The 129,186-nt window shown below is 35.9% G+C and overlaps 3 protein-coding genes across 6 annotated transcripts; 2 read left to right on the forward strand and 1 right to left on the reverse strand.

Moving 5' to 3' along the window:
• Nucleotides 1-15,709: 15,709 nt before the first annotated feature.
• Nucleotides 15,710-40,878, reverse strand: LOC138698070 (succinate dehydrogenase assembly factor 4, mitochondrial-like). 2 transcript variants are annotated; one of them, XM_069823770.1, is made up of 4 exons: nucleotides 40,700-40,878; nucleotides 39,509-39,613; nucleotides 30,848-31,045; nucleotides 15,710-16,440 (listed from the first exon to the last, which is right to left on the reverse strand). In XM_069823770.1, exons 1-3 carry the CDS (start codon nucleotides 40,734-40,736, stop codon nucleotides 30,876-30,878), a joined length of 312 nt encoding a protein of 103 aa, XP_069679871.1. In that variant the 5' UTR covers nucleotides 40,737-40,878; the 3' UTR covers nucleotides 15,710-16,440; nucleotides 30,848-30,875. The 2 variants fall into 2 exon arrangements, with proteins under 2 accessions (XP_069679871.1, XP_069679870.1); XM_069823769.1 differs by lacking the exon at nucleotides 15,710-16,440 and adding an exon at nucleotides 20,866-25,319 and having other exon boundaries at nucleotides 40,700-40,875.
• A 5,192-nt stretch (nucleotides 40,879-46,070) lies between these two features.
• Nucleotides 46,071-72,318, forward strand: LOC138698071 (cobalamin trafficking protein CblD-like). Of its 3 annotated transcripts, XR_011331682.1 has the most exons (8): nucleotides 46,071-46,211; nucleotides 46,416-46,554; nucleotides 53,040-53,206; nucleotides 56,308-56,365; nucleotides 62,295-62,431; nucleotides 67,823-68,042; nucleotides 71,810-71,928; nucleotides 72,090-72,318. XR_011331682.1 is itself a non-coding variant. In XM_069823772.1 (7 exons), the coding sequence occupies exons 1-7, from the start codon at nucleotides 46,197-46,199 to the stop codon at nucleotides 72,149-72,151; spliced, it is 798 nt and encodes a 265-aa protein (XP_069679873.1). In that variant the 5' UTR covers nucleotides 46,071-46,196; the 3' UTR covers nucleotides 72,152-72,318. The 3 variants fall into 3 exon arrangements, 2 of the variants coding, with proteins under 2 accessions (XP_069679873.1, XP_069679874.1); XM_069823772.1 differs by lacking the exon at nucleotides 71,810-71,928; XM_069823773.1 differs by lacking the exon at nucleotides 71,810-71,928 and having other exon boundaries at nucleotides 46,153-46,288.
• Nucleotides 72,319-94,262: 21,944 nt separating this feature from the next.
• Nucleotides 94,263-100,219, forward strand: LOC138698072 (V-type proton ATPase 16 kDa proteolipid subunit c-like). The gene is made up of 2 exons (XM_069823774.1): nucleotides 94,263-94,439; nucleotides 99,944-100,219. Exons 1-2 carry the CDS (start codon nucleotides 94,306-94,308, stop codon nucleotides 100,146-100,148), a joined length of 339 nt encoding a protein of 112 aa, XP_069679875.1. The 5' UTR covers nucleotides 94,263-94,305; the 3' UTR covers nucleotides 100,149-100,219.
• Nucleotides 100,220-129,186: the final 28,967 nt, after the last annotated feature.

The following is a 129,186-nucleotide window of genomic DNA, read 5'->3' on the forward strand; positions in this document are numbered from 1 at the left end:
TCTATTGAATCATTCTATAAACACGGAAGCAAAACTGGCAACACTCGAGGGAAAGGAATCACGTCAATTGCAAAATAAATAGTAGGCCTACTGTCAATAGCGCTGAAATGCATTTTAAATTGCATATAGCATTTATGTAACTTTCAATTAAACCCATTTATGCCCATTGGGTCATTTTCGACCCACCCACAAATTTTAGTTTCATTTCCATTATTAAAGATCTTTTTTTTCTTTTATTGTTGATGAGATTGTTATTTACACTACTGCGGATAATTTCTTTCTTTCTTTCTACGCAATGCTCTTCTTAGATGAGCATTGTTATGGCTGACATAATTACACGTTGTATTTAGCGCTACAGATGAACCCAAATAATCCAAGTTTGGCAACAAACCATTACACATTTTGTTCAGATTTGTATACACATTTTGAGCTAAGGCATGTAAGACTATATGTCCCTGGGTTAGAAATAATTACACGGTGTTTTCTGCAATGCAGGGAGACTGATAACAGAACTGGGTCGTTTCTGACCCAGTGGGCACATTCATTGCCGTGTTTCACCCTCTTCACTTATATGGGTATCTAAAATCTTATTTATTGTCTTTACTGTTTGACCTGCCAGTGTAAATACGCACTAAATTTTTAATAGTCTTGAAGAGAAGGGGGTTACAGCAGCTCGAAAAAATATTTTCATTATATCTACTTCCTCCAGCTGATAATGCTAAGGATACTGGCCTTGACTCAGTTGAAAACGGTAGTAACAACTCTGATCATTTATGCCGTAACCAACTAAATGCCAGTGCTGAGCTTGACATCCAGGGTAACGAAGATGGGTTTGGCTATAAAACTTTGGTTATAGCTCAGCAGTTAGGGTAGCGTACGTCTTTTAACATTCATCGAGGCCATACTGAAAATACTAATAAGCTTGGGCTCGGAGAATCTATCATTTATTACTCTGTGAGCCAACAAACAGAAATTCCCCAAATCAACTCTTCTCTTTGTATCGGTACTTCGACAACTTTTTACGTCTGCTAAATTCGTCTATGCCCTGGGGAATGACAACTTCAGTGATATCGGTACTATAGCGGAAAATAAGACTGATAATTTCTAATCGGCGATGTATGCAATGAAGGAGGAAAGGAACTGGCCACCCTACCCCATTATCTCCCCTAGTTGCCTCATAAGTGGTGCCTTGTTGATATCACTTGTGAAGTTCTGACCTGTCTTCGGACAGTTGGCTAAACAACAACAATTTCCCATTGACGGCATCCAACAGATGAAGAAGAATATGGTTCGCAGAGTTTATGAATGTCTCGTATGCAAAGAGAATAACATTTCTGCGGTAAAATGAAAGACAATGCTATGGTCACAATGTTATCCAATCAAAGTGCAGTTTTACCTATTCGGAAGGCAAATATTTCTTTCAAAGAAAAAAAAAAAAAGGATAAAAATACCGCAGCCTAATATTATTTGCAACTACAACCGAAATAGGGGAACAGACATAATGGACAACATTTCAAATGTATTATAGAATTGGAATCTAGGGCAACAAATGGTACTTTACATGCTGTGGAGAAGCGGTGCTCCAGCACAACAGAAGTACGGCACACTCCCCTTCAAGTAGGACCAAAATGTCGGTTTTGACACTTGTATCGTAAGTAACTATTAATCACAGTAAAAAATAAAGATGTTTTAAATGCGAAATAACTGTGATTTAGCGCCACACTTTAGTTTACTTCTTTTATAGACCCAACAGACCGCTGTGGAATAACGGTTAGTACGTCTGACCGTAAAACTAGCGGGCCCGGGTTCAAATCCTGGTTGGAGTTTTTTTCCGGGGTTTTGCCATTAATAGCAAATGCTGGGTAACTTCAGGCATTGACTCATCTCGCTAGCATCATCACCATCTCATTCAGACGCTATATAACCATAGCAGTTGATAAAGCGTCATAAAATAACCAATTAAAATAGAAGCCAACAAACCACGCTAGGATAATGAGAGGGACTAGTTTTACTAAAGCTGCGCTTGGGCGTGGGTTCGAATCCCGCTTGAACTGATTACCTGGTTGAGTTTTATTTTAGGTTCTCCTCAACTTTAAGATGAATATTTGGTAATCTCACATCGAATTCTCAAACTTATCTCGCTATCACCAATTCCACATATGTAAGTTAATTGCGTAGTTGATACAGTGTCGTTTAATAACTTTTTTATGAATCAGTATATTTACATATTTGATAATTTAGTAATGAAGCCTTAAACTGCTATTTCTCGAATGAATGAATGAGCCAGCTGTGTTGCATAAAGGGTTATGACCTCCTAAGAAATGGCAGGCTTCGAGACTTTGGACCCCATACAATAAGTTTACTGTGCATGTACTATAGGTTGTTAACTTGCTGCAGATAGTGAAAGGTGTGTTGAGGTTACAACGTTGCTATTTAGAGTAGAGTACGGTAGTATGGGGAAAGACACATAGCCTATGTACATTCTGAAAGTAAATATACATTACACAGATACAATGTCAAAAGAATGTGAAAAGCATTTATTCTCCTGTCTTTTACAAGCATTTGTGTTTAATTATAGACAGTGTTAATGGTGGAAATAAACATGTAGCAGTTTTAATTTCTTCATTTATCCTATTGGTCGTCTTTAGGAAGTGCAGTTACAGTACCGAATTGCAATGTACCTACTACAAGATACATTCTCAGTGTCTCAAACATAAATCTTTTTCGGTTATCTGCCAAACACATTTTGTACTGTGAAAAGCTGCGCTCTACATCGCATGACGTGATAGGAGCAAAACGAAGAAACCTAACATCATTACAGTCTCTAAAAGACAGTCCTTTATTCTCGGGTACTCTATGTCCACTAATTTGCTGTTTATATTACACAATATTCCATATCCGTTATTTTTACATAAAATTGATTTCTACTTCTGTTTTACACGTTCAGTAACCGGTGTACTTGGTGTCTCATTAATTCTCTGTGTCATTTCCTCAACTAATTTGAGAGCTTCCGGCATCTCTTGCTATGACTTTTCTAACCGTGTAATAGTTTCTAACACAGTTTGAAAATAGGTTTGTATGAAAACCAAATAATTATTCGTCAGAACCTTCAAATCCAGAGCGTTTTCCTTTGCGTATTTGTTGACATTCATTCTGCAGTACCCCCACCCACTGTACGCTTTACCACTATACTCAGTACGCCGTTATGCGGATTTGCCACTGAACTACTCTATCGGGTCCGAAGTCTCGAAGCCTGCTCATGTGGTGAGTAAGCTACTCGACATAAGTGGGGTAATTATAAATTCTATTTGAATGTAACTACTGGTTCACATAGCACATTTCACAGTTTTTTAATTTTTTTTTATTTTTGATATTGTGTTCTACTTCCAAATATTTCTGCAAATAAATCACCAAGGCCAATCGAAGCAGATGGAACAGAACTGCAGTATGTGGATGATGTGTATCTGTCTGGGTCAGCTTGTATCATTCAACTACAAAATGGACAAAGAAGTAAAAAGGAGATCAACTCAAGCTTGGAAGACTTTGTAGTCACTGAAATCAATACTCCTAAACAAAGATCTAAACCGGAAACTCACCTCTCATGTCCTACTTGTGCTGCTACACGGTTGCCAAATTTGGTCCCTTAGGCTTACAGAAAGACAGCGGAAATACTTGGAAGCATGAAAAGAAGAATGGAAAGTAAGGATGATGATGATAATGATGATGATGATGATGATGATGATGATAATAATAATAATAATAATAATAATAATAATAATAATAATAATAATAATATATGGCCGCGGGAAATTAGTTTGTCACAGCATTTCTTAAGTATTAGATTTTTAGTAGCAAGGTAAAATGTATGATATTCATGTACATGACATGTTTTGTTTATTACCGACTTTTTGGACAGATTACCTGATTGGGTTTTTACCGAGGTTTTCCTAACCTGTAAGATAAATGTCAGATAATTCCATGGTGAACTATCGGATTCGCTATTACGAATTCCATTGACGCTAGCTAAACTCGCAGTTGATACAGCGTCGTTGAATGATCTATTAAAAACATGAAGATGGGAGCTTGACCTCCCTGACTTCTATGCACCAGTGTAGGCCAGACAGATGTCTTTGAAATACGGAGGTTTTCATTGCCAGTGAGTTGATAATATGACGATAATCCAACATCGTTTGAATGAGGATAGAAACGTGATTGTTGTTATTTAGTCAACTGTCCGAAGACAGATCTGAACTTCACATGTGATACCAACAAGATACCACTTATGAGATAACTAGGCCAGAAGATAATAGGGTAGGGTGCCCAGTTCCTTTCCCCCTCCATTGCATACATCGCCGATTAGCTATATATTACACTAATCAGATCTCAGATGCATACAAACAATTGTTCTTCCTCTGACACTTATTGCAGTGGCGTATACTGGTTTAAGGGTCTGGGCTACCACTGACCCTATTATTACACAAAATATATTTTTAAAACCCCATAATAAAATTCCTTACCTATTTATATGTGAATTCCAGACGTCTTGATTGGGACGAAAATACTTTGATGACTTCGTCATTGAAATTACAGTTGGGCCGCTTGCGAAGTTTCTGTAGAAATGACTTTTCAATTGACATCAATGCCAAGCCGGATAAACGTTCTTGTGTATGAGTTGATCTACAGTAGGATTTTATTCTCTTCAACGCAGAAAATGTTCTTTCTACCGATGCTGACGTAGCTGGTATTGTCACAATTAATGTTGCCAATTTAAGGACTTCAGGAATAACTTGGTTCAGCTGGTTTTCATATATGGCAGATAATATTTCATGGATAGGTTTGTTCGAAAAATCAAAGACTTCTGCTGAATATATTACACTTAATTCATTTTTCAAACGTACTTGATCAAAGTGACTGTTATAGGACTGAAATAATTTGTTTAGTGCCTCATTCGGAAAGTTTTCTCTATAAGCAGAAAATTTTTGAGAATCTAGAAGATGTGTGAACTGAAGCTTTCCATAATCAGAAAATCTGTCAGTAATTTCCATGTGCATACGATCTAGTATGCTGTAGTACAGCTTTCATCATCTCCTTTTCTTCGCTTTAATGGTGGTTCCATTGTATTGTCTGAAGAATTTTCATTTTCCATATTACTCCATATGGACGGAAACCCACTACGTCTGAACTCGGATATAGTATGTTTTAACTTTGATACTGTACCTCTTGCAAGCAGTATGCTATGTCTAGACTTTTTGTCTGAAGAATATTGTAGAGCACATCTGTATGTGCGAACACTCTAGCATAGACTTCAAGAAGAAATATATTCTGAAACTGTGTGAAAAAATACAAATATCCTTGAGCCTGCACAATTACATCATCATCCCAGTTTTCTTCAGAGTCATTACAAATGATATTTTCAAAGAAAGCAGTCAGTTGTTCTCTGTATTCCTTTACTGTATTTACAAGCCGAGATGTAAAATTCCATCCAGTTGGTGCTACTTTTGGGAGTTTCTTTTTCATAAATTCCTTGAGTTTTTCTGATCTTTTAGGAGATGATGAGAAAAATGCAGCTAAACCCGACAGTGTTTTGAAAAAAATGCGGCATTCTGGAAAGGATGAAGTAGTTTGTTGCAAAACTAAATTGAGAACATGGCTGTAACAATGGACAAATAGTGCTTGAGGATACTTTTCTTGAACTTTTGTTTTTAAGTCATTAATATTTCCCGCCATAACTGAAGCACCATCGTATGTCTGTGCAATTAACTTATTGCCGACATTGTATTCTGCTATAACACCTTCCACATGCTGAAACAAAGCAGCAGCAGTTTTGCCCGAACTGACATTTGTGAATCCTATAAACCGTTCTTGAACATTGGCAGTACTGTCGACGTATCTTAAAACAGTGGACAATTGACTCTGATTAGAGCAGTCACTTGTTTCATCAAAACAATGGCCACAAAAGGTGCTTCTTCTATTTCAGATTTTATGTTCTTTATCATAACCCCACTTATATCAAATATTAAGTCATTCTCAATTGCGGGAAAAGTACCACGGAATACTGTTGAACTCTCAAGATGATTGGCCAGTAAATGGTCAAATTCACTTAAGGAACTTAAATATTCAATATAATTTCCTCTATTGTCTGATTCCACACTCTCATTATGACCCCGAAAAGCCAATTCTTGTTTTCCTAGAAAGCAGACTGCGTTAATAAGACGCAGTAAAATCTCCCGATTTTTTTTTCACAAGAGCATTGTGTTGGTTGATGTGTAGAACTTTTTGCTTATCTAGCTGTAAATCAATTCTTGTCTTCCCAAAGTTTGCAACGTTCATGCTACTATAAATATGAGCTTTTGATTTGTCGTGTTTTAGGACTGCCGTTCGAAGGGAGTTCATATTAGAAAACCCCTCTTTTGACCACACATTAGTTTCGCGGCTAAATAACAAACATGGCCAGCAAAATAGTTTAGACAGTTTAGAACTACCACACAACCAATTCCACTTACCATATGATGTTGAAGTGAAATGGCGTGTGTACTCACGCTGTTTTTCTTTTACGTCCATAGCAAATTTAACTCAGGAGTTAGTCTTTCCATTTTCACAATTTCAACTTTCTCGTTGTATGTACGACGGTTAAAAGGCACTTTTAATAAACCTTCTATTACACAGTCAATTTCAACACAAACCTCTCCAGAAACTTGTTCTGCCATATTTTTCACAATATCACTTAATTGGGAAATTAAAAACTTAATAATTCACAATTAATATAACTCTTAGACACTCGAACAAATCACAAATTTAAAATACTGCACTGCAAGACACAATCACATTAATGAGCTAGCGTACTAAGCATATTGTTGCTTCGCGCCTTCCAAGAAACCGATCACGAGAGCGGCAACTCATCCACTTACACTACACGATAGAAACTGAAGGGAGCGGGGGGACAGGGAGTTGTGCGACATGAGCGGACCGGTCACAGGCTACCCTTCGCGGCAGCGGTTTCTCCAGTGATGCCGCCTTGACAACTTGTTTCTTTTCGAGAGCAGAGAGCGCATATAAATCTAACAATTACTTTAATTTTAATTACTGTGGTAAAACTAATACGGTAATACAAAATTATTACATTATGTTATATTATAAACTTTTTCTTTTGTAATTTCCTTGGGCTACCGCCGGTAGCCCCGGTAGTCCGCAAAATACGCCCCTGACTATTTGTCAAGTGAGATGTACTGCCTGAGGCAGAAACGTGATTAGTAGCCACAAATTACAAAGGATTTACCAGAAATAAATTCTCTGTCCCTTTGATGAGAAAATGTTAGCTGACTGAGCTACCGCTGAGGCAGAATCACGACGATGGACCCCTTATAAATTAATGAATACTTTGTCACACAACAAAACCTACTTCTTTCTTCAGAATCGAGCAGATAAAAAAAATGTTGTTGTCAATTCATCAAAAATCAGCATTGTTTACGTCCTTCATAGTTTATGTAATGAAAATGTAAAAAGTGTATAAACTCAAACACATTATCTATTCATACAACAGGAGACAATAAATATGCTGATCACTTGCACCCGGGATGTTACCCCATTTACTCCATTATTTATAGTGAAAATTATAATTTTGTATAATGCAGTCAGCACAGGTGACCTTTCGGAAACACGATTCAGTATTAGTGAGGAACTGCTCGATTTTAATTAACCTTTAGGAGCCGTGCGTCCGTTACAGTGGCCAGCTAATATTATGGTCATGATGTGATATAATGTTATAAATTATATGTTATATATACAATACGCGATAACCTAAGCTGTTGATAAAGCGTCGTAAAATAACCTACTTAAAAAAAATTAAAAAAAATTATATATATATGACAGTGAGGAACTGCTCGTTTTCAATTAACCTTCTCGATGAATATATCATTTTGATGCCCTCATGAGTTTCGTTGTTTTCTTTCCATTACTTCATAGGAATAGCTTTACTTAATAACCTTAATGAAATTACAATTAACTGTATTTAGAAGTAGCTATAAATATTTCATGTAGTAACATCATTTTCTAGTGAAGCGAGCCATATGAATTACTTCATTGGAATAGCTTTATTTAATAACCTTAATGAAATTACAATTAACTGTGTTTAGAAGTAGCTATAAATATTTCGTGTAGTAGTGTCATTTTATAATGAAGCGAGCGATATGAATTACTTCATTGGCATAGCTTTACTTAATAACCTTAATGAATTACAATTAACTGTTTAGAAGTAGCTATAAATATTTCGTGTAGTAATGTCATTTTCTAATGAACCGAGCCATATGAATTATTTCATTCGAATAGCTTTACTTAATAACCTTAATGAAATTTCAATTAACTGTGTTTAGAAGTAGCTATAATATTTCGTCTGGTAATGTCATTTTCTAATGAAGTGAGCGATATGAATTTACTTCATTGGAATAGTTTTACTTAATAATCTTAATGAAATTACAATTAGCTTTACTTAATAACCTTAATGAAATTGCAATTAACTGTGTTTAGAAGTAGCTATAAATATTTCGTGTAGTAATGTCATTTTCTAATGAAGCAAGCGATATGAATTACATACTTCATTGGAATAGCTTTACTTAATAATCTTAATGAAATTACAATTAACTGTGTTTAGAATTAGCTAGAAATATTTCGTTTAGTCTTGTTATTTGGGAAAAGGAAATTGTACCGGAACAATGGAAGGAGTCCATAATCGTACCTATCTTTAAGAAGGGGAACAAGACTAACTGTAGTAACTTTCGAGGAATATCACTTTTGTTGACGTCATACAAAATGTTGTCCAATATTCTTTTGAGAAGATTAACTCCATATGTAGATTAAATTATTGGAGATCATCAGTGTGGTTTTAGGCGTAATAGATCAACTATTGATCAGATATTTTGTATTCGACAGATAATGGAGAAAAAATGGGAGTATAAGGGTACAGTGCATCAGTTATTCATAGATTTCAAAAAGGCATATGACTCGGTTAAGAGAGAAGTTTTATATGGTATTCTTATTGAATTTCGTATTCCCAAGAAACTAGTTCAATTAATTAAAATGTGTCTCAGTGAAACATCAGGAGAGTCCGTATAGGCCAGTTTCTGTCAAATGCGTTTCCAATTCACGTGGGCTAAAGCAAGGAGATGCACTATCACCTTTACTTTTTCACTTTGCTCTAGAGTATGCCATTAGGAAAGTCCAGGATAACAGAGAGGGTTTGGAACTGAACGGGTTACATCAGCTGCTTATCTATGTGGATGACGTGAATATGTTAGGAGATAATCCACAAACTATTATGGAAAATATGGGAATTTTACTTGAAGCAAGTAAAGAAATAGGTTTGGAAGTAAATCCCGAAAAACAAAGTATATGATTATGTCTCGTGTCGAGAATATTGTACGAAATGCAAATATAAAAATTGGAAATTTATCCTTTGAAGAGGTGGAAAAATTCAAATACTTTGGAGCAGCAGTAACAAATATAAATGATATTCGGGAGGAAATTAAACACAGAATAAATATGGGAACTGCCTGTTATTATTCGGTTTAAAAGCTTTTATCATCCAGTCTGCTGTTGAAAAATTTGAAAGTTAAAATTTATAAAACAGTTATATTACCGGTTGTTCTTTATAGTTGTGAAACTTGGACTCCCACTTTGAGAGAGGCACATAGGTTAAGGGTGTCTGAGAATAAGGTGCTTAGGAAAATACTTGGGGCTAAGAGGGGTGAAGTTACAGGTGAATGGAGAAAGTTACACGACACAGAACTGCACGCATTGTATTCTTCACCTGACATAATTAGGAACATTAAATCCAAATGTTTGAGATGGGCAGGGCATATAGCACGTATGGGCGAATCCAGAAATGCATAGAGAGTGTTAGTTGGGAGGCTGGAGGGAAAAGACCTTTGGGGAGGCCGAGACGTAGATGTTATGTTTTATTTAACGACGCTCGCAACTGCAGAGGTTATATCAGCGTCGCCGGATGTGCCGGAATTTTGTCCCGTGGGAGTTCTTTTACATGCCAGTAAATCTACTGACATGAGCCTGTCGCATTTAAGCACACTTAAATGCCATCGACCTGGCCCAGGATCGAACCCGCAACCTTAGGCATAGAAGGCCAGCGCTATACCAACTCGCCAACCAGGTCGACCCGAGACGTAGATGGGAAGATAATATTAAAATGGATTTGAGGGAGGTGGGATGTGGTGATAGAGACTGGATTAATCTTGCTCAGGATAGGGACCAATGGCGGGCTTATGTGTGGGCAGCAATGAACCTCCGGATTCCTTAAAAGCCAGTAAGTAAATAACATTTTGTAATGAAGCGAGCCATATGAATTACTTCATTGGCATAGCTTTACTTAATAATCTTAATGAAATTACAATTAACTGTGTTTAGAAATAGCTGTAAATAGTTCGTAATGTCATTTTCTAATGAAGGGAGCCATATGAATTACTTCATTGGAATAGCTATACTTAATAACCTTAATGAAATTACAATTAACTGTGTTTAAAAGTAGCTATAAATATTTCGTGTAGTAAAGTCATTTTCTAATGAAGCGAACCATATGAATTACTTCATTGGAGTAGCTTTACTTAATAATCTTAATGAAATTACAATTAACTGTGTTTAGAAGTAGCTATAAATATTTTGTGTAGTAATGTCATTTTCTAATGATACAGTACGAAAAATTTATATTAATATTTTTATCTTTATGTAAGCGATGACTATAACCAAAGGGTTGATAGCAAAAACCGGACAAGTTAAAAAAATTCCAATTTTGAGCATAGTAGTCCACTTCACTTTATTTCAAGCGGCATCTATTGACATAACAAATTTCTACAAAAACAAGATTTGTGACATTGAAATAAGTGTTTGAAAATGTGGCGTTTCTCCAGAAAGCAGATTAGTCCAACGTCTTTGCAAAAGACGGACAAGTCACAAACCTATTCGGTTCTTGTTAGAAAATATGATGGCATTAGTGGTGTCTTCTTTTGTTTCATCACCATATTAGCTGTTATTGTCGGTCTTACTGGTTAAATATTTCGTCTTACAAAGGAATGACCATCAAAATGGACCAAATGCAAAAAAAGCAAGTCATCAGAATGAGGAGAATATTGAGGTGGCAGAAAATGACAATAGCAGTGGGTGTGATGACTGAAAACAGTCATAATAATAATAATAATAATAATAATAATAATAATAATAATAATAATAATAATAATTTTTTATTGAGCATAGTTTGTGTTGTTATTGGAATATTTTTCTTTCGATACTTGATATAGCCTACCTGACGTGCCAAGAATTCAAGAACTGAAGGACACAAATTAGAAAGATAAAAATATAACCACAATATTTTTCTTGTTCAGGAAATCATTCCAACAATAAGTTTTTAATTTAATAAAACAATTAGGCTTATGAAGTTTTATTTGTATATTGATACAGTTGACAATATGAATAAAACATGATTTGATGTACTTTTTGTCAGGTACTGTGTCTAGATATAAAATTTTCTGTAAAAAATGGATATGTTCAAATGTTTTTTTTTTTTTTTCGAGAAAGCATATAAAAGAGAACAGTGAAAATTTTTACCAAAGTTAGTAGATATATGAGATATCTTATATAAAATATGTCAGATTACTTTATTTAGGAGAAACGTGAGGGACAGTTTTCTTCGTTTTCTGAAAAATTAATATTTTGGATTTGTCTGGTTTTTGCTATCAACCCTTTAATTGAATAGTAAAATATGTTTCGATTCAAATCAATGAAGTACATTTTATCACGGCATAGACCAGAAGCGACTTGTAATTATTGCGTTTTGAAGGCTTTAACCCTTTTCTGCCAAAACTTTGACGAAAACGAATATTTATAAGCTCTTATATCAAAATTAATGCCATATGTTGTTTTAGACTTTTTCAATGCATGGACACTTAGATATAGGTTGGATCGAAAACGACACAGTGGGAAATCAGGTACAGTAATGTCATATAATACTCAATCTATTTATTTATTTTCAGAACCTCATAGCGTGCAATATAATGAGTAATGCAATATTTAATGTATGTTATAAAAAGAAAAAGCGCGTGTAATTTATTTCGTAACATGTGGAGTTCAGAAAAACACTTTCATGTAGGTGTATTTCGCATCAAGTGCATGCCTTGGATGTTTTATTGCGACATCCTGCTTTTCAGTGACGAAGCTGCCATGCCATTAGCATATCCTCTACGATCATATCTCACAAATGGAAAAACATGTTACTTCATTTGGTCAAATGAAATGCAGTTATTCTAATGTTTTGCAAGATAGATTTCATGTAGTATGCCACTAAAAACTCTGTTGGGTCATATTGACCAGAACAGTACCCATGTAACAATTAAAGATTGAGACAAAAGTATTAAAAAAAATGAACTAAATATTTTAAGAGTATACATTTAGTATACAAGGAAATAAAGTTACAAGATCTCATAACAATACCTAAAATAATTTTCGTGACACCAATTCAAATTTTCATTCGAGTCATATAGACCCAAATACTGTATACAACAGGGTTAAAAATTCATTTCTCCCTTTCTTTTGCAGCACAATGAGTGAGCCAAGTTCCGAAAGCGCTGTCCACGCAAGCTATATTGCTGCCCTAAATATCACCAAAAAGTAGCTGGTCTTTTATGGATGGAATGTTTGTTAAGGAGTGCATGATTTCAACTTCAGAGAAATTGTGTCCTTCTCTGATGACGGTAATTGAGTCAATCTCGCTCCACAAACAATCTCTCGCCGTGTGCAGGAACTTAAACATTTTTATGATGTTCTTTTCTGTAAATGTAAAGCAGGCTCCAGTCAAATTCCGAAGAAAACTGATAAGGCTTCAATGTCACACAATTTTGAAAGATTTGATATTACAATATTCCAGGTGGCCTCGATGCGTTTTATAAGAACTTGGGACAAAAAGAGTTCCCACGTATCCACGCTTTGACATGCAAGTTAATTGCTGTGTTTGGCTCTACATACCTGTGCGAACACATATTCTCAATCATGAATCTGAATAAGAGTCAAACTAGGTCATGTTCGTCCGATGTTGCGTTGGAAGCAGTGTTATGTATTCATTCTGCTCAAACAATTTTCCTTCATATAGCTAAGTTGGTGAAATCAAAGAAATGTCATTTGTCTTCCTAACTACAGAAAAAAAGGGAACAATTTTGTTTTGTTGTATTATTTTATAAAGGCCAATTGTTGTAATTCTTGAATTCTGTGTCATAAAATGTGCCATCCATACACCTCATTGGCTCACTCCATCCCATGTACGCATGCCTCCCTCTCAGCGATTGGTATTCCATCTTTTTCCCACTCACTCGCTGTCTCTCTCCGGGGCTACGAATCCAGGGCTGCCACGCAGCATCCCAGTGGCTGCCCACTTGGAATGGTCTGATATAATGAACATCTCATCACTCTTAAATTGAAATCAAGAAGGTTCCATTATTATATAATAAGTGCATATGTACCAAACTCAAGAAACAGACACATTCTATTTGAATCTCCAGGAGTGTGTGTGAAGAAATCAGAAAAAAGTGATTATATAATTATCACTGGAGATTTAAATGCAAGGATAAGTAACAAGACTATCACAAAGTTAGAGAGACCTTATGGAGAAAACACCTTGAATGCTAATGGAAAATGCTTCAGGGATTTTTGCTCATTTGGCAACCTAAGTATCACAAATAGTTTTACAGACACAAAGAAATACATAAATAAACATAAACAAAGAGGGGAAGGAAGTCTATAATACCTTATTTCATAGCAAATGACATAATATGGCCCAACATACCAGATACCAGAGTACGTAAAGAAGCATAAGCAGAAACGGACCATATATCTTCATCAGGGAGCGAAACTTGTTGCCCAATGAAAGAGTTTACTGTTACTTTACTATAGGTACAGGTTTGTTTATTTGCATGTGAGAAAAATCATGGTCAGTGGTGGAGAGTGATAGGTAGAGATCACAGATTTTCGTATAATGGCATGAAGCGTAGAATGAATATAGTAATTTCTGGTAATATAGGGGAGTCAGTAGGCAAATTAATTAACCATTTCAGTTTGAACTTAAAGACTGAAAATATAAGAATTTAAGCATGTCAGTAAACTAGTGATTAAAAAAATTGAAAAAATACGAGTTACACGATTCATATCCATTGTTTGTAAATTTAAATGAATTATTCAACTCAGCAAATATTGTACAGATAAATGTTGATAATGCACTTGCAGAAAGGGTCAAAACAATGAGTTACTTCAAGGATATAAAAAGTACTGATTGCAATGTAGCATTTGTTAATTTGAAAGAACTAGTTTTGAAACAATCATCCAACACTGCCAATGTCAAAGCTGACGTGATTGAGGCATTACGAGTTCTCACGTCGAATTACCCTGGATTTACACCTGCTGTGTTGAAATGCGTCAAGGTTCCTTACGCATCTGTCGACGCAGAAAGGTTTTTCTCCATTTATAATTTAAATGTTAGTAACCGTAGGCACAGAATAAAATAAAATAATATTGTCACTTCTGCTATGCTTTCATTCTATAAATAAAAACAGATGTTATATAATACAAGTAATGTTTCTTTTTTTCTCTCAGTGTTATAATGTTGTGTTTAATTTTAATATGTAGAGTAAATTGTTGTACGAAACTTTTTTTATCGTTATTTTGACGCCTAAATACATAATATAGGATTATTTTTCAAGTAAAAAATCGCTTTACACGAAATTATTGCGATTATCTTACAATTAATTAGCGATAAAACGTGAAATATATTTTTATAACGATTTTTTTTCGAAATTAATACGAAATTCTGTGATCTCTAGCCCATGATGTAAGTTAGTCGTCGCAGTTGATATAGCAACATAAAATAACCAATTAATAAAAAAGCTTACTTGTCGACTGCAACACAAAGCAAATAAACAGCAAACAACTAAGGCAAAGTAGTTCAACGAGGCATGACCCAGGCCGCCTTCTACAATACACAGTAAAGGGACTCTAGAACACAAGTAACCTGAAACCATTTGCTTCTCTACCATCGGGTAACAAGTTTCGCTCCCTGCTTATCATTCATCATTCCTAGCTCTACAGCCCAATGTGGACCCTGGTCTTCCTCAGGAGCACTTTCCATTCATCTCTATTTACTGCCAGTATTTTCTAATTCTTTATCCCCAGGGTTCTACAATCACTTTCAATTCCTTCCTCCCATCTTAGCTTTGACATTCCTCTTCTTCTCGTTTCATTTGGCTTTACCATTAACAGCCTTCTTGTTAGATGATCTCCCTCCATTCTCACGAGATGACCGGCTCATCTTAATATTCTGTTGATTTTAATGCATGTTACTATGTCTGGTTAATTATAAAGACTGTAGATTTCATGATTGTATCTTCGTCTCCACAGTCCTTTATCATGTACCGCTCCGAAGATGTACCTGAGAATTCTTCTTTATAACAATCATAGTGAGTCTGTATCTGCTTTGCTCAGTGTCTAGGTCTCTGAGGCAGATATGTGATAAGGTTTAATAATCGACCTCCTAATCAATTCTAAAAGAATATTTACATTTAATTCAATTTGTTCTTTAATAGAAACCCTAGTTAGATAGGTTATCATTGAAACATTTATTGGAAATGCAACAAACAATAATTTAGGCTACAACACAAATTACATTTTATAAAGAATATAAATGATGATTAATTATGAAAATCGATGACTTCAGTGCAGTTGAGGATATCATCTCCAGGGTGCTGTCAGGAACTTCTCATTTTCAGAAGGCTTCTAAGGACTCCTGTGGGATTATGCCTCTAGCTCTAATCATAATTCTTATAACGTCTCATGTCTTGATGTTATATTTGGTCCCCAAATCACTGCAGCATGGCAGATAAATTGCACGTTTTTCTTTGCAGACTTCTCTAAGTTGTTCCTCACTGTTCTCAAAACGGACTGTCTTATGAGAACTTTATATAACAGTAACTTCGATTTCCTTGATATAAGGTTTGATTTCATATGCTTTTTTAAGCCATGATAGCATTTGTTCACAGAGACAATTCTTTTATAGGCCTCATTGCTGATGTTATTCTGGCAGTTGATTTCGGATTCTAAATATGTAAAGCTACAGACTCTTCAAAAGTGCAACCACTTATCTGAATCTTGATAGGGTTGTTCCTGCAGCCATTCTTTAGCACAGGCATGTATTTTGTTTCATTTTTATTAATTATTATCAGCTGCATCTTCCTTGCTGTGTTCTCTATTTTTATGTAAGCTTCTTTCATCGCTACTTGCGTCCATCCCACTATACAGATGTCATCATCATATGTCAGTATTTCAACTGATTTATAAAATATGTGGCCTCTTATATTAATGTTTGCATTTGTGTAACTTTTTCTCGGACCTTTATCTACTGTGCTGTAAAATAAGAGCAATACAACATTCATGAAACAAAATATAGTACTGGTATAGACCTCCTGGAAGACACACGTATAAAAGACCTATACCAAAGAAATAAGATAAGCATTTAAAGGACGGAGTATTAATACTTTTAATATAAACTGGCAATACTTTAAAACACCAATCATCAAAACCGCAGACGAAGTTCTAGGATTCCAAAGAAAAAAAAACAACAGAAAATGAAATTCTGATTTGAAAGAAGCTATTGAAGAAAAGAGATGTACATAGCGATTACTTAAAGTGACTAAATAGTAAAATAAAAAAAAATAAAGAAAAAGAAGATTATGTTGAATACAAGAAAAAGTGGACAGTAATTTGTTCGTAAACTGTCCAGAGAATCCAACAAGAAAAGCTAGAAGGAATTTATATAAAGTCTGAAACACAATATAACAGGAGCCCAAAGATTTGGTTTTAAGTATTCAGAAACCTTAAATCGGAAAAGAGAGCTAAAGCAAGGATAGAAATAATTAAAATTGAAGAAAGGGAAAGCCACTACAAAGATACAGTATAATTATAAAAAGTATAATGTGGTTGTTATAAGTAACTTAATTGCAAATTGCTTGTACACTAAATATAAACTTTCCATGTAAAAATTATTATTCTCTTAATGTATTTATAATTTGATCTTAAATGGAAGTTCAAAACACAACCATATTCTTCCACATCCTTTTTTGTCCCGAAAGTTCACAATATTCTTACTGCAGCTCAGAGACTGTGTGGTACCACAAATGAATTAACACTTTTCACTGAAAGAGCATTCCCAACAATCAATATTTGTATTTTACACAGACATTATTACGATGTTCCATTCAGGCTAATACAACAGCCATAAAAAAACGCATTTAGTCATAAATGCAGTTAGAAATTTTCTAATGAAAAACTGCAATACCTTAGAACGTTCCAAAGGCGGCCTGTCCTTATGTGCTACAGTGCTACAGCACAATGATAATTTTTGCTCAAATAATGTATTTGCCATACCACCATAGTATCTGATCTGCCATTTGATAATTTCCCGTGGTTATGTTCATGACACGTTATAGAGTATTTAGTCTTCGCTCTTAGCTCTTTGGTGCCTCAGGGGGTACAATGTGCTACTCAAAACTCTACATGAGAATGTAGACAATTAATGCGCATGTGCGAAGCTGAAATCATTGCCCTGATTGGCTATTTTTACGCGGGGAAGTGCTGTAGTCAGCTTCAGCACAATACAGCTTGGAGATTGCAAAAGTAAAGCGTAACGAAAGAATGCTTGTTTGTGGAAGAACTCGGAACTATTTACAATGTATTTGGTAATTCAAGTGTCCGACTGCTGCTGCCATCTACCTGCTTTTTGAGGTCCTGAATCAGTCAGCAGGAGACAGAAAATGGAATCCCAGGAAATTGATGCCAAGGAAGTATGTGACCATATAATTCAGGAAACTACTCATCATTTCCAGTCTTTAAGCTACCTAGACGCAACAAAATTATTAAACAGCAAATTTTCTGGCAATTTTTCGCATAGCCTAATTTTCCTGAATGCGAAGTTCCTGTCAACAGCTATACTGTACTGAACAAAAGAGAGTTAAAGACACAACTTTGAGTTCTATATGGAAGACCAGACTTCCGAAATATAGATGGAGCTGTTCAATTGTTACGATACATAGTCTCCAACAATTCACAGGATCCATTCTATGAAATAACGAAGTTATTAAATATTTCGTTTACAACACTACTGCTGAGCCAGAAAGATGTTTTTCTTGCTTAAAACGCATAAAAAGGTTTTTAAGGAACACTATGTCCCAGGATCGCCTCACTGCTCTTGCAACACTGTCAATAGAAAAGAGTATGATGTCCAAGATGAAGGGTTTAACACCAGGGTACTTGACAGGTTCTGCAGTAGGAAGGAACGTGGTATGGATTTCATATTTCGTCACTAGGCGAGTCTCAAATTAAGATAAATACATATAAGTGCATACAGTAGGCCAATATAGAAATTGTAGCACACTCATTATTTTGACCACCAGCCGCTGCTGGAATGTTCTTCTTGTTTTGAACATTCTTCTTGTTTATAAAGTCATAATGAAACCAATCTGGACATATGACTTCCAACCGAGGGGAACTGCTAGCAACTCAAACATTTAAATACTGAAGACGTATCAGTCAAACTTTACGTTCCATTGTCACTGTCCCATGGTATGTCATTCATCATGACCTAAACATTTCAACCGTGTAAGAAGAAATCTCTAAGTTCAGTCAAAAATACCTGCACTGATTAAATCAACATCCTAATCATTATGCATTGAATTTGCTGAATAATAGTAAAAAAATAAGAATACTTAAAAGAACCAATGCTCTTGACCTTCAATTCATTTTTACTACATCTATTTGAAATATTATTTTTCTTGTGGAGAGTTGTCATGGGATACCGTAACATCTCAACTCCTGTCATATTGTTTTATAATATTTGCTTATTGTCTATTCTAGACAGATTGTAAGTGTGGCGTAAGTGTTACATAAAATAATAAAAAACCTTTAAAATATTTCAGTTTCCACTGAATATGTGACAATAACAAATCAGAACTCAAAATGGCCACCTCTGTCTTTCCCACAAACTAGAAGCCAATCCAGCAACTAAATTAAGGTAGATTCCAGGGTGTTTACCTGAGAATCTACTGCTACCTGCAAAGATCACTTCAAGCTGTTAATACTGGAGAGATAGAAGAAAAGACCAAAACTTTCAGAGGTTTGGGTCATTATTACCAGAGTTCCAATCAGCTGGAGAAACTGATTCTGGCACATTTCTCTCGTCACCCTTGCCTTAACTTTGCCTTAGAGGCTAATGCTGAATCTCGCTAGAAGCCCGTAACAGTTTTAAAAAAATGTGTTGCTCAAATTATTCACCACCATTTGCACCACTTCTTAGTACAGGTTCACTATTTTTTTTCAATTCTTCACGCAAGAATGGTACCTGCTTCCACCATCATAACTCATGCTCCACCACAGTGTGATGGTCAGTATGAGTCACTCTCATAACCCGTCCAGTAATCAAACATTAATCTTCACACTTTGCTGTTAAAATTCTCTTTGAATCATGCAAATCTTCTCATCGGCAAAAGGGATTTCTCTGTGATCATTTTCCGCTCTCTGCTCTGAAGACAGTTCAATCTGATTTACAGCTTTTTTATCAGTTTCACTGATATTTTTACCCTCTTCTTTCACATCAATATTACTTCTGACACCACCATAACTCATGACGAGGCAGGATGACTGCCACTTCGGATTTTTGGAACTCTCTCACAATCCTCGAATAAGTATTAAGTATTAGCTATTGATATTTTGGAGATGTTCTGCTCACGAATATAATCAATGATCATTCTACACAAAATTTCAATGAACAATGCTGCTACAACTGCTTTCACAATCAGACTTTTCTCTCACTGAGGTGACATCACCAGTCTCAATGAAGACTAGACTGTGTAGTAAAGACATACAGTACTCTAATGACATTAAGATTTTCAAGGATTCGAAAAACCTCAAAAATTGATTTTTCTGTCTTATTTATAACACAAGCATTGTAACATGATTTTCACATTCTTTTCTTTGATTATTTTACAAGACATGTCTCCAAATGATAGCTACAGTCTTGCTTATCTGTCCTTCTGTGTTGTTAGAAATAACTTTAAAATCTGTGACAAAATACATAACAGTATATATGGCGAAACTAAACTTATCATAATTATTCTCACAAACTAAACATTATACAGTATAAAATTCAAAATTTGAAGTCTTCTCATCCGAACTATGTTTGTCAAGCTCCATAACGCTTAAAATTATACAATGCTACATGTTTAACATCTAACTTCAAGGAACTGATATATAATCCAAAATGATTTCCATACAGTATAATATACAACCATGATAATTATCATGTTTACCATTAGATCTGAGGTTCTGGAGGTTAAAATTATAAGCCAAGCGAAGTTAATTATATGTGCTATAAAAATTATTTCGAAAACTTTTTTCGGAAGGAAAGAAGGAACAAACCTCTTTGTCACAGATTTTAGAATACATTTCTCCGAGCAAAGAAGACAAATAGCATTTACCAGTTATTTTCATCTCTTCGAATTATTACTGTCGCTGTTAACCTAACATTTATGATATAGATTTTGCACTAGAAATCCACCACTTCCAAAACTGTATTCTTTATACCACCTAAAGAGAAGACGCCATAGCCAATGAAAGAATCCCATTTAGCCACATATCAGGATATCAGTAGCAATCTAATCAAAATAAACATCGAAAAAACTAATCATACCAAATTAATCAAAATAAACATCGAAGAAACTAATCAGTTTGAATTTTCATTGTTCAGAAACCATCTACAGACTTAAGAAAATACATGTATTTCAAATTCCACGTTTAATTTATGACCAACTTGCACATGTAACAATACACAAAACCATGCATTACATATATACAAAATATATCATGCCCTCCTGTACATGAATAATATGGTAATACAAATTTATATTATCACTTAGCACATTTGATCACAATCCTACTCCTTTCAAGTAGCACTCTTTATAGTCTCACATAAATATTTACAGATATTAAGCAGTGACATCGTTTGAGACAGAATATTACAGTCATTTGACATTATACGTGAAACTAGAAAAAAAGTGGAGTAAGTGTATGACAAGTTACTATATCTACTCTAATATACAAGAGTGAGCCAATGAAATGGGCGATTTTAAAACTTTAATAATTATTGCACTGATTACTTTGAAACAAAACTTTCACTTTACATTTAAAGTATATACAATAGCATTTACCTGTACCTCATGAAATTCTTATTTTCTGAACACTACATCCCACAGGTGGGACCCATTTCGTTGCACACATTCTTCAAGTCTAACTCTAGCCATGTGACTGGTTGCACCATCCTGTTGAAACCACGTATCTCTATTGATGAGAGGATTATTGGCAATTTGTGGAAACAAATTATTGAATAATTCGCACATATCGCTGTGATGTTACAGTAACAGATGTCCCATTATCATTCTCACAGAAATAAGGACTGTGATTCCAAATGACGCTATTACAAACCAAACTGTGACTTCGACACTGTGTAATGGTTCCTCATGCATTTCATAACAGTTAGTTGGTGATCAGTATCAAAAGTTTTGTTTATTGACTAATCCAGAGAGATGAAAATGAGCTTCATCACCAGGGAAAGGATTTATATGTAAATACATATTTACTTATAAAGCTAATATAATTTATATTTTGCATTATCTTTATGTTTCACAATGTGTAGGGTTGAAAAATCCTACTTTTATTTTCCATATTTTTCCATATTTTAGAGTTTAGTACATATTTTCGTTAATTTCCATATATTTTCCATATTTCATATAAAACAGTCCATATTATATTAGGTTTAACAATAAAACAAAACAAAATTCCATTAACTTTTAAAAATACATTTCAACAATAGAGATTTAAACACATGTTCAGTAATCCCTTTAACATCAGAGTTATTTGAAAATTAGCAGTCCTATCAACAATGGGAAAGTAAGTTACAAAACTGTATTAATTTAATTTAAAATTTTTAACAGACTTCAGTTGTGCAGCTCAACAGTTAAATGCCAGTCAGAGTACACATAGGTTCAGTTTTGTAAATCATACTATAAAGACGGTAAATATGCCAAAAGTACGTCATTCAGTCAATTTAAAATCAAAACTAACAAGTTACATTTCAGAATTTAAAGAAGATGGTTTATCAACTGACAATAAAATATTATTTTGTAATTTGTGTCAGTGTGCAGTATCATCTACACAAAAGTTCCTGGTGCAACAACACATTACAACTAGTAAACATCAGGCCAACAAACAACTAAATTCCAAGCAGAGACAATTGTTTTTAACACAACCAACAACATCGAATGTAAGATCTGAGTTTAACATCGACCTGTGCCGTTCTCTCATCTCTGCTGATATTCCTCTCTACAAACTAAAGAATAAGGTCTTCAGGGAATTCCTTGAAAAATATACTCAACATACAATCCCGGATGAGTCAACACTTAGGAAGACGTATGCTCCATCCATCTACGATGAGACAATACAGAAGATAAGAGATGAAATTAAAGATAGTTCAATTTGGGTTTCCATTGATGAGACTCCCGACAAAGAAGGTAGACTTGTTGGTAATGTAGTTATCGGTTTGTTAAGTGAACAATATTCTGAACGAATTCTTTTACATTGTGATGTTCTAGAAAAGTGCAATAACAAAACTATAGTTAAACTGTTCAACGAAGCTATGGGTATCCTGTGGCCAAAGGGTATTATGTACGATAATGTGTTATTCTTTATTAGCGATGCTGCCCCTTATATGGTCAAAGCTGGACAAGCATTATCTGTTGTATATCCTAAATTGACTCATTTTACTTGTGTGGCGCATGCATTTCATCGTGTGGCAGAAGTGGTCAGAGACAATTTCCCTAAAGTAGATTTGTTGATTTCATCAGTGAAAAAAGTATTTCTCAAAGCTCCCAGTAGAGTTAACGTGTTGAAAGAAATGTACCCTGAAATTCCATTGCCACCAAAGCCAATTTTAACTAGATGGGGTACATGGCTAGAAGCAGTTGAATATTATGCCGAACATATAGACTCTATTAACAATGTTCTCCTTGCATTGGACTCTGAAGATGCAGTCTCAATTGATACTGCGAAAACAGTTACCTGTGACATAAGTGTGAAGAATGACTTAGCTCACATTCAGCATACATTTTCATGCATCATAAAAACGCTCAAAAGTCTCCAAAATAGGCACCTTTCACTATCTGAAAGTTTTGAAATTATAAATAGTACTGTGGAACAACTGAATCGTGGTAGAGGTAAAGTTGCAGATGCAGTAAGAGCTAAGGTGGACACTGTACTTTCAAAAAACCCTGGATATGAAGAACTACAAAAGGTTGTTGCTGTGATGAGTGGTGAATCAACAGTGAAGATTAACTTGGACTTATCCCCAGCAGACATTGTGAAATTGAATTATGTACCAGTTACTTCTTGTGACGTCGAACGCTCTTTTAGTCAGTATAAATCTATCCTCAGAGACAATAGAAGAAGATTCACTTTTCAGCACTTGAAAGAAATGTTTGTAACCTATTGTTATGGTAACAGACAATAAAAATTGTGTTTTGTTGAAACTACATTGGAAGATAAGGTACGTCCATTATATTTTTTGTTTAGTTTGATTAAAATGTACCAATATTTAACGTACATAGTCATTTTTTTATAATTTTAAGTCCATATTTAATTCCATATTTTGGTAAAAATCCATATTTAATTCCATATTTTGGTAAAAATAACTACATATATATTTACATATTTCATATATTTTTAGTCCATATAAATCCGTTCCCTGTTCATCACTTATCAGCATATTGTGGACAATGTCTTCGTTAACATTTAAATCAAATAATTGTTGGCAAAAAGTAATGCGATTTACTTTATCAGCATCTTTTAATGTGAGCACTACTTGAATTTTGTATGGATGCATGTGTAAGTCCTTATGAAGAATTCTTCGTATACTGATGTTTGACAAGCCAAGTGAAATTGCATGACGATGGGCAGAACGTTTAGGACTACGGATCATAGCAACTCTTATGGCGTTGATGTTTTCTGGAGTATGTACAGATCTCTACTTACCTGAAGACTTCTTCTTTAACGCAGAATCAGCTACTTCAAAGTTCTGAATCCAGATTTTTATTGCATGGGCTGATGGAATTGGATCATTGCAATGGATATTGTAACGAAGTCGAAATAGCTGTTGTGCAGCAATGAAACTATCATTATTTTTGTAATATGATATGATATTTATTTGTCAGCCAACTTTACAATTCATAATTATGGTGGACCATCACATTTCTGCTTTTGGATCCACCATCCCATTAATATATACTGTACCACTCTTTTCTATTAATATATTCATTTGCCAAGTATTTCCTGATTACTTCCTATTCTTCTGTTTTAAATGAATTGCTATCTATTCCTTACCTCTCCTATTCCATCCTCTCTCTCATATCTAGACTGTTTCCCTTCCATTTCTCGCTTTCCTATTAAATATTAATATGCCTTAATAGTAAAAGCATGTTCACCCATCCAACGATCCATTATAAACAAATGCTATCGAATGAAGAATATATTGTTGCATGTAACAATTAAAATACCCGACAACAGCCGAAGACACAAATCTGAAAATCACCCGTTTCATTGGCTCACACTGTACTAATATAAAAAGCAAGACTACTATTTGTGTAGTATAATCACATTTTCATGAAACAGAAGAGTAAACAACAATGAATAACAGCAGAGGCAATATAAATCTCATGAAATAATGATGAGATTTTAATAATGTGTATTCAAGACTAAGTCTTAAAAATTCAGAGTTCAATGGCAGAGGACATTACAATTTCTTTCCAATTGAATTGCAAAGAATGAACAACAAAGCAGGAAATGAAAACTGGATGACGTAACATCAGTAAACTTCATCTGGTATTACTGAGGACTAATGTCAAGGGTATTAACCTTTTAAAAGATTGAGATATTGACCTTTGAAGGGCAACATCAATAATGAAGGAAAGAAATTTTAAAATAGAATTATCCCTTGCATTACAAAGAGTCATGAAAACCTCGAAGAAACACTTCAATAGGAAGCAATGAAAAAAGTCACAAGGATTTTATGTAACAGCCATTAAACTGCAACTGCTGCCATCATCGACACCACTTTCACTAATGCCACTACTGCCACTGGCTTCACCACCATCACCTTCAAAGGCCATGTTCCATACTACCTGTAACTGCAATTACAAACCCATAATACATATCTGTATGTGCGTGCGTGTATGTGTGTACAGGGAGAGGGAGAGGGAGAGGGAGAGGGAGAGGGAGAGGGAGGGGGAGAGAGAGAGAGAGAGAGAGAGAGAGAGAGAAAGGGAAGAGAAGCGAGAAATGAAGAGAGAGGAGTACTGATAATTTCGTCGAACAGTACAATATCTGACAATACATTTATATGTATTAAGACAGTGAAAAATTAGAGAAGTCAAAACGATTATGGTTAAAAAAACTCAAATTTAAATACGTATTTTTTTTTTAATTCAAGGGGTGGGTCAAATCCGTTAACCCTCCTTGCGTATGCCCCTGCATTCAGAAAGAGCAAACACTTAAAAACTGCTTTAACTTTCCCAATATTGAAAAACTTCAAATAAAAAGGAATCCATTAGAATTTGTTAATATTAACTCTGAAATCAGCCTTATGGAAGAATTTAAGAAAGCAGACATTAATTCATTTGAACCAAAACAACCAGCACTAGAGGTTTTTTTATTAGTAGATTATTTTACGACACTTTATCAACATCTTAGGTTATTTAGCGTCTGAATGAGATGAAGGTGATAATGCTGGTGAAATGAGTCCAGGGTCCAGCACCGAAAGTTACCCAGCATTTGCTCATATTGGGTTGAGGGAAAACCCCAGAAAAAACCTCAACCAGGTAACTTGCCCCGACCGACCAGCACTAGAAATAACAAATAGTAAATATCCTCCTGAAACAGTGGGATTTAACAGGGGGGAGGGCCCTGACTTGTAAAATTGTTTCCCTGAATGATGAAAGCAATAATTTTTCCTTGTCAAGTAAGTGATTTCCCGCCTCTCATGTCCTAACTTACAGATTATATTTAATATTGGTTTTGGAGAAAGCTGGGTTTGCAGTGAAAGACCTGACCTTGGGCAGAACACTGAATGAATGAATGAATGAATGAATGAATGAATGAATGAATGAATGAATGAATGAATGAATGAATGAATGGAATGGAATGGAATTGCCTGGGTCTGTGAAATGTTTGAAACTAATAGTTTATAGACTCTTTATATGGAATTTTTTCAGTCAATCCAAAAAATCAAAAGGACTGCTGCTACTTTGCGATGTGAATTTAGAAAAATAGGGAAAATGTTCGACATTTGATGGGTAGCATCATCTTGCAGTACTGTAAAGGCTGTAATGAGAAGTTACTCATCTGTCCAGACCGCGGATTTTTAGATCCTAAAAGTATAGGATAATAAAACACTACAGATATTACAAAAATTAGTAAAATGTCAACAAATTAGCAAATTTATTTACGAAGGCAAAGAAAACAACATTAGATCTAGCTATACATAGAGCTGTAAACTCTAGGACAGGAAATAGTACTTGAGTGTCCAAACTGTCTTTATATAAAAGGTTAAACTCTGTCAAAGGTACAAGTACTGTCACTTAAAATGATATGTACCGGTACAATATTTACTCGAAAATAAGACCCCCCTCCTCTTTACCAGATTTTTGTATTTTAATTTGGGAGGGTCTTATATTGACATCGGGTCTTAAAATCGAGTATACAGAAACATGAAAATGCAATTTGAGGACTTAGATTGTAACTAAGTACTGATTATTGTATTGTACTAACATAAACTAAACCTAAAGATATTTAGATATTTAAACTTACATAACTAGGTATATAACGCACAAGGCACTTGAAATCACTATGCGCAAACTACCAGTAGTTACTGATTTTATGAGCTGTTAGAACATGGGAGGAGTGATAGCAGGAGGAAGAAGAATAAAGTGTGTAAGATTTACTGATGATATGGTGTTGTTAGCAGAAGAGGAGATGATACTTCCTCGTATGAAATCGTGAAAACTTTGTAACTCATTCAACAGTTCATAACATAAATACACGTCAAAAAAATGACTTTCATACTCCATCGGCAAGTCTATCGTGCTATCAAAAAGGAGTGAGTTATATGGCAGTAAAAATTTTTAATAGCCTCCCTATCGATATAAAAAATGAAACTCAAAACATAAAATTATTTAGGGCCAAATTAAAGAAGTACCTAATTTCTCACGCCTTCTATTCTGTAGGTGAATTCATGACATTCAATAACACTTCATGAAATTGATACTAAAACTTTGTGTTGTACTAGTAGACTATATTGTAAATCTCGTCTACATATTACATCTAGACTGTGACTATAAATTAAGATTTTATAATAGTATTAAGTTTTTTGACTTGTTCCGTATTCTAGCTGTAAGCATGTATGAATGCATATAGTGTGTTAGTTGGGAGGCCGGAGGGAAAAAGACCTTTGGGGAGGCCGAGACATAGGTGGGAAGATAATATTAAAATGGATTTTAGGGAGGTGGGATATGATGGTAGAGACTGGATTAATCTTGCTCAGGATAGGGACCAATGGCGGGCTTATGTGAGGGCGGCAATGAACCTCCGGATTCCTTAAAAGCCGTAAGTAAGTAAGTAAGCATGTATGAATACCATGGAATGTTAATAAATACAATACAATACAATACAATACTAAAGGATATGCTACTGGAGCTAATGACAGCTGTGAGCTGTATGGAATGAAGATAAATACCAACAAGACGAAGAGCATGATCATAGGAAGAAAAGTAAAGAAGGTAAACTTGCGAATTCTAAATGAGGCAGTAGAGCAAGTGGACAGCTTCAAATACTTGGGTTGTACCATAACCAGTAATATGGGCTGCAGCCAAGAGGTCAAAAGGAAGATACCAATGGCAATGGAAGCTTTTAATAGAAAAAGGAGCATCTTCTGCGGACCTCCGGAAAAAGAACTCAGGAAGAGACTAGTCAAGTGCTTTGTATGGAGTGTGGAATTGTATGGAGCAGAAACATGGACATTACGACGAAATAAAGAGAAACGAATAGAGGCATTTGAAATGTGAATATGGAAAAGAATGGAGTGTGTGAAGTGAACAGACAAAATAAGAAATGAAGTTGTGTTGGAAAGAGTGAGCGAAGAAAGAATGATGCTGAAACTGATCAGAAAGAGCAAAAAGAATTGGTTGGGTCACTGGCTGAGAAGAAACTGCCTACCGAAGGATGCACTGGAAGGAATGATGAATAGGAAAAGAGTTCGAGACAGATCTTTGTTGTAGAGTTGGCATTGGTTCAGAGACACTTTAGAAGTTATAAAAGAATTTTCACTATATTTTTAATCACAGAATTCAGACGCAACCTCTTTCATTTGAAATACTGTAAGTGTATGTATTAACTCCATAAATGCAATTAAGATAGCTGAAGGGATTTATTTCAAATCAGCAAATGCTGAATATTCAACAACAGGAAGTATCAAGGTCAAAATATAAAAAAACCATGCAATAAAAGCAAAGAAACTTTCAACAGCTTTAGATGACAATTCTCACAAGGCCTAATTAATAAATCTGAGTGCAAGATTCTCACACTCTAGTCACTTTAAAAAGACTGTGAAGTGTTAAACTAAAGACTGCGGTCTACAAACTGCAGTGAACTTGTCCTGTTTGGTTATGTTAGAAATTAATCTATAGTAATCTCAGACCGCGAGTGACATTTATTAGGACTATTTCGTGAATAGAATGAAAATGAAAATAATATATCCCTAAAATTAGCTCACAAAAAGTTAATAATTGTATACTTACCAATACTTAACCTATTCAGACATTGTGAAGTTGAAAGAGACGAATATCAATTACTTCAATAAAGAAATTGGATGTTATTCAGCAATGCCAATTGCAAATCCCATAGAATTTTTCTAATTTCTTTTAAAAATGTTAAATTCGAGTGTATGCACCAATTTCTATCAAAAGATTCATGGTCGCATGCCGAAAAATATGGGTTTGTTAGTGTAAATCTTCCAAGTGGGAAAATCATCATTCAACTCCATCGTATTTTATATAATCAGATGTTCTACGAGGGCCATCCAGAAAGTAAGTTTCCCTCGGGCCATTTATAGAAAGGAAACACAATTTCATGGAAATATTTATTGTAACAGATACAGCAATTCTTGAACTATTTTTCAACATATTCCCCACAAGAATTAAGACATTGAAGAGGTTTTTTATGTGGTTAAGATGAGATTTGTTAGGATGCCACAGGGAACTAGAGAAAGTCCCTGTGTTACCTGGACCATGGGCTTGTCCTACAGAAGTTATAGATTGGTGTTACTTCAGGGACCAAACCTGGGTCCACGTGATAAGTCCAGCACTGTTGCCGTTTCTTTCTAAGACAGATTGAATCGTGTATTTCTGTTATTCTCTACAACTTCCATAATATTTACAAATTATTTTATGGGTTTTGTAATTTTTATTCATGTTTATAAAGCTTAAAATCTTGTTTTAAATAAAAATGTTTATTTTTCTAGCTTAAAGGAACTGTGCGGATTAATGGCCACGTTGTTCCGCAGCCTGAGAGGAGCAGGACGCCATCTTAATATTCGTATACGAGTATAATTTTTCAAATTTGAAAGTCTACAATATTACAGAACACATAGGTTTAATATTGGGTTCTTACAATACCAATAAGAATAAACTTAATCATAACCTGTCAAAATCCACAAAACATTAACTTCAGTAGGCCTATTTTAATGGTTACTGCCCAAACTCCTCTCCCGTTCACCATTCCTTCCAGTATATCCTTCACTAGGCAGTTTCTTCTCAGCCAATGATTCAACCAATTCCCTTTTCTCTTTCTGATCACATTCAGCATCAGTATTTCTTCACACATAGTTTCTAGTAGGTTTTGATTGGAAACGAGAACGGAAAGGTTAAAACTTGGCCAACTCTCATGCTCCCGCAAGCTTCTCGTTAATTGTGAATCTTCACATTTAAATACATTTATTTTAACTATTTTCCCGTGCTCGTTGTCGTTTGCATTAACTATAATAATATTTCATTTTTAATGGTAATAATGTCATCAAACATTCTTAAGTTTTGTAGTTCTTAATATCCAATACACAGCTGTACTCAGAAAACTACAGACCAGAGAAGCAGACCTGTAAATCTTGAAGTTTTTATATGTTATCGAAAAATTACACAAATGAAGATTGACATATTGGCATTATGATGTCAGAGAATCTCAGCCATCTGAACTCTAAGGACCAATTACATAAACCATTTAATCTTAGATCAGAGGTTAAATTGATCCTCGTTCTAGCTGAACTTGGAATTTTGTGTTGTATAAAGTCTAATCTGAGATTAATTTGTCTTAAACTAAAGTCAACTTTGACTAAAGAAATTCCTCCGATTTCTCGTAAAAAACCTACTAAAAAAATATCCTATCATGTTATAAAATGACTAGAGGTATTATACAAAATGGCTGAATTTTATAATATATATGCAACCTATATAACAACAAATAAGAACTCAATAACTAAAAAGTTCTTACAGATGACAGTTTACAACACCAAGTGTTGAACACATAAATAAAATAAGAATATTTAAATATCAAAGTAGAAAGACAAAAAATAAAAAAAGAACAGAAAGAAAGGAAAATTAAGAGAACTTACAACTCATTCAGCTCTAAAATACAGTCTTCTAAAAATCAGTCACTCTGCCCTTTCGCTCCCAGTCACCATAGCGAGTTGGTTCAGGGCCTCGAGGGCCACCAACCTCTCCAGTTTTGGGGTTTGTATTATCAGGCCAGGGAGGTAAAGGTTCCTTTTCCTGATAAGGATGTTTCCCCTCGCTTAATTCATCCAGTTTTCCTGCAACAAACAAGAAACCAAGATTCATTGCTATAGGTTTATTTTTCTTTAATCCATAAGGAAACAACTATAAAGTTACTGGCAAGATTTTTATCACCAAACAAAGTTAATAAAAAATCGGCGATTTACAGGTTTTCACTGTTACATACAATTACTGTTCCTCAGATTTGATTCTATATAGAGTATCCCTTAAAGGTGAGCTTAGTTCACTGAAGTTAAATAAGTATGCATGTATCACCAAATAACAGAATTTCAGGTAGTCTACATGTTATACCATTGTCTGAACAGCTGAGAATCTGCTTTAGACTCCCAAGACCTGAATCAAAATCCCAGTAAGACAAAGGACTTCCAGTAAACAGAGACGATGTTTTGACAGATATAATAAAAGTGCGTACATCAATTTCTTCTGACACTACTCCATTTCTTCACAATTCGTAATCATTCTTGACATCAGTGCAGCAGTAACAGAAAAGAACTGCATCATTCCACCATATCAACTCTATGTGCATCATTCAGCAACCATCTATAATGTAACCAAAGAAATCCTGCATTGTCGCACAAACTTATGTGCATTTAATATGGTACCAAACAAGCAAGTAGTGTGTCACAAATGACCGAAATCATTAAGATCACAAAGTAAAGCAACCCTGCGAAAAAAACTACATTTACTCAATTTCGAGCTCGTATATTATATATTTATAACAGTGTTTCCTGTTACAAATGAATTTGAAGAATTTTGATGCACTTACTTACTTACAAATGGCTTTTAAGAAACCCGCAGGTTCATTGCCGCACTCACATAAGCCCGCCATCAGTCCCTATCTTGTGCAAGATTAATCCAGTCTCTATCATCATATCCTACCTCCCTCAAATCCATTTTAATATTATCCTCCCATCTACGTCTCGGCCTCCCCAAAGGTCTTTTTCCCTCCAGTCTCCCAACTAACACTCTATATGCATTTCTGGATTCGTCCATACGTACTACATGCCCTGCCCATCTCAAACGTCTGGATTTAATGTTCCTAATTATGTCAGGTGAAGAAAACAATGTGTGCAGTTCTGTGTTGTGTAACTTTCTTCATTCTTCTGTAACTTCATTCCTCTTAGCCACAAATATTTTCCTAAGAACCTTATTCTCAAACACCCTTAATCTCTGTTCCTCTCTCAAAATGAGAGTCCAAGTTTCACAACAATACAGAACAATTGGTAATATAACTGTTTTATAAATTATAACTTTCAGATTTTTTTGACAGCAAACTAGATGACAAAAGCTTCTCAACCGAATAATAACAGGCATTTCCCATATTTATTCTGTGTTTAATTTCCTCCTGAGTGCTATTTATATTTGTTACTGTTGCTTCAAGATATTTGAATTTTTCAACCTTTTCGAAAGATAAATCTCCAATTTTTATGTTTCCATTTCGTACAATATTCTGGTCATGAAACATAATCATATACTTTGTCTTTTCGGGATTTACTTCCAAATCTATCACTTTACTTGCTTCAAGTAAAATTTCCGTGTTTTCCCTAATCGTTTGTGAATTTTCTCCTAACATATTCACGTAATACGCATAAACAAGAAGCTGATGTAACCCGTTCGTCTGTTATCCTGAACTTTCCTAATGGCATATTCTAGAACGAAATTAAAAGGTAAAGGTGATAGTGCATCTCCTTGCATTAGTCCACAGTGAATTGAAAAAGCATAAGATTGGCCTATACGGACTCTGCTGTAAGTTTCACTAAGACACATTTTTTTAATTAATCGAATTAGTTTCTTGGAAATACCAAATTCAATAATAATATTATATAAAACTTCTCTCTTAACCGAGTCATATGCCTTTTTGAAATCTATGAATAACTGATTTACTGTACCCTTATACTCCTATTTTTTCTCCAATATCTGTCAAATATAAAACATCTGACCAATAGTCGATCTATTACGCCTAAAACTGCACTGATGATCCCCAATAATTTCATCTATGTGTGGAGTTAATCTTCTCAAAAGAATATTGGACAAAATTTTGTATGATGTCAACAAAAGTGATATTCCTCGGAATAGGTACAATTATGGACTCCTTCCATTGTTCTGGTACAATTTCCTTATCCCAAATAACAAGTACAAGTTTTAAAATGTTGCTAGATAATGCACTTCTACCCTTTTGTATTAATTCTGCTGGAATTTGATCAATACCTGGAGACTTGTACTTTTCCAGATTTTCTATTACAATTTCGACTTCTGAAAGTGAAGGTTCGGGTATAAATGGCTCAGCACTAGTACTGAAATATTCATAGATAGCCTATTCAATAAACTGAGATACAGTAAAATCTCTCGTATCCAGCACCCAAATAACCAGCAATACCAAAACAACTGCACTTTTGGCTAGGCCAAAAAAAAAAGTCATTCATGTGAAAAAGAGGAGTCTGACGAAGATGTGAGTGGTTTTCGTAGATCGCACATGCCGCATATTGTTTACTCTTTACGCTGTTCATAGACAAAAAAAAAGTCATGTCCCTAGAGTACAGGGTAGCATCGGTAATGTCACTTGGACCTTGCAAACAATACCCAGAGACGATATCTATCACTCACCCGTTTCTAAAGGGTGTTGGATGAGTCTAAATACGAAAGTGTGAAATTCTCTGTTCCTACAGCACGTAAAAATTTCATTCGAGTAATGGATAGTATCCTAGATAATATACAGTAATATACCCAGATTTCTCGGCCTTATAGGCTTTGACGATAACAACTTTGTCAAGTTTACTATGCTGCCATCTAGTTGTTACATAAGGAGTCACGTCATAACTCCCATTTGAACTGCATTAGCGACTATACTGCCATCTTGTGTTCGTTTATGGCAGACGAATGGCGATCCTGATGGTTGTTTTTTTTATTTTATTGGGTTATTTTACGACGCTGTATCAACATCTAGGTTATTTAGCATCTGAATGAAATGAAGATGATAATGCCAGTGAAATGAGTCCGGGATCCAGCATCAAACGTTACCCAGCATTCCCTGGCGGTTGTTCGCTTCAAAGTGCTACCAATCTTAACATAGGGATAAGCAATGTTTTTTTGTATTAGCATAACATTTATTTTAAGTACCAGGTCACAAGGACTCTTACCTTTTTACAATGAGAATAACAGAAAAAGAAAACAAATGGTACAAATATATAACAAAAGTGAGAAATTAAGACAAAATCTCAATCAGAGACAGAGATTAGCAACTTGAACAAAATAAAATGAGCATTAGACAAAATAAATAAAATAAAAATCAAGTATTAGAAAAGATTTCTCTTATCACTGGAGCGATATGAGATCTTGAGGAGTGGAAAAAGACTGCTCTCTTTAACTTTATGAGGTCACTAAATAAGCTGATGTTCAAATCTTCATAAAGTTGTGTGTTTCTAATAAGGTAGTCCACTCCTGTGATGGTTCAACGAACTGATTGTTGAATGCCATCTAGTTTCTTCAGATAATGTGTGTGACTTTGTACCCAAATTTCACAGGCATAAAGCTTATAGGGCCGTATTCATAGACATTTTTAGAGCGGGCTTCTGGTGGATGACCAGCGTTTTTCGTATTCATAAACCAGTGTTAGCGATAGGATATGATTTGAATTCTGTACTAGTAACCAGTGGATAGCTTAGTACGCTTGTAGCGCGTACTGCGAAATGTCTATGAATAGCACCCTTAGGAACGAATCAGAGACCTGTACAACAGTAATTTTGTGTTCATTGGCAAACTGCTTTTGAATAATGGATATAGTGCCATTAACCGTTGAAAAGACTTATCCTTCACAGCTTGAACATGATGTCTGAAGGTGAGATGATTGTCCAATATGACCCCAAGATATTTAGTTGATGTATTGAATGGAATAGTCTGATTCTGAATACTGAGGTTTGTTAAAACATGGGGGAAGCATTTAGTGAAGACAATAAAATGTGATTTTTCACAGTTTGTTTTTATTTTCCACTTAGTGGACCAATGAGTGAGATCATGTAAACTTCTCTGGATTCGTTGACAGGCGGTATTAATATCTTTATGTCTTGTATAAATGACAGTGTCATCAGCATATAATCCAGTTGACGTTCTTAAGGTCTTTAGATTATCTTGAATGTATAACGAATATATAATCGGAGCTATGATGGAACCTTGAGGCACTCCTCTTTCTATGGGATGACAAAATGAAGTTGTGTTGTTGTTTTTAACATAAAAAGTACGATCTTGTAGATAACTACGAATGAGGTATAGAAACTGTAGAGGGATCTTGAAAGTGTAGAGTTTCAAAATTAGACCTTCATGCCAAATGGCTTGTTTAATGTCCAAAAAAGAAGCAACAGTGTGCTTTTTATGAATGAAGCCGGATCGGATAAAGGAAGTGAGCCAAAAAAGGGCTTCCTTGGTACTGTGATGAGATATGAACCTGAATTGTTCATGATGGATCCAATCAGGTGAATTTATTATTGGTTGAAGTTGAGTGAGAAAGAGCCTTTCTAAGATTTTTCACAAGAAGTTCAATAAGCTTATTGGCTGATAACTATTTGCAAAAATTGGATTCTTTAGTGGTTTTGGGATTAAGACTATATTTGCAACTTTCCAAGCAGTGAGGAAGTAGGAGTGTGCAAGATATGCATTATAAATTTTTGTTAGGTGTGTGACGGCTCTTCTAAGCAACTTTTTCAGTGCTAATGGAGTAATTTTATCAGGTCCTGGTACTTTGTTGGCTGAAAGATTCTTAATTGTATGAAGTACCTCTTTCGGGGTGACAAAGATTATTGATTCAAAAGGAGGCAATGCAAGAATGTTATTAACTTTTAAGATGGTTTCTCTTGTAAAAACTGAATCCGATGGTTCAAGATGTGGCTGGCATGTTGCCTGTAAAGATTCACCTAAAATTTCAACTTTCTTCTGTGAATCATATACTACCTCTTCATTGTAGTCTTGGATAGGAGTGTTTTTGTTGGTGGAATTTTTGTGTAATAAACGTTTTGTAAAAGACCAGAAATCTTTACTATTTGAACTCGCATCATGAATTTTATCTTCAAATGATTTTGTAATATATGCTTGACGTCTTCTTTGAATAGCTCTTTGATACCATAAAAGGCCCTTTTTGCTTGAGTGTCTCCAAAGTACTGCCACCTCTTCCGTGCTCTAGATTTAGCAAGTAAAAGGAATTTCAAATGAGTATCATCTTCTTAGTCGAGTGACTTTGAAATAGAATGTGTGGTATCGTCAATGATAGTATCAGTGAATAACTACACTGCCATATTGATATTGTTTATATTAGAAATGATAGGATTACCTGGAATGCAATTATGTATAGTCTTTGTAAATTCATTCCAGTTACAGTGCTTTTAACGAATGGAAAAGACTTAGAGAAAATTGTAACAGTGGTCTTGAATGTAATCAATACCAGAATATGGTCGGAATCAAGAACTGTCAAACGTTTCTGACATTTTGGAGTAATTCTAGCCTTGAACATGCAGATGTTGAGAACATCAAGATGATGTGCTGCATTCCAAGGGAAATGAGTTGGTTCATTAGGGTCAATTATAGCATATCCATGAGCTATAGAGTGATTTAACAGTAATATGCATTACAAGAGCGGTATGTTGAAGTTTTCATGTTTGAGGAAAAGTTTGAAAAAGCGAAACGTAGTTGAGCTTCTTTAATTTCCGAGAATTTAAAGAAAACATACCGCTCGTGTATCGTACTTTATTTTGTGCGAAGATCGTTTATTACATACCTGAAAGAGGAATTTCTAATTAGTTGCAATGAAATCTCCATCTTGGTTTCTGTTCAATGACGGCAAATTTGCAAAACAAAAATATCTATCTTCAACATTGTTGCTTTAAAAATGTTTTCTGTGTTTACTATACTCCAGCAGGCCGTGATATACGTCTGTCTTTTTTTTTCCCCAGTCTATAAATGCGAACTTAAAACAAACGGCTTCCTTAATGTTACATGCATCACGAATGTGCAGTAACTTTAGTGGAGTTGTAGAGTTTACTTAATTTTTGCAAATATTTAAAAACAATAATTAACAGTGTGTTAGGCTGTGAATACTGAATGTGGAATTTTAGACTTACCGCGGATTGGTTTTGTGCGGAAACCAAGCAAATACACACGATCTCGCACAAAAGAAATTTTCCTCTTGGGGAATTTATGTGAGAATTCCAAGAATGATGTTTCGCATTCATACCGCTGCAAATAATGAAGTCTTTATGAAAAGTGACAAGGAGATTTGAATCATGTTCTGATTTGAGCACTGGGTGGACAATAAACTGAAACTATAAGAACTTCAGAATTTCCAGTGTGGATGAAAATACCTGAAGCTTCAAGTGTATGAAACTTTGGTAGTGTGGCTACATGATGTGGTAATTTAGACTTAACAAGTAAGGCTGTACCACCTCCAAATCTTGAATCTCTGTCATTACGATAAATGTCGTAATTACGAAGTTTGAATTTTACTTCTGCTTTTAAGTGGGTTTCAGTAATACAAGCCACATTGATATCACAGTATAAGATCTTTGATCAAACTGCCTTCTATGTGGCATAATAAAATTCGCGTTTTAATAAAATTATCTATACAGAGAAGATTCCACTGAGTAGCAACATATTTCTCGCTGTAGTGTAAAGATATAAGCATTGTTAGCTGTCTCCACACATATTACATAGTTCATATTTCTCACTGCAGTGTGTTATGAACCTTTGTCCTAAATATTTTTCTAAGCACCTTATTCTCGAACACCCTTAGCCTCTTGAGAAAGAAACCTGCTGAAAATAATTAATACACAACAAATACGGCACATCGATTGGTAGGCCTAAATGCAACATACAGTCAACTCTGATATGGTGAACTCGGTTATAGTGAACATTCGGCTATAGTGAACCTAAATCGTTGGTCCCGACCCACATACATTAAAAAGTACATTAATATTTCCGTTTATAGCAAACTTTGTATCCTGACAAATTCTTATTTGAAGTCAGACCTTCTTATATAAAATTGAAAGAATATGTTGAGAACAACATTCTAAGTTTCTTACTCCTTTAGTCAAAGGACAAAGGCAAGATTAGTGATTCCTAGACAATGAGCTGTACTGTAAATTCAGGCAACGAGTGACGACCTTGCGTTACTCCACCATCGAAGGGTTGACATTCTGTTCTCAGGCACTCTACTCTACTGTTATTTATAATCCTCCACCGTCAAAGGGTTGCCTTTTGTTCTCAGAAACATTGACAGATAGCATCGAAACAACGGAAAATGGAATTGCCTTCTTTTATTAAAAGGGGACGAACATTATGTCCAGAGCATAAATGAAGGTAAGATTTTGATGGCTTTCAAACTCTATCAACCCCCTCCCAGTTTCCATTAAGTGACCTGGGAAATTCCAAGGCTGAATATACAGCCCAACCATAACAGCCTTTGTCATTTCTTCCTTATCTAGTGTTCCAACGGTGAATGTACTGTATAAAAATGTCGAAGCATAAAGTGGTTTCTTTGAAAGATGAGACTAATATAATAAGTGACATTGAATGTGGTCTTTCGCAAGCAGACATGGGTCGATAGCATAGTGTAAATAAATCAACTGTGAATAACAGTATAAACAAATATGAAATATTTTAGTTTCTTGTTCACAATTCCATTCATTTCTGTCATTTAAGGTTAGGGGAGAGACACTTCAGATATAGTGAACGAAATATGAAAGTCTGCAGAGGTTCACTATATCCGGAGTTGACTGTACATCATGATAAAATTAAGTTGGTGAGTGTAAACATAAGCTACATCATTCCTTCATTTTTAATTGATTATTTAACGATGCTGAATGAACTATGAGATTAACTAGCATCGATTGGTGATAGCAATATTTGGCGAGATGAGTCCACTATTTCATTGAAGGAATATTGGAGAATTCTGAAGAGAAAAGCCGAAAATGGAAGTACCTAATAGCTATTACATGGGGGAAGGGGAAGAAGGAAGACAGAACAGCAGCAGGTCAGGATCACTAAGATTTAAAGCCTGCACATCGAGCACGAGCATGGGCACTGCAGGCCTCATGAGAGAAAGATTCTGAGCCCTTGCACTGTATGAATGATGCTCAACTAAATTTGCTGCAGAATACTGAAGACAATATTATTCGAAAATCAAAGCTCAGATTTAAAAAGGCTTTAATTTGGAAAAATACCGAAATTTGTGTGGGGAAGGAGATGTAGGTCCACGCCCATAGAAAGTGTAAATTAAATATAAAACAGGGCAAGACGTGCTGCGTGAAAACCACGTACACTTCTGTTTCCACGGTACCACGAATGACATCATATTATTACAAGAAATTGGGACAATTTTAACTGTATAAGACCCACTGCCCATGCCAGGAATCGAACCACGGATTGCTGGGTTGTGAAGCACACATGCTACCCACATAGCCACAAAGCAGACATTACAGATGTAAAGAAGTTAAACAAACCTATTGGAGTTTTTTCTCGGAGTTTCTTCTGCAACTGCTCTGTCTTTGAGCATGCCCCTCCACTTTCACTTGATTGCGATGACGAGAGGCGCATTAGTAACAATCCTAAAAGGAAAAAGTTTAATACACTCTACTGTATAAACAATGAGATACTAACACTATGATTGGCATTCCTTTGTTATTTTTTTAATATTTAGTAAACAATGGGTTTATATGAGACGTCTTAAAGCTCATGACTAGAACTGAATGTTGTGAACGTAAACTTTACATTGTTACAATCATGAGACTTCATTTATTACATAGTACTTCTTTACAACTGCATTACCCAAGGAAGGCGGACATCTATCCATATCCATCTACCATCCAAAATGCGTATAATATGCAAGACATATCAAAAGCCTGGATTAACCAAACCTAACCTGTCACTGATACTCAACCTTACGAAAACTCGCTATATATGTAGGCCTACGTACCCAAAAGCTTAGGCCTACATGCAAGCATGCGATCCCACCTATCCTTCACCGCCCACCACCTTTATAGCAAATTTCCACAATTATTCCGGTGTGAAATTGGCATAGACACTCAATTTTTTTTTATTTACGGTACGCATGACTCGACTAGAAGCCAACTATGTAAATACAACTTACCTTTCTTTGGTAACGTAACTGTAAAGAAATATAATTATATTTCAAATGGACACATTATTTTTCTTATTAATTAAAAATAAATAATACAATAATTGTCTCTCATCTCCCATTATGTTGTATACAAGATACAATGTATCATTATGACGTAGAAATGTCCCTTAACATTTGATGTAATGTACCTGCCCAGGTAAAAGTGATAAGACTACACAGCTAATATATTGCTCATAGGTTTAGTTAACTGTACCTTACTCAACTATATTTTTAACCGTCAAAATTATTCATAATGAATGACAGGGAGGCAAATATGAAAATATTAGGAACTGAAAACTGAGAAAACCAACATAGAAATAATCAATATAATTAATTTTAAAAATCCCTAACCCTCTTTATGATTTAATTCGAAAAGTGAAGAGACACTTCATACTTTTCTGATATAAAGCATAAATTCCTTCACCGGTATTGAAAATAATGCTATGGAAAATTATGACAGTTTAGGTTATGTTAACTCTTGTTTACACAACACCTTATTCGTTAATGTTATTACCTCTTCGCACAGCAATTTGTCTATGGTACGGCAACATAGTTTCTCGTTAAATTTTACTTGAAGACAATTTGTTCTTTCAGTATCTATACCAAAATGATTATACTTCCCACTACCTCAACCAACATCTTAGTTTTAGTTCCTCATTAAAAATATTCCGGTCAGAGTTGCCAACTCGTCAAATAGAATGTCACCAAACAGTACAAATCGGCTAAACTGCAGTATTTGTTCCGCTATGCTCTAACATCTGAAGGATCCAGTTTCTCCAAATTGCTTAACAATGGATGTATTACGTACAGTTTACCTTGCCTTATTTCAGTCTATAACCCAGTAAGGAATATTAGAATGGGGTAGTACTTATGAAACTAATATTAATCCACTAGATTTATTACAGAGAAGAATAACACTGGTCAACAAAATCTAACCTTTTGTCTGTTAAATGGGAAACAATGGGTGATTCTAAGCGACTTTTTTGTGCTGATTTCAAATCTTTTTACAGAACTTTTCCATCACCCAGGGTTTTAGAATAATCACATGAAAAACATTTTTCGTATCTATACATTATAGTATTACGATATCTGAGCTGAAATTACATTTATTGACCTAAAATGTATGTGAAACATATTTTCGGCTGCACTTTGCTTGAGGAACATCTCTTTTCAGTATCCAACAATAGTCTGCCAACATTTTTGGACATCATTTACACTGGTAGCGCCTTTCCGTTTCCACGATGTCCTGGTGGAAACGCTCCCCGTGTTCGTCGCTCACAGCCCTAGGTTTTCAGGAAAGAAATCGAGATGGGATGCACAAAGTGTATTTTTTAAGACATATTACAGCCCATGATCGTGTAGTTCTCAATCATCGCACTGACAAGTTCTCTATAGTTCTCAGACCTGAAGTTTCCTAAAAAGTTCGTGACAACATTTTTGAAATCCACCCATGGAGCTGTTTCTTGCATATTTAACTGGTTTTCAAATTGCGGATCTTTAATCAGTTCCCTTATTTGAAATCAACAAATATTCCTTCTTTTAGTTTAGTTTCAGTGATTCTTGGGAACTTATTTTTCAGGAAGAGAAATGCACTGCCATCACGATTCATTGCTTTCACAAAATTCTTAATCAAGCTTAATTTGATATGCAGTGAAGGCAATAAGATTTTTTCAGAACTTACAAGTGGTTGGTGAAGAACATTATCTTGTCCTGGATTAAAGTGATTCTCTCTTTGGCCAGTTCTTTTTATATAATGATTACTTTTATCTCTGCTATCCAATTTGCACAAGTAGCAGCAAAATTTAGTATAGCCAAGCTGTAACCCAAGTGAGATAGCTATTACTTTCAAATCGCCACATATCTGCCAAAGAAAAATTGTTACATTTGATAGTGGTTAGTAAGAGCTTCATATTCTCATAATTTTCCTTCATACCAACTGCAAGGCCTAAAGGAATTGATGGATATTTGTTTCCATTATGTAGTAACGCTCCTTTCAAACTTGTTTTCGAGGAGTCTATGAACAAATGCCAATTCTCAGGTTTATGCTCAATACCCATTGACTCGAACAAATTCTCAACATCATTGCAGAAAACTAGGTCCTCCTCTTTAGAAAACAAATGCTCAAATTCCTTTTGGCGTTGGCGAAAGAAACTTATTTTGGTGTTACCTGCAGCAGCTTCCAGCCTTTCAATCTTGAGGCGAGTAATTCTGCCTTGCTTTTACTTAAACCAAGATCCCGAACCAAATCATTTAAATTCTCCTGTGTTAGGTTCATTTATAGTATCATATTCCACAAAATCTGGATCATTTTGTAATTCAGTCTGAACATCAGGAACACTTTGAATTACTTCAGTCAATGTTATGTCATCTGGTGGAGTTGGTATGGGAAGTCCTGGCCTATGAAGCACCGGCCGAATTGCAGAAACTAAATATTGATATTTAACAGTGTCTGGACTTCGAACTTATTCCAGATATATTTGTCAAGCAGAAGTAGCAGTCTGTCAAATGATCCTTAGGTTCGCGCCATATCATAGGGAGTGCAAAAGGCATATGACGGGATCCTTTTAACCAGTCAGTTAAAAGTGTTACACATTTAGCACAACAGATTTCCGGGGCCCATGTCTCGTTCTGGTCTACAGTACCTGGCCACATTATTATAATCACTCACATTTTTACTATATTTTACATATTATTTTCTCATTTTAACTCTGGTTTCCTTTCTTAAGCAGAATTCACATTAGGCCTACATATTTAATTTTTAAACAATATTAAGTAAAATTACAATTATAACAATGTTAATTCAAGAAATATTGATAAATAACCCACCACACCTCTTTTTTACAGAAATTTCAGTATTTCGTACGACCTCCTTTGGCTTTAATTACAGCTTCAATTCTCTTTGGCATGCTTACAACACACTTCTGTATTATTTTCTGGATCCTCTCATTGTGATTCCAAACATGTATCAGCCTTTCAATAAGTCTAACTCTGGTAGTAATCAATTCTTTTGCCATCTCTCTTTTTACGAGAACCCGGACGTTCTCAATGGGATTCAAGTCCGGCGAGTTTCCTGGCCATGGCAAAAGTGGAATGTTTTTGGAAGCCAGAAACGTTTTGACTCTCCTAGCAGTGTGGCAAGGTGCACCATCTTGCATAAAAATATATTTCTCCCCATTTGGGAACCATTCGTTCAGCTGAGGGTTAAGCATGTTTTCCAATACCTGGATATATTGATTTTGTTTAATTGTTCCCTGAACAATGTAGAGTCGTCCTGAAACTTTGCCTGATATCACAGACCATATCATGACTGATATTGGGTGTTTAACTGTGTTAACCAGGCATCCAGGAGCAAAATATTCTCCCTTTCGTCGACGAACAAACATTGCTTTGTCCATCAAACACTGAAAGGTTGATTCATCGGAGAAGCAAACCTGAATGCAATTTCTTAATATTAACCAGTAATGAACTATTTAATACTTAAAGACAAAATTTAGAGTTTTTATCAGTTTCTTTGTCAAATTTCAGGTTTGCTTCTCCGATGAATCAACCTTTCAGTGTTTGATGGACAAAGCAATGTTTGTTCGTCGACGAAAGGGAGAAAATTTTGTTCCTGGATCCCCAGTTAACACAGTTAAACACCCAATATCAGTCATGATATGGTCTGTGATATCGGGCAAAGGTGCAGGACGACTCTACATTGTTCAGGGAACAATGAAACAAGATCAATATATCCAGGTATTGGAAAACATGCTTATCCCTCAGCTGAACCAATGGTTCCCAAATGGGGAGAAATATATTTTTATGCAAGATGGTGCACCTTGCCACACTGCTAGGAGAGTCAAAACGTTTCTGGCTTCCAAAAACATTCCACTTTTGCCATGGCCAGGAAACTCGCCGGACTTGAATCCCATTGAGAACGTCCAGGTTCTCGTAAAAAGAGAGATGGCAAAAGAATTGATTACTACCAGAGTTAGACTTATTGAAAGGCTGATACATGTTTGGAATCACAATGAGAGGATCCAGAAAATAATACAGAAGTGTGTTGTAAGCATGCCAAAGAGAATTGAAGCTGTAATTAAAGCCAAAGGAGGTCGTACGAAATACTGAAATTTCTGTAAAAATGAGGTGTGGTGGGTTATTTATCAATATTTCTTGAATTAACATTGTTATAATTGTAATTTTACTTAATACTGTTTAAAAATTAAATATGTAATGTGAATTCTGCTTAAGAAAGGAAACCAGAGTTCAAATGAGGAAGTAATATATAAAGTATAGTAAAAATGTGAGTGATTATAATAATGTGGCCAGGTACTGTATTTTGTTGTTAAAATAACAGTCATAAGCTCTTCTAACTAGAGGAGTAAAATTTGGCCTCTTCCATTTTAAAGTGAGCTCACCACACACTTAACAGAAGTTGTTTCTATCTATAAGACTCTTTCAAGACATGTTTCTTATACATTATACACTTATACACTACTCCTTACAATGCACTATTAGGTACGATATTGTAAACTTCTATCACAATTCAATTGACAACGAAAGAGAGCACAGGATTAGCTTCTTTCTTTGAAGAAAGCTTATATTCATCTGGGAAATTTACCTTAAAATCACAGTTTTGTGAGAGAAATGTCATTGTTGTTATTCGTGAATTCACAGGCAACAATACCAAACGTTACAAGTCAATTGTTGACACGATATAATGAAATATAAATGTAAAATACGCCTTCTAATCAGCATGTTATACACCACAAATACTAATAAACTGGAACAAATTTATTTTCAAAATTAAAAAAAAATGGTGGGTGATGGAAAATTTCTGACTTCATTTTTGGAATCAGCAAATGGCAATACATAAGAAACACCCGAAATTATTTATTTAACAAAATCATTGTTGACCAGTGTAATTAAAATATGTCGGAAAAACCATTGATTATCCTACCGAAAAATTTTTAGAATTTAAATTCTTGAAAATACATCAAATTTATATCAATGCATTATTAAATTCTATAGGCCTACATAAAAATCACACTTATTTCCGATCATATACGCACAAACACAAACCCAAAGGCAGGGGTACATTACGTTTGTTTGAACCCATATGTGTTTAACGAGCACTGTTTTTAATCATAGTATTAATATCAACCCTAGAATTTAAAACAAATTAATCCACATCTATTCACCGCCAATAATTTCAAATTTAAGAATGTATGTATTTAAGAATGAGTAATTATTAATTTTTAGATGTTATCTTATTGTAATTTATTCATCTAAATTTATTATGTATCGAATCCTCCCCTAAGCACGAGAACACACTCTTTGAGGGGACTGCTAGAATTTGGTTAATTTACAATTTCTTTGCATTCTATTTTTCTGGCAATAAACAATAAAAAAAGGATATTATGTTCAATATCAGTGTGTGAAAAGTTAATTATAATTCTGTAACTAAACATATGGAGAAAATTATTACAGTGATTAACTTTACTTTCTATTTTATAAGAATGAAATTTATTTATATTTCATTATAGATATTAAATTTATAGTTATTTTTGCTCCTTTGTATATTCATATGTTTATTTCAAATATTCTGTATAAAGATAAATGTACACGCTTTACAACTCTGCCTCTTGTACAGATTGTTTAACTTTAAAGAAAATGTGCGAGAGCCAAGAGGGCGAGAGGTCAACGTTTGTGGTAGCCGATCAGCAGCAAGGATCAACAACACCTGCTCGCAGCTGATTGTAATCAGTGTTGCCAATTCAGCGGTTTTCCCGCTAGATCTAGCGTTTTTCGGCGTTAGTTTAGCGGGTAAAAATTTATAAAATTTGTATTCCTGATATAGGGATTTAGCGGGTATTTTTGGCATTAACAGCGGCAAAATAATATAATTTTACATTGACAATATAGCAATTTAGCGGTTTCTGCACGGCTTCACAGCGGATTTTTAAGAATCGCGTTGGCAACACTGATTGTAGTATGACGTATGACCCTAATGGCGATTCTGTGATGGGCTGATGGCGCTACATGTGGTAATTGGTTGTTTAGACTTCTGAGTTGGCTATGTTTTTCAGAAAATTTGTAGTGTATAATATTGAACGTATTTAACGTAAGTTGTCAAGTATACAAACCACAACTTGTGCTGTGTTTGTTGTTGATTTTATCAACAATAAAATATTATTGTAGCCTTCCCGAAATTACAGTTCTCTCTCATTTTCTATTGAATTTTCTTTCAGATGTGGAGGCCTCGGAAACTGATTTCTGTATCTAGATTGACGGAAATCAACAAAACTGTGTCTGCGTATTACTCTAGACGAAGTGATTCCAGAAATGCAGACTCATACAAAGCAGTAAAAGCTAGGAAATCTGTTGATGGTAATGTTGTTACATGTTTGAGGAATGGGATTTCAGTTGACAGAATCTTGCGTTATCTCAACGTGATCAATTGATTATGCACTAATGTACGAACATTGCATAACACCTAGCAATTGTATTAATTTATAGTGACGTTCACTGAATCGTCTGAACATTGTGACTATCAAATTTCCATAAAAAAAAAAGAAGAGTGGAACCATACAGATATTAATGCCTAAAAGTGTTGAGAAAATATCGGTGTACCTAAATATCTAATTTTAGTCTTTATGTAGGCTTTGTTACAATCACAACGACAGAAGAAAATTGAGTTATCTGGCAGAATTTTTGTGGGCAATTTGTGTAAAACTAAGGTCACATAAGCACAGTTATTGTTAAAATTATATCACTAATATGCACTCTATCTGTATAATTATTATGATGGTGTTCATATGTATAAATTTAAAAAGTATGGATATTAATGTCCTATTTCCTGTTGTCAAAGCAATTTCCTCTCAGAATTTCTATAGGCCTATTTTATGTTTGCAGGATTTTTTTTCGCTTTACATAATTAAATTGTCCTGTTAAAAGCATTATAGGCTAAAATATTGGCAATGATAGTAGCACTACAGTGTACGTATTTATGAATGAATATTAAGCTTCACAGTATACATATTGATATAGTACTGTATTGTATTTATTTACATTTTATGGTATTTATACATCGCTTCACAGCTAGAATATGGAACACGACAAAAATCTTACTAATACCGGTACTGCAAAGTCTTAATTTTATTATATGTATAGTCACAGTCTAGTTGAAATATATACAGAAGAGTTTTACAATATACTAGTATAACACAATACTTAATATAAAACAGAATATTCATGCAGTGTTGTTGAATGTCATAAATATAAGACAGAAATATTCATGCAGCGTTGTTGAATGTCATAAATTGACATACAGAATAGAAGTCGTGAGAAATTAGGTAGTACTTATTTCATTTGGCCCTAAATAATCTTGTTCTGAGTTTGATTTTTTATATCTATGGGGATTATGTTGTCAGCAAACAGCGGGATACATGAAGAAGATGGATTGATTGATATAGGGAGGCTATTAAAAATTTTTACTGTCATATAAAGCACACCTTTTTGATAGCACGATTTTGGTAGCACACTCAACATATCTACCTACAAACTTGAGCTTTATGTTATATTCTCTTTTTTTAAGACATTCCTAATCTTCCCCCTACTTAATGTATAGTCAGCATATTAGACAATTATTTCTCTACTGATTTATAAATTATATCCGGTTTCCTGAACATTACTGAAATCTAAGAGAGTATTGTACAAATCAATTCTGAAGGCACTTACGATGGGTCTACAGATCATTATCTCCCAACTAACTTCTACTTATTAATTTTCTTGGTGTATTTATAACATCTACGTAGCATTATATAACTAATATATTAATATCTTTATTCTAGGCCTATATTTATTTCTGTTTTGATATTTAAAGTGATTGATAGGTACTGAAATTGAAAGTCATGAAATATCTTTCGATAATTATTGCACTTCAAGCTATTATTATTATTATTATTATTATTATTATTATTATTATTATTATTATTATTATTATTGCGATCATCATCAATGCTGTAATAGTAAATTTGCAGAAGGTGTATATAGGCCTACTTCATCAGTCCTAGTTGTATTCTTATGTACAATTTCTAGATGTCATGCTGCATAAGCTCCGTTATATGGCTTGTACTTAATATATGGAGCGTTTCATGATACTACATAAAAAGCCATAACAGTATCACCAGCATTGGATATAGGGGTAGAATCCAAGATGGAGTCGCTGTTTTCCCGATCGATAAGTGGGATGACTTAAGAAGCTTATATGACATCACATATATCTACACACAATATTACAAGTACGAATAATTGTTTTCATAAAATTTTGACAATTTAACTTACCTCAGTGTTATTCTGTGTTGGTGTAAGTTCTGGGTGTTAATGGTGTTTGTCCGTATGTATGCTTTTTTAATGTTTATGAAGTCGAGAAACATTTGATCAGTTTGTTTTGTACACCCATTAACCAAAAGTAAACTAATGCTAAACTTTTTGGAAGATGCTGATTTTACAGTTTTCAAACTACGTGTTTGTTGTTATTGTACACTCTGTTTTACACTGCTTACATTTAAGGTAGTACGGAAAACTTTCAGCCTATATTTCGATCCTACTTGCCATACTACTTTTACTATTTGTTATATTTTAATGTGAAAAAGTTAGTAGCAAACTAATGAATTCAGTTTCATTATACTGTATAATAATGGAGTTGTATAATTAATGCATTTGGAAGTATTTTATGTTAATTGTGTGTAAGTACCATTTTTAAGGGTTTATTCATCACCTAGCATAATGGCTATTATGGTAGTTTACTACACGAAAGGTTCTGGGATCGAATCCCGACTTATTCGAAGGTAAAATGTGTATTTCAATTTAATATGAAGTAGTTTGTAGAATAAAGTAGGAAAAGGGTGAAAGATAGACATAGAAGAAAATATGTGTGAAAGAGAGTGTAGTGAAGTGGTGTACGGTGGGAGAATGAAAAGTGGGAGTAGTGAGGGTGTCGGTGGCATGAGGCTCCGATTTAATTCATATTATTAAGTATTAGCATTGTGCATGACATCATATATTGTGTAATCGTTCTCCAATTGGTCCAGAAAAAAGCGACTAGATCTTAGATTTTACCGATATAGGTTACTATTTATCTTAACATAATCTCTTCCTGGGGGGGACAAAGGCTAATTGGGATTTCCCAGTCTCTGATTAGGTCAAAAACTCTAATATTTAACCCTTGCGGTAAATTTCGGTGTGAAGTTTCGAGAGCTTAATTAGTCAAATCCACTATTCTCACCTCCATGCTGGGGCCCCCTTGGGATCTTTTAAGATGCGAAGGAAAGAGTGATATTCAGAAAGCTATGGGAAGCTACCTATTTACCTTTTCCAAGCAAAACTGCAAACATGACATGAATAAGGATCGTATGTAGAGACTAAGAGAAAGGCAGAAAGTAGGGAAGATTGGAGAATGCTGGATTTGCAGTGAAAGACCTGCCCTTGGGTAAAAAACTATAAATGAATTAATCTCTTCACCCCCTCTCTACTTTCAAATTTTATAGTCTCATATCAAATATAGAAGTTTTGAGAGGAAATTGTTTCGACAACAGGAAATATGCTGACATGAATGTCCATCATTTTTAAATTTATGCATATTGACACCATCAGATATAGAGTGAGTGCATAGTGATCTAATTTTAACAAGAACTGTGAGTAAATTTCACACAAATTGCTCACAAAAATATACCAGGAGACTGAATTTTCTTCTGTCATTGTGATTGTGACACAGCCTACACAAAGATTGAAATATTTATTGTTATCAGACAGCTACATATCTCTGTGAAACTAGTTTAATGGCGATCTGTTACATTCCTGTTTCTCAGATACTTGCCCTGATTCTTGCAATTAAATTCAATTGAAAAATTACCAATACATAAGACTACTCTTCATACTAGTAGACATTTGCAATCATTATTAAATCTAAAACATTTTTAGTTACTCTAACTAGTTGTCATTATAACACAAGACGACAAAACTTCTGAACTTTTTATTTATAACCTCCAGCAATCCAAAGTAGCTTTGTGATAGTAATAATAATAATAATAACTACCATTATTATTATTATTATTATTATTATTATTATTATTATTATTATTGTTAATTACGGAAGCAAGTCGTACACTTAGGAATAAAAAGAGAGATTACTTGAAGGGAAAACTGAATGAGGTAGAAACAAATACTAGGAATAAAAATATTAGAGATTATATTTATATAAGGGCATAAAGGAATTTAAGAATGGATTCCAGGCAAGGATAAACGTGATCAAGGATGAGAATGGTGACTTTGCTTGCAGACTCTCACTCAGTCCTGGCAAGATGGAAAACTATTTTGAACAACTACTAAATGTACATAGGCTAAATAGAAATGATCAGACGAAATTCAAATACAAACTGCTGAGCTGTTTACACCTGAACCCACACTCTCTGAAGTCGAAATTGCGATAGAAAATCTGAAAAAGTACAAGTCTCCAGATATCGATCAAATTTCAGCAGAATTAATACAGAGGGTGGTAGGCTGGAAGCACATTATTTAGCGAAATTTATAAGCTTTCACTTGCTATTTGGGAAAAGGAAATTGTACCAGAACAATGGAAGGAATCCATAATTGTACCAGTTTTTAAGAAGGAAGACAAGACTAACTGTAGTAACTTTTGAGAAATATCACTTTTGTTGATGTCATACAAAATTTTGTCCAATATTCTTTTGAGAAGATTAACTCCATATGTGGATGAAATTATTGAGGATACTCAGTGTGGTTTTAGGTGTAATAGATCAACTATTGATCAGATTTTTTGTATTCGACAGATATTGGAGAAAAAATGAGAGTTTAAGGGTGCAATACATAAGTTATTCATAGATTTCAAAAACGCATCTGACTCTGTTAAGAGGGAAGTTTTATATATTATTCTTATAGAAGTTGGTATTCCGAAGAAACTAGTTCGATTAATTAAAATATCTCTCAGTGAAATGTACAGCAGAGTCTGTTTAGACCAGTTCCTGTTGGATACTTTTCCAATTCACTAAGAGCTAAAGCAAGGAGATGCACTATCACCTTTACTTTTTAACTTTGCTCTAGAATATGCCATTAGGAAAGTCCAGGATAACAGAGAGGGTTTGAAATTGAACAGGTTACATCAGCTTCTTGTTTATGCAGATAACATATGTTAGGAGAAAATCAACAAATGATCAGGGAAAACACGGAAATTTTACTTCAAGCAAGTAAAGAGATAATTTTGGAAGTAAATCCCGAAAAGACGAAGTATATGATTATGTCTCGTGACATGAAAATATAAAAATTGGAAATTTATCCTTTGAAAAGGTGGAAAAATTCAAATATCTTGGAGCAACAGTAACACATATAAATGATGTTCGGGAGGAAATTAAACACAGAATAAATATGGGAAATGCATGTTATTATTCGGTTGAGAAGCTTTTGTCATCTAGTCTGCTGTCAAAAAATATTAAAGTTAGAATTTATAAAACAGTTCTATTACTGGTTGTTCTGTATGGTTATGAAACTTAAGACTGTCACTTTGAGAGAGTAACAGAGATTAAGGGTGTTTGAGAATAAGGTTCTTAGGAAAATATTTGGGGCTAAGAGAGATGAAGTTAGAGGCAATGTTAGGAGAATGGAGAAAGTTACACAGTGCAGAACTGCAAGCATTTTATTCTTCACCTGACATAATTAGGAACATTAAATCCAGATGCTTGAGATGGGCAGGGCATATAGCACATATGGGCAAATCCAGAAATGCATATAGAGTGTTAGTTGGGAGACTGGAGGGAAAAAGACCTTTGGAGAGAGCAAGATGCAAATGGGAGGATAATATTAAAATGGATTTAATGGGATATGATGATAGAGACTGGATTAATCTTGCACAAGATAGAGACCAGTGGTGGACTTATATGAGGGCGACGGTGAACCTCCAGTTCCTTAAAAGTCATAAGTAAGTAAGTACATATTATTGTTAACTTGTTTATCCTCCTCCTCCTCCCTATACCTCACCCTTTAGAGACATGAAGGTGAAACATACACAGTTTTATTGCTCAGTGTATTAAATCTATATTTGTTGGTATTCATTCAAGCACTATCTATTCTATCTGCCTATAGTTTTCTGATATAGAACTATGTATGAGTAAATAATACACAAAAAAAATTATTTTAGTAAGTGATATTATAAAGAATGGTGTGTACAGTGTGTTGCTGTTAACAATGACTATACAGATATTACATAGACACATTGCCCCATAATGCAAACATGTATTATCGACGCGGTCTCATACTTAACATGCTTAACATGCTGGCATCACACAATAACGTGTGGTGTGCTTTTAAAACATAATTTTGCTGACTGATTGTTGCTCTGTAGGTTTCACTCTAAGCGTCACGTTGTCACGTCTACTTCCTCAATAAGAATAAGCACTAGTTTGTTATATTGTTAAATGGCTATTATTATTATTATTATTATTATTATTATTATTATTATTATTATTATTGTTTCATATATACGAGTACGTTGACATTCTTAGCTCTTAATAATAATTTTTAATCACATACCTTAATGTTCTTTCTCAGCACAAGACATTGCAACCTCGGTTTTAGTCCACGTGGATTAGACAAGTAGATGTCATTTTATAATGGAAGCAGCTTATTGGTTGCAACATTGAAATTGAGGCGAGTGATTGGAGCAGTGATACAAGCAATTGAAAACAGTAATACAATTAAATTTCAAAGACCTGCCGAATGTTAAGCATGAGACCGCGCCGATAATAACATAAATGATACTATTTTCTTATAATGTTAATATATGTTATTCCTATTTACAGATATTGCCAATACCTCTATAGGAACAAGTCCTAATTGGGAATTGCTAGCACCTAGGGGCTACCGATTCTACTTGCCAGGAAGTATTGGGCCAGCATGGCATGATGCTCACACCACAGCACATTTGGAAGAATTTCAATCTATCACTTCTCAACAGTATAGAGACAAGGTATCTGACCATTTCCTTAGTAAAAATATACACAGGAATAGCCCTGTTGCAATTTAAATTACTGAATATAAATTAATCTAGTTATTTGCGGATGGTCAGGTCCTATTAGCAGACTCAGAAGAAACATTGCAAGAGAATAATTGTAACAAAGTTGAATAATACAGTGACACTGTTTTGTTACGCCGCGGGGTTTTCATTTGCCATGTTGCCTGCACAGCTAATATGTTTCCCACCTGCTTCCACTAATGAATGTCCTGCCATACAGTGACAATGCTTCAGTGGCTGACCATGATAATATCTTCGAAAAATATTGAAGTGCAAGAGGTCAAATGACTTTATTGCCAAATGCCTGGCATTAGAAAACAACAACAACATTGGACAACTGGAAGTTCTTTTCAAACATGTTACAAGGAACATATCACAGCCATAACTAAACCACACACAAATCAACTTATGCAGAACACATGACAAACTTCAACCACAACTATAGTAGCATAGAAACTGACATGAAAATACTACACATTCAACCAAAAAACCAGAAATCCGATACTCTTCAACAATACGAAATTTACAGACACACAAAATCACATTCTCAACACTCAGTTGAATTTCAGAACACACCCTTTTCGATACAACACTACCAGTCATGAAGACATCCCATCCCAACATAACAGGAAGGCAGAAGATAGTGCAAGAACTCACCAGAATTCTGAAGATGATTATAATTACATTAAAACTAGTCAATCAGGAAAGTAACATCACAATTTAAATACTAACACAGTAAAGTTATTTCATTTAAATATCGGTAACTTAATAGTTAATCAGTTCTAATATTTCATCCCAGGCTGCTTAAAATAGGCCAATGGACCGCACATTGGAAATCCCTGCAATAAATGTTCAAAATTACAATCTTGATACAAAGACAAAAGTGTTACAAGAGACTTTGTCATGTGTACTCAAAGATGTCAGCAGTGCGCCTAATATCCACAGCTGTTGCAGTAATTCTGTTGATGAGAATCCTTTCAGTCTCAATAGGTGTTTCATAAACGAGGGTTTTCATGTAGCCCCATAAGAAGAATCCTACCAGTTTGATATCTGGTAATCTAGGTCGTCATGGTACAGATCCACCTTGTCCAATCCAACAGTAATCGAAGGTAATGTTCAGATGATTTAGTACCTGCTGAGCAAAATGAGGAACTCCATCATGAAGAAACCACTATCATTTCTGATTGCAAAGGGTACATCTTCCAGTAGTTCTGGTAACACATCCCTTAGAAATGGATAGTACTTTTGTGTTTGAGTTATGTTTTATGATTAGGACACTCACAGTCAGGATGAAGTTCACGATAAATCCTTCAAGCTCCCCTGCTGTTCCCCAAACAGTTCCATAGACAAAGTAAATACCAGTGTTTCAGCTGAGATGTACTGCTCCATTCTACCATATGATACAAACACAAATGACTCGCAATGCTTGGTGTGCTATGCCAAACACAATGACTTAGGAATTAGCAACAATTGTAACTGGTTTCCTAGTGCAATACAAAAACCACATAATAGTTGGGTGCAGTGCTTAATTTAGTTTGAACTTAATTCTGTAACTTCGTAAGAATGCACTTCCAACTGATACAGTATTTGCAAAACTACGAGGCGGGTTCTTAAAGTAAGTTCCAAAAGGGTGTAGTAAGTAAACGGGAAGATATTTACAAACCATTTTTGTTGCATTGTATTCCTCACACTTCAATTACTTCTCAACGTAATCTCCACCATTATTGAGGCATTTATCGTGTCGTGGCACAAGTCTTTCTATCCCCTTATTGTAGAATTTGCCCGCCTGCGATGCGAACCACTCCCGCACTGCTGTTTTCACTTCATCGTCGCCATCAAAACATTGACCACTGAGGAACTTATTGAGGTGCAGGAAGAGATGAAAGTCATTCGGAGCCAAATCCGGGCTGTAGGGGGGATGGTCAATTTGTTCCCAGCCAAATTTCGAGATGAGATTTTGGGTGTCACGAGCTGTGTGTGGCTGAGCGTTGTCATGAAGCAACACAACTCCGTCGGTCAGCATCCCACGTCTCTTGTTCTGAATTGCACGACGGAGCTTCTTCAAGGTCTGACAATAGGTTTCTCTATTAATGGTTTCACCCTGAGGCAAGAATTCGATGAGTAGGACTCCTTTTCTATCCCAAAAAACAGTGCACATGATCTTGCGTGTTGACATGGTTTGTTTGGATTTCTTTTTCCTTGGTGATGCAGTGTGCCTCCATTCCATGGACTGCTGCTTCGATTCAGGTATCATGTGAGACACCCAAGTCTCGTCACCTGTCACGATATGGTCAAGAAACTCATCACCTTGCTCACTGTAATGTGTGAGATAGCTCAATGCACTGGAAGCTCGTTTTGTTTTGTGTTCCTCGATGAGCATCTTGGGTACCCATCGTGAACACAATTTTCGATATCGTAATCGATCTGTCACAATTTTGTAGAGAATACTGCGCGACATTTGTGGAAAATTCAAGGAAAGGAAAGGAAAGAAATTGTGAACCTCCTGTCCTCATGAATTTTTTCGACAGCACGCACCAAATCGTCATTGATCAAAGATGGCCGACCGGTATGCTGCTCGTCATGCACAGAGACGCGGCCCTCGTTGAACTTCCTAACCCATCTCCATTCCATCACTAATGGCATCATCACCATACACCTCACAAAATTGATGATGAATGTCAGCTGGTTTGATGTTTCTTGCATTCAAGAAACGGATAACAGACCACATCTCACAGTCGGCGGGGTGCTCGATCATTTTAAACATTTCAACTGATCACAACTAACCACACACACGGACTGAAGCTCTGAAACTGCATGCACAGCTTGTCTGAGGACTGAAGAAGAAAACACGCATGCGCAAAATAAAGATTGCAGTGATGCGATGGATATAATTGAAAACGGAACTTACTTTAAGAACACGCGTCGTAGTTTAGTTCGAAGTCCTCTGCAACTGTATAAAGTTTGGGGAGGTAGTTCATACAGATAATTACATGTATCTGTATATTTTGAAATATGAAATGGTTTGATGTAATGCTTTTCAATATGTCTTGTTCCAGACAACAGAATATGCTGTAGAATGTGTGGCCCGAGAATGCCCAATGCTGTTGAGAAGAGGTAGGCCTATGTAAAACCATTACCATTGCTGTACATTCACATTCAATAGACTCCCATCTATCATAATTGAATAGGAAGATGTACATTCTAAAATTGGAATTGTAACTTGAATAGTTGTAAAAATGGACTTAAAATATACAGTGTTGTATGTTTAATAGCAGTTTATCTTCTCTTTGTGTTGAAGTATTTTAATCTCCAAAATAATTTAGTTTGCAAACCCTTAATATCTGGATCATTTTAAATGTTTTCAATGCTCTGTATATCACGGAAGACTTAGCTGACTTTTGCAAACACAGTGACGCTATGCTGTCTGAGATATTTAATTTCGTTCTGCTTTGAAAATTATCCATACTAGATTTCATAAACCTTGAATTTAAAATGATAATGAAGGTTTGTCTGAATTGAAAAATTGCAGTTGTGCATGCATGCTTGTGTATGTGTGCGGGTGATGTACTTTCTGCACAACATTTGCTTTTCTAATAAGCTTCAGTGCACACACAACCTATATCCCTCCCACTCTACCATTCTGTACCATATCTACAATGACATAGTTATCAAAGATTTGATATAACCAGTCAAGGAACAATTTTACACCAGGATCAGTGATTTTAAACAGTTTTTTTTTTAAATATAAAGACACTTTACATATTGCTACATATCAGTTACATGAAATAATATAAAATTACAATTTTAGTGAAGTAAATTGATAGTTTTTGAAGTAAAAAAAATCCAGAAAGATCCAAAAGAGAATAGTGAAGTAATGAAGCAAGTTTGTATCTTCAACGATTTAGGATGTCTGATTTCATTATGACTTCATTAAAGATATAGAATATCATTAACATTGTCCAAATATGTATTACATCAGCAGTTTCCAAACTTTTTCAGCCGCAGAGCCCTTTTTGAAGCAACTTTCTCGTGGAGCTCCAAGAAATGTTTAGTATTTAGTTCTGTCTATATTCTATGAAGCATACTACACATGAAACGTATATGGAAGTGTGAATAATAAGGTACATATATTAATAAAGGAAACAATAGTAAAAAAAGAACTAGAGACAATATTATTTAAATTTACAAAATGATATAACTAGTTAAGATATTCAAAAAAATTTTAGTCTTACATGTACACCCGAAGTTCCTGTTTCTTGTGGCAGAGTTTGTCAATGTTTGGTGTCACGGAAGTTAGTTGAAGATGCATATCGTCTTTTGCGTCCAATTGAGCTCGATATTTTGTTTTTATAGCTGTGTACCTCGAAAGGCTGTTTCACAGAGGTATGTAATACCAAAAGCAGTAAGAGCAATTTAGCTTTTGAACTTAATATTGAAAGATCCTCCTCTAACTAAGCCCAAAATTCGGGAAGTGGTTTGCTTTTAAATGATGCCTGACAGTGGCCATCAGAAACCATATCTATAAGGACCTCATATTCTGCCACAGTAAGAGCTGCTGGTTTTGACTTACTGAAAATGAAGCTACAATTCACTCATATTTCTTTCGAATCAATTACTCAATGTCCCTTGGAAAGTATGAATTCAATGTTATGTTATTTTCTTCTATAAAGTTTGAAATCAATGAGAAACATGTCAGATTCTTATTCTCGACGCTTTATATGTAGAACACTATCTTTTTTCTTGAGCGTGGCAATTATGTCATAGCAACGAATATAGTCTTCCATTTCCCTTGTATACATGTTGAATTCATTCATTTTTGAAAAAGTGTCTGCCATGTAACATAATTTGCATAACCATTCCTGATCATTAAAATAATCTGCTAGCAAACTGTTTTGGTCATTCAAAAGTGAAGAAACTTCTGTTCGAATTTCAAGAAAATGGGACAATGCTTTACCACGTGACAATGACTTGTGTATACTTGCCATATTTCACACAGGATTTTGAGTAGCCTACTGTGCTCCAACCACGAGAAAGTCTCTGCCGGATGAAACGGAGCGGGGTAATGCTGTGAATGAATGTTGATGTCATAAGGTCACACACGTGGGTACTCTTATCTCTATTGGCTAGCTCTCACAGCACAAACCATAACATTGATACAGACATATTGATACAACCCTAGTTACAAAATTAGATCACAGTTAATCTCCTGGTCTTTTAATCTCTTCATACAGGAAATAACATATGCAGGAGAGCGCATGGTTTTTAAACTGACGTTACAACGGTAATATTATTTATCTACTTCGTTCCAATAGATGACGCAATAGTAAGCACATTCCTTTCACGGTTGATCTCCTTTCATGGTTGATCTCCTGGTTGGAGAACAGTACACTGCAAGTGTCGTGCCTTAACAAAGTTTATGAATTTGACGATGTTGTCTAGTACCTGCTTTAATAACCCTGACATTTTTTTTCGTTGCGAGGATGTGTCGGTGTAGTACACAATGACTACTTGTGCAGTTTTTTTTAAGCTTTCTTGATCCTTGTAACAGCAACGGGACCTACCATGACTGTTGCGCCATCTGTGCAAACATCAATGAAATTATCCCACAGTATCGAGTTTTCAATGAAGAAGACATCTATCATGGAAAAAAAATCATTACTGCTTGTAGAAGGTGGCAGTGGCTTGCAAGACAAAATATTTTCATGAAAAGAACCTGAAAATTCGTACTGCATAAACATTATTAACACAGCTAATCCAGCAAAGTCCGTTGATTCGTCAAGTTATAGCAAAAATTTCCTTTGACTGATATGAGAAATTACGGTATTTTTAACATCGTTTGATAGATCCTAGATTCGATTATGCACAGTGTTATTTGATAAGGGCACACCAGAGATTAAGTTTGCAGTTTTTCCATCCACCATGCACTTCATTACCTCCACTAATAGTGGTTTTATTAGTTTCAGCAAGGATGTGAGGTTTACCAGCAAGAGCCAGATCATGAATAACCAAGTATGACACTTTCAGTGCTTTCTCGTTATTTGTCTTTACATGAAATAAAAATTTTGTCTGAACTGCAAGGAGTTCATTACTTTTTACATCTTCATAACTGACGGAGTCCCTGAGAATCACTCGCGGGCTCCAAGGGCTCCGCAGAGCACACTTTGGGAACTGCTGTATTAGATCAAGTGGTCTCACATCAGTCCGTCTATTTGCTGGGCGACCAATAGAATATAATTACGAAGTTTTACAAAGTAATTGCTGTACTTATCATCATGTATGGGAAGGGTTATTAGAATTCAACAAAACAGAATAAAAAAAAAATTGTGAGTGCATATGTGAAGGTGGGGTTAGGTCTACAAAATCTTGAGAGATTTACAACTTGCCCTCTAAGTGTTCCGTATCCATATCTTCTTTTTTTATGCATAACCAGAAATTTTTTAATAATAAGAATATTGTATTTATTCTGGTGGAGTTAAGGCCATTAGGCCTTCTCTTCCACACCACTAGAAATTGGAGAAATTAATAAACCAATTTTATGAAGATGCTACCTTAGGCAATCATGACCAGTAACCAATCTGAACATAGCAACAGACATTTTCTAGATTTATCAAATATTAATTTCAAAGCTTTCACCAAGCCTACCAGCTGACTACTGTCACATCCAAATAGTACTCTTGATCCACATGCCTCTGCAGAGATTATCATCCAATAATTATGGAGGTAATGTGTGATTAGCATAGTAGTTCTCCCAACCATAATAGCTGGCTTCCAGACCTAGATTTTGCTGCCTACTGTAGCTTCCCATATTCTTTATGATGCTGAGTGGACACTGGTCCCATATACTGAATGGCCGAAATTTCATGACAAAATTCGTCTCCCATGAAGACTCGAACCAGCACATATTCCATAACATTAATCCAAGGCATGACACCTTAGACCATGATGTAACAGCACAGGACTGATCTTATAGTATTTCACCAAAATATTTCAGGAAAAGCTTTACATAAGAATAATTAAAACAAATGCACCTTCGAAGGTGTTTTCTGGCCAGTCCCTGAGTGACTACTACACCCAGCCTAATATGTTGTTGTTTGTTGTTTTTTAATGCCAGGCATTTGACAATAAAGTCATTTGACCCCTTGCACTCCAATATTTTTCAAAGATATTATCACGACCAGCCAATGAAGCACAGATTTACCCAGCCTATTATTTAGATAGTGCTATACCCATGGGTCCGAAAATATTTTGCGCCCCCCACCCCCCATCAACAAACTTACGCAAATCTTAGATATTTAGAAGTCATGGTATAAAAAAGTGGCATATAACAACAAAACATACATGCTATCAAAAGCAGGCATCTGCAAAGTAGGAAAAATATCGAAAATTTATTTTCGGCTCCCCCCCCCCCCCCCCCAAATTTTGCTTCCTTGGGCCACACTATAGATACAGATCTCGTATTATATCTCTGGCTCTGTTCAACATCACAGTTTGCAGTGCTTGTGATGTTTTGACATTCACGACCAAGATAAGCCATTTCAAATTTACTATCACTTTATGTACAGTAAGTTATAAGAAAAATTCACGTTTACAAATTGTAATGTGCTGAATATATTAACACATGGATTCAACTGGATGACAAACAGAAAGCCAAACAACTAGGTGTGATCATAGGTCTAGTATATGAAAATGAAATACTTAGATTGTTGAAGAAAAAAATGAAAAAACACAAGACCAGCAGAAAGTGAAGATTGTTCCCTCCTTCTCAAGGATATTATTGTATGTCCTTTATGTATTTGTTTTATGTTGTGTCAAGGAATGACCTTGTGTATTGCTTACCACATGACCAAGGAATCACGCTTTTAAATGTGTACATTTATTATTGCATAATATTCAGTTACTAAGTTACTAGTTGGTGTAATTCACAAATGAAGAGATGTGGTGGTAACAGTTTCAGTTGGTTGGTAATGTACTTTTTAAGAGACCAAACTGAAATGACTCTTAACATTATACAGAGCGTTCATTTCAAAACTTCCCAGTCTAAATAACTATATAATTTAAATATGATTTAATTAAACATATACACTTCAACATTTAGATGTTGAGGGGGAAGTTTAAAACCAGTCTTAATTGCTTATTAGCTTTCACCCCCTTACCACTCCTGCTTTGACATTTCAAATGGCATTCCTATCTTATGATACTTAAATTTGAAAGCATATTTCAATTGTTTATACACATTCGTTTTCGCATCTTTTGTTTTATATTGTCGCCTGGCAACCTGGATTATTGTTATTGTTGATTAGAGCTGAAGAGAATAAAGCTACAAAGACTATTGAGCATTTCATGTAATAGTTGTGTTTGTGTATTAAATTATTTGAAAATGATGTATACCCTTCAAGAGAAAACAGAAATCATTCTTATTGATTAAAGTTAGGAAATTACACAAAATAAACTGTATTTTCATCCTACAATCAACTGACAATAACAACAATACAGGTTGTCAGGCGATGATAGAAAACAAAAGATGCGAAAACAAATTAATGACATGTATAAACAATTGAATTGTTGTTGTTGTCTAGTGCCTTGCATTTGGCAATGAAGCCATTAGCAGACAATTGAATTGTATACTTTCAAAATCAAGTATCACAAGATAGAGGTGCCATTTGAAATTTCAAAGTAGGAGTGGCTGAGGGTGAAGGGGTGAAACTTAATAATCAGTTAAGACTGGTTTTAAACTTCCCCCTCAATATCTAAATTGAGGTACTCTTTGTTTAATTAAATTCAATTTAAATTTTATAGTTATTTAGACTGGGAAGTTTTGAAATGAATGCTCTGTATGGTTGTGTCTACATAACGAAAAGGAAGGTGTGACATGACATAATGAGACTTGTTCACAAACAGTTACATGGAACCCCTGTATTTAGGCTAATCAATTTAATGAATAGAATACTGGAACATAAATATATAACTTAGGAAGAAACAAAAATGTTTTTGGATATTCTACAATAATATATGTTTACTTTATTGCATATTTGTTTATTTTCAGGTGTGATTGAACTTTTTCCAGGAACTGACTTAGGGGGATCGAATCTTACACTAGTTACTTTATCACAGAAAACCAAATCCGATCTATCCCATACAGGAAGAGAGGTGGAAAATGAAAGGGAGAAAGTTACAAAATTTGTAAGAATTTGTATTAACTATCTTCACTATTTTCCTTTATTATGCATGCAATATTCTTGGTGATAGCCATCATCATCATCATCATCATCATGTAGCTTTCCTAGACTTAAGCTACTTTTCTGGCCTTACTTTCCAAAAGTATCTTTTTAAGTCTTCCCTGTTGTCTTCACTCTTTTGGTACCATACATATTTTTTTTTATAATTGTGGATAGTCTGTTTTTCATCATTTTGTCTATATGTTTTACAATGCTCAATTTTTTCCAATTCGTTCACAATCTCTGTATTAGTTTTGTAATCTACGGAAGCATAAAGTGCAGTTCTTTCTTCATGTATTCTTTTCATTAGTGCAGACTATTATAATGGCTAATACACTATTCTTCCATCTGATGCAGCTATCACTACTTTTTGCATACCCTATTCTATATAATTATTATGTGCTGAATATTATTAAAAATATTAGGTATATATGAATACTCTTATGCTCTTTTTTGGAAACAGTCTTTTGAGGAAATCTCATTTAAAATATAAGATTTCCATGAACAGTTTTTCTTCAATACCAAAATGTGGTGCAAACATATCTAGTTTATAAGGTTATTAAATTGCACTACATGCATTATTGAAATTATTGGAACAAGACTATAAAATGTACATAATTAAACTTTTTACAGTAAGAAAGTATATGTAATGGAAACTTTAAGTGGTGGTTGGTTATGAATTTACAGTTAATTGGTCATGTATTTGGTGTCTATGTTAATTCTTTTCAAAGTTTTCATGTTCACATCAAGGATTGGTTGAAAATAAGAGGAATTCAGGGCAATTACAAATGATTCATCAGGTTTTAAGTAGCTGCATAAAAAAATATATAACACTTAGAATAATGTATGATACATCAAAATAAACAGAAAATGTCCAAGTTTCGGACACACCTTCACAAGTGTTCAATGTGGCTTCCTCTCATTACGTGACACACACTGATGCGATATTGAAGTTTGTCCCATATGCGCAGTAGTATATCCCTAGTAATGGTCATAAATGCATCTGTAATGCGATCTTTGAGTTCAATCAAAGTTGTTGGTAGTGGTGGTACGTACACTATGTCTTTTACACATCCCCAGAGAAAAAAAATCAGACTGTTAGGTCAGGGGATCTAGGAGGTCACTGTAACAATGCTAAGTCATCTTCAGCGCATCACCCAATCCAATGGCAAGGGAGTTCTGTGTACAGATAGCGACACACTTCAGTGTGCCAATGGAGTGGCACCCCATCAAGTTGGAATATGAAGTTATTGGAATCCTCAGTCACTTGAGGAAACAACCTTTGCTGCAGCATTTTTGAGGAATGACATACCAGTCACAGCTATCTCCATGAAAAAACAAAAAGGAGCCGTACACCTTTGATTTAGACATTGCAGCAAACACATTCACTTTTGGAGAATCTCGTTCATGTTGTACTGTCAAACGTGGTTTTCCAGTACCCCAGATGCATACATTATGGCGATTAACTTTGCCACTGAAGTGAAATGTTGTTGTTGTTTTCTAATGCCAGGCGTTTGACAATAAAGTCATTTGACCTTGTGCACTCCAATATTTTTCAAAGATATTATCATGGTCAGTCAATGAAGCACAGATTTTGAGGTGTTCCGAATCCATTGCTTGGTTTGAGTTGTACAATGGACAGTTAGGGGACTGATATATTCCAATTCTATGCAGGTGTTTGGCCAAACGTTATGGCCTGTTGCCAATCTAAATGCAGCTACAGACGATTTTCGTAGTAAATCGGGAATTAACTGTGGATTATGATGCAGAGAGTTCCATTCTTTCCCTTGAGATTGTGTTATAAAATTTTGTTTGTTGAAGTCTAAGTACATAGATTTAATAAATCTTTTCACAGAGTAATACGTAGATTTAGTAACAGGTCTGTAAGTAGCAGTGCTGCCCTTCTTTGCTAAAGCATCCGCATTCTCGTTTCCCAGGATTCCACAATGGGATGGTATCCATTGGAATACAATTCTTTTATTGAGTGATATTAATTGAGAGAGCATTTTAGTTATTTCTGCTGTTTGAGATGAAGATGTGTGTTTACAGACTATTGATAGAATAGCTGCTTTGGAGTCTGACAATATAACTGCATTCTTAAATTTATTGATGTTGCATAGAAGATTCCTGAGACTTTCACTTATTGCAATGATTTCTTCATATCCAAGAGATCTATAAAGTGAGAAGAAACAGCATGTAACACTCTGAAGTGAAATGTGACCTCGTCACTAAACACTAGAAGGTCTTCAAAATCGCCATTCTCTTCCATAGCAGACTGCATGGAATTACAAAATTCATATCGTTTGACAAGGTCTTCCGGTTTTAGCTTTTGCAGTAACTGTATGCAGTATGGTTTCATTCGCAACCGGGTTCGTAAAATTTTCCATACAGTCAGTTGCAGAATATCAAGTTCCCGACTGGCACGGTATGTTGATTTCTGAGGATTGTGAATGAAACTCACCCTCACTCGCCCCACAGTTTCATTAGAAATGCATGAGCATCCACTTCTTTTACCTTTATTCATGGTACTAGTTGCCTTAAATTGACGATGCCATCGCAGAATGCTTTGGTGACTTGATGAAGTTTCAGGGTATTCTTACTGGCTTTTAAGGAACCCGGAGGTTCATTGCCGTCCTCACATAAGCCCGCCATTGGTCCCTATCCTGAGCAATATTAATCCATTCTCTATCATCATATCCCACCTCCCTCAAATCCATTTTAATATTATCTTCCCATCTACGTCTCGGCCTCTCTAAAGGTCTTTTTCCCTCCGGCCTCCCAGTTAACACACTATATGCATTTCTGGATTCGCCCATAGGTGCTACATGCCCTGCCCATCTCCAAGTACCAAATCTCAAAACCTTATTCCTTTGCTGTGGTCGTGCCAGAGAATCAGTCCCATTCCGAGGCTTATTTGAAGGATTCGTAACAAGCTGTTTTTTTACGGTGAAGGGTTGTTAGCCCTTTGCCCAACCCCTAAGCTGGAGGACCACCCCTCATTGGCTGTCCGCAACTACTTATTCAATATATTCACAGCTACCCTCCATATCTGGAGGCCGTCTCCTCGATCCGCAACCTGAGGATGCGCCATGCCGTGGTGATAGGGACCCACAGTAACAAAGGAAAATGACTTATCATATTTCAAAACTGCGAACTTTCTGCTACATAGACAATAGAGACCATTTTGAAAACTGCTTGTACTGCCATCTGTCTGCATGCTTCAGAGTTACAACAATGGAAAAGTAAACTTTCATAGTTTTTCTTTCGATTCATGATTAGCACAAACATAATACTATTGCATATAGTTTTCGCAAATATTATACTTAAAACTTGATGAATCATTTGTAATTGCTCTGTATTAAATGAAAAATGATATTGTATTATTGGGACATAAATTATATACTGTACAGCAGGATTATTTAGTAACTTAAATGTTTTGTCCATCATGGTCAAATAACAATCAATATAAATTTCCAAATTGTTCTATTTCTTCAGCCCTGCAGTATATATTGACTAGGTATACACCCCAACTCTGACTACTAGCAACAGGCATCTATAATGAACCCCGATCAAAATACCCCTCATTTCTCATGAAAAACAAAAACTGAATAGACTACAGTGGACTTTATGTTGTCAGCAAACAGCTGGATACATTAAGAAGATTGATTGATTATTTCTTCACACATTTATTTCTTCAATATGTTACTAATTTTAGTTCAATAAAAAATATCACAACCAAGTTCATGTGTTATCTGTAGATGCAAATGTGAAAGCTCGATATGGAAAGAAATCTTGTTCATTCTGGTAGTCATTCTAGTACTGGACCAGTTTTCCGATACAGTGGACAAAGTGACTCTCTAGCTATTCACTGAAGTACTTGTGCGCAATTTTTATAAGCTCCTCGTAGCCTGTAGTGAATCTGCGTCCTTTTAAGAACTTCCTGAAATATTCAAAGACATGAAAGGTATTATGTTTTTAAAATGTATAACAGAAAATGTAAAACTTCCCATGCTTTTACTGCAGATCTGAACATTCCTCACAATATGTAACTCTAGCTATTATACAATAAGATAATGGTTTCTGCTATGAATTTGCTCAGGTTGTCTGTCTTCGACACTGGAAAACTGAATTACAATCCATTCATTGCTTGGGACGAACTTTTCACCATAAATACCATTTTGAATCCAGTTTCATAAGCAGTATTTCACAATGGGTACTTGGGTTTGTTACAAGAATGATTTTTAAAACAAATATACTTAAAATGATTATATATTTCTTATGTGGGCGGCCGGGTAGCTCAGTTGATAGAGCAGCTGGCTACGGCTGGAAGGTCCAGGGTTCGATCCCGGGTGGTGACAGGATTTTTTCTCATTGCCAAACTTTCAGAACGGCCCCGAGGTTCACTCAGCCTCCTATAAAATTGAGCACCGGGTATTTCCCGGGGATAAAAGGCAGTCAGAGTGTGGTGCCGAGGTCATGGAAAGCATGGGGCTCTACCTCCATGCCCCCCCAAATGCCTTCATGGCATGTTATGGGGATACCTTTTTTTTTTTTTTTTTTATGTACAGCATCAGAAAAAATAATGGGCCGAGTATTGATGGCAGTTCTCCTGTATGTAGGCAACAGACTTCGTAAGATAATCCGCAAGTAACATATACACAGGCACTCTTGTTTACAGCACATGCACAATGCGTTGTATCTGAAACTTAGTAAAAATTAGGCAGTCCATTTCTTTTTTCTGAAACTGTAAAACATTCCTGAATAAATTGATTCAGATATATTTGTTTACGAACAAAATCCATTAAATAGGAGAAATCATTATAGGCAGACGGCATGCTGAAGACTGCCAGTAATTTTTAGATACCAGGAATTTTAAAAAACGTGCATTTTCGAGAAAAAAACGAAATAGATTTTTTTTCTGTATTAGTATACTTTTCTTTGTACTTTTATAAATGAGTAAATTTTGTTGAAGTGTTATAAAAGACGTAAAGCCGGTCAAGACGCAACAGCTTACTTGACGTTTGCACATGCAAAACATTGCAAGTAAGAAGAAGCATGTGGACAGTAAAACTGAGCGATTTTTAGAACTAAACGAAGACTGAACACTGAGTTGGAGACATTCAGTTCTAAAAATCGCTCAGTTTTGTGGTCTACATGCTCCTTCTTGCTTGCAATTTTTTGCAGGTACAAGTGAAACTCAAGTAAGCTGTTGTGTCTGGACCAGGCTTAAAATCTGTGATTTCAGCAAAATAACATATTACCACTACTGGTAAAAATTATGTAATTCATTTAAATTTTGAATAAATAATGGGAGTTAAACTGAAACGTGCTATAATCAGAACTCTCTTTTCTCCAGTTTGTTATAGCAGCACAGGAAATATGTATGAAGTTAAGACTGGCAGGTTATTGGGCAGACTTCATCAATCCATTCTCTGGTCGTCCCTATCTCAGTCCGTATCATTCAGTAGCTTTGTGTGAATCAAATGATAAGCCACAGTATTTGGAGTTCCAAATAAAGGATCATGGTGACTGCAGAATTATAAGCAATGATCCTGGCAAATCTCGCAATTTTGTGGGTAAGTATGAAAAGAAATTGAAAATAGCTGTAATGTGTAGTTACTGAAGTTTTCATGCTGTGGTATTACTCTGTGGAAATACCGGAAGGGCTGTGGAATCTTTAAAGCTTAATGAAAAGAACATTAAAAGAAAACAAACAAACAAAAAATAAATCTCAGAGCCAATTTATGTTAACAATGTTGCGTTCTTCCTGTCTGACAGACTGTAATCTGATAGTAATGTGGCCATGTTTTTAGAGTACCAAGAACTAGGATCATAATGTAATGCTTGTTTTATTTATTTGTAACTTCTGAATGAATTGTCTTGATATCAGTTTTTCTGAAAGAGTGAAGATTTTTTTCCTTCTTCAGTAGTCTACATACTGCACATGTTCTAAACATGATTGTCTTTTCCTGTATCAAAGTTAACTTTGTTAGTCTCATTGTATACTGTAGGTATATGTTTTCTTTAATGATATGAAATTGTTAAGTCAAAATATGTTACATAAGTCTTATTAATTGTATTTTATGGTACCATATGTGAAATGTGTTTGCACTTTATATAAATTCAGATTTATCCATTAATGAAAGATAAACCACTTTTGTATGTTTGTTTAGAAGATCTTCCCAGGACTGAATTCTGTTAACAAGTGTGTTTATTTGAAAAATCAGTAATAAAATTTATAGTCTTTGAATAAGAAAGAAATGAAAGCAGTTCAAATAGATCCTCAAAACACCATCCATCCAACTTAGTAGTGAAACCTGATGTCAACAAATGCACATGTTGTGATGTCTCATGATTGGCTGTCTACCACAGGACAGGTCTTGGCACATAGCTTGTAGGACATATCTTGGTGTAAAGAACACAGTCTGTTATCATATTCCATATTTTACCGCTTACTTTTTGTTTTCAAATAATGTTACAATGTAGTAATATCTACTTTAAATAAACCATTATATTTTAATACAGAGTTTCCGAGAATGAATGGTGGGGTTTTACGAGTTCACTGTGAAGCATGTATTATGTGTAATGGATTGAAGGTGCTTGTAACTAGTTCAGTAACTCAGTTTCCAAATAATGTTAGTAAATTTCAATATGATTACTATTACCAGAATGACAGACATCTAAGCAAAATTCAATTTCAGCCCACACTCTGACAAGAACATCTGGCATAATGCTTGTGATTACTTGTCTGATTCTTCATTTTAGGTGATTAAGATTCTCAATTCTTTCACTGTAGACCTCATTCTTGACATAGCCCCAAAGGTAGAAGTCCAATGCAGTAAGATCCGGACATCTAGTAGGCCATAGCATGGGTCCATTTCTTCCAATCCATCAGTCTGAAAATCGATGATTTAACTCTTCTCGGACATGGTTTGCAAAATGGGACTGTGCTCCATCTTGTTGAAAGATGATTTTTAACTCCATTTCCATTTGCTCAATTTGAGGGGGGGGGGGGGAAACAAAACAAAAAAGAATAGACACAAATCTTGTTGTGCATTAAGCTGCACCAAGTGTTGACCTTAGGAAAATCTCGAGTGTGTTCATGTAACACTAGTGGATTTTCCAAGCTCCAAATTACACAACTGTGCCAATTAACACAACCATTTACATGGAACGTGGCCTCATCGGAGAAGAGGATATTCTCTAGAAATTCTGGTTCATCACCAATTCTTTGTAGCATGGTAGCAGCAAATTGAGTCCAAAGCAACTTCTCCTGTGGATTTATTGCATGCAAGAGTTGAATTTTATAGGGATGCAATTTCAATCTCTTCTGCGCATGACATCATACACTGTTGACTTAGAAATACCTAACTGTAGACTATGGTATGGAATGGACTTCTGAGGACTGAACACAAAACTGTCGGATTCTGTCGACATTTTCTTCTGATGTTTTGGATCTTCCTATTGCTTTTCATTTTTCACACTACCGGTCTCCTTAAACTGTTTGTGCCATCGCCTCATATTGTTCTCATGTGGAGGATCTTTGTCTGAATTGCCGTCTTACCACAATCACGGATTTGTGTTCCGCCAACCATAAGAAACATGCAGCTTTTTCTTGTACGGTAAACATTTCAAATAACACACAGAAACAGTTTGAAGAAAACCATGAGCACTTCTATACAGATTGTTTGTATGCAGACTGTGATTTCTGTAATAACACACAACGCAAATTTACCAATGTTAAATTACGCAACAATGACTTATTATGACCATTCTGGTAAGATACGCAACATGAAAGCAACGCAACATGAAAGCAAACTGTTTGAGTTAGCGAACTAATTACAAAACCTTCAATCCATTACACATAATAAATGCTTCACAGTGAACTCGTAAAACCTCACCATTCGTTCTCGGAAACCCTATATTTTTACCATAAGATTATAGCATTCATAAGCCATCACTAATTAACAGATACATTCAATGGCCATCTCTAGAGTGACGTCATTCAGAAGGAAAGGTATCACAGCCTGTCTCACAGTTGTACCATTATGGCAGAATGTGAAGCAGGTCGAAGTGTTGTTGTCAAACATAAAAGAGCTCTAAAGAGTGGAGAGAAAGCTATTGTTTTGAATTTTTTAAATAAGTTCCTTAAATATTAGTGAGACAGCTACTGTCTTGTTCTTACTCTACAGCAGGACTACAAATAACGGTGAATACTCTTTAAGGAATGCAATAGAGAAATCTGCTTTCCACACCATTAGTTCACTTGTTTTGTGTTCCTTGCAACCATCGGGCGTACATTGGTCCTGTCAAGTGAATGTTATTCTTTGTTTACGTATTATGTCTTACATACCTTTAACCATCTACCTCAAGATTTGTGGAACCATTATGGCTGAACTAGAGATAACTTATTCTGCGTGTATTCTCTTCTGTCATACTGTAGATGTTAAATAGTTGTTAGTGCACTACTAAAAATAATAAGGATGGGTTATCCGGAAAAAAAAAAATGTTATATGAAATAGCTCCATTGGTTCAGATAAATGGAGTTCTAATGTAATATATTTTAAATAAGAGGAGTATTTTTCTAACACTTTAAGATACCAAGAAAAAACATATGCTTAGGGAAGTGCTATGTAGATAGAGAGATGCTATGAACCAATCACGCTTCTTGAGCACAGAGTGATATAAACTGCATTGTTTACGTAAGGTTTCTTTCTTGAGTTGAATGGAATATAGACATGCATATAAATCACTGAAAGAAGCGAGGGAAGTGGGGAAAAAACCAGAGGCAATATGCTACCCAAGATTTTCCCTCGGCATACGATTTCCCTTACAATACACATACATGATGTAGGTGTACAATAAACTGTTTCGTGCAGCCAGTAACACGAATCGTTGACACTTGTGCAACACATTAAATTTCTTAATAACATAATTTCAAGTTATCTCAGTTATTTACTAGATTATTTTACAGTGTCCATTGAGACTTAACATTTAAAATAATGGTAAAGCTTCAAAGTGCCTACTTAATTATTAATAAAAAGTGCAACAACAACAAAAATGACAAGTCACTAAATTGGCAACATTGACCACCACAAGCTACAGACCGCAGTCTTTTATACTTGAAATACTATCTTTGTAAGCATTCCAGAGGTTGGCTTATGAAATAAACGTGTCTAAATACATGTTGAATACAGCTGTTTCAGAAGGCTGTAGTTTAGATTTACAAAGCAAACGGATAATACTCTTTGCTGTGAAGAAATGTATAAACAAATTTTTACGGATCATATTTTTTCAGTAATGTTATGTCATTTTTCACTAACGGTATGTTTTCTGGCCATAGAAACCAGTGGCGGTATTCCATACCGGTGCATACCATCTCACTTCCCTCACTGACTGAAAGTACTAGAAATGCTACTCATAAGATGCATAGTCTCTGTACATGTTTTGATCATAGTGCAAGTAAGCTTACTTCAGATGCCCCACATTTGTTTTGCTGTTTGAGTTATAATTGAGAAGTTGTAACGTAGTAATTTTGAAATATACGATTGTTGTCATTTCTATTGAGTTTCATAACAGTTATCTAGATGCACTTACTACAAGGCTATTGTTTTTGCTTACAGGAACTCTCTTTACCACTGCCCCAGCCAGTACAACTCTATTACGGGATATTTTAGATCAGTAAGACTAGATTTTTTGAAGTGAACTTTGACTGGAGAGCAATGTATTTAAGTTTGAGATTTATGTTGTAATATTGAGTACAGTTACGTTAAATATACTTTTATTTTGTGACGATTTTAATTGTATAGTCAGTGGAAATTATAATAAATAAAAAGTCTACAATCTTGTTTATTTAGCTAGTTATACTCTTCAATTGCATTTTCAATTGTCTTAAATTGAACCCAGTACTACAGCCAAATAGACTGTGCTAATAGTTTTTGGAACCAGTGTATGTGCAGAAACCTGAGAGAGAGAGATTTAAAGAAAAATAAATTGTCCCGTCTTAATTAAGGATGACCTTGAGGATCTAGAAATTAATAGCAAATATAATGAATTAGAGATGAATATTGTTATAAAAATAAATTGTAATAATTAAGCACCGCTGATATCAATTATAAAATAAAATCTTAAAAGATAACCTTAAAATTAAACTTATAAATAAAAGATTTTAGTTAAAATTAGCATATTGATGGCCTAGATCTAATACCACGTACAGGTATATGATTTTTCAAAATTTTCAGGGGAGAGACAAAACTATTTATTATCTATACATTCTGCTTATTTGAACCACTGAGACTCACAATAATCAATAATAAAACAGACGCTTATTCTTGACTCTACTATCCATTTTGAAAGCAACCTAAATCAGGGCACCAAGGATGAAACTGAGAAGAAGTCTATATATGAACCTTGTTTGCCTTATCTTTCTCAAAAGTAAAACATCCCTCTTAAACAATGGTTTGTTGTTTGGAAGTAGAGGTTCTATTACAAAATTCACATCGAATTACAAGGAACTTCACATTCCTTTTGATTATATGTCTATTCTTATAAATATTATCAAGGATTCTCTTCAAATATTACATCATCTCTATTTCAATTAGTTCACTTATATTTGCCTTCAACAATTAACTTTCTTTTTTTAATGTTTCAAATATCACATTCTACTCATATTGGACATGTTTATTGTACCCTTTTCAGGACCCTTATGGTCACTCAAATTCTTTGAGCTGATGTCTTTAATGAATAAATAAAATATTGATTATTGCGATTTTCAGTGGTTCAAATAGATTGTATAAATAATAAATAGTTTTATGTGTCTCCTGAAAATTTTGGAAAAATCACATACATGGTATGTATTAGATTAGGCCAGTGGTCGTCAGCACTCGCTGAAATGTGCAATGGGTATGCGGTGCCGTCCCGTGCGCACCGTCGTGCAACAGGGAGAGATAGAGAGCATACCTGCTAGCAGCTACAAGAGCACTATAGTGCACTGCGTTTTCCGCGGGTAAGAGAGGCTGCCCCAGCGTGCTCTGTGCTGACGACCCCTGATCTAGGCCATTGATATGGCATATCCATAATTAAGACCTTCTGAGTAGCCTATAATCTGCAGGAAATCTTTAAAAATTTGGGAGATGATTTTTTTGAGTTTCAAAAGATGGTATTGATAATTTTTTTAAAACTTATATGTAAATTTTGGTAAAGAACTCCAAGCATCAAAAAATAAACCTGTTGCTGACCAATTTAAGAGGAGGGCAAGTATAATATACCTGCATTTGTGCCCTAACTGTAACCTGCAGAAACTTTTCAGCATTTTTTCTTATGTCAGTGACTTTTTTTTTTTTTTTTTTTTTTTTTTTTGGAGTGTAGAATTATATTGAACTTTAAAGATAAAACAACAAATGTCTCAAGACTCAGGAGGTTATAATACATTTAAAAGACAATAATAATTGTTAATTGTTTAATACAATGAAATTTAAAATCAAGTTAGACTCTACAAAAGTTGTAAAATTGTTATAAACCAAAAACAATTTGTTGTAGAGTGTATCAAGAGACATCAATTTTAAATAAATGCATTCATTTATAGTGTTCTGCCCAAGGGCAGATCTTTCACTGCAAACCCAGCATTCTCCAGTCTTTCCTACTTTCTGCCTTCCTCTTTGTCTCCTCATATGATCCATGTATCTTAATGTTGTCTATCATCTGATATCTTCTGCCCTGAACTCTTCTCCCATACTACTTAATCTAGTTGTGTTGAGAATTGTCTTTGACAATCATCTGTCACTTTAAAACAATTTGTCAGCAGAAATATAAAGGATTTATTATTCTAAATATTGGTCATTGGCAGTAAAAACAGTAAAACAATATTTTTCCTTCAGTGTAGCACTCGCAACACCAATGGTGCATTGTTTCTCCATACTTTAAATCTAATATTATTTAAAAATATTTCTTGAAAATAAAGGGGGAGGGGTTCAGGCCAGTGAGCGCCCTCCCACCACTCCACTGTCGCTATAATGTTAACTTACAACTTAGGAAACTAATATACAATCTTCAGAATTATGCATTCCAGTATTATTATATAGATTTTATTAAACATACTGTGTACATAGTTTCAATAATACATCTTTCAAAGTTTTCATCATTCACATAGAACTTTAAGAGAGTTTGCTTTTGCTTGGCAGGTAAGTAACTATGTGGTACTGTCGGTAGTGCTGTCCACATAGAGTGCATGTACATTGCATTTAAGGCACTCCGGCACGCTCTATCTTACCAATGTTAAATTACTGATTTAAAGTGTACTTTTTCTCAGGATTTACTCGGAGTAGAACTATGAAATTTTGTGGACTTGTTCTTGGGGCGCTTGTGGGCAATTTAACATGATCTTTTCAATTTATGTCATATAGTATATTAATTATTTTCTCTCTTCAGTGTGCGTGTGAACAACATTTTTCATCATATTTTTAGCTATAAATCATAAAAATTTGAAAATCACAAAAAGCTCGTGTTAAATTACTGACATGTTCATGATTAATAATCCTTGAAAATTTGAACTCATTTTGACCAGTAGAATCTGAGTACAGTTTATAGAAAAAAATAAAACTTACGGGAAATGACCGCTGAAGTTTCTCAATACATTCCTGGTCCATAAGATGGGTTGTCAGCATCCTCTTCCAGATCCTCCACTAGTTTCCTTTTTGCAGATCTGTGTTGTCTAGCTTTCATTTCAATGTCCTTTGCATACTTATCAGCAGCTCTGAGTCTTTCTTTGTCCATCTTGTACATGGCTTTCACTGTATAAAGACCGACGGTTTTCAACAAGCGCTGTAATACTTTACACCTAGACATGTTGCCATCATTGAAAGTAATTACAGCATCATACACTCCAAAGTGAAGTGTACTGATTGAAACAAACACTGTCTTTGGTAGTCTTGCCCATATGATACTGTTAATGCACTCATTTGGATTCTGCGTCCGACCGTGGAGGCATTTTTTCAAAAGCTCAATATTTGTGAGATCTCTGAATATTGGTTTGATTTCTTCTACTATTGTATAAGGTAAACTGTTTTTGTGACTGAAAGGCTGTCCAGATTCCTTAGCTTTTTGGTACTTACACCAAGAGTCACCTCCTTTAGGGAATAGTCCATGATTTGGACTTTCGTCAATCGAAGACATGTGAAATAATATACACTACACTACAGTTTTCATTGCCTCAACACTATGGGTATTCTGCCTTATAGCTAAACCATAATAATTTTGTATTTTATCAATCACTGCTTCTGTCAGTCGATTTCTTCCATCCAAACCCTTTCCATCAGCTAATTTTTTCCCTTTACATGTCATTTTCAGTCTCCGAAGTCTGGTACCAATCCGCTTCTGCACATGTCCTATGCATTCTAGTTTTGTGACAGATACATTTTCACCATAAGGTTTCAAATTCATTTACAGTTTTGTATGCTTTTGAATCTCCATCACCCAAATAATGAACATACCTTACCGTACTACATGTTTCAGAACGGTGGAATAATTTTACAACTCCAGCCACTTCCATTTCTCCACTGCTTCCACTGTAATTGGCCTGGCAGTCTTGCAAGTGATCATTTTTAGTTTTATTAGGGCATCTGCAGTGTTTAGACATGATTGCAATATCTAATATTTTACCATTGTCTATACTGGTACAGCTAACTATCCCATTCAAGGAAGTGTGGCCTCTCTTTTGCCAGGTACCATCGAAAGCAACTGACAGGTCTCGAACATTGTTATTTTCTCCCACCACTTCTTGAGTTGCTTGCTTCATTGATTCCATAGCAACATCCTCAACTGTATCCCCAATTTCAACATTATATTTTGAAAATTTTGCTGGAGGAGGTAAATTCAATATCCCACAGAGGACATTACCTGCTACTGGTCCCTTACCAATTTTCCCTGATTTTCCACTAATCCGGGAAAATTTTAGAACACGGACTGCACCTACCAAATTATATCTTAAAATACTAAAATGAGCAGATTTGTCTGAGTTTATCGAATGTGCATCATTATATTTACGAAAAGGCACTTTTCAGTGCCAATAATTTATTTTATGTGCACAAGGTTCGAATTTTGAAGTAAGAGGGAAAGGGTGCAGTCCGTGTACTGGAGTTTATCCGTGCATCACCTTCCCTTTCAGACACAGGAGAACTACAAAAATAACTTATTGAATTCACACATTGTACACTTGAGTTCCATTTCAGCAGCTAGTCCAACGTGTTTTTTTGTTTTTAGTTCTAACCTTCCTTTACCACACTGATTACAACATGTATAGTTCAGAAAAATATGATGTAATATGTTCAAATTAAATATTATTTCATTTTCGGAACATTGAGCTAATAAATTATTATGATACTTTTCTGCATTTTTTTAATTTTTTGTGTGAACTGTTCACTTCACAATCTTCATTGTTTTTGTTTACACGTGAAGTTGTTTCACCTACTGGCACTACAACACTTCCACTTTTTGTTTCGCCCACATTTTTTTCTCTTTTTAAAAACTTTGTATTCGTTTCTTCCCATGTTTAATAAATTACTCCTAATAATATAAATACTAAACACACACAATATCCAGTAAAATTTCAGAGTTATCCCTACAAAACCTGCTTCAAATCATATGATCAAAATTCAAAACAAATAAAGAGGAACAGAAAATGAAGACAGCAGAGACATCTACAAGCAGACTGGCTACCAAGTTAGCCATAACACAAAATTTCTCAAAGAATCCCTGCATGAGCGGGCTATACAAATATGTCAGTTCAAATCCGTGAAATGTCAAAAATCAGACAGCCACGCCCACGTCATGTTTTGTTTAAACGATTATTAAAACTATTTGGAATAAGAAAACACACATGTATCATATATCATTCAAAAGAGGAGATTTCAAAGAACACGAATCTACGAAAAACAAAAAATTGACAAATTCAACATTTTCAGCTGTCCGGAGTGCCTTAAGACTGGTGAAACCCTCATTGCCCGCAGATCCTGTAGTGGAACCTGTGGGCTGCAGTCCTTGTGAATCTGTACCACGTTTTGAAATGTGGCTTCTTTCATTCGTAGTCAGCCTGGTTGGTATAGCACTGGCCTTCTATGCCCGAGGTTGCGGGTTCGATCCCGGGCCAGGGTGATGGAATTTAAATGTGATTAAATGCGACAGGCTCATGTCAATAGACTTACTGGCATGTAAAAGAACTCCTGTGGGACAAAATTCTGGCACACCGGCAATGCTGATATAACCTCGGCAGTTGTGAGCATAGTTAAATAAAACATAACATCCATTCGTCTGTTTCCATAGTGGGCATTATACTTTTTTTTTTTTTTTTTTTAAGATGGGACATGACAGGAGTGTTGCAGTCGGAAAAACAACTGAATGTCACATAGCGTGGTAGGCCTGTTGCTATGGTAACAACGGTTGAGTTGCCAAACTTATCGTTTCCATGTGACAAGTGATTAATAGTTCTCTTGGCGACATTCATTGTGCACACAATGTTAGCATTGGTACGTTTCGTCTATGATTCTCTGTCGATTTTCGTATTGTTTTCTTACCTTCACGTCATTTGTCAATGAATGTTTTAACGTCAGCCATCTTAACGTCAATACTAGCTTCCATCAGCTGGCAGCATGGTAGTCCATATTGGCAACATAGCACTGTAGTTCCAAGCTCCGCTGCTTAACTGTCATGTCCCATCTTTCAAAAAAATAAGTATAGGTAGAAATCTGGGTCTACGGCTGATTGGGCCTCATTGTGTTTGCTAGGTCGTTATTCAGCAATAGCTCCCTAACAAAGAAATCTGTGTCCACCAGTAGGTATGCTATCCTCGCTCGTGTTCTTTAAAGTCGGAGGGCTCTTCTTCTTTATTTTATTTTTTTATGTAAGTGCTGTCACCACTTCCGGTCTCCTGAAGTTTGCAGGGGATAGTAATTCCGTATCATGTTGATCTTGGAGCAAGCATGGTACGATCACAGTCTACACTTTATTATTATTATTTTTTTAAGATAGGACATGACAGGAGCGTTGCGATCGGAAAAACAACTGAATTTCACATAGCGTGGTAGGCCTGTTGCAAAGAGTTTGTAATATATAACTAGAGACACCAACGGCGCTAGTTTCGCGTACAAAATTGAACCGCTGTTCGGCCGCCATTAAAGGGAGTTGATGCTTTCGCCGGGAGTGCGAGCAGTTCATGCTTATTGAGGAGTACGAATAAATATAAGTACACTTGAAGGGAAATAATAAGAAAATGGTGAAATACTGCGCCGTAAATAATTGTTCGAACATAGCCACTATTGCAGGATGCTCAGGAAAGCATGCATATCTTAATATTTGAAAGAATGTTCCAAATGCAGTTCCTCTTTTGAATGTGTTTACAGAATGTCGGAATATTTCTTGGATAAAGTTTTTCCAGAAACACATTAATCAGGTTTATAAGGTTGGTTTCAATAATGTCTGTAAGGGTTAGGTGCCATCATATTACAGTGGATTGTAATAGCAGAGTGCATAAGAAAATCCTCGGACTATATCTGTCTAAAACTGTTTTGTTTCACAATAAATAAATTAATAATGTAATTTCCGTATTGTACAGTATGTACTTCTAGTTTTTGGTTGTATTAAATGCAAAGAAATTAGTGAAAATATAGCTGATGGCCTAGTTAGGCCTATTATTACCACTACTACTACGTCTACTATGACTACTACTACTAGGCCTACTATTACCACTACTATTAGGTCTATTATTACCACTACTACTAACTAGGTCTCACTACTACTAGGCCTACTAATACCACCAAAACTAGGCCTACCATTACCACAAAAACTAGGCCTACTATTACCACTAATACTAAGCCTACTAATACCACCAAAACTAGGCCTACTATTACCACTACTACTAGGCCTACCATTACCACAAAAACTAGGCCTACTATTACCATTACTACTAGGCCTATTGCCACAAAAACTAGACCTACTATTACCACAAAAACTAGACCTACTACTACCACTACTACTACACCTACTATTACCACTACAATTAGGCCTACTATTACCACTGCTACTAGGCCTACTATTAGCCCTGCTACTAGGCCTACTATTACCCATACTACTAGGTCTATTATTACCACTACTACTAGACCTACTATTACCACTACTACTAGGCCTACTATTGCCACAAAACTAGACCTACTATTACCACAAAAACTAGACCTACTACTACCAGTACTACTACACCTACTATTACCACTACTACTAGGCTTACTATTATCACTACTACTAGGCCTACTATTACCACTACTACTAGGCCTACTATTACCACTACTACTAGCCTACTATTACCACTACTACTAGATCTATTATTACCACTACTACTAGACCTAATATTACCACTACTACTAGGCCTACCATTACCACTACCACTAGTCCTACTATTACCACTACTACTAGGCCTACTAATAAGTTGCTACCGAAACTAGGCCTCCTATTACCATTACTACTAGGCCTATTACCACTACTACTAGGTCTATTATTACCACTACTCCTAGGCCTACTTTTACCACTACTCCTAGGCCTAATATTACCACTACTCCTAGGCCTACTTTTACCACTACTCCTAGGCCTACTATTACAGCTACTAATTGAATCGGTTATTGTTGAAAGGAACTAAGTCCACTTTTTTAAGTTTTGAGATACGGTAATCGAAAAAAACTGTTTTGTGGATAATCTTCGATAGATTATTCACAAATCAGTTTTTTTTCGATTATCTCAAGACTTAAAAAGTGGACTTAGTTCCTTTCAACAATAACCGATTCAATTGTATTAAAAAGTCTGTACTGACCTCTAACTTGGTGGTCATCAACTACACAATGAATAGATTGTTTTATGATAAAATTTATTCTCATGTTTTAAATCTGTTTCCAGAATTTTTATGATCTCATATTTCACCACTAAATATTTCCTAAGCACCATATACCTTCCTCTTCCTTTGCATGAAAGGACTGAAATATAGATCATTTTTTAAATATTACAGTAAATATCTATTGGTATGTCCTTAAAACAATAATAGTAATACTGAAAATTAATGCTGACATTGCCATTATTCAATATTTCACATAATTGTCCCGAGTGTATATGGGTGATTTAATTTATTTTTTATAATATCGCCAAAGATGAACAATTATAATACTTTAATAAATACAGCGCTCCTCTGTCATTCATGTTTATTTCATCACGACTCATCATTTGTAAAAGATGTTTAAAACAGTGTCTATCACCAGGCTACATCAATGTATTGTAGTACTGTTTTCGAATTTTGCGCCGTAAACACTCCCTTTAATGGCGGATGCTAGCCGATTCAATTTGTGACATTTTTCTTGCCTGCCACTCACTGGAATGTGTCTCTAGTAAGTATTACAAACTCTTTGGCCTGTTGCTATGGTAACAACGGTTGAGTTGCCAAACTTACCATTCCCACATGGCGAGTGGCAAGCACACACGCACTCGGTCTGAATAGCAGAGTTCCCTCCCTCAGTCACTCCTGTAGGGTTGTCAGACTTATTGGCAGGAAATAACGATTTGTATTATTTGTTTGGTCAACTGTCCGAAGACAGGTCTGAACCCCACAAGTGACACCAAGAAGGCAAAACTTATGAGGCAACTAGGCCAGAAGATAATGGGGTAGGGTGGTCAGTTACTTTTCCTATCCATTGCATACATCGCCGAGTACCTACATATACACTAATCAGACTTCAGATATATACAAACAATTGTTCTTCCTCTGACACATATCGTCAAGTGAGACGTACTGCCTGAAAATAGACGTACAGATACGGAATTAAATTTGGAGCGAGTCTTGATAGGAGTCTACCTGTATGTAGGCAACAATTTCACACGACTGTCCACAAGTATAATTCATTTTATATCATGGAATGCAGTTTCACACCAAGGACTTTGCCAACATACCTTCTATTGCCCCCTACTAATTGGTTGTCATTAAATCTTCCTTACTTGTTTTCGCCTGTTATTAACCAATCACAACCCTCGTTTAAAAAAATTCACAGACTCTCTTCATATCCACGTGAATGGGATGGTCAAAGGGATTAGTGTAGGAAGTCGTAAATCTGTTAAGTGCGCGTTCAAAGGAGTCTCCGAATTGCACACGATGATAGTGAATAAACTTGATTACTGCACATGCGCAATTTGTTGTAAGCGAAACATACAATAAGGGAGCTCCAAATTTTATTTCCGTATCTGTACATATCAGCCAGAACCTCAATCAGAGGAACGACATGTATTAATTTTTTTATTTAATTTGCAAGAAAACCGCCCATTTTACTGAACAATTGCAAAGGGATCAATTATTCCTTATCAGTTTTCCTAATGATAAGTAAAAATCAGAATCGTAAGATAATACTTATCGAGTAAAATGGTGTTAAAATTTAGGGGAAAGTTTTTTTTTTCTGAGAAAGTATTCAATTGGGACTAAAATAGTATTAGAATTTACTGTACTTTCTCTAAGGAATAAGCTGTTAAAATCTGCACCTGCATATTCATGCATCTAAGCACTGTATTCATCTCATTTTTATGATCATTCTGAACGTGTAAATTGTAATATATGTGAGAAGTGGTCAAGTTTACTCTGTTCTACGGTACAAATTACTAATCATCTTTAAGACTTTTAACCTGAAATCATGTTAAATTTTCTCATTATAATGTGAATAGAGTTTATGTTTTTAGTCTTTATGTAAATAATTGTTATAAACTGTATCATGTAAATAATATATATTTATGACTCTTCTAGGATTTGGTGCAGCTTATGGAACTGCTAAATCTGCAGCAGCAATTTCAGCCATTTCGCCGACAAAACCCGATCTCATCATGAAGTCGATACTTCCCGTCATTATGGCTGGAATAATTGCAATCTATGGAGTTGTCATTGCCGTAATAATTATTAACGACATGAAGAAACGTGGAAATAATTACACAGATTACCAGTAAGAATGCATTTTCATTTATAAACGCTCTATTAAGCCAAAGAAGTTGAGATCTTTCTAAACAATGCTAAGCTTATGTGTATATCATTTGGATTAGAGCATTACAAATCTTTCTGCAGTCTTTTTCGTATTCCACAATATTAATTTCCTTTAACGTAACATATGCATCAAGTTTCACAAAACTATGGAAATTTCCATAACAACATACTACCCAGAAATCTGGATCTTAACCAAGACATTGTAGGCTTCTTGTAGGTCAGGCATTTCCAGTGCGGACATTTCTACCGTTTAAATCAGGTGCAAAAGTGACGTACAATTTCAGAATCGCATACAGGCGCACGCTTAAAAGATATTCTACGTCATTGTTGTACATAAGTGCCAACGCTGAACATGCATGTTGGTAAATCAGTGATTGGCATTTCGTGATTCACGTATCAACCCCTTAATACACAAACAGGACAGAGGGGTAAGGCATGATGTCCCTCCTCTTGTTCATTCAATGTTAAAGCAGTTTTGGTATCCGTGTATTGCGGGCTGCATTTTATATGACGTAATCTTTGCCGATCACTGTTGTAGATCGTTATAAATTTCGCGTAAATGTTGCACGCTCGAAAAAGCGGCTGAGGGACATTCATCAACATTTTAAAATTTCATAAATCATTGTAAAAAAGAAAGAACAGATCTAAGAGCCTAAGTTCCGTAGCAAACTTATACGATATGAACTTAGCCTACTTCAGTTTAGTGACCAAAATGATCATTTCATTTCTACATTCATACATACATGCCACATAAAACTGTGGCGATGTGGACTGTTAGATTGAGAAAGTAATGGAAAATAAGGAAAGAGACGCATACCGCGCCTGCGTAATAACAAAACTTAACTGTTCAGACATCAATTTCGTTAGCCATTAGTATAGAACATACTTGGGCATCGTGCCTCAATTGAGAATTTCTGCCTCACTGACCTTCACATAGATTATCGCTCTGAGTGACATCATCCTCACAGACCCCTTTCCTCCCTCACATAGCTCCTAGGCGTGGGCAGATTCTATATCAGTTTCATAAGCAATATCAGTGGTGGCATAATGGCATTATCAAAGCAGTGTGTATGCGTTAGAAAACGATTATTTCATGAGAAATGGGAGGAAGAGTTATTTTGCTGTTTAGAAGGTTATGCTCGAAAATCCTATTAGGCATTAATAAATTTAATATACAACGACATTAGTCCTTATGTCATAAAGAACATGCTGAATTAGAAGGTAAGACAAATTAAATGTTATTTTTCGTACTATTCCGAAGAAAATGTATGATATTAACATTTGCATAGTATACTAAATACGACATTATACCTTAAACACGCTGCATTAAAAGATACGAGGAATTAACTGTCGTTTCTACGTATTATTTCCAAAAGAAATTTATGAAAAGAAAAATATCAAATGTGCGTAGAAAACGAAATATGATTTTCTGAAATTATTTTTGGTCGCGAACGTGAAAATCTACTAAGCAATCTTGATAAACGCCAGAATATTCAAGAAAATAAACGTAGACAACATGATGGAATATTATTGGCTAGTTACGCAATTTCTCGCCTGTGATTTAAATCAATTCAATGATGGAGAAATAGTAAAGAGGTTTATGATTAAAGCTGCCGAATTAATTTTCCAGATTGAATAAAAGTTTTCGAGTATCTCACGTTAACCAAGCGCTTTCCTAATAATTCGCCACTGACCGCCTTAGCGATTACGATAAGGTGACGCAGGTCACAGCAGTTTATATTTTCCATCCAACTCTGCAGTCTCCTCTCCTAGTAAACAAACTATTTCAAATCGAGTGCCTCACGTAACCGAAAATTGTGCCCATGTATGGTATAGAAGCTACTATTCTCGCCAAGCTTAGACGACCACACTCACACCACTCTGCTAACTCGTGCCTTACCCAAAACATAATACATCATACGTTGCATGCCTGTTAGTTATGCAGCGTTGTCACATTATGACTCTGAATTAGCCCAGCCGCTGGGCTGAGGCAAGTACGATGTTTTTTTTTTAACAGAGAAGTTAGTATAGCTCGCGCAAGAAACGATTACCGAAAAGCAATGGTGGCGTTGCTGTCTGTTTTGACGTGTGTATGTAGGCACACCGAGGGGGGGAGAGGTGCGAGCCGATGGAAGTACTGTCTCTTCTAAGAAGATGAACAAATGAGGACATCGCTGTGGAAATACAGAACGTAGCAAGAGAAAAATTCGAAGCTAATTAAACGCGCAACATATGTTTACGAATAAAATAATAATACCGTGCGATACAAGACACGTATTCACATGCAATGGAACAAACTAAAGTCGTAATGTAACTATCACAACGCAAAACTGATTTTATCGATGTCATTTCTCTTCCGACTGTACTCTTGAATATCATTCAAGTTATCTCATGGCCTTTCCTGTCCCCCGCTCTTCCTTATCGCAGTGTTTGATTTGCATTCCTTCCGTCGGTATTCCGTGCTTGCGAGACCTATAGTTATCTCTTGCGGCAAGATAAGCTGACCTCTCTACTCGGGCTGAGGCCGTCTATGTTTGGCAACGCTGTTATAAAGCAATTCAGTTATCGGACGCGGCCAACTGCATAACATGAACATAGAGAGCATGTTGATGTGACTTCCTTGACTTCTTTCCTCTGAGCTGAGGTCGTCTAAGTTTGGCGAGTACAATAATCACGCAATTGAAGACATTTACTACGGGTTTACTTTTAGCGACAAGAACCTTGCTACTGTTTGAAAGTTCCCACTGGAATAACCCATATCTCCATCGTGTGCATTTCGCAGTGGTTTCGTGCACCTGCTGCGGGCTCCAGTGTGGGTTTCTGCGGCCTCTTCTCCGGCATTGCGATCGGTATCGTGGGCGACACAGGCATCCGCGGCAATCATTTGGAGAACTCGCTGTACGTGGCGATGCTCCTCATCCTCATCTTCGCGGAGGTCCTAGGTCTCTATGGGCTCATAATGGGTGTCGTACTGTACGCCAATGTTGGGATGTAACTTTTACACGAAATAAAGATTAATTAATTAAGCTAAACGCTTTCAATATTTCCACTTTTTAGGTGTGGCAGATGTGGTACTTTTTCTGGCTACTACAAGTTCAGACGACACAGGATTGACTTCCTGGAAGTGAAGATTTGAATATTGCACCTTTTACATTGAAATTGTGTTTGTTTTGTGTTTATCTTGCGTTGTCTTCAGTTACGTACCACATAAATAGGTAAACTCGATATTTGTGAATGTCTAGATTTTGGTTCAAAGTTCTCGTTAGAGTGTAGACAATGCGCCAAAACAACACAATCTTGATTTTTTTTTGTTTTTAGATTTAAGACATTTTGCTAAAAGTACCAGGTCTCTTGGACCCATACTTATTTACTTACTGGCTTTTAAGGAACCCGGAGGTTCATTGCCGCCCTCACATAAGCCCGCCATTGGTTCCTATCCTGAGCAAGATTAATCCATTCTCTATCATCATATCACACCTCCCTCAAATCCATTTTAATATTATCTTCCCATCTACGTCTCGGCCTCCCTAAAGGTCTTTTTCCCTCCGGCCTTCCAACTAACACTCTTGGACTCTTGCCTTTTACAAAAAAAAAATGATTATACAAATTGAAATATAAATAGGTTATATTGAAGAAAATTAATTAATAACAATCTTCAAAAAAAGGTAACGCATAGCCTATATACACTAGTTTTCAAGTTAAGTAGAGACAGCACAAGGAAAAAAAAAAAAAAAAGATACGATTTTTCGATAATCGATTTTGCAAACCCTGTTTCCGATGGAAATAATTTAGGCCTATGTAGACAGAGTATTATAATAATAATAATAATAATAATAATAATAATAATAATAATAATAATAATAATAATAATACTTACAAATGGCTTTTAAGGAACCCGAAGGTTCATTGCCGCCCTCACATAAGCCCGCTATCGGTCCCTATCCAGTGCAAGATTAATCCAGTCTCTATCATCATATCCCACCTCCCTCAAATCCATTTTAATATTATCTTCCCATCTACGTCTCGGTCTCCCTAAAGGTCTTTTTCTATCCGGTCTCCCAACTAACACTCTATATGCATTTCTGGATTCGCCCATACGTGCTACATGCCCTGCCCATCTCAAACGTCTGGATTTAATGTTCCTAATTATGTCAGGTGAAGAATACAATGCGTGCAGCTCTGCGTTGTGTAACTTTCTCCATTCTCCTGTAACTTCATGTCGCATAGGCCCAAATATTTTCCTAAGCACCTTATTCTCAAACACCCTTAACCTATGTTCCTCTCTCAGAGTGAGAGTCCAAGTTTCACAACTATACAGAACAGCCGATAATATAACTGTTTCATAAATTCTGACTTTCAGATTTTTTGACAGCAGACTGGATGATAAAAGTTTCTCAACTGAATAATAACAGGCATTTCCCATATTTATTGTGTGTTTAATTTCCTCCCGAGTATCATTTACATTTGTTACAGATTATGTAATACACATAATTATCTTAAACAGCATTTCAGTAATAGATTACCTGGAATATTCCGCCAAAAAACCTGCTTTCTAACCTTGCCATCGAACACTTAACTCCTAAGACAGGCAGTATACAGAATTGAACTCACACGAGCCTTTCATTTGCTTATTTGGCACAAAATTCCTCCAAGTCTTAAAATCACTACAGGGAGATAGGAAATTCAGAAAAAAATATTTTAGATCTAATTTTAGAAATTACTTCATTACTTTCTTCAAAAAGCAGAAATTACAGACCATATAATTATGCCTACATTTCTAAAAACTACATTCACAGAAAATGAATGTCGTGTCGGACTGAATGAAAAACTTACTTTAAGAGAAACATCTCGTTAAGAATTAACACCAATAGGCCTACTTATAGGGGGACAAGACTAACTGTAGTAACTTTCGAGGACTATCACTTTTGTTGACATCGTATAAAATTTTGTCGAATATCCTTTTGAGAAGATTAACTCCATATGTAGATGAAATTATTGGGGATCATCAGTGTGGTTTTAGGCGTAATAGATCGACTATTGATCAGATTTTTTGTATTCGACAGATATTGGAGAAAAAAATGGGAGTATAAGGGTACAGTACATCAGTTATTCATAGATTTCAAAAAGGCGTATGACTCGGTTAAGAGAGAAATTTTATATGATATTCTTATTGGATTTGGTATTCCTAAGAAACTAGTTCAATTAATTAAAATGTGTCTTAGTGAAACTTACAGCAGAGTCCGTATAGGCCAGTTTCTATCTGATGCTTTTCCAATTCACTGCGGGCTAAAGCAGGGAGATGCATTGTCACCTCTACTTTTTAACTTTGCTCTAGAATATGCCATTAGGAAATTTCAGGATAACATTGAGGGTTTGGAATTGAACGGGTTACATCAGCTTCTTGTCTATGCGGATGATGTGAATATGTTAGGAGAAAATCCACAAACCATTAGGGAAAACACGATAATTCTACTTGAAGCAAGTAAAGCGATAGAGTTGGAAGTAAATCCCGAAAAAACTAAGTATATGATTATGTCTCGTGACCAGAATATTGTACGAAATGGAAATATAAAAATTGGAGATTTATCCTTCGAAGAGGTGGAAAAATTCAAATATCTTAGAGCAACAGTAACAAATATAAATTACACTCAGGAGGAAATTAAACGCAGAATAAATATGAGAAATGCCTGTTATTATTCGGTTGAGAAGCTTTTGTCATCTAGTCTGCTGTCAAAAAATCTGAGTTAGAATTTATAAAACAGTTATTTTACCGGTTGTTCTATATGGTTGTGAAGCTTGGACTCTCACTTTGAGAGAGGAACAGAGATTAAGTGTGTTTGAGAATGAGGTTCTTAGGAAAATATTTGGGGCTAAGAGGGATGAAATTACAGGAGAATTGAGAAAGTTACACAACGCAGAGATGCACGCATTGTATTCTTTACCTGACATAATTAGGAGCATTAAATCCAGACGTTTGAGATGGGCAGGGCATGTAGCACGTATGGGCGAATCCAGAAATGTATATAGAGTGTTAGTTGGGAGGCCGGCGGGAAAAAGACCTTTGGGGAGGCCGAGACGTAGATGGGAAGATAATATTAAAATGGATGTGAGGGAGGTGGGATATGATGGTAGAGACTGGATTAATCTTGCTCAGGATAGGGATCAATGGCGGGCTTATGTGAGGGCGGCAATGAACTTCCGGGTTCCTTAAAAGCCAATATGTAAGTGAGTAAGTAAGTAATGCCTACTTATATTTCATTAACAAAAACGTTTCCGAAACCACTGAATTGAATATGTAATATTTTAATTTTAAGTGGGTGAAGAAAGAATGACGCTGAAACTGATCAGTAAGAGAATAAGGAATATTGGTTGGGTCACTGGCTGAGAAGAAATGGTGAACGGGAGAAGAGTTCGGGGTAAAAGAAGATATCGGATCATAGACGACATTAAGATATATGGATCATACGAGAAAACAAAGAGGAAGGCAGAAAATAGGAAAGATTGCAGAAAACTGGGTTTGCAGCGAAAGACCTATCCTTGGACAGAACACTAAATGAGTGAACTCAGAAAAGTAACATGAATCTTCAAGGCAAAACAATGTTTAAGAATAAAAAATTATATCTAGGCCACTTCGTTAATATTTAATGTTTTCAAGTTTGAGCAAGAATAATATAAAATGCAAATAAAACCTCTCGACAAAAGAAAACAGTCAACAATATAAGAGTAACACCACAGTCTAGTATGTACAGTCACGAAGCTCAGTACCTAGTAAATATGCATCCATAGATTGTTGCTAACCACTAGGATCGCTAATATCGCCTCATTACAGAAAATGCGAAATAGTACCGGCACAGTCTATTGTTCCTAGCACCCTCACAACTCAAGCTTCGTGACTGTATATACTAAACTGTGGTAACACTTCGAAAATGTTACAACTGCATTTCATAAGTTGGTACGCATGACAGCAACTCAATAATGTAGATAATTGCATAATATGCTCGATCATTTACGATGGAATGTAGTTACGTTATCTCTACATATAAAGTCATGTATAATATGTCAATAAAGTTCAGAACAAGTTACAGTAATTCACCAATTTGTTTTATCTAAACTGCAGTACCACACAATTAACTGGCTGTGCATATTCAGATGTTGTGAGTGGAAGACAGGCTTATTTTCCGTTTTATTTACCTCGCCTGCAAGGCAGATGGTACCATGTTTCAGATAAAAGACAACGCTCCGGTGAATTATAATCCAGTTTATGCATTATTTTTTGGAGTTATGGGCGCAGTTTCTGCCATAGTTTTTAGTTGTAAGTATTCAAATTGTAAGTTATCATTTTACATTTATAAATCTACGATTTTAATTTATAATTTAAGATTTTGTACTCAATAATTTGCATTCATATTTCACCAATAAAGTAAGTTGCACTTTTTAGTGCAAGAGACGAAAACAGAAAATCCCCGGAAATTGTAGTAATAATAGCAGTAGTAGTATTTAAAGCTAAAACACACATGTTAGGTCAATAATACAGTGTTCATAGATTTGATAAAATACATTAAAGGTGATATGTTACGGTTGTATGAACATTAATAAATACAATAAGATTGTTAAAGATATTAGTTATAGTCAGACATGTTTCGGAGATGCTTCTCCATCTTCAGTGACTATTTACCACGACGGGTGGTTCAGCTGGTTAGTCTCCTTTAAGCCAAGCAACAACACGGTTCGATCAATTGAACCACCCGTCGTGGTAAATAGTCACTGAAGATGGAGAAGCATCTCCGAAACATATCTGACTATAACTAATATCTTTAACAATCTTAATGTATTTATTAGTGTTCATACAACTGTAACATATCACCTTTAATGTATTTTAGCAGTAGTAGTATTTATGTACTTAAATTAACGACGTTTTCAAATGCAATGATTCAGAGCTGAAATTCAATGTAGTCGAGAAATGGCCAACAAATCTTACCTGTAGTCCTATATCAGGAGCATTATTATTAATATTATATTATTATTATTATTATTATTATTATTATTATTATTATTATTATTATTCTAATTTCTAATTTATATATCTTCTCACCATTCGTGAGCTACCACAAGGGACAAAGAGTACTTAACCATAGAAATTTTAACAAGTTCATGAAAAAACCATTGATTTTGTTTTAACAATGAAATTCCTACAAATAATTTCCTGCAAATATTTTTTTTTGATTAGTGAAAATATACCTATTTTTAGAAAGGTAAGTGTTACAAAAAAGTAAAGAATGCTACTGAACTTAGTCTGATTTCGAATATAGGTGATTCTTCAGGAGAGCAATTGACCCTTTCAATGCAGCTAAGGTTACAATCGGAATAATAGATGTAGGTATTCCAAGCCTCTTAAACACATCTTTCATGAAGAGAGTAGCGGTACCTTCTTGTTCCGATTACTTCAAGCTCTTTTAGCTGGTATTTTTTGAGGTAATATGGAGTGGTAGGATCATAGATATTCTTTTTTTCCTTATCCACTTCTGCTGGCTGTTTCTCATCCGTTTCGAAACGCACAGTGGGATCAATTATGTATCCAGATCTTGTAGATTCCTTGAACGCTATTATATCTATGCGCCGTGTACTGCCAGTGACGGAGAGACCATGCACTTCTTCAAAGGTGTTGTAATCGGCATGTTTAAGGGCAGTGGCTATAATTGATCGTACTAATTATTCTAATGCTGTGAATGTTTAACTATCGCTGTCATATAAGTTGGCTTTAGCGATCATAAATTGATTCACAGTTGCACAGGGGACTGTCCAAATCAATGTTTGAGATTCTTTGGCCATGATGTTCTTGGTCATCTGGGTATCTTCTTTTTCTTCTTCTTTTACAAGCGTTCCCCTTTTCAGCGGTTGCTTTTTATTCGTTTCCTTCAAATTTCGGTCTTGTCATTTTCCCTCTTCTAAATCTATTCTCTCTAGGCTTTAGCACTTCCTCTATGCCATATTATACTGGCTCTTCCTCTTCTACTGCCTGCTGGTGACCAATTTATAACTTGCTTTGGCAATCTTCCATCCACCATTCTCTGTACGTGCCCACACCATTGTAGACTTCTCTTTTCCAACAGATTTATGGTCCTTTCTCTTAAATCCATCCCTTCTCTGAATTCCTTATTTCTAATATGCTGCATTCTTGACAAACCTACTCGCATGATTCTACGAAGACTACCCATTTCAACCACTTTCATTTTTAAGCAATTTCTCAGTTTTAACAAAACTAGGTAACTTGTCCCAAACAGGATTTGTACTCGGACCCGCTTTTTAATATCCAACTTTCTGTGCCATATGTAAGCAGATAACTTATATTTTTTATGCTCGACCATGCCGAAATGTAGTAATCATACACCTGGTAGCAGTCCTTTAATGCATGTCATTAAAGTACACCTATTCATTAAAGTTCAGGTTTTCGGTTATTCTCGGATATGCAATCGAAAGACAAGTATCGAAACGTCACGGAGGCTGGAAATCCAATACTGTCGCAGAAGGTTATGTTCTGTTACTATAGTAATTAGCGTTAATTGTAAATAATATTCAAATAAATTCAATTTGTCATCTCGTTTTTCAATGTCGAATTCAATTTCAAGGTTATATCAAGACTAATGTTTATCTTACTCTATAGATTATATCAAGGTCGTCGGCATTCGTTTCCCGGAAAAAATCAATACTTTCGCGTCTGCGCACATCTCACAATTTATGATGTAGGCTATTGCACTCACATAACAATAACATGAATCCTTATGAATAATTTCAAGTTAGAAATATGGTCGAGCATAAAAAGTCGTATGAAACTTGCCTATAATACTTTCGCGTCTGCGCACATCTCACAATGTATGATGTAGGCTATTGCACTCACATAATAACATGAATACTTATGAATAATTTCAAGTTAGAAATATGGTCGAGCATAAAAAGTCGTATGGAACTTGCCTATAATGGTAATTAAGACGCTCGTATGAAAATTATGAAATTCGCTTGCGCTCGTTTCATAAACATCCTCGCGTCTTAATTACTACCATTATAGGCTCGTTGCATAATGTACTATACTATTATTTGTAGAGTAATATTTTTGTACTTGTTTTTATAAATCTATGCGGCAGGCGACTCCATTCATAGATCTAATAGGTTCAGTTGCTTGATTCGCTCAATTGATGTCTTTTTCACATGTTCTAGAAAGGTCAATTATGGAACCAACTGACTTGCAGAGTAACTTTCGGCGTTAAACCTCGAACTCATTTCATCATGATAATTACACTTCTCCTCTTTTGTTATCATCGTTTCTTTCCCATATTTCGGGCTTACTCCGATGTAGAGTAGCTTGCGGGATGTCACCGAACTTGGACCCTGTGGTATGTGGTCATTAGTTGCTGGTGGTGGTGGTGCTATGTATTCCGCTGGGGCCCATGGTAGCTCGTGGGACCAGAGGTTAAGGAACCGCGGTGATGTCTATGCGGAAAGATAAAGGGATTCTGTATCGAATGCTCATGGAATTCGCTGGCGCTGGAAATCAGACGTAGTCTTAGTCCTCAGTTGTTTAAAATTAGGTTGTTTAGAAATATTTTAAATGCACAGAACTAGTTTTTTAGGTATAATTTTATTTATTATTATTATTATTATTTTTTATTGTTAGTTGGAAGGCCGGAGGGCAAAAGACCTTTGGGATAGGGACCAATGGCGGGCTTATGTGAGGGCGGCAATGAACCTCCGTGTTCCTTAAAAGCCAGTAAGTAAGTAAGTATTATTATTGTTGTTGTTATTATTATTATTATTATTATTATTATTATTATTATTATTTTACACAGTCATTACTTTATTTTTCCATTAACACTTATATCTAGGTAATTGTTATTGTCTCAATGTACCACGTGCTGTGCTGATCATACTAATAATTCTACTATTCCTGTAGTTGTGAGATTATATTCATATGTATTAATTCTTTTTTTTTTTTTTTAAGTTAATACTTGTATACTAGAATGTATTTTCCTTTTTGTGATTATATATTCAGTCTCTTTTTTATTATACTGTATATATATATATATATATATATATATATATATATTATTGTTATTTTAAAGTTAATACTGATTGTGCATATGTATTCAATCTCTCTATTTTACTTAATTAGGTTTATTATTTTTAAATTAATATTTGTATACCGGTATGTATTTTTGTGTATGTGATTTGATCCTGGTTGAGTGGAAGAGAAGGCCTGATGGCCTTAACTCTGCCAAGGAAACTACTGCTGCTGCTGCTGCTACTACTACTACTACTACTACTACTACTACTACTAGTTCGGTGACGGCACGCAGTGGAATTTGCAGCGGGGGCATGCACATCATTCTATTTAGGGTAGTACAATGGGCCCACTCAAGCGGCCTACGTGCGAGGGAAGTCCCAAGCCCGTACCCGTGTCCGTCCCCTCAAGGAGGACTAATAGAAACAATGTCATGAAATTCACAATCAAAATTGTAACACAAAATGTATTTTTTTTTAATTTCGAAAGCCGCAAAAGATTGTGGGTCTACTTTTTTGTTCAACGTAATTACAAAAATTGTATCTGAGAAGAAATGTAGTACGTTCTCTTACACTCTGTATTATATTAAAATACGGATATATTCCTAAACCAGCTAGGGATAGGCTACGAAAAACACTAGATATAGAAACGAAGAAATACGCCAACGAATCTGTCAAATGTACGATGTTTTCTAACTCTGGGAGCAGCGTTTGGAACCGCGAAAGCCGGCGCAGCCATCTCTGTAATGCGACCCGACCTCATCATGAAATCCCTCGTCCCCATCATCATGGCGGGCATCCTGGCTATCTACGGGCTCGTCGTCGCAGTTCTCATCGCCAATGACATCAAGAAGAACATCAGCGGGTACACAGTGTACAAGTAAGTCACGACATTCAACCAGAGATAACTAACAATGTGCCACTATGATAAGTGTGGTTCCTGTCCTCGGTGACCCTGCGTGTTGCCCCACTTTCAAAATAGGTGCAGTAAGTCAATGAAGAACTCAATGTAGTTCAACAGATACCAAATAGGTAAAGAAATAAAAACATCTTGTGTTTTTTTTTTTTCAATGGGAAATCCAGCTTGGACAGAGTCGAATATGAAATCTGAAATACAGTAGAACTTGGTTATAACGACATCCAAGGGACCTTGAAAATTATGTTGTTATAAACGAGTGTCGTAGTAACCGAGATTCATATTATCAGTCTAGTGAGGTGGAAAATGAAAAATAATAAACATAATTAGGCTTATTTTAGATTTATGTATTCACTTTTAAGCATACCATGAACACAATAAAATACATGTAAGTTACAATTATAAATATAGTATTCTGTATTAAAACAGTTTGTTCATTACTCACCAAACTTATTTACTGAGGAGTGAAGTAATCAGTCATTTTACTCTGTTGTCTCCTACTTGCCCAATATACACTTTCTAAATTAAATTCTATGTTCATTATTTCAGTTGCAATTTCACTGCTCCCTCTCCTAGCTTCATACTCCCTCCTCTAGCTTCATAGAAATATTCGTAATTCTAATGGCTTCTAAAGCGTCACTCACTTCTTTTAGTGGCCATGCTGCGTTAAAATGCGTGCACTTAGTGAAAACTTCTGTCGAAACTGACGCATGCAGGTACCATTAATACCGCATGAATTCGGGCAGGTTACAATGGGATGGGGAATCTGCCTGCATTCCAGAAGTCTATGATAGAAGGGAACAGTACCACATACACCTTATACTAGGCATGAAACTTAAGAGTGGTCACACTTTTGGCCTTTCAAACAAGATGACCGGGATCGAATCCCGGTTTCGTCTCGAATTTTTTATTTGAAAAATGTTCATAATCTATATTCTCAGGAACCAGGGACGGTGGACATGAAATATTTCTAGTGAAAATCAATGGGTCTGCATATGACGTTATTTTAATTTTGCTTCTTACATAAGTGGTAAATGAGATTCTGTACCAGCAAAATTTTGAAGTCGGAAGAATTATAACTTATCTTCCGATAAAAAAAATGTAATTCCGTTCACCATCATCGTTATATGGGTCACTTGGTCCGTTCCGTCCCTACTGTCTAGCACTGATCCCACCATCATAGTTTAACAGTTTGTGAGCCGCTCAGAGCAAAACGTGGTGTAAGTCAAAATTGGGTAATGAGGTTTAAAGTAAAAATCCTGTAAAGTACAGCGCAAAGTAGCAATTAATATGGCCTCATTGCTATCCACTGACTACTAATAGTTTAAAGAAATTGAATATTATTGATACCTTGCGCTGTATTTTACAGAATGTTTACTTTTACCCTCATTATCCATTTTTGACTTACACCACTTCTGCTCTGAACGGCTCATGTATAGAATTCCATTTTCTATCATAGGATTAATGTGTTATTTTCAGTTTCTTCTGCGATCTTTTATTTCTGTATTTAAATTCTCCTTTCCTTTGTGTTAAGATCACGTCTTTGAAACATACATAAATACAGAGATGATCATCATTTTAAAACTTCATCTGATTTTGTTTTCTTGTCCCTTTATTTAAATTCCTCGTCACTGTTTCACACATTCATTGATATTTCATAAGCCTATTTTCCATAATATATTTTAGGTGAGATATATTGCATCGAAGGTAGTGAAATTAACTTATTCAATGATTTTATTATCTACAGCTATTTTGGATCTTTTTTTTTTCACTCGCTGTTATTTATACCCGCTTTAACATCTTTGGTCATATCGCGAGTTAATCTTTTAGGTGAAATCAACTATTGTTGAGACTGGTTCTATTGTTGTGAACTAGATGGCGATTGTATATGTATTACTGATTTGTTATGAATATGATTTCGGTGATGAATGGGGCCGGTGATATTCAGGGATGTTGTGGCCCGAATTTCCTGGAATTTGCCTTACGGTTGAGGGAAAACCCTGAAAAACCTCAACCAGGAAATTCAACCCGACCGGGAATCGAACCCGGGCCCTCTGCGTAAGAGCCCAGCATGCTGACCCCTTTGGATCTTGTAGGACTTGAAAGCAATAACAAGTATAATTTAGGTTTTATTTACACATATAAGTTATGTTATGGGTCATATGAAGAGACAAAGAGGAAATAAAAAAATAGGAAAGACTGGAGAATGCTGGGTTTGCAATGAAAGATCGGCCTTTGGGCAGAACACTATGAATGAATGAATGAATGAATGAATGAATATGTTAAGGCTAAAAATCCTCTGTTATTTGCCACACCTTGTATGTAGCCATTTGAAGGTCGTCTTTTGAATCTGCAATAATTACGTTAAAGTCGTCGGTAAATAAAATGCAATTTAAATTTATTTTATTAATTATACAGTTTTTATTTACAACAATGAGCCATTTTCTGATGAATTCGACTAACTAAAGATAAAAGTATTGGTGAAAAGGGACACCCTTGTTGAATCTCACTATTAATTTCTGTCGTTAGAATTCATAGTGTTTTTCTTTTGTCAATTAGTGTTATTCTTCTATGTGAGTATAAACTTTACGAGCTGTTTTTATTAGTTGGCTACGAAACCCTTTTCGTTTTTACCTCACCCACATTAAAATATATATTACATAATATCAAAAGTCCGAGTATAACAATCAATCTATCTTATTATTAATCGTCTTACTACTGTTAGTAATACTGCTGTTAGGTTTCAGGACATCTTTCTTGAGCCTGGAATGGGATGGAAAACTCATGTTGACTATGTTGCTAAAAAAATAAGTAAAGGCCTATATATGTTACGGTTGTTAAGGAATAATTTACCTAACAAGGTATTGTTTACAATATTTCATAGCCATATACAAAGTCATTTAAATCATGGTATTATTCTTTGCGGTCACCATACTTCTGCTCAAGCTCTTTTCATATTACAAAAGAAAGCTTTAAGATCAATTCATTGCCGTCTAAGTATGTACTGGCCTGTCTCCTTTACATTCGGAATAACATTAATAATTACATAGCATGTACTTCTGTTCATAAATATTCTACGAGAAATAATACAAATTTATATATTGATAAATGTAAATACAGTATTACTCACAACAGTTTTCTATTCTTTGCTTTTAAATTATTTTATGCTCGACCATGCCGAAATGTAGTAATTATACACCTGGTAGCAGTCCTTTAATGCATATCATTAAAGTACACCTACTCATTAAAGTACAGGTGTTTTCAGCCAATGACAACTCAGCTTACAGGTGTTCAGCCAATAACAAGTCAGCTTTGTACCGTTATAAAACCGCAAGTATCGATTATTCTCAGATATGCTATCGAAAGAGAATTAGCGAAAAGTCACGGAGGCTGGAAATCCAATACTGTCGCAGAAGGTTATGTTCTCTTACTATAATAATTAGCGTTAATTGTAAATAATATTCAAATAAATTAAATTTGTCATCTCGTTTTTCCATGTCGAATTCAATAATCAAGGTTATACCAAGTTTAACGGGATTACACAAGGTCAATGACATTATTGTTCCTCGGAAAAAATCAATACTTTCGCGTCTGCGCACATCTCACAATTCACGACCTAGAACAAGGTCACTTCCGATCTTGTCAGATACAAATAAAATGTATACATCTGAATAATTTCAAGTTAGAAATATGGTCGAGCATAAAAAGTCGTATGAAACTCGCCTATAATGGTAATTAAGAAGCTCGTATGAAAATTATGAAACTCGCTTGCGCTTGTTTCATAAACATCCATACTCGCTTCTTAATTACTATTATTATAGGCTCGTTGCATAATGTACTATAATAGTCTACCTGTTGATATAAGGAATCTTCCATTCCGAGTGTTTAGGACACGAATTAGGACTATATTATGATGTCGATGAGTATGATGTATCTTAATTTGTTTCCATTGTATGACATCATGTATTTTAAACTAGCCGTAACCGTGCGCTCCGCTGCACCCGTTAGAAATAAATATAAAGTAATTACATAATTAAAATAGGACGTTTGATCCAGGGAACATTCGTGTTTGATAGAAGGATAAATCGTTTAATATGTTACTTAATTTAAATTCTATCCAAATAATTAAAATGCGATCATTTTGGTCCAGAGACACTCATTTGTGCAATGACAATTCCTTTAACCTGTTTCTTAATTTTTATTACATGCAACCATAGTTTAATGAAGATTGACATCATTTAGATTTAATGTGTATATTTTATTTTACTTGTTATAGGTTTCCATTGAATTACGGTAATAACTTAATTTTAACCCTTATTTTCTACGTATTCAGTAAATGGCGTGTGGCCCACTATGGTTGTGAACCCTTCAAATAACCTAAATTAAATTATATAATATTACATATTATATTATATTATATCAGAAGTTACTGTAATAACATTATAGCATTATGTCCATCTAGAGAAACTACACTTTCCAATGGTGAAATAATAATTAATTATACAAATCGGTTAATTTAGCTTCCGATATTACTTCATACAAACACAGAAACATTCTCTGTAGGCTATCTTTCATAGCTTTCGATTGTTGTTGTCCAAGGCCCCTTACAGACGAAGTCATTTGTTTTTTAATTCATTACACGGCCTTAGATGGAGTTATTTTAATTTTAAAACTCATTTATCTCATTAAATATCAGTCCTATCAAAATGTTTCAAGGAATAAACCTTATCGCAAATTATTTTTAAAGAAACTTTTGTTATGTAACATTTTTCATAAAAATCAATAATAAACGAGATATTTCGATTTATTTAATTCAGGCCACCTTATAACTCCCCTTTTAAATAATGTATTTTGAATGCCATATAGCCTAAAATGTAAGTTACAACGAACTTAATTTATATTCCAATTTTCATCGAAACCCGTTCAGCCATTATCGCGTGAAAAGGTAACAAATAGACAGACAGACAGACAGACAGACATACAAACAAAAATTTCAAAAAAGCTATTTTCGGTTTCGGGGTGGTTAATTATAAAATATGTTAGGACCAATTATTTTTGGAAAATCGAAAGTTACCAGAAAAATTTATAGTATAGATTGTATATGACGATGCCATACATGTTCCACATGTTTTTGCAAAATAAACTATCTCTATCTCTATCTTATACGCTACTGAGTCGACCTGGTTGGCAAGTTAGTATAGCGCTGGCCTTCTATGCCCAAGGTTGCGGGTTCGATCCCGGGCCAGGTCGATGGCATTTAAGTGTGCTTAAATGTGACAGGCTCATGTCAGTAGATTTACTGGCATGTAAAAGAACTCCTGCGGGACAAAATTCCGGCACATCCGGCGACGCTGATATAACCTCTGCAGTTGCGAGGGTCGTTAAATAAAACATAACATTTTATACGCTACTGACATGCATATTCAAAGAACAATGAACTTTACTGATGTTCATTTCTCTAATTGCAGAGGTTTCCTTCACTTCGGGGGCGGACTGGCTGTGGGTTTAAGTGGACTGGCTGCCGGCTTTGCTATCGGCATCGTTGGTGACAGTGGAGTGCGCGGGAATGCCCAACAGCCTAGACTCTTCATAGGGATGATCCTCATCCTTATCTTCGCAGAAGTATTAGGGCTCTATGGACTTATTGTTGCAGTATTCTTCTATGCGGACTGATTCAGCGCGGTCTTGTGCATGTAATTTGAGTCACTGCAATTAAAGTCTATTAAACAAATGTGTGTATACTATTAACGGAGTGTATATTGGCTAGTTCAGTCTTCTTGGCTGATGTTATTCCACCAGCATTCCACTGTAAGATGTTTAGTTGATTCTGTACCATTAAGGGTATATGTAGTAGTAGTAGTAGTAGCAGCAGTAGCAGCAGCAGCAGCAGCAGCAGTAGCAGTAGCAGTAGTAGTAGTAGGTTTATTTTGCCTGGCAGAGTTAAGGCCATGAGGCCTTCTCTTCCACTCAACCAGGTTACAATAATATACATGAAATACAAAATTAGATTACAAAACAACACAAAAGAAAATACCTTAGAAATTACATAAAATATAGCAGAAAATTACAATAGACAAGATCAATTACATAATATAAAATTACAAATAGTCAAGATCGGTTACATAATATATAAAATAAAGTAGAAAATTACACATAATCAAAATCAGTTACATAACATAAGGGGGAAAAAAACACACACACGCACGCACACACACAATTTATAAGACCTAAAATGCTCGAGATAAATTCGACGATTAATTCACTTCAGATATACTATACAGTTAATATACTAATAGGAGAATACATGTGGGTTACAAGACATAAAATGTTGATTAGCAAAGTCGTACTAAATGGCATGCAAACACAAATGATTAAATAATATATCAAGATAATAAAAAAGAGAAAAAAAAAGGAAGGAGAGAGAGAGAGAGAGAGAGAGAGAGAGAGAGGAGAAAAAAATAACGAATTGGTCATTTAAGACTATTTAGAAACTTCCGCAAGAATCTAGTTCTGTTCATTAAAAACATTTCTAAGTACGTGAACGACCACACATATTCTCAGAAAATACAGGTTCTAAATCCCTAAAATTTTATAAGGAAATGAACCCACAATTGGACAAAAAATACAAGGTACCACAACAAGACTTATTAGAACTCAAATATCTGATAAAGATATAAAAAGGTTACTAATAATATTTTTAAGAATTTACTTTTTACTTCAAATTAAATTTTCCAAAATTTGAAAATTTTCACACATATTTCATAACTCCACAACCGTTAGAGATAGAATTCTGAAATTTTGTACACTGATGTAACATGCATTTATGCAAAAGGTAGACTCCAATAATGCCCATTTCTTTGAAAATAGAAAAATTAGGTCACAAAACATTATGTAAATTTTAATATATTTTATATAGAACAAATAAAGAATTGATTGTATTAAAATAAACAACTCTACATGTTTGAGAGTAGTCTACTTTTCAGAAATAAGTGTTTATTACATGCAGAAAAAATATTAAAGATGTCAAAGAGACCATAACAATGTTATGGTTACCAAATGATGTAACTTCAGAATTTTTTTTTCATACCAGTGGCGGCTCGTAGTCAAATGTTCAGGGTAGGCAAAATTTACAGAACATTTTTATGTAATTCCCGCGATTCAATGACAGCTCGCTTTCATCATGCCCCGCGAAAACTTAAATCTTGCTTACATAACAATACTGTTACATCAATGAGCCGTCTCATAATTTGTCGGTTTTTTCTAGTTTATTGTTATACTGTTGTCTTGCAACCCTTGTTGTTCAGACAACATTTCCGAAATTGGATTCAAATTCTTTTCAAGTCTCTTTAGACTTACCGAGTTACAAATATGATCTGATTCCAAGTACCTTCTTTAGATTACAATAACAAACGTGACCACCTACAGCTTAGCTTTAACTTCACTTCCTGTTAGCCATTTATGTGTTTCATACCATACTTACTTACTTACTTACAAATGGCTTTTAAAGAATCCGCAGGTTCATTGCCGCCCTCACATAAGCCCGCCATCGGTCCCTACACTGTGCAAGGTTAATCCAGTCTCTATCATCATATCCCACCTCCCTCAAATCCATTTTAATATTATTCTCCCATCTACGTCTCGACCTCCCCAAATGTCTTTTTTCCTCCGGCCTCCCAACTAACACACTATATGCATTACTGGATTCGCCCACACGTGCTACATGCCCTGCCCATCTCAAACGTCTGGATTTAATGTTCCTAATTATGTCAGGTGAAGAATACAATGCATGCAGTTCTGTGTTGTGTAACTTTCTCCATTCTCCTGTAACTTCATCCTTCTTAGCCCCAAATATTTTCCTAAGCACCTTATTCTCAAACACTCTTAACCTATGTTCCTCTCTCAAAGTGAGAGTCCAAGTTTCACTACCATACAGAACAACCGGTAATATAACTGTTTTATAAATTCTAACTTTCAGATTTTTTGACAGCAGACTAGATGACAAAAGCTTCTCAATCGAATAATAACAGGCATTTCCCATATTTATTCTGTGTTTAATTTCCTCCCGAGTATCATTTATATTTGTTACTGTTGCTCCAAGATATTTGAATTTTTCCACCTGTTCGAAAGATAAACCCCCAATTTTTATATTTCCATTTCATAGTGTTTCATACCATGAAGGATTAAATTTTCTTGCACCTTTAGCACTGACTTTATGAACAATAGAGCTTAATGCAGGAGTGGGTCGTCCATTGTCCAAAATACTTCTCTTTTCAATGTCATTACGACGCGAAAACGGACAACGTAACAGTTTACTTATTATATCAGTCATAATATAATATTGTTGTTATCACTTACATTAACTATAAATCACCAAATATACGTAACATTAATATACAGTACGTACTTGCAAAAATCACATTTTCTAAAATACACTGTTAAAAAAACATCTTTTAAAACACACTGTTTAAAAACTGTTATACTACTCGTAACAATCTACGTTCCAACTCGTGAAACTTTCAAACAGAAATTTCGCAAATCGTAGGTGTTCGATAATGCTCGTGGGTTCTCGTTAGGGCAGGCAGAATTTTAGCGCGCTGGCTTAAGCATAGAACGCATGCGCTAAGAAAGCATTTAGAATAGCGATCTCTTTTAATGCTTACTCCAGGGCCAGCTTTGAAGTTACGTGGAAGGTCGGTTAACTTCGCTTCTGCCTACCTTCTGACCAAGAGGAGTACTCCTCTTGCTTCTGACGCATCGTGATCTGTCCAGTGTATTCTTGTCGCATAAATCGAACTGCCAGTAGTAAGCAACGTCCAACTAACCCTCAAAAAATCCCATTCATAGTTAATTGAAGAATTTCTAAGCACCTAGACAAGAGTATATAATTATATAAGGTTTTCCAAATGTGTTGGGGTAGTTAGTAAATATCCACTTTTAGGTTTTTCTAAATGTGTTGAGGTAGGCTTAGCCTACCCTGCCTGCCCTGAGGAGCCGCCTCTGTTTCATACTCTGATAAAACTGGTTTGAAAAACATTATTAGTAACCTTTTTTATACTTTTATCAGATATTTAAGTTCTAATAAGTCTTGTTGTAGTACCTTGTATTTTTTTTTAAATTATGAGTTCATTTTCTTATAAAATTTTAGAAATTTAGAGCCCGCATTTTCTGATAATATTTGTGGTCGTTCACGTACATATACCCTTAAAGTAGTCCCCGCCCGGAGATCCGATTGGGGGACTATTTTACCTCCGGATAATTTTACCTTAAAGGTACTCATTTCATATTGGAGTGGTTAAATGGCAAGTTGTAGCCGATTTAAGTGAACATCATATTTTAACGTTTTGGTGGCTACTTCATTCACACACAACCCCCAGAATGTCTGGAGGACCACACCTGCTGTTGGTCGACGGGTCCATTGGACCTAGCTGGGAGATCGTGGTGATCACCAGCTTTCCCTCCTTAAGCCACCGGAGGACGATTTTAGTGCCATAGCAGGTCAGCACTAGGAACAGAAAAGTAGAAAGAGGAGGAAGGAAAGGGAAATGAACCCCTAGGCCTCGAATGCTCTAATGCCGTCGGGGTCGAAGAAAGTAAGAGTTCAGTCAGAGGACTGGATAGGAAAGGGTAAAGAGGGAATTAGGTATGAAATAGAGGAAAATTATACCAAATTCAATCATTAACTCATCAAGCTGACTAGTGCTAATTGATGAGTAGCCCCTCCCTTTAGTTCAGCTCGTAAAATTACGCTTACTAACAGCTGCACCACGGGAAGGTAGGGATCGGACATTGGGTATTTGTCCAGGTTGGTTCCTTAAAGCCTTCAATGGGAAGGATTAATGGCTCTCCCCCCAGTATCCGACAGATACCCTTCTGCAGCCAAACCCTTTAACTCTATTAAATATAGAATATAATCTAAATTTAACAGAAGAAATACTGAAATCAGAAGTAAACACTGAAATACTGAAACAATTGTCTTTAGAGACAATTATTATTAGGTACCCTCCACAAAACTGTCTTCATTTATACACTGACGGATCCTTGATCTCCAGAGAAAAAGGTGCCGGTGCAGGTGTTACGTGCTGTCTCTTCTCACTTTATAGATCTCTTGGATATGGAACAACAAGTTTTGATGGTGAAATCATTGCAATAAGTGAAAGTCTCAGGAATCTTCTATGCCACATCAATAAATTTAAGAATGCAGTTATATTGTCAGACTCCAAAGCAGCTATTCTATCAATCGTCTCTAAACACACACCTTCATCTCAAACAGGAGAAATAACTAAAATGCTCTCTCAATTAATATCACTCAATAAAAGAATTGTATTCCAATGGATACCATCCCATTGTGGAATCCTGGGAAACGAGAATGCGGATGCTTTAGCAAAGAAGGGCAGCACTGCTACTTACAGACCTGTTACTAAATCTACATATTACTCTGTGAAAAGATTTATTAAATCTACATACTTAGACTTTAACAAACAAAATTTGATAACACAATCTCAAGGGAAAAAATGGAACTCTCTGCATCAAAATCCACAGTTAATTCCCGATTTACCACGCAAATCGTCTGTAGCTGCATTTAGATTGGCAACAGGCCATGATTGTTTGGCTAAACACCTGCATAGAATTGGAATATATCAGTCCCCTAACTGCCCATTGTGCAACTCAAACCAAGAAATGGATTCGGAACACCTCAAAATCTGTGTTTCAGTGGCTGGCCATGATAATATTTTTGAAAAATATTGGAGTGCAAGAGGTCAAATGACTTTATTGTCAAACTCCTGGCATTAGAAAACAACAACAACTATTAACGGAGTTCAAATTATGATAGTGATTGATGATGACGATGACGAGGACGTACAATTACATAACAATGAAAATGGCATTCACTTTTTTCGCAGCGAATGACCATTATGTTAAATGAAAGAAATGAAAGTCCAAATTTCTCTCACTCTTTACTATGAAACTTGAACAAGATGAGTGCAACGTGCACACGCATGAACATTAATGAACAGGTTATTGATGTTGGGTTGCAAGAAAACAGTAATGTCGCTTCTATATACGACTACTAATTGAACATTAACATTTTCTCCGACAGAACATCGAATAAATTCCTCTTCTCATTCTGTACGAAACGTTCTTTCCTGCTCGTAGAGAGACAGAGGGTTTGTAGAGCGACATGGTACCGACACTGATACCTTCAGTACGTGAGCGAGACAGAGAGCAATGTACAGGAAACTTCCCTTACCAGTATGAATGACTTTGATTACACGATGTAATCACGATACCCAGTTTGTTCACCGCTGATCTACATGAAACAATAACTGCGGTCTCTATGGAGACGATGCACGACAACAATAGCAATGCCGTTGCTGTGTTACATACGTTCTGAATATTAGCAAAATGTTCAACTCATTCAGAACAGCGGTAAGATATTTTTCCCATAATCGAAGAGTACTAGAGTTTGGAGCTACATCAATTGGCGTAGGGTCCCTGATAGGCACAGGATACGGTATATATAAGATCATCACCGGCGAGAAACGGATTGGTCCTCAGGGGCCCTATCCCAAAGAGATCCTATTCAAGGACAGGCACAGGCGCCCGAAACTGCGCGAAGAGGACCTGAATACACCATCTGAGGAAGAAATCAAGGTCACCGACTATTCCAAATATCTACCTCGACAACCAGAGGAAGGACAAGAGCCAGGCCAGAGTGGTCAGGGCGGGCAGTTGGCAGGAGAAGAAACCCCACCGCCAATCTTTATTCCTTACAGCAGGAGAAACACCGGCCACTTTGTTGTTGTGGAGGGGGGTGAATTGAAAAGGGTCTACACCGAAGAACTAGCTCCCGAAATTCCCGAAGATCAGGGACAAGATGCAAAGAAGGGGGACGACGACCCGTCCTCATCCCCTCCCCCAGCCCCTCAACAATAAGGTATGAGTTTACACTTTCAACTTACAGTATAACTAATCAGTTATATATATAAATATATATATATATTATCATCATCATTATCATCATCATCATCATCATCACGGGTTGAGCCGGTAGGCCCGTTCCGTCCCCATTAGAATTGTTCTCTCCAACGAAACTTCTTGGAGCATACTGGAAAGCTTTCTTGGGAATTCGGTGATCCTCCATCCTTTCTAGATGTTCCATCCACCTATTTCGTTGATTTGTTAAGTTTTGTGTTATGCCCTCTATCCCTAATTCTTTTCTGATATCTTCATTCCTCTTGTGTTGTAATATAGAATATCCCGCCACTGATCTTAGGAATTTCATTTCTGAGGCTTCTAGTCGTCTTTTGTCTCTTTCTGTTAAGGTCCATGTCTCTGCTCCGTAAAGTAGTACTGGAAGGGTTACTGTTTTGTAGCGTTTTAACTGTGTTTCTTTCGTTGTTCTTTTTCCTAAGCTCCGTCTAATTGTTCCGCATATACCTTGAAATCTATGCATCTTTTCTTCCATATCTCTTTTTTCCACATGAGAAATGTTGCATCCTAAATATTTAAAATTACTAACTTGTTCAATAATTTTGGAGTCAATAACTATTTTCGACCTTTTATGCCTTAGAAAGTATATAGAGATTGAGAGCTATTTTCCGTCATATGGCATGTTACGTGCACCTATTTTGAAGTGAAGCTATTTTTCCTCTCCTTAGGGATAGAATTACATAGGTAGTTTCCTATTTTACTACAAATGGTAATAATCGCTGAAATTATGGAACTCAAAGAAAACTATTCCCACGCTGCAAATACTCAGAATCTCCCTGTCCTCGAGACTAAAAAAATGAACTCTTATGAAATCTGATAGAACGCCGTGGGGAATTATATATCATTTAATGACAATTCTCTTATTAACATAAATTCAGATCGTAGAGTTATCATACTTACTTACAAATGGCTTTTAAGGAACCCGAAGGTTCATTGCCGCCCTCACATAAGCCCGCCATCGGTCCCTATCCTGTGCAAGATTAATCCAGTCTCTATCATCATATCCCACCTCCCTCAAATCCATTTTAATATTATCCTCCCATCTACGTCTCGGCCTCCCTAAAGGTCTTTTTCCCTCCGGTCTCCCAACTAACACTCTATACATTTCTGGATTCGCCCATACGTGCTACATGCCCTGCCCATCTCAAACGTCTGGATTTAATGTTCCTAATTATGTCAGGTGAACAATACAATGCGTGCATTTCTGCGTTGTGTAACTTTCTCCATTCTCCTGTAACTTCATCTCGCTTAGCCCCAAATATTTTCCTAAGCAACTTATTTTCAAACACCCTTTCCTATGTTCCTCTCTCAGAGTGAGAGTCCAAGTTTCACAACCATACAGAACAACCGGTAATATAACTGTTTTATAAATTCTAACTTTCAGATTTTTTGACAGCAGACTAGATGATAAAAGCTTCTCAACCGAATAATAACACGCATATCCCATATTTATTCTGCGTTTAATTTCCTCCCGAGTGTCATTTATATCTGTTACTGTTGCTCCAAGATATTTGAATTTTTCCACCCCTTCGAAGGATAAATCTCCAATTTTTATATTTCCATTTCGTACAATATTCTGGTCACGAGTTATCATACTAAACTGCAAATTACTCCTTTCTACCCATTATATCCCGAAATAAAATATTTTTGAATTTTTGTAGTAAATTTGAGTTCTAGTATGCCCTTAGATCACTTATGACATATAATGGTTTCATTTTGAGAATAATGTATGTTACATGTGTTTTTTAAGCCGTATGAAAAATCATACGCTGGGCGTTGGTGTGTAGTACAAATAAATTTTCTGTTCATATGAGTAAGCATTTGGTACACGTGATGTTTCATGTGTTTTACACTACATATGTAATAATAACAATAATAAGTTGATACATTTTGTAAACAATGGCACTGTTTCGTGTTAGCAAATATAATAACATTGTTATCGCAATTGGAATTGCAAGAAACTGTTCTTCGGATGTAAACCAACATTACATCTCACACATCGAAACTTAGAACACTTTCCACACTTCTTTTGATTTTTACTCCCTCCAGAACATTTTCCTAGTCCCAGAACATTGTCATTGCATATGTTGGTAGCTACAGTAACTACACTGTTGTCATGCCACTTGATAAGTGTTCTCCAATTTGTCATCTTGTAGTGCGTGGTATGAACCTCTGGGATCTCTCTTCATATCGTGTAATGGAGCTTTCTCCACTCGATCATTATGTGTAGTTCCTTTGCAGTTGATACCATTTTCTGACAAGGTTTTGAGAAGAAGAAGAGAATTGACGTAATTGCCAATATAAACTATACATTTCTGAGGAAGGAATTCAATATAATAGTCTTTCGGTAATAGCAGTTCCAAGTGTTTTGATTTCTTCTCTATCACTTGCACCAGTCTAGGGTTGAAAACTAACGAGGTAACCCGTGGATGAACAAGATACCAACTTGTACCCATACCTAATGGACTTTGTACGAATAAATTGTTTCATGGAGTAATGCCCATAGTAGGCCTAAGGTTCCATTACTCCGTCCAGAGAGAATTTATTCCCTAGTGGGACAATGAGGCTTCCAAATTTATCATTGAGATGTGTAATAAGTGGCCGGATCTTATATATTTTGTCTTCTGGTATTGTTACCGTTCAAGTTCTATGTATCTGATCGAAGGAATATCTTTACATTGCGTTGCTCGCAAGAGCATTGTTGGTGTCAGGTAGTCTCTACCAGTAGGTACATACGACTATGCATAATTTTCAGTATCCAGATAAAATCAAAATAGCTTTGTATTTGTATACATCTTCTGAGGACAACTGGATCATGAAACCCTTTTTTGATGCATATTTTACACTTTCTCTAACAATGTGTTCAACAATTTCATCAATTATATGTTTGAATATATCAATAGATGCGGCCTTATTGTGTAAACTACTTATATACAGTATGTAGGAATGGAATCATGTATTTTTGCAATACAGTGAAACCTGTCTAAAGGGCCATCTGAAGTTACCTCGTAAAATGGCCGTTTTATCAGGTGGCCGCTTGATTAAGGTTGCGGTTTTTTATGAATCAGCATGAAAGTACTGAATTTCATTGACTTTTTAGTAGGTACTGTGCGCGTACAACAATCGTGCATATTAATGTCAGCCCCTTCCATTCTTGCAACTAGCCTTTTCAAAACTCAATTTCTTCGCCCTCGCACACTTGAATCATTCGTAAACGAAATCATTCACATTACTAAACACAGATTCTCTCTTTTTTTTTGGCCACCATGCATATTTTCCTCCCATTCTTTTAATATTTCATCTTAATTATACAGTGTATTTGTGTCCTTCCACATTTGAATATTTCTGCAATTTTTTTCGCAGATGTTCCCTTCTCACTTTCTTCAATCATTTTTCGTCTCACCTCTAAACTTAATACCACTCTAGATTTATTGTTAGACATGATTTCTCTCTCAAACTAACGTCACAGTTCCCCTGAATCAACTGAATGAAAAGAAGAAAAATTCGTAAAAGCTGGTCCAAATAGAAAAAGATGGAAAGAGGAGAAAAAAAATTCGAATGGTTAATTACTGACCTAAAACATACTGTGACATTTTCGATAGAAAACGTCCGGTGTTTTAATCCTTTAAAAACGAGTAAGAATTTATATCTGTGCAGGGTCGGAGTGGAAAGTGACAAAAGAGTCATAAAACAGTAACCAACTAACCCCAAGATACGAAGGGTGTACTGTTGTAAGCTTCACTTAGCTATTGTACTCGTGATATTGCTCTCTGTCCTCTAACCATCGAAAAAATAGGTCAGACAGTATCCGTGAAAAAAATTTTTGTTGGACAGTGACTGTTATAGTCAGGTTCCAATCCAAACAGACCCCGGCCGCTGGCCGAAGCATGAGGTGGCCGCTAAATAAAGAGACAATTTGTATTGATCTTATGGTAAATCCAATTGGTTCCAGAGAAAATTGGCCTTTTGACCAGGTGGCCGTTTAAATGAAGTGACCGCAAAGGCAGGTTTCACTGTACTATTATTAGAATCCAATTTTTTTCAGTATATTTTCTCTGAACTTCATCTACTTTTACTTTATTAGGTCTTTTGTGTACACTACTTTTGCTTTTTGTTCCTTATGTTTCGTTATGACCTGAAAGTGAATATTCTTTATCTGTACAAGAACCAGTTATTCTGAGATATTTTTCTTATGTCTTGCGCTACTTCATCATTCCCATCCAAATTCTTCTAATACACTAAATATCTCTTCAATGGTGTCCACACCTGTGGAGTAACGGTTAGCGCGTCTAGCCGTGAAACCAGGTGACCCGGGATCGATTTCCGGTCGGGGAAAGTTACCTGGTTGAGGTTTTGTCCGGGGTTTTCCCTCAACCCAATATGAGCAAAATGCTGGGTAACTTTCGGTGCTGGATCCCGGACTTATTTCACTGGCATTATCACTTTCATATCATTCAGAAGCTAAATAACCGGAAATGTTGATAAAGCGTCATAAAATAACCTACTAAAATTAAAAAAAAAATCTTCACTGATTTCCAGAACCCTAAAACAATACTAAACTCGTTAATTCCCAACGTATGATTTATCATACACAACAATTCAACTAGTCCTACTACAATAATGTAATGGTGATATCTGTCAATAATGGGATTACAGAAGCAATAAAGATCATTCTTTATATCATTACATAAGAAAGCAAGAAAATTGCAGTATTATATAAAATAAAGCCAAAATTGTTTACCTTGGTGCGTTTTTGCTTCCATTGATAGACATCTTGATGTTGTCTACTGTACTAAAGGACAAAAGACAGTTTCACAAACGGTGAAACGTTCTGTGTAGTAAATTCAAACATTCTTGTATAATAATAACAGATAAAACCCTCATAACAAACAATATTTACATTGTTAATTGAATAAACAAAATTACGTATTTCTCGTATATTTCATACGTTGGGATATAATGGGTTAAAGAGTACCTTTAACAACGTACTTGTACTGCAGATGTTTTTATTCGGTGCTTTAGTAAAATGAAAATATCAAGATAATACGTTGAAGAAAATTGTACCACACTGCAAATCTTCACGATCTTTCTGCTGAAAAGTAAACTGCCCCAACTAGGATTGGTACACGGGAAGGCCAGGTGCCAGGGTGCTAGATTTGACGTTCGCGTTTGTTCTCTGTACAGGTTATCGTCTCCCGCCTTGCCGCTCTGGGTGCCGTGTCCTATGCCGCCGCCTACGCCATCCCCGCTGTTCACGCTGGAGTGCCCCTCGACACCCCCGAAGTAGCTGCAGCCAAGACCACCCACTTCACCATCGTGGTCGCTCCAGCTCACTACGCCGCCTACGCCATCCCTGCTCTTCACGCTGGAGTGCCCCTCGACACCCCCGAAGTAGCTGCAGCCAAGACCACCCACTTCGCCATCGTGGTTGCTCCAGCTCACTACGCCGCCTACGCCATCTCCGCTGTTCACGCTGGAGTGCTACTCGACACCCCCGAAGTAGCTGCAGCCAAGACCACCCACTTCGCCATCGTGGTCGCTCCAGCTCACTACGCCGCCTACGCCATCCCTGCTCTTCACGCTGGAGTGCCCCTCGACACCCCCGAAGTAGCTGCAGCCAAGACCACCCACTTCGCCATCGTGGTCGCTCCAGCTCACTACGCCGCCTACGCCATCCCTGCTCTTCACGCTGGAGTGCCCCTCGACACCCCCGAAGTAGCTGCAGCCAAGACCACCCACTTCGCCATCGTGGTCGCTCCAGCTCACTACGCCGCCTACGCCATCCCTGCTCTTCACGCTGGAGTGCCCCTCGACACCCCCGAAGTAGCTGCAGCCAAGACCACCCACTTCGCCATCGTGGTCGCTCCAGCTCACTACGCCGCCGCCTACGCCATCCCCGCTGTTCAAGCTGGAGTGCCCCTCGACACCCCCGAAGTAGCTGCAGCCAAGACCACCCACTTCGCCATCGTGATCGCTCCAGCTCACTACGCCGCCTACGCCATCCCTGCTCTTCACGCTGGAGTGCCCCTCGACACCCCCGAAGTAGCTGCAGCCAAGACCACCCACTTCGCCATCGTGGTCGCTCCAGCTCACTACGCCGCCGCCTACGCCATCCCCGCTGTTCACGCTGGAGTGCCCCTCGACACCCCCGAAGTAGCTGCAGCCAAGACCACCCACTTCGCCATCGTGGTCGCTCCAGCTCACTACGCCGCCTACGCCATCCCTGCTCTTCACGCTGGAGTGCCCCTCGACACCCCCGAAGTAGCTGCAGCCAAGACCACCCACTTCGCCATCGTGATCGCTCCAGCTCACTACGCCGCCTACGCCATCCCTGCTCTTCACGCTGGAGTGCCCTTCGACACCCCCGAAGTAGCTGCAGCCAACACCACCCACTTCGCCATCGTGGTCGCTCCAGCTCACTACGCCGCCGCCTACGCCATCCCCGCTGTTCACGCTGGAGTGCCCCTCGACACCCCCTACGTAGCTGCCGCCAAGACCGTCCACTTCGCCGCCCCCGCCGTCGTGGCCGCTCCAGATCACTACGCCGCCGCCTACGCCATCCCCGCTGTTCACGCTGGAGTGCCCCTCGAACCCCCTACATAGCTGCCGCCAAGACCGTCCACTTCGCCGCCCCCGCCGTCGTGGCCGCTCCAGATCACTACGCCACCGCCTACGCCATCCCCGCTGTTCACGCTGGAGTGCCCTTCGACACCCCCTACGTAGCTGCCGCCAAGGTCGCCCACTTCGCCGCCCCCGCCGAGGCTCTTGCTCTACAGGGCCGCAAAATAAGCAGCGTTGCCACTTACGCCGGTCCCAAAAATTATAGAATATACATGAAATAAAATTGTTGTGCCATAAAAAGAGAAAAAGGGTGTTCCTTAATTATTATCTCTACCTTTCCATTGTTCCAAGTACCAAATTTCAAAACCTTATTCCAGATCAATGGAAGGAGTCCATAATCGTACCTATCTTTAAGAAGGGGGACAAGACTAACTGTAGTAACTTTCGAGGAATATCACTTTTGTTGACGTCGTACAAAATTTTGTCCAATATTCTTTTGAGAAGATTAACTCCATATGTAGATGAAATTATCGGGGGTCATCAGTGTGGTTTTAGGCGTAACAGATCAACTATTGACCAGAAATTTTGTATTCGACAGATAATGGAGAAAAAATGGGAGTATAAGGGTACAGTGTATCAGTTATTCATAGATTTCAAAAAGGCAAATGACTCGGTTAAGAGAGAAGTTTTATATGATATTCTTATGGAATTTCGTATTCCCAAGAAACTAGTTCGATTAATTAAAATGTGTCTCAGTGAAACGTACAGCAGAGTTCGTATAGGTCAGTTTCTGTCAGAAGCGTTTCCAATTCACTGTGGGCTGAAGCAAGGAGATGCACTATCTCCTTTACTTTTTAACTTTGCTCTAGAGTATGCCATTAGGAAAGTCCAAGATAACAGAGGGGGTTTGGAATTGAACGGGTTACATCACCTGCTTGTCTATGCGGATGACGTGAATATGTTAGGAGAAAATCCACAAACGATTAGGGAAAACACGGAAATTTTACTTGAAGCAAGTAAAGCAATAGGTTTGGAAGTAAATCCCGAAAAGACAAAGTATATGATTATGTCTCGTGACGAGAATATTGTACGAAATGGAAATATAAAAATTGGAAATTTATCTTTTGAAGAAGTGGAGAAATTCAAATATCTGGGAGCAACAGTAACAAATATAAATGATACTGGGGAAGAAATTAAACACAGAATAAATATGGGAAATGCCTCTTATTATTCGGTTGAGAAACTTTTATCATCCAGTCTGCTGTCAAAAAATCTGAAAGTTAGAATTTATAAAACAGTTATATTACCGGTTGTTCTTTATGGTTGTGAAACTTGGACTCTCACTCTGAGAGAGGAATATAGGTTAAGGGTGTTTGAGAATAAGGTGCTTAGGAAAATATTTGGGGCTAAGAGGGATGAAGTTACAGGAGAATGGAGAAAGTTACACAACGCAGAACTGCACGCATTGTATTCTTCACCTGACATAATTAGGAACATTAAATCCAGACGTTTGAGATGGGCAGGGCATGTAGCACGTATGGGCGAATCCAGAAATGCATATAGAGTGTTAGTTGGGAGGCCGGAGGGAAAAAGATCTTTGGGGAGGCCGAGACGTAGATGGGAAGATAATATTAAAATGGATTTGAGGGAGGTGAGGTATGATGATAGAGACTGGATTAATCTTGCTCAGGATAGGGACCAGTGGCGGGCTTATGTGAGGGCGGCAATGAACCTCCGGGTTCCTTAAAAGCCAGTAAGTAAGTAAGTAAGTAAGTAAGTAAGTAAGTAAATAAGTAAGTAAGTACCTTCCCATTGTTGGGTTCAAAACTGCATATGCATACATACATACATACAGACATACTGGTACGTACATACATACATCATCTAATACATTACGTACATAAATATGGACACACAAGTCCATTTTCAATAAGTTACATGTATGCATAAGTAACTACTATATAGGGTGGAAGTGAAATAATTTTGCAGATTGAAAGAGACGATAGGGTACACGTAAATGAATATAAAATATGAAACCTATCTTACGTTTTGTGATTAAATGCACGGTTTATTAGAAAATTAAGTTTGAAGTTCCAGCAGTCCGGCTACATCGTCGCTAAACACTCTACTCTTATACAGATGTAAGAGGGCAACGAACTCGGCGACTATCTGTGCGTAAGCTGCCAAGACGTTTTCACGCGTTCGCTTCGTGCAATGGTCTGAATTTAGGAGGTTTTAAAATTAAATTTATACGAAAACCGTTCACGCTATTGAAATACTCCAGAAGGATAAATTATTCTTTATTAGATTTCCTATCGATATGGGCAAAAATCACGATCTTACTCGCAACAGTTACCGAATAAGAAGAGATTGTTAAACATTTGGGAAAAACATTTTTTTTTCTGAAAAAAAAAACTATGAACTTTCCACTAATATGATATTATAGTTTTTTGTTACATACAACATGACCTATTCCCTCTGGAAATCTGCAAGACTATTTCACTTTCGCCTTGTATGTAGGTAGTATGTAATAAATGTATATAAACCAGCATATATGCATACACTTACAGCATAATTATATAAGTAACCATATTTGATAAGTACGCCATGATTCATCACCGCCCCAATCATCAATATCATAAACATTAATCAAAATCTAAAAAAATAAGTTACTTGAATACAAGTCATCTACAATATACAATAGAAACAGGAACTCAATAATAGTAATTAAAAAAGGCCTACTAGTACGTATACTCACAGATTCTTAAAAAAACACACAAAGCGTGTATAAATAAACAACCCAAAGAAGTACATATCCATATACCAAATACATGTGAACATATGTTCGTATTTACACGTTCATACATTCAATTGCAAGTAGTTTTGAAACTTTGCAGATATTAAGTTCAAATGCAAGATGTGTCAAACTCAAAAGTTCTATTCCAAACAAAATCGTAGTGACATGCAGTGAAACCTGCCTTTACGGTCACTTCATTGAAACGGCCACCTGGCCAAAAGGCCAATTTTCTCTGGAAGCAATTGGATTTTCCATAAGATCAATACAAACTCTCTCTTTATTTAGCGGCCACCTCATGCGCCGGCCAGCGGCCGGGGTCTATTTGGATTGGAACCTGACTATAACGGTCACTGTCCAACAAAAAATCTTTTCACGGATAGTGTCTGACCTATTTTTTCGATGGTTAGAGGATAGGAAGCAATAGCTAAGTGTACAACAGTACACCCTCCATATCTTGGGGTTAGTTGGTTACTGTTTTATGACTCTTTTGTCACTTTCCACTCCGACCCTGCACAGCTATAAATTCTTACTCGTTTTTTAAGAATCGATACACGGACATTTTCTATAGAAAATGTCACAGTATGTTTTAGGTAGTTAACCATTAGAATTTTTTTCTCCTCTTTCTATCTTTCTCTATAGCCTATGGACCAGCTTTTACAAATGTTTCTTCTTTTTATTCAGTTGATTCAGAGGAACTGTGAAGTTAGTTTGAGAGAGAAATCATGTCTAACAATAAATGTAGAGTGGTGTTAAGTTTAGAGGCGAGACGAAAAATGATTGAAGAAAGTGAGAAGGAAACATCTGCGAGAAAAATTGCAGAAATATTCAAATGTGGAAGGACACAAATAAACGGTATAATTAAGGATAAAGATGAAATATTAAAAGAATGAGAGGAAGAGAGAATCTGTGTTTAGCAATGTGAATGATTTCGTTTACGAATGGTTCAAGTGTGTGAGGGCGAAGAAATTGGCACTAAGTGGGCTTATGATTCAAGAGAAAGCTCTTGAAATTGCCAAAGAACTCAATGTAAGAAATTTTGTTGCTAGTAATGGATGGTTAGAGTGCTTTAGAAAACGGCATAACATTGCATTTCGTTCTGTGTCTGGTGAAGGAGGTGACATTGCAACCAATGTTATTGAAGAATGGAAAAAATAGACTGCCTTCAATTCTTGCGGAATATCAATTCAGAGACATTTACAATGTTGACGAAACAGTTTTTTCTTCAGGGCCCTCCCTAACAAAATTTAAGTTTCAAGAAAAAAGAGTATAAAGGGGGGAAGTTGGCAAAAGACAGAATAACCCTGCTCTTTTGTTTTAATGCTGCAGGAGAAAAATAACTAGGCTACTCTTAATGCTAGGGAAATCACTAAAACCGAGATGTTTGAAATATTGACATGGGCTTATTGGAGGCGAAATGGACTGCCAACAATAAAGCTTGGATGACATCATCATTGTTTGAGAATTAGCTATGCGATTTCAATTCTAAGATTAAACGACAAAATCGCAATGTGATCCGTGAAATTGGTGTTTCTTCCCCCAAATACATCACACCTCCAGTGCCTTGATCAAGATATTATCCATCATTTAAACTGAGGTACCGCAAGCGAGTTTTGAAAAGGCTAGTTGCAAGAATGGAAGAGGCTGACATTAATATGCATGATTGTTGTACGCGCACAGTCCTAAAAAGTCAGTGAAATTCAGTATTTTCATGCTGATTCATAAAAAACCGGAACCTTAATCAAGCGGCCACCTGATAAAACGGCCATTTTACAAGGTAACTTCAGATGGCCGCTTTAGACAGGTTTCACTGTACTATGTACAGCTGAGGAGGCAAGACCTGGCAAGTGAGCTTGGCGATAGGGGAGAGAATAAGCTATCAGAAAAAGAGTTTGTGCGAGATCGTGCGTATTTGCTTGCTTTCCGCACAAAACCAATACGCGGTAAGTGTTAAATACCACATTCAGTATTCCCAACGTAACACACATAACAATTTCCCTATTCTTACCGCTTAAGCGTCATATTCATTTTACTGCTTTAGGCTTTTAACATATTATTTTTAAAGACGTTCAATATAGTAATAATTATAAATTGCAAACTTACCACTGCAATTTCACCTAAATTGCACTATTAATTATTGTTTTTAAATATTTGCAAAAATTAAGTAAACTCTACAACACCACAAAAGTTACTGCATTTGTAATGCAAGTAACATTAAGGAAGCCGTGAAAAAATCAACAAGATTCCAGACTCATCATAGACTAGGGAAAAAAAAAAGACAGACGTATATCACGGCCTACTGCAGTATAGTAAACACAGAAAACATTTTATAGGAACAATGTTGAAGATAGATATATTTTTGTTTTCCAAAGTTGCCGTCATTGAACAGAAACCAAGATGGAGATTTCATTGCAACTAATTGCAAATTCGTCTTTCAGGTATGTAATAAACGATCTTCGCACAAAATAATGTACGATACACAAGCGGTATGTTTGTTTTCATGTTCTCGGAAATTAAAAAAGATGAACTACGTTTCGCTTTTTCAATCTTTTCCTCGAACATGAAAACGTCAACATACCGCTCTTGTAACGCGTATTACTATTATTTCATGATGCTGAATATTACACGAATCTACCGACACGGAAGTTCATCTCAGGCTAATGGCAGTTTGTCCAAGTATTGTTAGAACACTTAACGACTGTTAAACCTTCAACAGTTTGTTAAATACAGTTTTTCCATTTGTTCAACACCAGTTTGGCTTAACAGATTCTTAACCGTTTGTTAACTTTAAATGTAGGATTTCAGGCCGTTAACTCATTTAACAAACAGTTAAAAATGGCGGATAACACCACAGCTGTTCAGAAAAAAGTTGTGAAAATAACATGTTATGTTTCTCTTTGAGGAATGTTTACAGTAAGGGCCGGTTTCACCAAGCTTCAGTAAATCAGTGCAAATGAAACATTAGCTATAGTATAGAATTCTTTAGTTGGCAGAGAAATTTAGACAGAGAAAGATATATTTCTTACCTCTCACTCACTCAGTGGCTGACCGGAACTCTGCGGGGGGATGGTGGCAAGAGACAGACACCCTCCATGAAACTGTTTGTATGTGCAGTGGCGGATTCTTCTACTTCTACTTCCATGTTGTCGTCACCGTCATCGTCGTCACTATCAGAGTCCAAACTTATTACGAAACGATCCACCGCCTTGTCAATCATTCCATCCCTTTCCCAATAAAAATCCTCTTCCTTTTTAATATGTTCACACGCATTTTTCCAATTCTCTGGCGTAACCTTGGACAACGCTTCTTCAAATAATTTTATAACTTCACTGGATTTGAAAGATACATTGTGTTTAGCGACATCATTTTTCACTTGAGCCCAGATGAACTCAATGGCACTAAAATTGCAGTGGTATGGTGGCAGTCGTACTACGGTATGCCGGTGTGGTTCACTTTGAGCTAATGTATCCAGTTCGTACCTTACCATTTTTTCCTTTTTCAATTTTATTATGTCGTACAGTACGATTTTTGTCGCCTTTGGGTCGTACTCTATGTTGTTCTGACGTAACCAAGACTGCATGTCTGATTTAGAAGATGCAGAAGTGGGAGCTTTATTTAACTGTACAGAATGGTAAGAGGCGTTATCCATTACTATAATGCTGTTTTGTGGAATATTCGGAAGGAGTTTGTTTTCGAACCAATGTTTGAAATTAACGGCGTTCATTTCCTCATGAGGATCGTTGGTAGATTTGGACTTAAAACTGTGATAGGCTCCTGGTATAAATCCAGAAGAAGATCCAGCATGCACAATAATAAATCGTCCTCCTTTTCCTAGGGGCACGTTCAGAGGGATGTCACCATCTTCACAAATCCAAATTTTGCTCTTCGTGTGATTGATGTTTATCCACGTTTCGTCTAGGTAAACGATAGGGCGGCCGGTTATTCTTAAGTCGCGCATCCTCCTTAAGAAATGGAATCGCTTAGCAATTATGTCGGGTTTCTCTAGCAGAAGCTTCCGTCCGAAGTTATTCTTAGCGTAACGGAAATTAAGTTTTTTTAATAATTCCCGGACCGACCATTTACTGCCAGAAAATAAGCCAGACTTATCGAGAGCATCACGAATATCTTCCACACTCGGAATGAAATCAGCCTTATACAAAGAATAAATCTGCCTCTTGATGGCGGCAGCAGTGAATGAGTCTATATTGGTTTTCGTGGGCGTTCTTTGCGGCCGCTTTTTGCCCGGAGTTGAAACTCTTCTTCCTGATTCATCTGCTTCTCTCTTTTCATTTAGGATACGGTAAACAGTGCGTTCAGATACTCCACACGCAACAGCAGTTCGCTTTGCTACTTCGACTACGCTTATTGTAGGATTTCCGACTTTCAAGGCATCGTACTCCTCTACGAAAAACTTATGTACATTGCACACTATTTCCCTGGCGTCAGACTGCAGTGGCTTTCCTCTTGTTCCTACACCAAGAATCACAAACACTAGGACAAGTAGGCCTAATATAAAGCACAATACTTCTAACATTTAAATTATAAAATGATTATAGGCACCTTCTCAAACTACACTGAAAAATGTTAACACACAGTTGTAATAACATCCACCACTGACAACGTCTCCAGATGGACTGGTTTGGTGAGGGAGAGGGAGGAAAGAAAGAGGAAATACTGTTATACAAGTGTCTGTGTCCCAGGATTAGTTCAACTCACCCTCCCTGACCCTTCCCAAGGCATCAGGTAGCTCTGCCAACATAGACCTTCCCAAGTATAGTACTGAACATTAAAATATTTACACGAGTACGTTTATATGTGCGCTCTCTCCCTAGACTTCAAGCGGAGCAGCTATATGTGCCTCGTCGCGCTGGTAATGTCATGACGCTGCGATGGAGTAGTCAGTAGAGAGTTGGATTGCCATCCCAGGGACCCGTGTTCGATTCTTGGCGATAACTTTTTTTTTTATTAACGTAACTAATTTTTATACATGTTACCTTTCTTCATTTTTTAAATTTTGTGTACTGGAACGAATTATTTCGCAACTCTGGCTCCACTAGGAGAATTAAAAAAACTCTTGGGAGATCAATTTTTTTCCCGAAATAGAACAAAGATAAACAAACAAATTAAAGAAAAATGAAATAAATACACATCTGGATCTAATATTTCATCCACATGCCACCGGCGTCTATCACTGCCTGGTAGAGTCGGGCAAACAGCCTCTTACTCCCGCTCGTTCTCGTAGGCGAGACTAGCTGGCCGATAATGCCAGTTCCGAGAATCGTATTCTCGAGATTGGCACTCTCGGGAACGAGGAATACCGGGTCCCGGCCTGTTATCGCACGGCCGACTTATCGTTATGAAATGCGTACACTGACTGCCGGCTTAATTGCCGCTCATCACTGCAATTCGTGACTCTTTCTGAAATATTAATGTTCATAAAGTAATTTAAGAAGGCACAGCAGTGTGGTATGCAATAATACAGCACATGATGATTGTCGACATTCTTACAGAAGTCACACTATTTTAATGAACTATTTATTGCCTTTCTGGAGAAGCAAAATAATGCAGCACTTTCAGTCGTTACCTAATCCTAAGCTAATCTAAAACAACAACAAGTTATGGTTGGAGCTATGATATATTTTCTCGCTATCAGCATTTCGTTGACATTCCATATTTAATCATTCGATAGTGTTTTGTATACGCTAAAGTAATGGATATCACACGACTGTATTATTATATTGCGCGTTCACATCTGGACGTTTCGTTGTTATTGCGCTGTGTAAGGACGAAATAAATTAATTAATACTTATTTATATTATTATAAGGGACCAAAGACTCTGACAAAAGATATTTTTGTTTCCCAACTGATAAAATGCTGAATGTGAAATGGAAACACTTTTGCAAGGGGAAGGACAGAATTACGAAATAGAGTAGATCCTTTCACAAATTGATCATAATTACTTACAAACGCGTTTTAAGGAACTCGGAGGTTCATTGCCGCTCTCACATAAGCCTTCCATCGGTCTCTACCCTGAGCAAGATTAATCCAATCTCTACCATCATATCCATTTTTATATTATCTTTCCATCTACGTCTCTGCCTCTCCAAACGTCTTTTCCCTCCGACTATCCAACTAACACTCTATATGCATTTCTGGATTCGCCCATACCTGCTAGATGTTCTGCCCATCTCATACCTCTGAATTTCATATTCCTAATAATGTCAAGTGATGAGTACAATGCGTGTAGTTCTACGTTGTGCAACTTCATCCATTCTCTATCCCTCTTAGCCCCAAATATCTTCCTAAGGATCTTATTCTCGAACAGCCTTAAGCTCTGTTCCTCTCTCAAAGTGAGAGTCCAAATTTCACAACCATACAGAACAATCGGTAATATAACTGTTTTATAAATTCTAACTTTCAAGTTTTTTGAGAGCAGGGTGGATGACAAAAGCTTCTCGACCGAATAATAACAGGCATTTCTCCCCATATTTATTCTGCGTTTCCTCCCGAGTGTCATTTATATTTGCTATATCATAACAGAGAATAAAAGAGGGAACGGTTATTATTATTATTATTATTATTATTATTATTATTATTATTATTATTATTATTATTATTATTAAATTAGTTACTTTACGACGCTTTATCAACTGCTATCGCTATCTAGCATCTGAATGAGATGATGGTAATGCCAGTGAAATGAGTCCAGGGTCCAGCGCCGAAAGTTACCCAGCATTTGCTCTTAATGGTTGAGGCGAGAAGACTCAGCCAGGTAAAGGCTGGTTCACATCAAAGACGTTATAATAGTATACTAGACTCACACAGAGCGCTGGTGTGCTGTCCAAAATTGAAACCAGTCTGCGCATGTTTACGCCGCCATGCTACTGGTAGAAATAGAGCGGTAAACACGATTGTCATACTTGTCCTTTGTTTTGTCTCGGGTGTTTTTAGTGAATAGTGTGAAAGTAATGGCAATATAATTTTGAAATATAGGCTATATTATCGCCGCGGACTCATGTTTAACATGTCGGCATCATACAATAACGTGCGGTGTGGTTTAAAAAAATAATTTTGCCGACCGATTGTTGCTCTGTAGGTTTCACTCTAAGCGTCACGTTGTCACGTCTACTTTCTCGATAAGAATAAGCACTAGTTTGTTATATTGTTAAATGGCTATTATTATTATTATTATTATTATTATTATTATTATTATTATTATTATTATTATTATTATTTCATATACGAGTACGTTGGCTTTCTTAACTCTTAATAATAACTCTTTAATAATAATTTTTAATCACATACCTTAATGTTCGTCCTCAGCACAAGACATTGCAACCTCGGGTTTAGTCTATGTGGATTAGACAAGTAAGTGTCATTTAATAATAATTGAAGCAGCTTATTGGTTGCATTATTGAAACTGAGGCGAGTAATTGGAGCGGCGACACAAGAAATCGAAAACAATAATACAATTAAATTTCAAAGACCTGCCGAACGCATGAGGCCGCTCAAAGACCTGCCGAATGTTAACCATGAGAGCACGCCGATAATACCATCCCTGTTTAATTTTCCAAGCTATTTGCAAAAGGTACGATATAATATTATCTCTGTTGTTACAATATCAATATCATTAAAAATCAATCAGTAGTTTACGACAATAAAGAATACTTAATTGTTAGTACAGGTATATCAGACTGTAGAGAAATCCCACTGAGTGAATTATTTAGACTTACACATCAGATGTTAAAACATTAGTGGAAAGATAACTTTTTGTTTTTATTATGTAAATGAATTTATCTGCAAGATAATAAACTTTCATTCAAGATCCATATATGGATAAATAAATATACAGATAATAAATAAATAGCTATAATAGCTAAGCCTCCTTTGTGAATTTATGATTCAGAGTTCACCTATAAATAACTCTTTTACATTTTGCCGGATATATTTTATTAACAAAAGCAAGGAATGGCATCTTATTGATATGTGCATAAAAATTATGTACCATCACTCCGCAAGCAATGATAATATATCTATTTTATTTATTTAAAATAAAAATTCAATATGTAAAAAATCCACACATAAAAAGTATGTGGTTTTTTTTTATCTTGCATAAAGTGATTGTTTAGTTTTTAGGCCTTCACGTTACCTATTGTTTGCAATGTATTAGGTACCAATACTTTTTATAATTGATAGCATTCCCTTTATTAATTGAAGAATGAATTCAATGTAATTTGGCTACCTTCGCACATTATATTTTGCCAGATTACCTATGTCCTGTGGTCTAAAAGTACCGGTAATATGATTTATTTTTGATTCTCTAAAACTTAACAACAAGTCTATACTGATTATCCATATTTTTTTCACTTAGGAATTTGATTATAATAAGAACTTGTGTAATCAAGGTGCATATATTTATATCTTGTGATCTAAGAGTTAATATGTTAATATAATTTTAGATTCTCTGAAACCTAACAATTTGCTGATTATCGTAAAATTATACAATCTATAATGTGTATTGTGTAGGCCTATTTATGGATGTATCAGTATGTTTTCTATAAATTGCTGCATACGTATTTTCTTTTCTTTAATGTTCTAACACATATCAATGAAACTTTGAATATGTTTATTTTGTCCTAATTTTACGTTAAACGTCGAAAATGGCCATAATATGTCAATTTTAGATCATCACAGCGTTAAATTGCGTTATTTACGCACTGCTATTATTTGTCTGCTCCCCAACAATATGGCGGGAAGCGCAGCGTTCAATTTGCCCCGGTTTCCTCGTTTCGCGCAGCCGAGACTGTAGGGGCTTGGTTCACATTAAACCGGGAACGGAAACGACAACGAGAAATAATGTTAAAATAAATGCATTTAAATGTGAGCATTCACAATTAACGAGAAGATTGCCGGAGCCCGGGAACGGGAACGTGAAAGTTAATTGTGAATGCTCACATTTAAATGCATTTATTTTAAGAATATTTCCGTTATCGTTGTCGTCTCCATTCCCGGTTTATTGTGAACCAGTGTTAACTTGTCCCAACCAAGATTCGAACCGGAACCCGATCGTTTCACAGTCAGGTGTGCTAACCGTTACTCTACAGCGATGGATTATTATTATTATTCTTATTGTTATTAATTGTTATTATTATATTATTATTATTATTATTATTATTATTATTATTAGTATCACTGTTATCATCATTATCATTATCGTAATCATTAGGATGACCAAGATTATGATTATCAGGATTATTATGATGGTTATTATTTATTACTGTCTTGTAAGTTACCATTAGGTACAACGAATTAGAAATCTTATTAATTCTTAATTTGTTATTCTCGTTCCTATAACATATAGGATAATTATTGTAAACCATATAGGCCTATGTCATTTTATATTGCAACATGGCTGCAATACAATAAGGATTGTTCTGTAACAATACTTTATAACGTGCACACCAGTAGAAAGTGTAGTTTTCTATAGTATAGGCTGGTTCACAATAAACCGGGAACAGAAAGGAGAACGGAAATAACGTTAAAATAAATGTAGCCTACAGTATTTAAATGTGAGCATTCAGAATAGTTAATTGTGAATGCTTACATTTAAATACATTTATTTTAACAATATTTCCGTTCTAGTTCTCGTTGCCGTTTCCGTTCCCGGTTTATTGTGAACCAGCTTTTAATATTTTCATGTTTCACATCATTGTGTTACAAACTATTTTTTTATTTAATTGCTATAAAAGATAGCCTAATTACTGTAAAGTGTAAACCATCTTGGACTATATAGCCTCATTTTCAACTACCTGTATTAAAATATCATTTAATACTATCCGTACAATAACGGGTTTTCATGCGTTGAAGGGTTCCGTACAAATTTTACGGAACAAACGTTTGAGTCATGAGTCTTTCGCAAACAGCTCTTTGGTTAACTCGCCGTTATTCGAGAACCAGTAAAGATTTTGAGTGGCCATCACTTTTAAAATTAATTCCCATCCTTTCTCAACATTTCTCTCGCTTTGACCCCCCATCTGACGTGAAAAACAAAAAAGTTTTCAGCCTACAAAGGTGAAGTTGCAAATGTCTATTCTGAACACATCAATCTCCATCGAAGTTAATATTTTTTTTCTCGCTTTCCAAAAAATATTTTCAGTTCGATTTTTTTCCTATGTTTTCCTTAGACATTGAGCTATCAATCCAAAAAATTACAGCGCGATTGATTAAGTATTATAGGAGCTGCGACATGATATATATTTAAAGAACCGGGAAGTGTATAAGCCAATGCTTCCTATAGGAGCACGGCCCGAGCGATATCACTTGCTTATCAGTACTACAGTCCCGCCTAGACTCCGAGACTGTCGGGAATGACCTAGTATCGGTAATCCCGGGACCAAGAGAATCTCGTGTTCTCTATCAATGAGTCATTTGGCTACGTTAGGTACTCGCGCACCGAGCGATACTACGATGATTGCGCAACCGAGAACGGGCGATAATATGAGGCAGTCTGCCCGACTCTAGCGAGTGCTTAATAGCTCTCTTGGCGACATTTATTATGCACACAGTGTTAGCATTTGTACGTTTCGTCTTTGATTCTCTGTCGATTTTTGTATTGTTTTCTTACCTTTGCGTCAATTGTCAATGAATGTTTTAACGTCAATTGATACCTTCCATCAGCTGGCAGCGTAGTAGTCCATACTGGCAACATAGCACTATAGTTCCAAGTTCGGCCGCTTAACTGTCATGTCCCATCTTTCAAAAAAACAAGTATAGTATATACAGTCACGAAGCTCAATACGTAGCAAATATGCATCCATAGATAGTTGCTAATCACTAGGATCGCTAATATCGCCTCATTACAGACAATGCAAAATAGTACAGGTACCGGCATAGTCAATTGTTCCTAGCACCCTCAAAACTCAAGCTTTGTGACTGTATATACTAGACTGTGAGTCTATGAAGAAGGCCATGATTTCAGCATACATATTCAAATCTCTCTAGTGTATAGTTCACAAGTCAGCTAGTTGCTAGTCACTAACATGTAGTACAGACTTGAGCTTTGAGACACGGCCTCAGTAAACCTACCATGAACTTATAAAAAAAAAAAAAAAAAAAAAAAAAAAAAAAAAAAAAAAAACAAAAAACAACAATCCTTACGATGCAAATGTTAATATATTGTAATAGTATCTAATATAGTTAACACATATGACATAAAATCTAGTACTTAATTGTTCTGTTCGGTGTGATGAATATGTTCCATTTTATAGGCTACAACATTTTGTATAATCATTTGGTTTTAGGGCAGAAAGCTGTAGCCTCAGTTCTGCATCTGCATTTAGCCTATTTCGGTAATTTGTTTTCAGGATAAATACGCATAGAATCCAGATGTGAAACTGATAAATATTTATTGAAGGCTAAGTACGTAGATTTAATAAATCTTTTCACAGAGTAATACGTAGATTTAGTAACAGGTCTGTAAGTAGCAGTGCTGCCCTTCTTTGCTAAAGCATCTGCATTCTCATTTCCCAGGATTCCACAATGGGATGGTATCCATTGGAATACAATTCTTTTATAGAGTGATATTAATTGAGAGAGTATTTTAGTAATTTTTGCTGTTTGAGATGAAAGTGTGTGTTTAGAGACTATTGATAGAATAGCTGCTTTGGAGTCTGACAATATAACTGCATTCTTAAATTTATTCATGTGGCATAGAAGATTCCTGAGACTTTCACTTATTGCAATGATTTCTCCATCAATACTTGTTCCATATCCAAGAGATCTATAAAGTGAGAAGAGACAGCACGTAACACCTGCACCGGCACCTTGTTCTCTGGAGATCAAGGATCCGTCGGTGTATAAATGAAGCCAGTTTTGTGGAGGGTACCTAATATTAATTGTCTCTAAAGACAATTGTTTCAATATTTCAATGTTTACTTCTGATTTTAGTATTTCTTCTGTTACATTTAGATTATATTCTATATTTAATAGAGTTAAAGGGTTTGGTTTAATTTGTAAGTTTTCTTTTAAATTCGGGATATTGATTTTCTGTTTTAATTCTTGAACAATGGATATGAAACTTTTTTGAGTTTTAAATCTACAGAGAGGACTGTATGAATGCCAATTGTTTCCTGGTAATCTGATGAGTTTTTCATATTGAATCAGTGCTTTTTCTTCTATACTGTCCATTTCACTCCAATATGAAATGGACAGTATATTCCTGCAGGATAAACAGCATATTTGGCTGTATATTGATTTCCGCTGCTTTTAGCCACCAAAACATTAAAATATAGTGTTCACTTAAATCAGATACAACTTGCCATTTTTACCTGCATAGAATTGGAATATATCAGTCCCCTAACTGCCCATTGTGCAACTCAAACCAAGAAATGGATTCGGAACACCTCAAAAACTGTGCTTCAGTGGCTGACCATGATAATATCTTTGAAAAATATTGGAGTGCAAGAGGTCAAATGACTTTATTGTCAAATGCCTGGCATTAGAAAACAACAACATTTTGGCATTCTAAAAATCCTACAAAAACTTCACATTAAGACTTTGCCACACACCTTCCAGAATGCCAGGTAAAGCTGAAATGAAATGGAAAGTGGGAATCTGCCTGTGATTCGAGCTAAATGGCAAGATTGCAGCCAATAGAAATTCATTAATTTTATCACTTGAACACTGCATGGTGAGTTTGCTACCGAAATATGTGAATGGCATGGCTATCTTATGGCAAAATTTCTAATACAAGATCGTAACGAGAGCAACGTCAACTGAAACAATTCTGTATTGAATTAAGAAAAAAACAATTCTCTCAAACTGAAGGACATATTGAAATTACTGGAAATTCCTTGCAGACCCTGGAATGAAGGCTAAAAATGTAGAAATTGTCCAGGGAAAAGTAGGATGTCTGGTCACTCTGAACGTGATCGATAGGTGAATCACATATTAAAAAGAGTTACATTAGTCTAAATTGTGAGGTATTGTACATGGTACTATTACAGTATACACATTTCAAAGCGTTTTATCACAAAGAACTTAAACTATTAGATTCTAAAAAAATATTGATGGACATTCTTATAAATTACCCCAATTTCTTACGCAACAAAGTAAAAATCCAAAACATAAAAAAAAAAAAAAAAAAAAAAAAACCAGCAAAACTATATAATATTGTGACAGCGACGTGAGAATCGAACTCACGACCAGCGTCCCGCATGAAAGCAGATCGCACAGGCTCCACGGAACATTGAGTGACGTCGCGCGGTGGAGAGAAGAGAGAGGGTGTATTACGTCACGCGACGAGTCCGCGCGCGCACCTGCTTACGGAGGGAAGGGGGAACGGACCTTCCCAGCCCTTCCAGAAA

This window comes from Periplaneta americana, chromosome 4 (genome assembly GCF_040183065.1).
Source record: "Periplaneta americana isolate PAMFEO1 chromosome 4, P.americana_PAMFEO1_priV1, whole genome shotgun sequence".
Classification (NCBI taxonomy): domain Eukaryota; kingdom Metazoa; phylum Arthropoda; class Insecta; order Blattodea; family Blattidae; genus Periplaneta; species Periplaneta americana.

What these genes read in the sequence shown, in the direction of transcription:
- LOC138698070 (XM_069823770.1), bottom strand. Translation starts at nt 40,736, where the DNA reads ATGTTGCCGTACCATAGACAAATTGCTGTGCGAAGAG. An exon ending in ACAAATTGCTGTGCGAAGAG is followed by an intron (nt 39,614 to 40,699) that starts GTAATAACATTA and finishes TTTTCCTTTTAG; the next exon opens with GATTGTTACTAATGCGCCTC. An exon ending in CCGAGAAAAAACTCCAATAG is followed by an intron (nt 31,046 to 39,508) that starts GTTTGTTTAACT and finishes TGTTTGTTGCAG; the next exon opens with GAAAACTGGATGAATTAAGC.
- LOC138698071 (XM_069823772.1), top strand. An exon ending in CCCAATGCTGTTGAGAAGAG is followed by an intron (nt 56,366 to 62,294) that starts GTAGGCCTATGT and finishes GTTTATTTTCAG; the next exon opens with GTGTGATTGAACTTTTTCCA. An exon ending in GGGAGAAAGTTACAAAATTT is followed by an intron (nt 62,432 to 67,822) that starts GTAAGAATTTGT and finishes TCTTTTCTCCAG; the next exon opens with TTTGTTATAGCAGCACAGGA.
- LOC138698072 (XM_069823774.1), top strand. Translation starts at nt 94,306, where the DNA reads ATGCGACCCGACCTCATCATGAAATCCCTCGTCCCCATCATCATGGCG. An exon ending in AGCGGGTACACAGTGTACAA is followed by an intron (nt 94,440 to 99,943) that starts GTAAGTCACGAC and finishes CTCTAATTGCAG; the next exon opens with AGGTTTCCTTCACTTCGGGG.